Source organism: Staurois parvus, unplaced genomic scaffold (assembly GCF_062004578.1).
Source record: "Staurois parvus isolate SC_StPar_1 unplaced genomic scaffold, SC_StPar_1.0 ptg000654l, whole genome shotgun sequence".
Classification (NCBI taxonomy): domain Eukaryota; kingdom Metazoa; phylum Chordata; class Amphibia; order Anura; family Ranidae; genus Staurois; species Staurois parvus.
This window is the reverse complement of record NW_028318450.1, coordinates 148,265-292,443: the sequence shown is the minus strand read 5'-3', so window position 1 is coordinate 292,443 and position 144,179 is coordinate 148,265. Positions and strand designations below refer to the sequence as shown.

The following is a 144,179-nucleotide window of genomic DNA, read 5'->3' as shown; positions in this document are numbered from 1 at the left end:
GGGAACAGAAAGGGGCCGTCCCCAAACTCTTCCCACAAAGTTGGCAGCATTAAATTGTCCAAAATGTCTTGGTATGCTGATGCCTTTTCAGTTCCCTTCACTGGAACTAGGGGGCCAAACCCATCCTCTGAAAAACAACCCCACACCATAATCCCCCCTCCACCAAACTTTACGTTTGGCACAATACAATCAGGCAAGTACTGTTCTCCTGTCAACTGTCATATCCAGACACATCCATCGGATTGCTAGACAGAGAAGTGTGATTCCTAACTCCAGATAACAGGTCTCCACTGCTCTAGAGTCCAGTGGCGGCGCGCTTTACACCACGGTATCCAACGCTTTGCATTGCACTTGGTGATGTAAGGCTTGGATGCAGCTGCTCGGCCATGGAAACCCATTCCATGAAGCTCTCTACGCACTGTTGTTGGGCTCAGCTGAAGGCCACACCAAGTTTGGAGGTTTTTAGCTATTGACTCTGCAGACAGTTGGTGACTTCTGCGCACTGTGCGCTTCAGCATGAGCTGACCCCGCCCTGTCATGTGACGTGGCCTACCACTTGGTGGCTGAGTGGCTGTTGTTCCCAGTTGCTTCCACTTTGTTATAATCCCACTAACAGTTGAGCGTGGAATATTTAGTAACCCAGGAAAAGTCACGGATGGACTCATTACACAGGTGACCACCTATCACGGTATCTTTCCTGAGCTCATAAGAGCGACCCATTCTTTCACAAATTATGGTAGAAGCAGTCTGCATGCCTAGGGGCTTGATTGTATACACATGTGTCCATTGAGGGGATTGGAACACTTTAATCCAATGATTTGGAGGGTGGGGACAATACTTTTGGCAATATAGTATATATACAGTCAGGTCCATAAATATTGGGACATCGACACAATTCTAACATTTTTGGCTCTATACACCACCACAATGGATTTAAAATGAAACGAACAAGATGTGCTTTAACTGCAGACTGTCAGCTTTAATTTGAGGGTAATTACATCCAAATCAGGTGAACGGTGTAGGAATTACAACAGTTTGCATATGTGCCTCCCACTTGTTAAGGGACCAAAAGTAATGGGACAGAATAATAATCATAAATCAAACTTTCACTTTTTAATACTTGGTTGCAAATCCTTTGCAGTCAATTACAGCCTGAAGTGTGGAACGCATAGACATCACCAGACGCTGGGTTTCATCCCTGGTGATGCTCTGCCAGGCCTCTACTGCAACTGTCTTCAGTTCCTGCTTGTTCTTGGGGCATTTTCCCTTCAGTTTTGTCTTCAGCAAGTGAAATGCTCAATCGGATTCAGGTCAGGTGATTGACTTGGCCATTGCATAACATTCCACTTCTGTCCCTTAAAAAACTCTTTGGTTGCTTTTGCAGTCTGCTTTGGGTCATTGTCCATCTGCACTGTGAAGCGGCGTCCAATGAGTTGTGAAGCATTTGGCTGAATATGAGCAGATAATATTGCCCGAAACACTTCAGAATTCATCCGGCTGCTTCTGTCAGCAGTCACATCATCAATAAATACAAGAGAAGCAGTTCTATTGGCAGCCATACATGCCCACGCCATGACACTACCACCACCATGCTTCACTGATGGGGTGGTATGCTTAGGATCATGAGCAGTTCCTTTCCTTCTCCATACTCTTCTCTTCCCATCACTGTGGTACAAGTTGATGTCGGTCTCATCTGTCCATAGGATGTTGTTCCAGAACTGTGAAGGCTTTTTTACATGTCGTTTGGCAAACTCTAATCTGGCCTTCCTGTTTTTGAGGCTCACCAATGGTTTACATCTTGTGGTGAACTCTCTGTATTCACTCTGGTGAAGTCTTCCCTTGATTGTTGACTTTGACACACATACACCTACCTCCTGGAGAGTGTTCTTGATCTGGCCAACTGTTGTGAAGGGTGTTTTCTTCACCAGGGAAAGAATTCTTCGGTCATCCACCACAGTTGTTTTCCGTGGTCTTCCTGGTCTTTTGGTGTTGCTGAGCTCACTGGTGCGTTCCTTCTTTTTAAGAATGTTCCAAACAGTTGTTTTAGCCACGCCTAATGTTTTTGCTATCTCTCTGATGGGTTTGTTTTGTTTTTTCAGCCTAATGATGGCTTGCTTCACTGATAGTGACAGCTCTTTGGATCTCATCTTGAGAGTTGACAGCAACAGATTCCAAATGCAAATAGCACACTTGAAATGAACTCTGGACCTTTTATCTGCTCATTGTAATTGGGATAATGAGGAAATAACACACACCTGGCCATGGAACAGCTGATAAGCCAATTGTCCCATTACTTTTGGTCCCTTAACAAGTGGGAGGCACATATGCAAACTGTTGTAATTCCTACACCGTTCACCTGATTTGGATGTAAATATCCTCAAACTAAAGCTGACAGTCTGCAGTTAAAGCACATCTTGTTCGTTTCATTTCAAATCCATTGTGGTGGTGTATAGAGCCAAAAATGTTAGAATTGTATTGATGTCCCAATATTTATGGACCTGACTGTATATATATATATGCACCTCAATAATAATTTTATCTGGACATAGTGAAAACAATCTGGTCATGTATGTACAAACTCTGTAGAATTAGTACACTTTGCACTGGGTTTTGTCACTAAAATTGATTGCAGGGTTTACGAATCAGAAGAGCGTCAGCTTTTACTGCCTAGCTAGCAGTTCTATTTATTCTTAAATTGACTGAACCTTGTACTCTTGTCCTAGATATAAGCAGTATTTAATATGTAGTGAGTGAAAATCACACTGTGAAAAACAGTTTATAGTGAAGCCAGAACACCAAGTTCCAACTTAAAAAAAACCTTTACTGGTGTTCCATGTGTAGCACTACCCCCTCAGGGGCCACTGGATTTGTTTGGGTCCCCCTAAGCTCTTCACAGCCAACATGCATTTTCCACACTTGGAATCAGTAATACAGTCCTTGAGCTGGCTTTTAGTTGTTTTTATTGAGGGGTATAACAACTTGGATGGGGTCTAGGGGTATATTGGATGCCCAAGGAACTGCAAACCTGAGGACAAACTGCATAGCAACCTGTACACTGTACAAAAACAATGACCAGCAAAAATATAGCTGGGTCTTTTTAAGGAGCACTAAAGTCCCCTTGATGTACCTCCTCAGACCCCGGATGAATCCTTCCTCTTCACCCGGCTGTACTGAAGATATCCCTGGGCAAGTGATTCCAAGAGCTAGAACTTAAGCAGTCCCAGATGAGAACTAGTTGGGTCTTGCGCCTGACTTCCCTCTCCCTTTGTCTGGCCCAGGGGGTGCAGGAGTACTCACACTGTCCTGTCAGCGAGGTGGGATGATAGCTGCTTTCAGGCCTTTCATTGCACTGGTTCCCTCCCTGCTGCACAGGACGTCCTCACTACGAGACTTGGCCCAGTGGCTGTCCTTCTTTCCAGTATCCTGATTGTTGGTAGCCCCCCCCCTCTCCCTGGGGCTCCCTCTTAGGCTCCACATTCCAGCCTTCTCTCAATCCATCTTCCACCCGATTCACCTGCTGCTTAGGCTCTGACACATTTAAGGGTTGTCCTTGGTCACCATGCCTGGGGATTGGCCAATTTCCCTTAAACATGCAGATCTTGGCCTCCTCCGCCCCTATTCCAGAAAGTTCTCTAAATTTCTGGAAGAGTGGGAGGGCTCCAGAAGCCCTGACCTGTAGAGCCTCTAAGTCTGTCCTGAAGTGAAATCACTAGCTCACTCCCAGGCTGACTCATCCCAGGTTGTTACTCAGCCTCTGACTAAAAAAAAAACAACAAAGCCTATCTAGCTAAACCTAGAGGGTGCTACACATGCAAAGACAGACATAGTGTTTTGGCAACCCAGAGGACCCCCTATCAATGTGAAAAACAAAATGGTGGTTCTGTCCATTGTCTTAGTGCATTGGGGTGCCATTCAGAATGGTGTGCATGCTGCAGTACAATGCAATGCATTATAATTTTAGCTTTAATGTGAACCTGTAGCTAAAATACAGTAAATAATTTATTTGTACCCTTTTAACAAGCAGCTAAGGCTAAATGAAGTAGAGAATTAGAGAGACGGTATCATAAAAGGTTCAGTAGTAGTTTTAATAATATATGCCTAGACATCGCAAATCACACTAATTTCACTTCACCAAAATTTCTGCAAAATGCATTAGAGCCACAGGGAAATCCAAACTCAAGGTGGATATAAGACTGCTTTAAATGCTTTCTGAGTGTCATTTTGTGGGGGATTTAATACATGTGTGTGTTTTAGACAATAAGAAAAATAAGGTAAGAGTAGCTTTTTTAAAAAAAAAAAAACAGTTCACAAAACATTTCCATTATGTTTTTGGTGCATTTCAATGCTAGTTAGTGGGTTTTATCATATAACAATGGAATACACAAAAAAAATCAATAAACACAAAAACTCTTGTGTCGTTAGTTTCTCAAGTAGCCAGTTTTTTCCCAATGCTAAAAAGCATGAAACAACCACAAACTGCGTAATAAAAACAAAAGAAAAAAATTCAAGAACATTGACTTTTTTGGAGTCTTTAGGCCCATTGCATGACTCACTTGATTCTTCAATCTTTCCCCTGTGATAAGTGGTTCTTGATACTGCAGAGTGTTACTGACATGATGAACACATTACCTCTCTCTGTATCTTACAAGGTGACATCAGAACATAGTGGTAACACCCTCTCAAAGGGCAGGCCCATGATGGCCTACATTTGCAGGGGAGTGACACTGGACTTCATTCAACATAGAAGACTGAGGCATTTTGTGATAACGAAGACTTACTGCAAGGAACAGCTCTAGGTCAATAGAGCTCTATAGCTGAATCTGAATTTTACACACAGAACTAAATCACACTGACCCTTTCCCCTTCTGACCACCTTGCTTGTTATTTTGCAGGATAAATAGGCTTCCATCACTGGAAGGCTTCATTCTGGAAAGACGCATGGAGTTCGGACTTCACTCTGACCATAGATGTTTCAGAAGAGGTTTCCTCTAGCTATCTCAGATTCTCAGGTCCTGTAAAACTCTAAGATTGGTTGATCATGACAATTGTGAATCAACAGATTTTATTACCTGAGCTCAGTTTGTTAATAGTTTAATCTCTCCGGCTCATTTTCTAGAATCAGACATTGGTCAGCGGGCACGGAGGACAATATTACCAGATGTGAACTCAGGGTAAGAAAATAGTGGAGTATAGGCTCATTTACAGATGGAAAGAGAAGAGCACCCGAGCCACTTTCAGCCAGTTGATGGTCAGTTTGCTGAAATTGGCTCCTATGCTTTGTTTATGTTTGGTGTAAATATTAGCTGAATTCAATTTGCATTAAGGACTCATTCAGATCAGCATACATGATCATTCCATTTTAGACAGAGGATCTTGCTGACAAAAGCTGGCACCTATAGCATTTAGTGCTGTACGCATGTAACAGTTGTGTAATGTTTGCATGCATACGCCATTAATTAATGGTAAATCTTTAATGTGTGCCCAGGCCCCAAGGGATGGAGGGGGCCCACTGTGCTCTGACAAAACACTGCACACATGGAGGAGAATGATTAAGATAACAAAATATACAGCGTCAACATTGCAGAACCTGCTGCTACTTCATCTTGTCACTGTCTCAAAGTGTCTAGACCAGGGAGCTGGGGGCAGGTGCACTACTGACTAATATATTCCACATGTCCCACCATTAGGATTCCCCTGAGCTGCTGCTGGAGGAAGGGGCCAGTGTCACACTGGGGTAGGGGGGGCTTCCAACATCATGCTGCATGTGCGACAGAACCCTCCATGGTCGCCATATGTGGTAAGGAGTAGATATAGCTGCCAAGCCAGCCCTAAGAAGGCTCTGATCTGCTTGTAAATTATTACTTCGGGGCTCTCCAGCCTGTAGTGCATGTGTGCACTACCTATCCTAAAGTAACATCTGGATTCCCACCAGCAGCAAGGAAAAAGGTGAGACTTCCTCTTCCAAAAGTTTTCAAATTTGTAAATTCAGGACTGATTTTCACCATCCCGCATGGTAAAACACAACGATTTACAGTATATTGCTGTGTTTTGTTATGCAAGCTAAAAAAAGAAAACATTAAACCATGCATGCGCCACCACTGCACGCCATGTATACCTCTACCACCACTGCACTCCCAGTATACCTCTACCACCACTGCACTCCCAGTATGACTCTGCCACCACAGCACTCCCAGTATGACTCTGCCACCACTGCACTCCCAGTATACCTCTGCCACCACTGCACTCCCAGTATACCTCTCCCTCCACAGCACTAACAGTATGACTCTGCCACCACAGCACTCCCAGTATACCTCTGCCACCACAGCACTCCCATTATACCTCTGCCACTACTACACTCCCAGTATACTTCTGCCACCACTGCACTCCCAGTATATATATGCCACCACTGCACTCCCAGTTTACCTCTGCCACCACTGTACCATTTTGCACACCTCCGCCACCACTGCGTTTTCAACACACCTCTACCACAAATGTATCCTTCATACACTGTCAACACTGTACCCCTCAACACACTTCTGCCACCAGTGCAGTACCTGTGTACCTCTGCCACCATTGTATCATTTTGCACACCTCTGCCACCACTACACTCCCAGTATGACTCTGCCACCACAGCACTCCCAGTATACCTTTGCCACTACTGCACTCCCAGTATACTTCTGCCACCACTGCACTCCCAGTATATATATATGCCACCACTGCACTCCCAGTATACCTCTGCCACCACTGTACCATTTTGCACACCTCCGCCACCACTGCGCTTTCAACACACCTCTACCACAAATGTATCCTTCATACACTGTCAACACTGTACCCTTCAACACACTTCTGCCACCAGTGCAGTACCTGTGTACCTCTGCTGGCCCTGTACCCCTTTTGCACACTTCTTCCAACAATGTATTCTTCATACACCTCTGCCACCTCTGCAGCCCCTTCCCCTTAAATCAATTCTTTTATTTTGCTCTCAAGACTTTATTATTGGTTTAATAAATGCATCCAAAATGGAATTTTTCAATTAACGAATGCCTCTTAAACTGAAAGAAACGGTCACATTTGAGATATCTGGCTAGTTACACTGACCTTGCCCAGGGACTTAGGGTTGGTTCACACCACAAAAATGCAGGCAGGATTAGTGTCACAGCTCCGTGGCTAAGTGGTTAGCACTGCTGCCTCACAGCACTAGGGTCATTGGTTTGAATCCCAACCAGGGCAATGAAGTTACATGATCTCCCTGGGTGGCTGCCCTAACATAGATGTGCTGGGGGCAGCATCTTTGCTTTCTGTTTAAATGATCCCTAGAATGTGAATTAGAATGAGGCCTTGTCTGTTCAAACACCTTCAATGCTGCACCTTATGTGAATGTCAAATGATGGGATGAGATAAGGGCCTGGACTAATGATTGATTTGATAATGCTGGTTTGCACTCCACCCCCTTTCAGGAAAGATTTGTCAAGCCAAGAGCTGAGAGAGAGAAAGAAGAGCGAGTGAGAGAGTGAGAGAGAGAGAGAAAAGGATTTGGAGGGGAATCCACACGCCAAAATGTAATAAAATAATGGCATGGAGTCCCCTCCCCCCCAAATCCATAACAGACGCTGAAGGCACTCACTTTCACATTCGTTAGATCCGATATCAGGTACAATTTCAATTCCCAAATCGCACCTGAAATAATGCACCCTGGATGCACCTTGGCATGCAATTTGCATGCCCTGCGACTTGCCAAATCGCACCCGATGTAACCAGGGTCCACCCCGGTCACATCAAAGTGGATTTTGAAATTGTGCGACTTACACCCCGGTCACATCAAGCCCAACTTTTAAAGCATGTGACATACAGTGAAGTCGCATGATTTCAAAGTCGGGGGACATGCCGATTTCAAGTGCGATTTGCAAGATATCTGACATAGTAGTGTATTCACTACTTTATACAGTTGCAAGAAAAAGTATGTGAACCCCTTGGGATTACGTGGAGTTTTGCATGAATTGGGCATAAAATGTGATCTGAACCTCATCTAAGTCACAACAATAGAAGAACACAGTCTGCTGAATATAATACTACACAAACATTAGATGTTGCCATGGTTTAATTGCACATAACACGTAAACATTCACAGTGCAGGGAGGAAAAAGTATGTGAGGCCCTAGCTTAATGACTTCTCCCAGAGCTAATTGGAGCCAGGAGTGAGCCAACCTTGACTCCAATCAGTGTGATGATATTGGATGTGTTGCTGACAGCTGTCCTGCCCTTAAAAAACACACACCTGTTTTGGGTTTACTGGTTTCAAGAAGCACTGTCTGATGTGAACCATGCCTCGCAGAAAAGAGCTCTCAGAAGACCTACGATCAAGAATTGTTGACTTGCATGAAGCTGGAAAGGGTTACAAAAGTATCTCCAAAAGCCTTGATGTTCATGTGTCCACGGTAAGACAGACTGTCTGCAAATGGAGAAAGTTTAGCACTGTTGCTACTCTCCCTAGGCGTGGTCGTCCTGTAAAAATGACTGCAAGAGCACAGCGCAGAATGCTGCATGAGATAAAGAAGAATCCCAGAGTGTCAGCTAAAGACCCACAGAAATCTCTGGCACATGCTAACATTTTTGTTGACACATCTACAATAAGGAAAACATTAAACAAGAATGGAGTACATGGGAGGACACCACGGAGGAAGCCATTGCTGTCCAAAAAGAATATTGCAGCACGTTGGAAGTTTGCAAAAGAGCACCTGGATGTTCCACAGCACTACTGGCAAAATATACTGTGGACAGATGAAACCAAGATTGAGTTGTTTGGGAAGAACACACAACACTATGTGTGGAGAAAAAAAGGCACAGCCCACCAACATCAAAACCTCATCCCCACTGTAAAACATGGCGGAGAGAGCATCATGGTTTGGGGCTGCTTTGCTGCCTCAGGGCCTGGACGGATTGTTGTCATTAGAGATGAGCGAATTATTCAAAAATTCGATTCGGCTGATTCGCCGAATTTCAGGAAGAAATTTGATTCGATGCAAATTTATTCGCAACGAAGTTAACTTATAAAAAGGGTTTCTAGGCTTCAGAGAGCCTTTAAATTAGTGCAGAACACTGTACCTTTAATTTAAATGCCCTTGGAGATGAGGAAGGAGAAGGAGAAGGATGAGAAGAAGGAGAAGGATAAGAAGAAGGAGAAGGATGAGAAGAAGGAGAAGGAGAAGGATGAGAAGAAGGAGAAGGATGAGAAGAAGGAGAAGGAGAAGGAGAAGGAGAAGGAGAAGGAGAAGGAGAAGGATGAGAAGAAGGAGAAGGAGAAGGATGAGAAGAAGGAGAAGGATGAGAAGAAGGAGAAGGAGAAGGATGAGAAGAAGGAGAAGGATGAGAAGAAGGAGAAGGATGAGAAGAAGGAGAAGGAGAAGGATGAGAAGAAGGAGAAGGATGAGAAGAAGGAGAAGGAGAAGGATGAGAAGAAGGAGAAGGATGAGAAGAAGGAGAAGGAGAAGGATGAGAAGAAGGAGAAGGATGAGAAGAAGGAGAAGGATGAGAAGAAGGATGAGAAGAAGGATGAGAAGAAGGAGAAGGATGAGAAGAAGGATGAGAAGAAGGATGAGAAGAAGGAGAAGGATGAGAAGAAGAAGAAGGATGAGAAGAAGGAGAAGGATGAGAAGAAGGAGAAGGATGAGAAGAAGGATGAGAAGAAGGAGAAGGATGAGAAGAAGGATGAGAAGAAGGAGAAGGATGAGAAGAAGGAGAAGGAGAAGGAGAAGGATGAGAAGAAGGAGAAGGATGAGAAGATGGAGAAGGAGAAGGATGAGAAGAAGGAGAAGGAGAAGGATGAGAAGAAGGAGAAGGAGAAGGATGAGAAGAAGGAGAAGGATGAGAAGAAGGAGAAGGATGAGAAGAAGGAGAAGGATGAGAAGAAGGAGAAGGATGAGAAGAAGGATGAGAAGAAGGATGAGAAGAAGGAGAAGGATGAGAAGAAGGATGAGAAGAAGGAGAAGGATGAGAAGAAGAAGGATGAGAAGAAGGAGAAGGATGAGAAGAAGAAGAAGGATGAGAAGAAGGAGAAGGATGAGAAGAAGGAGAAGGATGAGAAGAAGAAGAAGGATGAGAAGAAGAAGAAGGATGAGAAGAAGGAGAATTCCAAGCCGGCAATTCCAATAGGCTATTTCTGACAGTTCTCTGACATTCACTCCATACAGCGGTTGAAACATAGCCTATGTTTCAACCGCTGTATCTATCTGCAGAGCTCCGCTAAGTGTATCTGCAGAGCTCCGCTATTTCTGACAGTTCTGTGACATTCCCTCCATACAGCGGTTGAAACATTGTATCTATTTGTTTCCATAAATGGATTCCATTTATGGAAACAAATAGATACAATGTTTCAACCGCTGTATGGAGGGAATGTCACAGAACTGTCAGAAATAGGCTATTTCTGACAGTTCTGTGACATTCCCTCCATACAGCGGTTGAAACCGCTGTATGGAGTGAATGTCACAGAACTGTCAGAAATAGGCTATTTCTGACAGTTGTGTGACATTCCCTCCATACAACGGTTGAAACATTGTATCTATTTGTTTCCATAAATGGAAACAAATAGATACAATGTTTCAACCGCTGTATGGAGGAAATGTCACACAACTGTCAGAAATAGCGGAGCTCTGCAGATACACTTAGCGGAGCTCTGCAGATAGATACAGCGGTTGAAACATAGGCTATGTTTCAACCGCTGTATGGAGTGAATGTCAGAGAACTGTCAGAAATAGGCTATTTCTGACAGTTCTGTGACATTCCCTCCATACAGCAGTTGAAACCGCTGTATGGAGTGAATGTCACAGAACTGTCAGAAATAGGCTATTTCTGACAGTTGTGTGACATTCCCTCCATACAGCGGTTGAAACATTGTATCTATTTGTTTCCATAAATGGAAACAAATAGATACAATGTTTCAACCGCTGTATGGAGGGAATGTCACACAACTGTCAGAAATAGCGGAGCTCTGCAGATACACTTAGCGGAGCTCTGCAGATAGATACAGCGGTTGAAACATAGGCTATGTTTCAACCGCTGTATGGAGTGAATGTCAGAGAACTGTCAGAAATAGGCTATTTCTGACAGTTCTGTGACATTCCCTCCATACAGCGGTTGAAACCGCTGTATGGAGTGAATGTCAGAGAACTGTCAGAAATAGGCTATTTCTGACAGTTCTGTGACATTCCCTCCATACAGCGGTTGAAACATTGTATCTATTTGTTTCCATTTATGGAAACAAATAGATACAATGTTTCAACCGCTGTATGGAGGGAATGTCACAGAACTGTCAGAAATAGCCTATTTCTGACAGTTCTGTGACATTCACTCCATACAGCGGTTGAAACATTGTATCTATTTGTTTCCATAAATGGAAACAAATAGATACAATGTTTCAACCGCTGTATGGAGGGAATGTCAGAGAAGTGTCAGAAATAGCGGAGCTCTGCAGATACACTTAGCGGAGCTCTGCAGATACACTTTTTGCCGGCTTGGAATTCTTCTTATTTTCATCCTACTTCTTCTTCTTCTTCTTCTTCATCTTCATCCTCATCCTCTTCTTCTTCTTCTGAGGATGAGGATGAGGATGAAGAAGAAGAAGAAGAAGAAGTAGGATGAAAATAAGAAGAATTCCAAGCCGGCAAAAAGTGTATCTGCAGAGCTCCTCTAAGTGTATCTGCAGAATAGAGGAGCTCTGCAGATACACTTTTTGCCGGCTTGGAATTCTTCTTATTTTCATCCTACTTCTTCTTCTTCTTCTTCTTCATCTTCATCCTCATCCTCTTCTTCTTCTTCTGAGGATGAGGATGAAGAAGAAGAAGAAGAAGAAGTAGGATGAAAATAAGAAGAATTCCAAGCCGGCAAAAAGTGTATCTGCAGAGCTCCTCTAAGTGTATCTGCAGAATAGAGGAGCTCTGCAGATACACTTTTTGCCGGCTTGGAATTCTTCTTATTTTCATCCTACTTCTTCTTCTTCTTCATCCTCATCCTCAGAAGAAGAAGAAGAGGATGAGGATGAGGATGAAGAGGAAGAAGAAGAAGTAGGATGAAAATAAGAAGAATTCCAAGCCGGCAAAAAGTGTATCTGCAGAGCTCCTCTATTCTGCAGATACACTTAGAGGAGCTCTGCAGATACACTTTTTGCCGGCTTGGAATTCTTCTTATTTTCATCCTACTTCTTCTTCTTCTTCTTCATCCTCATCCTCAGAAGAAGAAGAAGAGGATGAGGATGAAGAGGAAGAAGAAGAAGAAGAAGAAGTAGGATGAAAATAAGAAGAATTCCAAGCCGGCAAAAAGTGTATCTGCAGAGCTCCTCTATTCTGCAGATACACTTAGAGGAGCTCTGCAGATACACTTTTTGCCGGCTTGGAATTCTTCTTATTTTCATCCTAATTCTTCTTCTTTTTCTTCTTCTTCATCCTCATCCTCAGAAGAAGAAGAAGGGGATGAGGATGAAGAGGAAGAAGAAGAAGAAGAAGTAGGATGAAAATAAGAAGAATTCCAAGCCGGCAAAAAGTGTATCTGCAGAGCTCCTCTATTCTGCAGATACACTTAGAGGAGCTCTGCAGATACACTTTTTGCCGGCTTGGAATTCTTCTTATTGTCATCCTACTTCTTCTTCTTCTTCTTCATCCTCATCCTCATCCTCTTCTTCTTCTTCTGAGGATGAGGATGAAGAAGAAGAAGAAGAAGAAGAAGTAGGATGAAAATAAGAAGAATTCCAAACCGGCAAAAAGTGTATCTGCAGAGCTCCGCTAAGTGTATCTGCAGAGCTCCTCTATTTCTGACTGTTCTCTGACTTTCACATTTACAGCGGTTGAAACATTGTATCTGTTTCCGAATAAAAACATCTGTATCCTAAATGGAAACAAATAGATACAATGTTTCAACCACTGTACATGTGAAGGAACTGTCAGAGAACTGTCAGAAATAGCGGAGCTCTCTGCAGGGACACTTTTGCCGGCTGATCGGGAAAAATCCGATTCGCGCACCCGAAGTAGGCTAATATTCGGATTCGACGCGAATCGAATTTTTCCTGAAATTCGTATCGAATTCCATTTCGCCTGGTTCGATTCGCTCATCTCTAGTTGTCATTGATGGGAAAATGAATTCCAGAGTTTATCAAGACATTTTGCAGGAAAACGTACGACCATCTGTCCGCCAACTGAAGCTCCGCAGAGGATGGGTGATGCAACAGGACAATGACCCAAAGCATACAAGTAATTCAACAAAACAATGGCTGCAACAGCACAGAATACGCCTTCTGGAGTGGCCCAGTCAGACTCCTCTTCACCTCAACTGAAACAGTTTTGTGAAGAGGAGTGGTCCAAAATGACTCCAGATCGTTGTGCAGGTCTGATCTGCAACTACAGGAAACGTTTGCTTGAGGTTATTGCTGCCAAAAGGAGGGTCAACCAGTTATTAAGTCCAAAGGTTCACATACTTTTTCCTCCCTGCACTGTGAATGTTTACATGTTATGTGCAATTAAACCATGGCAACATCTAATGTTTGTGTAGTATTATGTTCAGCAGACTGTGTTCTATTGTTGTGACTTAGATGACGTTCAGAGCACATTTTATGCCCAATTCATGCAAAACTCCATGTAATCCCCAAGGGGTTCACATACTTTTTCTTGCAACTGTACATGGTCTGGTGTAAACACATGCCTGCCAGCTCCCAATTTTTGTGCAAACTAAAACCTGGCTCTGCTGTTTGCCAGCACACGGCTCAAACGTATCTGGAAAATATGGGGACTCCAAAATCCGGTGCAAGTTCATTCATGAACAAGAAGCAATTATGCATCCCCAAAAGCAGCATAGAGGAAAGTGATGGTCAAGTTGCTGTGCTGATTCCAAACCACCTCTGGCATACCAGGGTGTTTATATAGGTCCTTGATGCCAGTTCTTGCCTGGTGCCACTAAATCTCCACTGGCCACAAATGATGGCTAGTGGAGGACATGAAGGTGGCTTTCTCCAAGCCTGAACCACCAGCAGGACCACTCCTGTAAACTGAGAGCAAAGAATCATTGACATTTCATCCTGACAATCACTTCTCAGTGCAGGTTATCTAGAGTATCTTTTTAATTTTTTACCATTTCAGGAGTTGAACTAAATATTCTTGGAGCAATTACTATGTTTGGAAAGGCACAAGGTCCCCCCTCCTCCAGGCACACTAATGCTTACTTGAAGTGGAGCCCCATCCTGATTCCCTCATGGGCTTGAAAAGCTTGGCTCTCTGGGCTCTGTGTCTTATGAATGAGTGTTCTTGGGCTCACACCAGGACAAGGTGCTTGTTCTGGGGGCACTGGACAGAAGAGAGGGGCCAAGGAATGCTGGCGGGGGAGCAATGACATGAAGGATCTGGGCTGCTCTGTGGCAAACTACTGTGCAGGGCAGGTAAGTCTTACATGTTTATTTTTTTATTTTGGAATGATTGTTAAGATCACTTTTCCACACCCCCTGTAACACCAGACAGCCAATCCCAACAGGCTTCCCAGGGCCCCCCTCTGCCTTGTACTCCAGATGTTAATCAGCTGAAAGAAAAATACAAACATTTAGATCCATAGCAGAGGTTCTTCATAAATCTACAGGTGGCATAGACAATGGCCAACACTGGCCGGCTGTTCTCCTCCCTCTCCACTCCCTTGCCCCAAGTCACAGCATGTATTCATGTAATGTTTGAGTGGCCAGGACAACTTGTCATGTGACTACACACTGGCTAACATGGCAAGCACCGCTTTGTGCCCGCCCTAGAGTTTTGGTCTAACTGCACTTTTGGTCCCAAACGTATGGACTCTGAAGATCAACTTGCTGAATAATATCTCCCAGGATGCCCCCTCCAGATAACCACCTAAGGGTCAGCCGTAATTCCTCATAAATAAAAGCTCAGCATAGTGCTTTATCCTTTAAAAGCTTTTATTACACAATAAACTATAAGAAATGCACTCACATTCTGGAGGAGCATACCGCACCATGTATGATGGACATCCAGTAATGTACTTCTTTAGGCACTAGATGGCAGTATCGTCCCCAGCAGCATAGGCCAGTCCGGGCTCCAAAATGTCACCACACTAATGCAAGGCGAGGGCCCCTATCATTACTGCCATCTAGTGCCTACAGAAGTACATTACTGGATGTTCATCATACCTGGTGCGGTATACACCTCCGGAATGTGAGTGCATTTCGTATTTTATTTTTATTTATTTTATTTTACTTATATAGCGCCGTCAATTTACGCAGCACTTTACATATATATTGTACATTCACATCAGTCCCCACCCCCGAGGGGCGTACAATCTAAGGTCGCTAACTCACATTCATACACACACATACTAGGGACAATGCAGACAGGGGACAATTAACCTACCAGCTTGTCTCCTAGGGCAATTCAGCACAATATCTCTTCCTCCCCCCACCCCAAACCACCACAGGCACGGACTTGCTGAAAATAACCCGGCCTGTTACCAGGCCAAACCACCCACTACTGCAGGCCTTTATATAACATAGGTTGGATTTGGAGCATGCCAAACAAGGCCCCACCCCCAATGAAGGCTACACCCACCACTGTCATTCATTTGGTCAGAGAAAGTGATTACAACTGATTATCCAGCACCAATCCTCTTCTTACCTGCGTTAACCCTTGGTATACAGGCCCCACAAATCAGAGTCAGAAAGAAAGCCACAGTGAAGTGTACCTGTGCAGCATACAACAGAACATTGAACAGGGATGTGAAGGGGAACCCCATGGCAACATTTATTGGCACTATGGACACAATTCACTCCAGATTATCGCATGAGTTAAGGCAGTCACATGACCACATCTCGCATGCAATACTGAAAATGTCAATTCACTTTTGCTAGTATGCGGCGTTTCCCATAAATCGGAAAACACTCAGGAAATCAAACATAAAAAGGCCTTACACCCCGGTCACATCAAAGCCGATTTGGAAATTGTGCGACGTACAGTGAAGATGCTGATTTCCTTGTGATTTGCAAGACATCTATGCAAATTGCCACTAAAGTAGTACATGTACTACTATAGAAATCAGTGTCGGAAACACACCCATGTGACTGCTCTAATAGCAGACAATAGGGTGTGACTTGGCATACGATTTGCAAGTTGCATGTCATGCAAATTGCATGCCAAGTCGCACTCGATGTGACCGCTATTAGAATGTTCATATTGGTGTGGTTCAAACTTGGTCGGAGCCGCAACAATTTACGTATTTGCCTTTTTTTGTGTTTTGTCAAATAAAGACTATTTTTTGGTTCTTTAAAACAGTGTCATATCCTTTTGATTCTATTCCCGAGACTTACGATGGCGAGATAATATGCAATGTGATGAAAAGTAAGTGCAATTTCCTCCACATGTAGCTAAAGTCTGTAATAGAAGGAGCTACCAGAACAACGCATTCATTTAGATTCACTTTAAGCCAGTTTACTCTCCATTCAGAGTGAGCTTTCTAACAAAGATCTCAATTTACACATTGGCCATCTGTAAAGGAAATTTGTCAAAAGCTTTAGCAAAGTCCAAGTACACCATATCTCCAGCCCACGTGTTTTTTGCGGATTATAGATTTTTTTTCTTTTACAACAATGATCTTTATAAATCCATGCTGGCTATCTCCCTGTATATTATATTATCATTGCAAATTTTGGGCTTACCTTGTAGGCATAGTCCTGGACCGATGAGCAGAGCAAAGCAGGGATTTCAACACTGATGGGTTTTACAGTTTCTTACCCTTTATATAGAGTCTGAAATTTTGGCACCAAATGCAAAGAAAATCAGAGAAACTAAATTGTGAGTTTTGACATTTGACAGCAACCTAACCAGCTCTGCTGGTCACATTCATTCATATCAAGCAAATGGTGGTGACATTTAGGTATTTTCAGGTAGTTTGACGTTTCTTAACCATTTGTGCTCCTGCACCTGTACCCTTTGTATTGACCAGATCCATTTTTACATTTTTGCTACAGGCCTATTGCTTTGATACCAAAGTGTGCACACCATTATTTTGCAGCCACTTTTATTGTAACACTCTGACAACGTAATAGATGAGAATGAAAAGTGTATTCCAAGTCATCAGTGTTTTCAAGATTTAACAGTAAGGAATTATATTTTGGCCAAAAAAATATGAAGCCTGCCACCACGACTTTTCACCTCTCCTTCCTTTACATGCACATTTTGACATGTAAAGGAAAGGTGGGGGAAGTTAAATGAGCATGTAAAGTAAAGGGGGGGGTACAATTTTCACTCTATCTTCCTTTCAGGGCTGTGGATAAGGGGGTATCACCAGTCCTCCTGTGCAGGGTCCAGGCTAGCAGGGGGGCTCAAGCAGCTGGGTGAATTGGATGTGGGCAGGGAGAGTGATTGACATGGTGGGGGGGCAATTACTGGAATCTATTCCCTCTGCAGCAACCAAAAGCTGGCTTCTTCTCCTCTCCCTCCTGCTGGCTTTCAGCTGCCGCAGAGAGAGCCCTATAGGGGATCGGTTCCAGTAATTGCCCCCCTTCACACATATCACACTCCCTTTGCACAATATGTTTCCCCATGCCCAGGCCCCCCTGTGTGTCCCCACCTCCACAGTTTTACCAGCTTCCCTCTTCTCCTTTCCACCGGCAACTGCTAGCACACAATAGGATCCTTGAGGATGAAGAGTGGGTGGAAAAGCCCAGTAAATATGTTACCAGCCCCTGTGTTTCTGAATGAACACAATGAGTGATTGGTACTGATCACTCACTGTGTTCATTCATAACTAAAGCATAATAAACTGTGTTTTTTTTAAGGGGGAGGGCCCTCTCAGGTTGACTGTATGGGGCCCCGCGGTTTCTATCAGCAGCCCTGCTTCCTTTACTTGCCCATTTCATTCCAATCCAGCAAAGAGATGGCCCAATCCAGCAGAGACATCCCCATATATTCGGCAAAGAGACATCCCATTCCAGCAAAGAGACATCCCCATATAATCAACAAAGAGACTTTTGATCCAGCAAAGAGACATCCCCATATTGCAGAGACAGCCAAATCCAGCAAAGAGACATCCCCATCCAGCAAAGAGACATCCCCATCCAGCAAAGAGACATCCCCATCCAGCAAAGAGACATGCCCGTATATTCAAAGATACATCTCAATCCAGCAAGGAGACATCTCAATCCAGCAAGGAGACATCCCAATCCAGCAAAGAGACATCCCCATCCAGCAAAGAAGCATCCCCATCCAGCAAAGCTACATCCCCATCCAGAAAAGAGACATGCCCATGCACCAAAGAGACATCCCAATCCAGCAAGAGCAATCCTAATCCAGCACAGAGACATCACCATATATTCAACAAAGAGGCATGCCAATCCAGCAAAAAGACATCTCCAAATAGCAAAGAGACATCCCCATCCAGCAAAGAGATAGTCACCGCTCAGGCCCACATCCACATTTAGCCCCTCTGCTTCTGTATAATCCCAGTCTGCAGGAATGTTAGCTCATCTCACAGGTATAGGAATTGTGCAGCAGCAATGTAGCACCTACACATTCAATAGGCAGGCCGGCCCACAAAAGCTCCCCCCTTCCTCTTCACTGCCACCAACAAATAAGCTCCAATCCCAGCTGTCAGTGATGCCAGATGCGGTTCTTTCCTCTCAGACCTTCTCTTCCCTTCCCTCTGTTTGACTGCAATCCACCACCAGTCATGTGACAACTGATGCCCCGCCAACCCACCACTGCCGGCCAAACAAAGGAAGCTGTAGTTGAGCGGGCAGCTCATGACACCCAGGCAGCCAGGCCCCACGGGACATCCGGGCCTCCTACATGTGTATGGGCTGTCCCCCTCTGATGGCAGCCATGACTCTGAACAATCTTAAAGATTGTAAACTTACTTTGTGAAGATCCCACATATTTACTTCCTGGAACTTTGTAACACCCACTCACTCGTATGTCCTGTGAGTAGGCATTGATGTGTCACACATTTCTCAGAACCTGCCTCCTAAACTACAGAAGTGGTCGGAAGAGTTTCAGGAGGCAGTCAGTACAGGAACTGTTGCTTGCAGGCAGCAAGGTACCATGAGATATGTAGTCCTTAGAAATTGTGTAAAGCATGAAGTGAAGTTGATGAAAGAGATGGTCATCAGACAGGCATATAGGCAGATTGCCTACTGTAGTCAGCTAGAATGACTGCCCTAGCCAGGAAGGGAAGGGGTGAACACCTTCTGCCACTGTTCCCAGGATTACTATTTGGGCTTTTTGGGTCCAACCCACTGGTCCTATGGCATTTTAAAAGGGACGGGTATTTGGATCCCATGGCACGCTTGCTTGCTTGCTTCCTTAGCCTTGTTTGCCACAATCTGTTCGCAGCCACAACCACCATCACCATGTAAGGGGACTGCTGGGACCTGCAGTGTGCCCTGAAGACACCAGCACCCTGGAAAGCGTCAACATGGACTCTGCCAACTATGGACTTTTACCTGTTCAGGTATGTTGGGACAGCCACAGTAGTTAGGTTCAAAGACTGTTTGCTCTTTTGGAATTGTATTGCTGAATAAAGCTTTAAAATGTTTTAATGCCTGGTCTGAAGTTATTCAAAGGGGTGTATGAAAGTAACCGGCACAGTATACATAGACTTGCAGCTTGGGTGAGTAAAGCACATTGGGGTATGAATACAGCTCCACAGGAGTTAATATGCTAAAATGTACAAACAAGTAGTTGCCAAGGGTAAGGATGTCTAGAAACCAGTACCTGCAGCTTTTCGTGAAGTGTGGTACCTGTTATAGGCAAGGTGTCCTCTGATACCAATGGGGGTGGGTGCTTCTGGGGCTCCCACCCTTAGCGGTCAATAATGCATAGCCACAGGAGCAGATCAGCACTATGAAGGCCCTCGGCCTAGCCACTAGGAACGGGAAATGAAGAGGAACAAAGTGCACGTATGAGGTCCTCACTAAGTGCACTGTGGAACCCCATTCTGTTACTGGGAGTGAGGTAACACAGCTATGCTGGACAGCTGGAGTAGACATAGGCTCAGCGTGCCCCTCCTAATTGCAACAGTTACAGTCAAGATGTACATTGCCATGGGACCAGAGGTTCAACTGAGTCCAGTTTATTGCTCAGTGTACATAGTGTACGGCCCTAAGTTGGAGGACCTCCTGAAAGCAGCTCCCGCCTTGTCCTGGGGCATTAATGAGCATGATACAAGTAAAAGTACCCCATGTGCAGAGCGAGTGACCCTCTTCACAGTGCCTAGCATAGCCCAGAAGAGCCCACCCTGGGGTTAGACCTCTCGGTGTCAGCCCACAAAAAGGTACCCAACAAAAGGAGATGGAGATGCCCCCTACCTCTTGCTGATAGGTAGAACTCCCAACATGAAAGGAGATTTTTCAGGTAAGCTTACATTGGAATGTTAAATATAGCTATTGTCTGCATTGTTATTACAATGGTGATGAAAGTGTACGCTGTAACCACAGGTCTCCTTTAAATCATACCAGTAAGGTGTATCCACAGACACTTCCTTTCCTGGGGTGTCAACATTTACTTAATGTACAGTGCTCTGGCACATGCTGTAGTCACAACAGTAAAAATGTGATGTCCATTTACTTATGGACCATGAACAGATTCATAGGAAGCTCCTACAAACAGTCTACACCAGGGGTCTCCAAACCTTCTAAACAAAGGGCCAGTTTGCTGTCCTTCAGACTTTAGGGGGGCTGGACTGTGGCCATTGGGAGTGGAAAAGGTCCTGACATCAGTGGGAATAAACCATGCCCCTTCTTTGGTTTTAATGGGAGCAATGACACCCCATCATTGGTATCATTGGGAGGAATTGTGCTCCATAATTGGTGTCATAGGCCCTGATTGTTGGTGTCATTGTGAGGAATTGTGCCCCATAATTGATGTAATTGGGAGGATTGGTGCCCTTCCATTAGTGTCAGTGGAGGGAATTATGCCCCATTGGTGGTATCAGAGGATAAAATAGTGCCCCAAGGGCTGGACAAAAGCAAGAAAAGGGCTTCATCCAGCCATTGGGCCACAGTTTGGAGACCACTGGGCTACACTATAAGAGCAGTGCTGGGAGAGAAAACAAGAATAAAAAAATTGAAGCATATTTGACTTGCAAATGCTCTAAGTTCTCTGTTCTTTTGAGGGAGTTTAATTTCAAAATCGTTGACTGAAATCAGCTGCCAAACTCGTGCCGTGTCCAATCATAGCACAGGGCAGCAGGGGGCATGCGCATGTACTTCCTGAACCCGGAAGAAGGCTGATCATGTGCCCATACCTGCTGCCCGCTGGCAGTATATGTACTGTGAGTGGTCGACAGGTGGTTAACAAAGGGATGGGTTTTCTAACATTTGTTTACATTTGCATTTGTTTTTAGATAGTGCGGGAATATCTCCAATGAAGTGTTCTCAGGGCTTGATGAGCTTTCAGTCAGTGGGCTCGGTCTAGCTTTGCCAAGCATCCTGAGCAGACTTCTAGAATAGTCTTTTCTTTTGCCTACAAGCTGATGCCTGAGTCTAAGGTGCTGGAGCCCAGGCCTGATCTGGAGCCACCATGTGATACCTAACTCTAAGAGGACCTTACCCATGCTGATCTTGCTGCTAAAGTGATATCACTGGGGACACTGGAGCCAAACTTAGACCTCTAATGGTGTTGGAATTGATCCATGTTCATGCAGTAGCTGAAAAAAATATCACTGGGTACAATGGTGTAACACCTGAACCCCTACTGGTCTGATGCTGCAGTCCAGAAAACACAGGAACTTCTGTTGTAGTGGATGAAGACTGAGCTCCTCCCGAGGACTTTAAGCTTTGAAAAGATGTGCTATTGTTTGGATATTCCACCCACACATGTTCTGTCTTGTTGCCTTTTTGAAACTTTTAAAAAAGATCTATGGACTGGACTATCATTACTTCAAGTGGTACACGAGTGGTATGTATGGGTACTTGCACTACACTGGACTCAGCTGAGTGGAGGGGGCTTAAAGAGGGATGGGCTCCCCCCAGGCATACCTGCCCTTAATCTATCCATTCTTATATGTGCTCTTACTATGAAGGCTCTGGGAATTTAGAATTAGGACTGCAGTATATACAGAGGTCCCTTAGCGTAGGCACTACGGCTTACACATATATATGTGTGCAAACAAAACCCTCTGCTTTTAATGTAAATGGTTAGACAGGGCCAATTTGGTTGTTTTGCAGGCTGGCTGGTAAGTGTGCTGGGAAATCCTTTGTTTGTGATCTGCATTGCCCTTCCATGTTCTTTGCATACCTGCAGCTGTCCTTATCTTCAATACCACTTGTTACTGACCTTTGGTTTGTTCCTCAACTACTCTTCTGCTTGATCCCAACCGGCAACCACTTGCTACCAACCTTTGTTTACTGACTTCACTACTGCTTGATCCCTACCTGCTATATCCGCTATTGGACCCCTGTTTTTTTTGCTTCCTGGTGAGATGATCCTGAGGGCCTCAACCTTGTACTAACATGCAGCAAAACTTATCTCCACCATCAGCAGCTCTGGTGAATACCGGTTAGTGCTTTGACCCCCCACCTTGGGTGAGTCCGCATCATCCGCCAGGGTAACCTGCTGGTGTACTTATCCTCCGGGTCAATGGGAGTCTCTCTGCTGCTATAGCTACTGGTCTCTGAGCCTGACCGCTGACTGTGACAGGTGGGGGAGAAAATAACTAATTAAAAGAAGTCATGAAAAATTATAAAGTTCTATAAACATTCATGGGAAACACAAAGCACATCAGAAAAACAAAACTAAAAATGTATTGGCTTGAAGCAGTGAGTGCACTAATGGCATCCACCAAGACATCATCAAACCAGCTCAGCTGGTCGGATTGCTCATTCTTTGAATGCTACATTTGTACGGTGATATTTGTATTTTTAGCGGTAATACGATACTTTAGAATTGCTTTAGCTCCCACACCCATACAATCACAATGGACCCGAGAATAACTTTGTAAAAAACTATATACTGTATAGTATATATATATATGTATATATATATATATATATACAGTTATGGTCAAAATAATAGCAGCCAGACATCACTAACCGGATCAATCACTGTTTATGGTAGAAATGATATTTCTACATGGCAAATAATTTCCTAGCAGGTGTAGTAGAGTAATAGCAATCCAACAGACCCAACAGTCATGACATGCATGCTGCTGATTCTGTGTCATTGAATCACTCATTGAAATGGACGTGTTCAAAATAATAGCAGTGTGGAGTTCTATTAGTGAGGTCATTCATTCTTTGAAAAACAGGTGGCAATTATTGCCCTTATTTAAAGGAAGGAAGGCAACAAATGTTGTACATGCTGGTTACAGTGCATTTCTCTCTGAAATTCTGAAGAAAATGGGTCGTTCCAGACATTGTTCAGAAGAACAGCGTACCTTGATTAAAAAGTTGATTGGAGAGGGGAAAACATATAAAGAAGTGCAGAAAATGATCGGCTGCTCAGCTAAAATGATGGCAAATGCTTTAAAACAGCAACCAAAACCTGAAAGACGTGGAAGAAAGCGAAAAACTACCATTGGAATGGATAGAAGAATAGCCAAAATGGCGCGGACTCAGCCAACAATCAGCTCCAGGAAGATGAAAGAAGGTGTGACGTTCCCTGTGAGGACTGTTACAATTAGAAGGCACCTATGTGAAGCCAAGCTATCTGTAAGAAGCCCCCGCAAAGTCCCACTGTTGGGAAAAAGACGTGCTGAAGAGGTTACAATCTGCCAAAGAGCACATTGACCGGCCTAAAGAGAAATTTTGTGGACTGATGAAAGTAAGATTGTTCTTTTTGGGTCTAGTGGCCGGAGACAGTTTGTCAGACGACCCCCAAACACTGAATTCAAGCCACAGTACACTGTGAAGACAGTGAAGCATGGTGGTGCAAGCATCATGACATGGGGATGTTTCTCATACTACGGTGTTGGGCCTATTTATCGCATACCAGGGATCATGGGTCAGTTTGAATACATCAGAATACTTGAAGAGGTCATGCTGCCTTATGCTGAAGAGGAAATGCCCTTGAAATGGGTGTTGCAACAAGACAATGACCCCAAACACACCAGTAAACGTGCAACATCTTGATTCCAGACCAACAAGATTGACATTATGGAGTGGCCAGCCCAATCCCCGGATCTTCATCCAATAGAAAACTTGTGGAGTGACATCAAAAATGCCGTTTCTGAGGCAAAACCAAGAAATAGAGAAGAACTGTGGAATGTGGTCCAATCATCCTGGGCTGGAATACCTGATCACAGGGGCCAGAAGTTGGGTGACTCCATGCAACACAGATGTACAGCAGTTCCCAGAAACAGTGCGACTACAACCAAATTTTTAGAGATGAGCGAATTATTCAAAAATTCGATTCGGCTGATTCGCCGAATTCGCGGAATATATTCGCTGCGAATTTAACTTATAAAAAGGGTGTTTCTAGGCTTCAGAGAGCCTTTATATTAGTGCAGAACACTGTACCTTTAATTTAAATGCCCTTGGAGTCTGCTGGGGAAGAGAAATAATACTGTCAGTCAGTATGACATGCAGATGAGTGCCGTCGATCTTAGAAACACCGCACACTTCACTCATTTGGGCAGTCACGGGACCAAAACCAGAGTGTGGAGCCACAGTGTGGCGGTGGAGGCAGCAGCAATGGGAGGCCATACAGCACCCTATGACAAAATGGATACCACCAGCAGTGTGAGGAGACCTGAAAGTGGCACATGGCAGAGTGTGGCGATGGAGACAGCAGCAATGGGAGGCCGTACAGGGACCCATGACACACTCTGGACCTGGCAGCAGCATGAGGAGGCGGTACAGGGGCCCATGACAGATTACGGGCCTGGCAGCAGCATGAGGAGTCGGTACGGGGGCCCATGGCAGATTACGGGCCTGGCAGCAGCAATGGGAGGCCATACAGCACCCTATGACAAAATGGAACCCACCAGCAGTGTGAGGAGACCTGAAAGTGGCACATGGCAGAGTGTGGCGATGGAGACAGCAGCAATGGGAGGCCGTACAGGGACCCATGACACACTCTGGACCTAGCAGCAGCATGAGGAGGCGGTACAGGGGCCCATGACAGATTACGGGCCTGGCAGCAGCATGAGGAATCGGTACGGGGGCCCATGGCAGATTACGGGCCTGGCAGCAGCAATGGGAGGCCATACAGCACCCTATGACAAAATGGAACCCACCAGCAGTGTGAGGAGACCTGAAAGTGGCACATGGCAGAGTGTGGCGATGGAGACAGCAGCAATGGGAGGCCGTACAGGGACCCATGACACACTCTGGACCTGGCAGCAGCATGAGGAGGCGGTACAGGGGCCCATGACAGATTACGGGCCTGGCAGCAGCATGAGGAGTCAGTACGGGGGCGCATGGCAGATTACGGGCCTGGCAGCAGCAATGGGAGGCCATACAGCACCCTATGACAAAATGGAACCCACCAGCAGTGTGAGGAGACCTGAAAGTGGCACATGGCAGAGTGTGGCGATGGAGACAGCAGCAATGGGAGGCCGTACAGGGACCCATGACACACTCTGGACCTGGCAGCAGCATGAGGAGGCGGTACAGTTTGCGAGGAGACAGCCATCTGTCGATTTCTCTGTTCATTACACTCAGAAGTTGCTCCCCTGTGTGACTACGTTCGCCAAGGCATACCAGGTGCAGCACAGCGTGACACCGTTGCGCCCTGCACATGTGATATGCCGGTCGGGTAATGGGACTTGGCACGGGGGTGGCGGCTGAGGACACGGCGGAAGAAGAGGTGGTAGAGGCGGACATCTTTGCTGGACCAAGGACGTGCAAACGTGGAGGCAAAAGCGGCGTGACCTGTCCAAGTTGCTGGTGCGGCTGTGCCGGCACCACGTTCACCCAGTGGGCCGTAAATGACATGTACTGTCCCTGACCGTAGTTACAGCTCCACACGTCGGCGCTGCCGTGCACTTTGGCAGAGACCGACATGCTCAAAGACTGGCCCACCATCTCTTCTACATGTGAATGCAGGGCTGGCACTGCCTTTTTGGCGAAGAAATGCCGGCTTGGCACTCTCCACCTCGGCTCGGCACAAGCCATCATTTCTCGGAAAGGTGCTGAGTCCACCACTTGGAAAGGGAGGGACTGCAGCACCAGCAACTTGGACAGGAGGACGTTCAGCTTCTGCACCGTCGGGTGCGTGCTCGCAAACTGTTGTCTCTTGGAAACGGATTCCAAGAAAGACTGCTGACGGAATCCGTGAAGAGGAGTAGCAGAAGAAGGAGCATCTGAACGAGCGGAAGATGCCAACGAGCGACAACTCCCCTCAGCAGAGGTGTTGGAGCCTTGACTGGCTGATAGAGGGCGATTGACGTCGGGTGACGGAGCAAGTAACGGAGCGGGTGATGGAGCGGGGGCTGGGGCAGGCAGAACCGCCGTATCTTTATCACGGTTTTCCCAGGCCACCGAATGGCGACGCTGCATATGTTGACGCAACGCTGTAGTCCCAACATGGGCCCCCTGGCCACGCTTGACTTTCTGGCCACATAGTCGACATACGGCTACGTTTACTTCCTCGGGCGGCTTGACGAAAAATTGCCACACCGCCGAGTAGGAAACTTTGCCCCCGCTACTCCTCACTGGCTGACTGCTACTTCCTCCGTGCACACCGGCACCACTACTGGCCGTGGTGATAGGCTGCAGTGGAGCTGGTGCTCTACTCCGTGGCCGTTTGCCTCCACTGACACTGCTGCGACCCTGCTGCCTCCTGGGCAACCCACCGACTGTTTTGCTTGCTGCCAAGCTGGCACCCTCTTCTCCTGATGATGCGGAAGCAATAGCCTGATGACGACGAGGCTGCCAAGTGCGATCAGCCTCATCATCATCAATTAGGGTCTCCGCCTCACTACTAGCCCCCTCGGCTGCGTGTGGGTCAGGAGACAGACCTGTCTCTAGACCGGCTACCGAGCCACTCTCCTCGCCAGTACTTCTTCGCCTGGCTGCTGAAGAGGCGGATGTCTCCCCCCGTTCCTGACCGCCCTCTGTTAGCTCTTCCTCACTGTACAGTGGGGCTGAGCCCACAGCATGCGATACTTCGCTTGGTGAGGGAACAGCAAAGGACAGGGGCAGGTAGAGGACACGTGATTTCAGTGGGCTTGCTCCCGGGCCATGCCAACTAACGGTTGTGTCTGACGTACACACCGACCGTTGGCTGTAGGTGTCAGAGGTGACCTGGGAAGAGGAAGACGACCGAGCCAACCAATCGATGACGGCAGGGTTGTCGGTGGAGACACGACCGCTGGATGACACCGGGAGCACTGGCCTCTGGCTGCGACTAGTGCTGCCTCGACCCCTTCCTCTGCTGCCACGTCTGCTCGCTCCTGAAACATTGCCTCCTCTGCCACTCCTCTGCGTGTTGTCTGACATACTCTTTAATTCAATAAGCACCCCAAAATAACGTAACGATTCTGTGTCCCTGAGTAACAATTCTGTGTCCCTGAGTAACAATTCTGTGTCCCTGAGTAACGATTCTGTGTCCCTCAGTAACGATTCTGTGTCCCTCAGTAACAATTCTGTGTCCCTGAGTAACAATTCTGTGTCCCTGAGTAACGATTCTGTGTCCCTGAGTAACAATTCTGTGTCCCTGAGTAACAATTCTGTGTCCCTGAGTAACAATTCTGTGTATGTCCCTGAGTAACAATTCTGTGTCCCTGAGTAACGAATCTGTGTCCCTGAGTAACAATTCTGTGTCCCTGAGTAACGATTCTGTGTCCCTGAGTAACGATTCTGTGTCCCTGAGTAATGATTCTGTGTCCCTGAGTAACAATTCTGTGTCCCTCAGTAACAATTCTGTGTCCCTGAGGAACGATTCTGTGTCCCTGAGTAACGATTCTGTGTCCCTCAGTAACGATTCTGTGTCCCTGAGTAACGATTCTGTGTCCCTGAGTAACAATTATGTGTCCCTGAGTAACAATTCTGTGTCCCTGAGTAACGATTCTGTGTCCCTGAGTAACGATTCTGTGTCCCTCAGTAACGATTCTGTGTCCCTCAGTAACGATTCTGTGACCCTGAGTAACAATTCTGTGTCCCTCAGTAACGATTCTGTGTCCCTGAGTAACAATTCTGTGTCCCTGAGTAACGATTCTGTGCCCCTGAGTAACGATTCTGTGTCCCTCAGTAACGATTCTGTGTCCCTGAGTAACAATTATGTGTCCCTGAGTAACAATTCTGTGTCCCTGAGTAACAATTCTGTGTCCCTGAGTAACGATTCTGTGTCCCTGAGTAACAATTCTGTGTCCCTGAGTAACAATTCTGCTGTCTGTCCCTGAGTAACGATTCTGTGTCCCTGAGTAACGATTCTGTGTCCCTCAGTAACGATTCTGTGTCCCTCAGTAACGATTCTGTGACCCTGAGTAACAATTCTGTGTCCCTCAGTAACGATTCTGTGTCCCTGAGTAACAATTCTGTGTCCCTGAGTAACAATTCTGTGTCCCTGAGTAACGATTCTGTGTCCCTCAGTAACGATTCTGTGTCCCTGAGTAACAATTCTGTGTCCCTGAGTAACAATTCTGTGTCCCTGAGTAACAATTCTGTGTCTGTCCCTGAGTAACGATTCTGTGTCCCTGAGTAACAATTCTGTGTCCCTGAGTAACAATTCTGCGTCCCTGAGTAACGATTCTGTGTCCCTCAGTAATGATTCTGTGTCCCTGAGTAACGATTCTGTGTCCCTGAGTAACAATTCTGTGTCCCTGAGTAACGATTCTGTGTCCCTCAGTAATGATTCTGTGTCCCTCAGTAACAATTCTGTGTCCCTGAGTAACAATTCTGTGTCCCTGAGTAACGATTCTGTGTCCCTGAGTAACGATTCTGTGTCCCTGAGTAACGATTCTGTGTCCCTGAGTAATGATTCTGTGTCCCTGAGTAACAATTCTGTGTCCCTGAGTAACAATTCTGTGTCTGTCCCTGAGTAACGATTCTGTGTCCCTGAGTAACAATTCTGTGTCCCTTAGTAACAATTCTGTGTCCCTGAGTAACAATTCTGTGTCCCTGAGTAACAATTCTGTGTCTGTCCCTGAGTAACGATTCTGTGTCCCTGAGTAACAATTCTGTGTCCCTGAGTAACAATTCTGTGTCCCTGAGTAACGATTCTGTGTCCCTAAGTAACGATTCTGTGTCCCTGAGTAACGATTCTGTGGCCCTAAAGTCTCTGTGGCCCTAACTCTGTCCCTAATACACACAGGTCTGTCTCTCTTGAATGACCGGAGGCTAATGGAGAATTCTAAGATGGCCGCGATTTATAGCTCCACCATTACACAGTGCTGGCTGGCTGGCTGCTGATTGGCTAATGCGATCACATGTCATGAATGAATGCATTATGGGTCAGCGCGCCTTGTCTGCGCGCCTTCCCAGAGATCCCCGCTCCGTCGCCACACATGTCGCCGCCATTTTTGGGAAAATTCGATTCGTGCATCCGAAGTTTGCTAATCTTCGGATTCGTCGCAAATCGAATATTTCCCAATCTTCGAAACGAATTCCACTTCGTCATGTTCGATCCGCTCATCTCTACAAATATTCATGAAGTCATTCAAAGGAAAGCAAAATCTTCAAACATTTCTCAGTTTATATAGTGAATGTTTGAGTTTGTAAAGAAGAATACAAACACTGCGATTTTTTTGAACAGTCTAATATTCACTTTTGTTCACTTTTTTTAGAGGAACAACACAAATTTGATGTATTTTTCTTTATGTTGTGATTTGGAATAGAATGTGTCGTGTTCCCAATGCATTTGTGTGGATGGAAATAAAAGCTATTAGAAGGATTTTCAGCTTTATTCACTTTTTTCAACACACTGCTATTATTTTGAACACAACTGTATATATATGGTATATTTGGGACAAATCAGGCTCTCTTTTGGCTCCACCATAATCCAAAAGTTAAAGATTCTAAATTCAAAGTGTTATAAAAAAACTCACCAGGCATTTGTCATGTGGAAAGGCCTTGGATTCTTCCTAATAGCTTATGGCTAGAAATGAATGTTGTATTGGATGCTCTATACCAGTGATCTCCAAACTGCGGCCCTATGCATACCCTCATCAGGCCCTTGGGGCACTATTCCTCCCGTTTATATGAGGTACCATTCCTCCCACTGACACCAACAATGGGACAATAAATCCTCCACTGACATCAACAATGGGGTACTATCCCTTCCACAGACATCAATGATGGGGCACTATTCTGACCACTGACACCAACAATGGGGGCACTAATACTGTATATTCTCTAATGCAAAAGTTGGGAAATGGTTTAGTCCCACTGATGCCAGTACATTTTCTGCTCCCACTGGCCATGGCCCGGACCTCTAAAGTCTGAAGCACAGCAAACTGGCCCTTTGTTTAAAAAGTTTGGAGACGCCTGCTCTATACAGACGATGTCTGAGCTCCATCCAGGACCTGAGAAGATGTATAACTGTTTGTATTTTCCACCCACCCCTGTTCTCCCTTGTTGTGCAATAAACCTTTAAAAGACATCCATGGATTGGACTGTTGTTACTGTAAGAGGTACAAATGAGTGAGTATTATTTATTTATTTCAGGTACTTATATTGCGCCAACAATTTACGCAGCGATTTACATATATATTGTACATTCACATCAGTCCCTAACCCTCAAGGGGTGTACAATCTAAGGTCCCTAACCCTCAAGGGGCGTACAATCTAAGGGCCCTAACCCTCAAGGGGCGTACAATCTAAGGGCCCTAACTCACATTCATACATACACATATTAGGGACAATTTTGACTGGGATTTGAATTAACAACCCTAGTGGTCCCAGGCAGAAGTGCCTAGCCACTGTGCTCCCCATTATGGCTGGTAAACCTCAACTGAGGGTCCCACTTGCACTGCAAAGGGCACAACTGGGGAAAGGTACTACTAACAACTGTACTATGTTTCCAGCTTGTGGAGGCTCAGCCTTCAGTTTACCATGAAAGTGCATTGTGTTTTAGTAGCCTGAAGAGAGAAACACCCAGAAGAGTTTAACATAACAGGGTTATGCATTCTCTGCATTAAGGTAAAAAACACCCCACTATCTGTCTTAACCCCCCCTATCCCTAAACACTTACCTGGCTCAATGTCCCTCCTCTAGCACTGTCCTGGCTGCAAAATTGCTGTCCTCTCTTCTTAGTCTCACAGGAGACATGGAGGCATTTTAGACTGAGCAGCTCCAAGCCCGGGGACCATTTCCTTGGAGTGCCGGGGGCAGAACACCAGGGCCCGGTTTCAAGAGCGACCTTTGTGACCCCAGTAGTTCCACCGCTAAAAGAAAAGAAAGAGTGTGGGTGGGGCAGACACAGGAGGAGAGGGCGGGAGGAGAAGCAGAGCAACCTTTGTGACCCCGGTAGTTCCACCACTAAAAGAAAAGAAAGAGTGTTGGTGGGGTAGATACAGGAGGAGAGGGCTAGAGGAGGAGGGGCACAACAAGCTTTGTCTTTCCATCTGTGGTGGTGGGGGAACTGTCAGCACTGGCTCTAATAACCCGGCAGAGCTTCGGGGTTGAGGGGGGGGGGCGGCTGCCGGAGGAGTATACAGGAACCCAGGAGAGCAACAAAAAGGAGGTACAGCCAGGCGACATATAGAAGAACCAATCCATGCATTGCTTTCCTGCCACCACTGAATGCTTGCATGAGGAAGAGGAGAAGTGGGCATTCAGTGGCAACAGGAGAGAAATGCATGGATCGGTTCCACTATGTGTCGCCTGGCTGTACCTCCTATCCAGGCGGCCCTGGCCTACTGGGCAAATGCCTTGTGTGCCTTATGGCCAGTCGAGCCTGCATGGAGGACAGTGGGAGCCAAAGTCAAGCTCCTGTGAGAAGGAAGCTCGTGTGTGGCTTTCTACCACTATGTGTATCTATGGATATTCGGAAGTGCACATGTATGGGTGCCTCCTTAGCACATGGTTTGCTAAGGAGACACCCAGAGGTTGGAGAAGGAGACAGCGCTGGCGGGGGACTACCAAATAGGAGATTGCATAGAGCAGGTAAGCATAATGTCTTTTTTAATTTAAAACAACAAACGTTAGCATTTAGTATCACCTGAAAGTGATACTAAAGTCTTGTTTGCCTGGATCCTCCGCTGCTTGGGTCCCCTACCAGCATTCATGGCCCTCCTTCCTATCTGTGACCCCCATAGCAAGCAGCTTGTTATGGGGGCACCCAAGCTGACGCACTCCCAAGCTGTCTATTCACCCACAGAGCCACGGTTCGGCCCCACCCCCTTCCTCTCCTGATTGGCTCTTTGGCTGTGATTGACAGCCAATGGCTCCCGCTGCTGCCAATCAGGAGTGAGAGTCCGCAGAGAACCGAGGCTCTCGTGGACATCACTAGATTGGGATGAGGCTCAGGTAAGTGTTGAGGGGGCTGGGGGGGCATATAGAAAGAGTTTTGCCTTCATGCATACAATGCGTGAAAGTAAAAATTGTTGAGCCTTTAGGACCATTTTGAATCACTGACAGTCACATTATGTATTTGCCTGTCTAGCAAAGCTCACTGAATGCATAGAGCAATAAGTAACCCTGCTTTCTTCATGGTCATCTGAATTGTACGCTATTTCTCTCCAATCCTCCTCCATAGTGGCTGGCAGTACTAAGCTGGACTGAGCGGGCAGATCAATATACAGAAAATAGCCCCCACTTTTCCCAAACCAGTAAGAGGAAGGATGTTTTACAGCAATGGTGGGGGAGAAAACAACTATTAAAAGTTATAAAGTTTGTGAAAACTTGGCATGAAACACAAAGCAATTCAGAGAAAAGGAACTAAAAATGCAAGTATTGGCCCAGAGCAGTGCGTGTTTGAATGGCATTCACCTAGACATCAGTCAAACCAGATCTACTGGTCGTACTTCTCATTCTTTGAATGCTATCACTGGTGACATTTGTATGTTTGCAGCTACGATCATACTTTAGAATTGCTTTAGCTCCTATACACAACTTATGGACCAGAGCAGTTTTTACATTTTAGCTATGGGCCTATTGATTTGGCTTTAAATGTACTACTTAAAGAGTAACTCCACTTTTGTTGAAAGAAAAACCCTCCCCTCTGTGTCATCTATGTACATTGCAGGGATTTTAAAAACTTTGTTGCAGATTCCTACCTTTTCTTATTCTGAAGAAATAGCTGTTTGTTTGTCTGTGTCCATGCACAGAGCAACTCTGTGTGGGAGTGATTTTATAATTATCAGTTAGCTGCTACACCGGCAGGGCTCTAATAAGGAAAGTGGCAGGGTCTGTGTCAGGGCAGGGACCGAGGAACGGACAGGCAGGCCTAACAATGTAACGCACTGGCTGACGACAACCACCACCCACAGACCGAAGTCCCTCAGGGCGCAGAGTCTAAGTCCCAGGCTGCCCTTCACCAGGGCCCCTGATGGTGGGGATGGACTTGACGCAGCCAGGAACCAGGTCGCGGCCCCCGAGACACCTCAGCTGCGGAAATGGCCGCCGCCAATGGCGTGTAGCTGGTGGAAGAGACAAAAGAGTAGTCAGACAGGCCAGGTCAACAACAACAGGACAAACCAGTACAGGACAGCAGACGAGAATCACAGGTCATGAGCCGGGTTCAGCAACAGAGGGTCAGATCAAAGGAGAATACAAAGAATAGCCAAGTCACAAGCCGAATCAGATACCAGGATAGTCACGAGAGTCAGAACAGAGTAGTAGAGACACAAAGACACAAGACACAAGTGCAAAGAGCATGTGCGGACCACAGGCTTATATGTCATCAGCCACACCCCTCTGGGGGATGGACCTCAGAGACCCGAAGGCATAAAAGGATTCCCATCATGCACAGCAAAAATCCAAGATGGACGCCAGCACATGGAGTAACATAACCTCAGGAAAAAGGTAGGACCTTGACAGTCTGCATCCCTTTAGATGCAATTTTCTTTGGGAATATCTCACCAAAAATGAAATTTTTTTGTTGCAGGGTGTAACGTACATGTAAGATTTCAGTAGCTGAGATGTGACCTGTAGAAATATGACATTGTAGATTTAGCTCATTTCATGTTATAATAATATAAGATGTGTTCAGAATTAAGTCAGAGACATATGGTCACCAATTAGCATCTGACAGGGACAGAGCATCCTCTGGAAGGAGGTGACACCTGGATGCCAATAAGATTTGTCACCTCCTGGAAATCTGAAAGGAAAAGGCTCAGACAGTTCATGACACAGCAGGAGACCAGAGGTGGTTCTGATGTGTCTGGGGAGCTCTGACATATATACACAGATCAAAGGAATATATTTCATCTCTCATAAAAACTAAAATATTAGTTGCAATGCAGAGAGATGAAAATACTTCCTTCTGATTGGACACACTGTAGGCTACATCTGCATGTAAAATTGTATTTGTAACTTATGTAGAATGCCAGAGAAATGCAGAAAATGGTTATATGGTGCCTGATTGTGACAGCTGAACAGTGATTGGTACTGTCACAATCGGACTGATGTCGGAAATTCAATCCCTGACTTGGTGATTCAACCCGTTCCTGGTCCAATCGACTTTGGGCATTTCAGTATCCAGAACGTCCTGTGGGCTGGTACAGGAACACCCCCCAGAGTCGATTGGCCAAGGGCTAATGTCCAGCCTACGTCCATATTCCCATAAATTGAGCACCTGGGATATGGACGTTGGGATTCGTATGGAGCCAGTTCGATTGACTGAAGGATTGCAGACTTTCTCTGACTTGCTCCAGTCGCAGGATAAATCTTGGTAAAAGTTTTATTTCTGTTTTTATTTCCCTTTTATTTTACAGTCAATAGCCAATTGTGTGTCTTCTTGTACTTCTTGTATTTTTTGTAACTTTTTATACTTTGTACATATTTTATGCACCGCCCACTTTCGGGATATTAAAACATAAAATTATTAAGTGACTTCTGGGTACTTAAGCTCGGGCTCATATCTCCAGAGAGGTTGTATTGTATTGCAGTGTCTTTATATGCTCGGTCAAGTTCATTGCCAATCTGTATGCAATTGCACTGCGTGCAGGGGCGGACTGACAACTCATGGGGCCCCTGGGCAATAGGGGATCATGGGGCCCCTGTGTCTTTTCCCAAACTCAAAAAAGACTATGAAAAAGGTACCAGGGGCATCTCATGGGGCCTCCATATGACCCCGGGCCCTCGGGCAGTGCCCGAGTTTCCAAATGATCAGTCCACCCCTGACTGCGTGTTGGCAGTTTGCATGCAGATTGTAAAGGTAACAGGTCTACCAGACAGAGATCTGTGTGTGTGTGGTGGCCCAGCAGGCCAGTAAAACTGTTCGGTGGTGGCAAGCTACCATTTGTGGTGTGTCTGGTGAGAGGGTGTGTGGACAGTAGAAGAGTGATTAACACCGGGGTTCTGGCTTGTAGGATAGCTGGAGGAATCCCAGAAGGGTGTGCGATTGCTAGGCTGCTCCCCAACCCTTAGTGTGCACCAGATTGTATATAAGATTCGTGTCTGCCTGTGTGTGTGGTCAGCCTGCTGGATTGGAGCGGAGTCTCCCTCTAGTGGTGGCCAGAGTTAGTGCGGGCTGTGAAAGTATATCACGGCTGGTCTTATATACTTATACATATTCAGATTAAGTCCCCCTTATTCCCTTTTACCCCAAGTCACGGCCGCACGTGCGCACCTCGGTTAGCTAGTCGCTGTGGGCATGGCATGGGGGGTGGATCCGTGACACAGGGGATGCAAAAATCTGACTTGTGCAGACTTCTGGGAAAATCAGTAAGCCAATCACACAAGCAGGAAATTACATTTTTTTACAGAAACCTAGGAAAGGTCATTTTTAATACTCAATTACAATATGACTTGAGTCGCAATTGTATACGCTATATTATTTGTGTTTTGTTTGCTCATTTTTTTCCACAAATGTGGAGTTACACTTTAAAGCAGAACTAAAGTGGAAGTTCTGCTTTATGCCTCCTCCTCTTCTATTTCTTTTTTTTGGGGGGGGGGAATGCTGGTACCTGCTTTTGACAGGTATCTGATCCCACTTTCAGTCGGATCATCATGGCGGATACACCGGAAGTTCTACTCTCCCCTCCTCCTTAACTGCTACCTTCTGGAATACGTCACAGGTCCCAGAAGGCTGCAAGACCATTCATAAAGTGCAGTGTGGCTCGCGCATGCGCAGTGAGAAGCCGGCTGTGAAGCTGCAAGGAATCACAGCTGTCTGCCCACAGTAAACCTGCCGGCACCGGGGACCCAAAGAACTGGTTCTGGTGAAGATGGTGCTAGATTCTTGGACAGGTAAGTGACAGGTTTTTTCACCATGAGACATTCTACTAGTTTGGTGGCAAAAAAAATCCCAGATCCCTGCTCTGGTCTAATAAATGTGGGGAAATTTTTGCCCACACTGCATGAAGATAGGAATATTCTATCATATTCTATCAATGAGCAGTCTGCTGGCCTTCCTGGCACAGTCCTCTTTAGACTCTTCCAAAAGAAGAGTCAGATGAGCATGACTGTATGAGCCCTGCTGGTTCAAGCAGCCAAGGATAAAGAAGTTGACAAACTAACAAGTTATCACATTCATTGACCATGTGGTCAATATATTCTAAAGGAGTTGCTTCCCCTCATCTTGTGAAGGGGTCATCTATTCTGCCAATCAGCAGTCTCAGAACCTTCTCAGGCAAATCAATCCTTGCCAGATTCATGAAAAGAACATGCGGATGAACTTGACTGTATGATTATATCATATAATAGTGCCACGCATATAACCTTATATACAGTACTTATATACAATCTCCTATGTACATCATAAACATCAAAAAAGTGTGATTTTTTAACAATTGTGAATGCAATGACCACAAATTATAGTCCTTCATATGTGATTTTATCCGTGCATATATGACTGTGCCAAACAGGTGCTCTTTATTCCTTGTGTCCACATATATTCCTATAGGTGCTTCTCCACCAGAGACATACATATATACTCTCACCTGCTTATATGACCCAAATTGCATCGGTCAAATAGCGCCTTTCTCTTTTAACCTGGGTAGGTGTAATGTATTGTTAGCTGCACTCTCCTCCTCACTCTGCTGCAGATGGTCTCGTCTCCTCTTTATCCCACAAATCCTCCGCATATGAAAACAGAAACGCTTGCCATAGTGTAGTACTTAAATATTGTATAATTTATTTAAAAAAACAAAGTGCACTCACATTTAAAAGTGTCCTGCTGGGACCCCACAGTAAAAATGCCTGTCACAATATAATTCCAATGCAGTTGGAGTGGAACTCCTGAGGAAGTAACGTGACGTAACGCGTAGGGTGGGCCGATGACATCAAGCCTCTAAACCAGAGGTTTATGAGCCGCCATCTTGGAAATTCCTGAATGCATTGGAATTATATTGTGACAGGCGTTTTTACTGGAAAATTGAAGATTGGAACTGGTACTTTTCTCCAGTCATCTTCCAGGACGGCACACCTGAGACGATAAGCAAGGAACTCAGGCCTACCTTAGGGCAGGACTACTGCCTGTAATATCTTCCTGCCCAATACCAGGTCCTGAGGTGACAACTGCTCTAATCTGTAGTGTCTCAAGAAGGTGTCCGGGCTTGTCCATGTGGCTGCTCGGCAGACCTGTGCGATCGATGCTACGGCCCTCTCTGCCCAAGAGGTCGCCAATGATCTAGTGGAGTGAGCTCTCAGGTATAAAGGAACTGAGATCCCTGATTGTTCATAAGCTAAGGAATCGCTTGTCTAATCCATCTGGCTATTGGCAGTTTAGAAGCTTGCAGACCCTTCCTTGGATTGCTAAACAAAATCAAAAGGTGACTCGACTTCCTGAAGTCACTTATTCTATCTAAATATGTCAACAAACACATTCTGACATTTAAAAAATGAAAACTATTTTCCTTTCATTCTTAGGGTTTTATCAAAAGGACGGTAGGACAATCTCTTGTGTCCTGCGAATACGCGATACCACCTTGGGCAAATAAAGGGGATCCTGCCTAATCACTACCCTGTCCTCTAATACTACCAAGAAGGGTTCCTTGATCGACAAGCTCTGAAGGTCACCTATCTTCCTTGTCGTAGTGATGGCTAACAGGAAGGCTAACTTAAACGATAACAACCTAACTGAAATCTGTGCCACTGGCTCAAATGGTGGCTTGGTTAACGCTTCTAACACCAAGGTTAGATCCCAAGCCGGAAATATGAATCTTTATAGGAGTTATTCTTTCCCTGGCCCCCAGAAACCTCTTAACTAGGGGCTCCAACGCAAGTCTCTAGTCTAAATAATCCAATAAAATAAACCAATAAGGCTGCGACTTGCACCTTTAGGGTGTTTACCGCTACATCTTTATCCACCCCTGCCTGGAGGAAGTCTAAAATCACAGGGACCATGGGAAGAGAGACCCCCTTTTTTGATACCAACTAGAAAATACCTCCATACCTTGGCATATATCTTCCTAGTCACTTGTCTCATACTGAGAAGAAGAGTGTCGGATCACCTTCTCAGAACACCCCCATCTCCTGATGATCTCTCTTTCAAGAGCCAAGCCATTAAGCGAAAAAGCTCCGGATTGGGGTGCAGTGTTGGCCCCTGCAAGAGGAGATCCTTCCTGACTTGAAGACGCTGTGGGGTGTCATGGACCACCTCTTCAAGGTGGCGAACCAGGCTCTTCTTGGCCACCACAAGGCTAGTAGGATCAGTCTGCAACTGGACTGGCTCAACTTCTGTAGCACTCGGAAATCAATGCCAAAGGGGGGGAATGCATATGCCAGTCCGAAGCCCCATTCCTGTGCTAATGCGTACAGACCCTTAGACCCTTGTTCCCATGCCATGGAAAAATAATGCCTCACTTTCCTGTTTTTCCTGCAGGCAAAAAGGTTTATTTCCGGGTTACCAAAAACCCGACTTAACTGAAAAAAGATCTTGAGATTGAGTTCCTACTCTCCCTGGTGGATTAACTGTCAGCTGAGAAAGTTTGCTTTCATGTTGTCCGTGCCTTTTTATGTGGACCACAGATACTGAAAGGACTCTGCTTTCTGCCCAAGCTAGAATCTCCTGAGCGAGGTCCAGGAGTTTCAGGATCTGGTGCCCCCCTGATGATTCAGGTATGCTACTGTCGACGTATTGTCCAACAGAATTTGGACTTCCCGCGATTCTGTCCTTGAATGATTTCAAGGCCTAACCTACTGCCAACAACTTATTGTAATTGGAGGAGGTTCCCCTTAGGTGTGGCTCCCACGGGCCCTGAGCTTGTCAGTCCTCTAGATGAGCTCCCCAGCTGGCTTGCATCCTTGATTCTGGGGCTTGATCCACCAAATTTGGTATTCTGCAGGACTGACACCCTCTCATCCAGCAAACCCATCTTCCTCTCCCACGAGGATAGAAGGAAGGCCTTAACCCACACTGCCCTCCAGGCTGAGTTAACCAAAGCTGCCGTCTTAGCTGATGTCTTGACCATCTCTACTGCAACATCCGCTAAATAGGTGAGTGCCTTACTGGCCACTTCGAGGGACTCTAACACCTCTTCCATCTGGGCTTCCCCCTTTTCCTTGGAATCCCGGGAGACATGTTTAAGTACTTTATGCATCCTAGCATCCGTATTCCTAGCAATGCAGGTGGATGCCAAGGCAGGGGCCATAGTAGCTGCTTTAGCTTCCAGGCTCTATGCAACAGAGACTCAGACCTACTGTCCATCTGATCCTTGATGTTACCCAAATCCTCAAAGGACAGGTCCGATTTTTTGGACACTTGCAATAGCACCGCATCCAATCTGGGAGTCTTGAAGAATTTCTCTTTCTCCTCCTCCCCAAAGGAGTAGCATCTTTTCCAGGTTTTTAGTTTTAAGACTCTCCTCTGAGGATCCTTCTATTCTCTCAAAATAATATCTTTGAGAGTCTGGTGATGGGCAGTACCCTGGTTTGTGGCTTCACCAATCCTCTATACATCCTGTCCTGAGCTTAGGCCTGCGTAGGTGAGTCAGGGATGTCCTCTGAGGCATAAATAGGGAGCCTTTCCATCTCATCTGTCGCAAAAAGGTGTCTACCTGGCTAAGATTCCTCACTGGCCTGGCTATCACCCTCCAATTCATCCCCCACGTCCAAGGAGCTCTAGTCTGAAACCTCAGCCTCCTCCAAGTCTTCCTCCTCTGTGGCCTGCGAGGATGAGGGGCCAACACCCCCCCCCCCGGTTCCCCTGCCCAAATTCCCTCCCCAGGGAACTGCCTACCCAGCTCTCTCTCTGATTTGAAGGATTGTAACCAAAACCAAATTGTGACCAAAACCTCTGTTTGTACCGACAGAAAATCTTTCATAACTGCCAAGGTTTCTTTCCCTGACAACTTGTGGATACACTTGTAACAGAAGGGTCTGGCATGGACTTGTGGAACCTTATCGTTGCAATAACCACACCGTTTGGAGCGCGGGAGGGTGGCTTTCTCCTTAGGTGTCTTGTGGGTGCTCTCTTGGGCGGTTCCACATGGCTCTAAGGAGAGAAAAATAAGAGGCCCATTTAAATGGCATTCCCCCAGGCACACCTGTAGAGAAGTGGGTAAGGCTCCTCCCCCCCTTCCTCTCCCCCACCAGCTGAGTCAGACTCACCACCCATGACCTTCTCACTGGCTGCAGCCACTGCCTTTTCCTCCATCACAGCAGGGCTTCTTTTGGGACTGCGTTGCCTTCGCCAGGCCCTGGATCCATTTCCAGGGGTAAATTCCTGAGGCTCCTCACCAGCCTCAGCAAGAAGGAGAGAGAGATAGAGAAGCCAATGGGCGCTGCCATCTTTAGGGCCGAAGTCCTGCTCCCGCCGAAAGTAACCAAGAGCGAGTATGGAATGCATCCCCACTCCTACTTCTGGTCCTGCGCTCTTCAGAGACTCAGTGAGCTCAACCAGTGATGGATCCCCTCCGCCCATGCTGGGATTCATGGCCACCCCGTCCTCTGGACTCAGCTAATGGGCGCCGCTCCAGCAATGCCGGTCACACCCTGTACCCGCCAGAGGGACAGAGAGCTCACGGCCTGGTCAGACCTCACCATTGTCCTAAAGAGAGGGAGGAAGGATGCTCATCCCGGGAATGACAAGCACTCCTCCCCAGCGCCTAGGAAGTTCCCTGCATGGGAAACACCTGGAGTGGTTAAGTGACCCCGGGTACAGCCTGCCCTCTCAGGCAGCTGTTCACCCTCCGGCCCCAGGCCTTTAGTCAGAAAAAATAACAAATGTTTCACTGTAGGGAAACATAATCAAAAACTAAGGAGGGGAGGAAAGGGCGGGGAATTTAAACCCTGTCAATTTTTTATTGTGCTTCCTGTCAGGTGAAACTAGTCATCTCTCAGGTGTGCCATTCCGGAAGATGACTGGAGAAAGTTGTCCTTCCTATGTCCCTCTTGTGGAGTTAGCCCATCAGATGTGGCCCAGTTTTAAAATGTTACATCAAGGTGATATCTGGCATCAGGAAGCCGGAGCACTTGTTTGTCATTCCAGGTGGAGCGTGTAATTATTTCACGGCTTCCAACAAGATTATTGCCTCTTGGTTGGTGAAGCTCATCTCTTTGGCCTACTAAAGTAAATGGCAAGGAAGGCGCCTCTAAGTGCAGTATGCAGCAGTTTATTGAGCAGTAAAGATTAAAAGCACTTACAAGATAGCAGTCAGGTCTGAGCAAGGAGTGTCTGCACATGCTCCGAAACGCGTTACTGCCCCCATGATGTCATGTCCGGTGCGTGTGTTCCACGGTGGCCATCTTGCCTGTGCGTTCCACCACACTCACTACCGCTGGTCGGCTCAGAGTGTCTCCCTGGCATTATACCTGATGAGCTTTTATGTGACTGCTATCTTGTAAGTGCTTTTAACCTTTACTACTCAATAAACTGCTGCATACTGCACTTAGAGGCGCCTTCCTTGCTATTTACTTTACTAGAGTCTGCTTCCACTCTTGAAGAGCTGCTCCAGTGCACAGCGTGCTCCCATGTCATCTGGTCTCCCTTCCCTCCACTGGATGCCCAAGATCCTTTTCTCCTAGAGGTCATACCTTTGCAGAGCGCCCTATGAAGACCTTTATCGCCTTGGCCTACAAGTTGCAAGGGTTGGCTGTGCCAGGGGGATCACATCACTGTCCACCCAAAAGGTCTCAACCTTATGAGCGGCAGCAGGCTGAGTGTTCCCAGACACTGTCTGCAAGGCAGCTACGTGGGGGTCAATATATATATATACACATTCATGGCTCATTACTGTATAGAAGCATCTTAATGACAGTTACATTTTGCAGAGGCATGCTGGCTTCTGTCTTTAGTCAGAATGGGGACCTTAGATTGTACGCCCCTTGAGGGTTAGGGACTGATGTGAATGTACAATATATATGTAAAGTGCTGCGTAAATTGACAGCGCTATATAAGTACCTGAAATAGATAAATAAGTGTGTTGCATTATCCCTTCCCTGTGTGGCTAGTTAGTTCCCAGATGTGCTGACATGGAGCTGTCAGGAAAATGGAAAATAACAGATATTTACCGTAATTTTCCTTTCCTGGTGAGCTCCATGTCAGCACGATTCCCACCCAGCTTGGTAGGACTAGTTACAGAACACTGAGGATGCAGGTGGGCTCAAATTTATGAGTTAGGCCCTGAAAACATGGGGGGGCCCTTACCCAGCTCTGCTGACTTGGATATCGTCAGGAAAGGAAATTTGCAGTATCTGTTTTTCTTAAATAACAATTTGGTTATCCTTTCATTATAATTTCTTCTTATTAATTCATATTTCTTTATTTCTCAAGTTTGAGCCCTTCCCTTATATATACATATATATGGTGCATGGTAACTATTATCTTTTATTATACATCATGCATAAGCACCCTGCTCATGATCTTTCTACCCAAAATGTATAGTTATATTTTGTATTTTGTTCTATTTTTACTTTTTTCATATATTGTCATTTTTTCATGTCTTTTGTTGTTTTCCTCCCACCTGCAAGTAACATCCGGGACACCTGATGAACAATGGACTAATTAATTTCATTGATGGGGCCATGTGCAGTGGGAGGAGTTTTTACAGAGATTGTCTTTGTATTTAAATACGTTTGTTCAGAGTTTTTTTATGGTTATGAATAATGTTTTTTACCAAAAAGTGAAAGATGCTGTTACTCGCACACTGTACTCTTTATTAATAAAGTACTTTTATCGGGAGAACAATTTGCCTGCTCTTCACTTTATACACTCATGCTGGTTAAAGTGCCAGGAAGACTCTGTGAGCTTTGGAGCACCATTGGTCTGCCTCCAGTGGAAATCAACCTAGTCATACATTTTAATTAGTAAAATTGTGTTGCATTCAACTTCTGTGTCTTATTGAAGAGTTAAGCTACCTGTGGATGGTGCCAGGTCAGCAGATGACCATACTGTCTGGACAGACTGGCCCTGATTTACTAAGACTTGAGTCTACCAGCAGACTCTGACCATTCAGGCAGACTCAATTAAATCAATCAAGACCTGTCAGTCTTCTGAGCGGGGTCTAGCAATCTCATTGACGAACGTCTACTTTGCTATTAGTAAATGTGGAATCGCGTCTGGCACATTTTTAGGTGCAATACCGGATATGTTCACTAGTTGGCGCACAAGCACGGGCATTGTAGCATTGGCGGTTTTCTCTTCGCATAAGAGAATACTTAGAATGTAACATAATTAGTACACCTATATTTTTTTTTTTTTTTTGCTGTTTCTCCAAAATGATCAGACAACTAATGCATTTACTAATGAATTTCATACATTCGATTTTCAAATGTTAAACATTTTCGCACTTATATCTCAAATAATTTGCATAGTTCTAATTTCCCAATATAATTATATAGCTTCCTTCTCTTTAATCACGTAACTATTCTATGTTAAAGTCAAGTGCAGCGCTATAAATGCATGTGATCAATAATGAACGCATGTAAAAACCAAGTGGTGCAAATAATTGCAATAATGATGTAAAATGGTAAATGGTGCTAAAATAAGTTCATATAATCATTCCTGAATAATGGAATGTCCTTTGTGTCAGAGTACCAACTCAGAGAGTGCCTATGAATGGCACGTGTGGTCTCTCCGTGACGGACAGTAGTGCATGAACTCGTGAAAGATAAACCACCCTTGGGACTGGTCTACACTCACCAGAACAAAAGTATTAATGTGTATGGGTTATACACATCACACATCAGGGGGTGCAGCGATATGCTGGCAACTATGGGTTAGTCATCCAGCTCCATCCATACATCCATCAGGGTGGGTGTCCAAATGGTCCTGGGGAGGAATTAGCTCAGCCACAGGAGCCAGAAAGGTGCTTAATAGTGTAGTACACTGTCACAAGGGTGGATGACCTTCACGAGTTCATGCACTACTGTTCGTGGTTATATTTATCTTGTGTAATACCATTTTAGTAGTCTATATCATTTGACCAGCTCGCTTTATCATTTTTAAACAATGTAACTATTCTACATTGTAGCTCAAACTGTGTCTCCCACAGTGGTTTAGTGGTTAGAGCTCAGAACTTACAGCACTTGGGTCATGGGTTCGAATCCCAGTTTGCATGCTTTCCCTGTATGGATGTGTTTCTGCCAACACTCAAAAGACATGCTGTTAGGTTCATTGGATCTTGTTACATGGCTGAGTTTCTGTCCTTAGATTACAATTGAGTACTGTCTGTGATACTTTTTTTATTTGCACTAACATATAATTTTGAGGACAAGCTTTCGGGGTATGTCCCCTTCTTCAAGGTCTAAGCAGTACTATTACAAATCACAAAGTTTAAGCAGAATGTTAAAAGGGATTGAGGAAAAAAAAAAAAAAAAAGGCTACAGATAAGATACATTAAAAGCGAGGGGGGAGGGGGGGAATACTACATTCACACAGAGGGGGTCAAGCTTCAGCTAATAGATAGTCATAAAGCTGTCGGATAATGGTTGAGGAATCCCATGTCCAAATTCATATCTTTTGTGTCAAATAGAATTATCATTCTTAGTTCAAATGCTTTTCTTTCCTGGATGGATTTGAATTTTCCTCTCAGAACTAAAATATTGAGGTCTTCCATATTGTGGCCTGGTTGTGTGAAATGGTGTCCTACAGGTGTGCAGAGGTCATCTTCTTTATGTTCCTTGATGGTATGTCTGTGCAGATTCATCCTTGTTTGTAATGTCTGTCCTGTTTCGCCAACATAAGATTCTTTGCTGCATTTTCTGCACTGGATAAGGTACACAACATGACTGGAGGTGCAGCTGTATGATCCGGAGATATTGAAGATCCCTTTTGAGTGTCTGACACCTTTTGATGGATTGATTTGGTTGCACAGCTTGCAGCGTTTCTTATTGCAGGGTTTGCTTCCATTATTTGTGACATCATCATCAGAAGGAAGTTTCCTACTGATTAGTTTATTTCTGAGGTTGGGGGGTCGTCTCAAAGCCAGTATTGGGGGGTTGTCTGAAAGCCAGTATTGGGGGGTTGTCTGAAGGCCAGTATTGGGGGTTGTCTGAAAGCCAGTATTGGGGGTTGATGGAATATTTCTTTCAGAGTTCCATCCTCTGTTATGATGGGTTGGAAATCTTTGATTATTTTTCGTATTCCTTCTAGTGCTGGGTTGTATGTGGTTACGAGAGGTAGACGGTTGTTTGTTTTTTTCTCTTTGTACTGAAGTAGATTTTCCCTTCGGGTTCTCAAGGCTGTGTTTATGCCGGTGTTGATAGTTTTGTCCTTGTAACCCTTCTTATGGAAGGCGTCTGCTAGTGTCCCGAGATGTTTATCTCTGTCTCTTGGGTCAGAACATATTCGGTGGTATCTAATGGCCTGACTGTGTATGATGGCACGTTTCGTGTGTTAGGGGTGGAAGCTGGAACTGTGGAGGTAGTGGCATCTGTCGGTAGGTTTCCTGTATATTGAGGTGTGAAGCGTATCTGCCCTGATGTATACTGTGGTGTCTAGGAAGTTGACGTGTGTGTTTGAGTATTCCATTTTTAGTTTGATTGATGGATGAAAAGTGTTGATCAATGAGTAAAATTGTTTTAGATTTTCTTCACCTTCTGTCCATATGATGAAAATATCATCAATATAGCGAAAGTATCTGTATGGTTTTTGTTCCATGCTGTTCAGGAATTGTTCCTCCAGGTCAGCCATAAATAAATTGGCATATTGGGGTGCCATTTTACTTCCCATCGCAGTGCCCATACATTGAAGATAGATGTCTTTATTGAAAGCGAAGTAGTTGTGTGTAAGTATGAATTCAATGAGCTGTGTAACATCCTCAGCAGTGTATTTGTGGTTTGGTGAGGATGATAAAGATCTGTGACATGCAGCTAATCCAGTGTTTCTCAACTCCAGTCCTCATGGACCCCCAACAGGTCATGTTTTCAGGATTTCCATTATTTTGCACAGGTGATTTGATCAGTTTCACTGCCTTAGTAATTACCACAGCTGTTTCATCTGAGGGAAATCCTGAAAACATGACCTGTTGGGGGTCCATGAGGACTGGAGTTGAGAAACACTGAGCTAATCCATCCTTGTGAGGGATATTACTATACAAGGATACTACATCCATAGATTACTATACAGGGATACTATATCCATAGTCACTAGAAGTGTATTAGATGGTAATTGCTGTATGTTGCTGATCTTGTTCAGAAAGTCAGTTGTGTCTTGCAGGAAACTAGCAGTATTCATGACTAACGGTTTAAAATTTTTTCTACAAAGCCTGAGATTTGTTCGGTGAGTGTATTCATTCCTGTTATGATGGGTCTGCCTGGATTTCCTGGTTTGTGGACTGGGCAGCATGTAGAAGTCCCCGATTTCTGGATGATCCGGAATCACATTATTAAGTTCTGAATGTAGGTGGGCTGGAAGTGTTTTAATGAGACCTTTTAATTGCTTTGTAAAGTCCTGGGTCGGATCATAATCCAGTTTTTTATAGTTAATGGCATTTTCCAACTGCCTCTGGCCTTCTTGTATGTATTTGTTTGTATCCATCACAACAACTGCTCCCCCTTTGTCCGCTGGCTGTCCTTAGATTATAAACTCCTTGACATTTATGAACGTTAAAAAAATGGTGATCAATTTTCTGGGTTGTGTCAGTGCCAGGGATATTGATCAATCAATTATGATTTTGCCTAATGACTAGAAAGTGGATTGTTGTGGACCTTTTGAATTATGTCTCAAAAATATGACTTTATCAAGACATAATATTATATGGCAAACAGCTCAGTATAGCCGGATGCTAAGAGTTAATTTTGTCTTGGTTGAACCATCAAGGATTCTAGTTAAGAAATGGAGAATGGGGGAAGTGAGTCTTTTCCAAGACAATAAGACTGTTTGAACTGTCAACAAGGACTATTTGTATATTGAGGTTGAGAAGAATGCAGATACAGAAAGTCAAACAAATAGCCAGATAGGACTTCGACTTTCAAACATTTTAACAATAATGAGACGGGAACTCAACTGGTTGAAAGCTTAACCAAAACGTGCAGAGTGTGATGAACCAACAGACCTCTGAAATATACTATTGTTCACCAAGGGTGAAAGCATTAACAGTTGTTTACCATGAGTCCAACACAAGGGCCAGGCAAACAGAAAGTTTTTTTTCTACACAGAGAAAATGTTGATTCTAAAACAAAGGGGTGAAATTTAGGACATTTAAGTCTAAAAGTTGACTGTATATAAAGTCTAAAAGTTGACTGTATATAATTACAAAAATATATTACAAAAACATATTATAAATGAGATGTTATGGATTTTACACACCACTAAATATTCAGAAATGGGAACTATATATCACTAACTTGAGTATTGAGATGATGGGAAGTAAGATGTATTATAAACTAGCATTAGTTACATGTCTTATCAGGAAACAAACAGGATGGTATTTCAAGAAGGAATAACTGAATATACACCTATATTCCATGGTCCCTATTTAGAATATCATAGGTATGATCACTTATATCTGGAAAAAGACGTATATTTGATTCCTGAAATTACCTTAAGATTCCACCCAAGGTATGAGTCATCTCAAATACTCAAATTGTTCTATGATACATGACCGCCACCGCAGGTGAGAAATAGCTTATGTACACACATTTCTCAACTAGCCAATCAGGAAGCCTGGTGGGAAGGTATCTTAGAACAATGGATTAGTGGATATAAAAGCCTTTGTACCTTTAACAAGAAAAGCTCATCAAGAAAAAGCTCAAGAAGAGACCTCATCACAAGAAGACCCTGACATCTGAAAAAGATCTCTGCTGAATAACTACTTTTTCATACTTTCAAACTTCCTAAAACTTTAACTAAATTTCTAAACCTCTAACCTTATAACTTCCTACATTCTCCCTTACTGAGAATCTATCACTTACCCTATATATCAGTCTAAAGGCGTTCCACTGCCAGCTAAATCCACGGGAGAGTTGCCTAGTCTGAATTCCGGGTGTGGTGAGATGTTTATTTGATTTTGTATCACCTATTTTCTCTGTTGTGTGGAATCATAAAATTACCTTAGTGTATCACAACAATATTGGGTAGTTAGATATATGTAGAGAGATCCTGTTTTACTGTTAAAAAATTGTTTATTGCCATATTATAATTTTTTTATATTTCATAATTTATTGAATATTAATAACCAGAGTATCATATATCAAGGGCTTCCTTCTTGCAATCCTATGGCCACGGCTTGTGAGAATATAACCTTTGAGATATTCGAAATTATTAATTATTAATAAATTTAATAAATAATCATATCATTTAAAAATTGTGATATTGATGTAATTAGTTAGTAACCTTATATTGTGTCTTACATTGGTAGGATATATTTTTGATTGTGTGTACCAATGTTCATTTATCACCAGTCTTTTGCGTTTTGTGTTAATATATATATAATTTTTGTACATAAATAAATTTTTATATTTATCTATTATAAGGCTTCCTTAAACTGAACCTCTCCAAAACCGAGTTTCTTGTCTTCCCTCCAGCCCGGACACCACCCCCCATTGACTTCTCCATCATGTCCAACAACGCCACCATCAAACCCGCCCCGCAGGCCAGAGTACTTGGTGTCATTTTGGACTCCAACCTATCCTTCCAGCCCCAAGTCCACTCTTTAACAAACTCATGCAGACTCCACCTCCGCAACATCGCCAAAATCCGCACGTTCCTAACTCCAGAAACCACTAAACAGCTCATCCACTCCCTCATCATATCGCGACTCGACTACTGCAACTCCCTCCTCACTGGCCTGCCTCGCCGCTGGCTATCCCCGCTTCAGTCCATCCTGAATACGGCTGCCAGACTCATTCACCTTTCCAACCGCTCCGTTTCCGCCACCCCCCTCTGCCAATCCCTCCACTGGCTTCCGATTGCGCAACGGATCAAATTCAAAATCCTAACACTGACGTACAAAGCTGTCCACCATACTGCCCCGAACTACATCACTGACCTAATATCCAAGTACCGCCCAGCACGCACACTCCGCTCCTCACAAGACCTCCTTCTCTCTAGTTCCCTGGTCTCCTCCTCCCATGCCCGCCTCCAGGACTTCTCCAGGGTGTCACCCATCCTCTGGAACTCCCTGCCCCAACCCATCAGATTATCACCTACTCTCCTCTCCTTTAGGCGCACCCTGAAAACCCATCTCTTCAGGGAAGCCTACCCCGCCCCCTGCTAACTTGCCGACCTCCTCCACTCTTCCTACCACTCCATCCCCCACAGCTATCTCCTCCTGTGCCACCATCCCCTCCCTCCTAGATTGTAAGCTTGAAAGAGCAGGGCCCTCGATCCCCTCATGTTTTGCATTGTATTGGTATTGTTCTGTCACATGTTCTGTCCCCCTTTGTAATGTACAGCGCTGAGCGAACTATTGGCGCTTTATAAATACTGAATAATAATAATAATAATAATAATAAGGCAAATTTTGTGTGTATGGTACGAAATCATATTGGCTAAAAGAATTCAAGGTATAATAATAAGTGGTGATCAAATTATCAAGGTGTCCAAATTATTGGTTTACTAAATATTTGCCGTATTTTAACGGCTGGAGGCACTGTAATATTTCATCTAAGGGAAAGGGACACGCCCTTTATAAATAATATATATCCTTACATAAACCACCACAGGATAAATTTGGAGGCGCTGCTGAGAGCCATAGAAATCGTACCATAACACAAAACGCACTGGTGATTGTATATTTGTACACTTGGTCAAACATATATTTTATATCAAAATGGCATCCAGTAATCACGGATCCACCTCTTCCAAGCATAACGAGGAAAATATGGCGGCTCAAGGCATTGAGCAGGAAGTTATGAAGCCAGCCCGGAAAGCTGCCGGTGCTTGGCAGAAGTATGTTGAATGTGAAGTAATAGATTATCTCCGCAAGAGATTAGGTCTGGGGGATAGCAATAATGAATTTGTGGATGAAGAGAAAAAGCAGGCTATGAGCACCTTTGAGGACCTGTTCAACCAAAAGGGCCAGGTTGTTGGGTTTTTAATAGCATTTGCTGGAGCAGAAAGTGATAGAAGCCGTGACAGACTTCTCCTAGAAGCTTGGCCCATGTTATGGTTCATGACCGCTGGAGCTGCCCAGCGGACCATGACTCTAAGGGAAGAGTTGTCAGAGGCCCGCCTCTTGTTAGAAAGCAAAAATCAGGACATTGAGTCTTTGAAAGGGAAGCTTGGTCATGCCGGTGTTCGTTTAGACGAATCCGAGAAACATTATGATAGATTGGTCGGAGACTTTCGAAGTGCTCAGGACCTATATGAAAGAAACTTTCAGGAATTAAAACAACTTCAAAAGAAGTATCAGGACTTAAAAGATGAGGTGGAGTACTTCAGATCAGAGAGGTTATCTCCTGTCAAAATTAAAGTTCACCCAGGGGATAAGCATGACCAGTCAGAACTTACCTTGATAAAATCTGAGCAGAAAACTCTGGAGGAGCAGATTATAAGGTTGACGGCCCAAATAAATTCTGGGGTCCAAAGACGGACCCACCCAGTCAAGCCAGAGGCTGATGAGCAGAGATACCCGCATCACAGCGAAGTATCTGATAGTGAGTCAGGGTCAGAATATAGGTCACCTCCTAAGCTTTCAAGATACACTCCAGAGCGCTCTGAAGAAAAATATGAGGTTTCATATAGGCAGGAAGGGAAATCCCAGGGGTCATTCAGGAGATATGACACCCCAAAGGTCATTAAGTTCCTGAAGGACACTGTTCCTATGTTTTCTAAGAAAGGGTCCCTTGAGATCACCGAACACATGAAAACATATGAACAGACGTTAGAGATTCTGGGCATTAGAGATGACCACACCAAAATAGAATTGCTGCCATGGGTGTTTGAAGAGAAATACCGGCAATTCTTTGAGACCTTGAGGGCCTATTCCAATCAGTCCTGGAGAGAGGTTAAACATAAGTGCCACATGGAATTTGGGCCTTATAAAACTGTAACCTCTGCCAAGGCTGCGGCCTACAATTTAAAGTGTGGTCCTCACCAAAGCCCTGCAGAATTTCTGGCTGTCCTCAGAAATGCCTATTTCCTGGCTGAAAAGGATCCCAATCCTAACCAGCCAGAATTCAAGACACTATTCTATGAAGCATTACCTGCTTACATAAAATTGGGACTTGCAAAGGATTACAGAAAAGGACGCTCTCTTGATTGGTTGGTGAGAGAGAGCGACTATTTATTCTCGATCCAACAGTCCAGTGAGGGCGGGATAAAAAGAGAACCTAAAAATAGCCCCAAGATAGTAGCAGCCACTACCGTTTCCCCTCCAAATCCAAATGTGCAGGCAGAGAAGAAATCATATGCGGAAGTAGTCCGTGGGGGTAAAACCAATGGTTCCCCTAGATTTGTACCTCAAACCCAGCAAGTGAAGGAGGTCCATAACTTTGCACCCCAAAACCAGTGGGTAAGAAAGGATAGACAAAAGCCAGGGAACTACGGTAGTGGAAGTGAGAAGAATAAAAAGTATGGTAAGGGTCAGTACAGTGATGAGAATCAAAGGAGTCAATGGTATCCTCGGAGGTTCTATTATCCTCGCCAAAACCAACATGGGAATTTTTATGGGAACCCCAATTTCAACAGGAACCATAATTACAATAAGAATCCCAATTTTAATAAAAACCCCGACTTCCAAAGATTTCCTCCATGCCAAGAACACCCTCAGGCTCAAAGGGGGGATACAGTACCCCAGGCTCCCTTTAATAACAGGGAGACCCCAAAACCTCAGAGAGAACAATGGCGTCGGGACCAGAGCAGTAGTTCTGACTCTGAGTCTCATTACCAGTCTCGTCCAAAATACAAGCGCAAGTATAGGAAAAGGGAGAATCAACAGAATGACTCCTCTGAGCGTATTGGACAAATAGAGGCACAGGTCAGCAAAATGGCTGAACAAATGGACAGGCTTGTCACTCAATTTCCATCCAATCCTTTTTTAGGAGCAGCTCCTGTGACCAACCAAGGGTCACAGAATTAATAGGCAACCAAGCCTTAAACCAACAGGGGAGAACACTGAGTCGAATGACAGGAGATGTGTGTACCGTCCCTGACACGCCTACTAATAGAGAATCTAGTTCTCAGGCAAAGGGGGACCAGTTGTTGGGTATTAATGATTCTCCTGTTTTTCAGTGTCCATCTATTGCCCCTAATATAGTCGCGGCATCGGAAGTCATCGGGATTGACAAGCCAGACGGAGCACCAACTTCTAGTTGTGCTTCTGTCTTGAGACAGTCCAAGAATCCCACCAGGGAGGATAAGGGTAATGTGTCCACCACATGCGGTGAGATAAGAGCTAGTCATATGTCATTGAAGGGCCCACAGATCTTCAACCACACCAATTTCATGTGTGAGCTGACTGAATCTGATGGGAGATATTATGCCACAGTACAGGTGCAGGATGCCAGTGATCTTTCGATTGTCGGTTTAATAGACACTGGATCCCAAGCAACCATCATGTCACAGGAACATTTTGATAAAGTGGCGAATGTCATGCCCACCAAGCCGAGACTTAAAAGCTTTGACAGCTCATTGATTGGTGTAGGTGGAGACCCTTTACAGGTCATGGGTACCGCCTGGCTTAAACTGAAACTGGGTAATAAGGAACTGAGACACCCCATCATCATTGCCAGCATCTCCCGGCACCACATGATAATTGGGATGGACTTCCTAAAAAGGCTGAACACCATAGTTGACTGTGTGAACCAAGTACTGTGGTCACAGGTAAATACCCCGATTAAATATGGGAAACTTAAAACTCCCCATTCCCGACAACACTGCCACCTGGTGGAAGAAAGGCCTGGATCATTAGAAATCCATTTCAGGAACAGCCAACTTCCTGATGTAACGGTTATCAAACCTGATGACCATAACCCTATCAGAAGAGATGAGGAACACATTTTTAGAATTCCCCAAGAGAAAATAAAAGATATTTCCCTCCAAGATGACATCCTTACGATATCTTTTCATCAGGAGGATAAACCAAGAAAAGGGGGAGATCATACCCAATTCTTGACAGGTATTGAAAGGGTTAACAGCGACTTGTTTATCCCCATCCGGATAAATGGTCTTAATAGGTCAAAATATGCCAAACTAGATTTGAGACAGGAACACAGCTTTGTAAGCCATGGGCTGATAAAATACCTGACCGAAATGGAAATGATCCGTTTCTCCACACCTCAGCGTCATTGGATTTCAGACTCCCTTGATGACTCTGATGATCACAATTCAATGGCTAGGTGTCTCTTAAACGTCACTGTAGGAAACAAAACAGCCACCCATGTGTTCCTAGTCTTGGATAATCCCCAAACTAAAATTTATTTTGGCAACGATGTATTACATCGCTTTGCAATGCAAGTCGACCTAATTAATGACTGTTTATGGAGTCGACTAAAGGGGGACCCCGAAAAATACCAAAATCTGGACTTAGCTTTAAAATCCCAGCAACAGATACCTTATGCTGTTGAAGTCCAGGTAGCCCAAAAGATTACAATTCCTAAGGGCATAAATAATTTCATACTCCCCATCCAAGTTAAAAAGGGACATAGACTGAAGGGGTCAGATGCATTAGTATGCCTCTCCCATAAAATGCAGGGGGAGGGACTGAACATTACACACACGCCCCTAGTCAACACACATCAATCCCCGATGTACATTTACGTACATAATCTGTCCAATCAGGACATCGTCTTACCCAAAGAGACCCTTATTGGTCTAGCGGTAGAGACTGAATATTACACCTTTGGGGTCACTAACCAGGTGATTGGACTCATCCCCGATGAATATTTGTCGGAGGAACAATTAATTGAACAAACATTCCATTCATTACCAGAGGGTATTTTCACCATAGAGTCCATTTATCCATTCGATTCTAAAGATGGCACCTGTCGAATCGAAGAGACATCAATTGTCTTTGATCACCCAATCAAAGAACAAGAGTACCCCAAAGAACCTGGATGGCAGGAGAACACACACACACATCACATACCCAATGACCTCACCACAAAACTTGAAGAGGCATATGAGATAGGTCAGCCGGAAAGCTTTCCTGGATTCAAGGAGTTAGTGGAAGAGATGGTGGCCCTCGCCGATGCATGTGCCAGTGATCTCGACCGACAATTGCTCCGAGAGCTTCTCCTTGAATTCCAAGAGATCTTTGCCAAGGATTCTTACGATTGTGGGACTACTGACCTACACATCGCTAGGATCCAAACAGATCCAGATGCCCCACCAGTATTTGTAAGACAGTATAGGTTACCATTAGCTTCCTATGAATCTCTAGCTGAGATTATCAGGAAGTTACATGAAAGGGGTATAATTAGGCCCATCCACAGCTCCTACAACCACCCGATCCTGGGTATTTTAAAACCCAATGGACAATGGCGTTTGTGCGCTGACCTCCGTCAGCTGAACAAACGTGTGTACATGTCAGGATGGCCTGTCCCATACATAGACCAATGTCTAGCCCAGCTCCAAGGATCCCAGGTTTTCACAGCCTTGGATTGTGCACAGGGGTATTGGACCATAAAGGTGAGTGAGGAAGACCAATACAAACTGGCTTTCAGTTTTGGGAATCGACAATATTGTTGGGTGAGAATGCCTTTCGGATTCATAAATTCCGGACATGAATTTGCTGTGTTCATGCACAAGGCCATGCCAGACGCCTTCGAAAGGGGGACGTTGGCATATGTGGACGATATCCTGATCAAAAGTACTGATATGGCCAAACACATTACAGAACTTCGGCATGTCCTGGGCCAATTAAAAGCAGCAGGAGTTAAACTGTCCTTACAAAAAGCCCAGTGGTGTCGCACGAAGGTAAACTTCCTAGGCCATGAAGTTACTGCTGAAGGTTTGAACCCACAAAAGAAGAAAGTTGAGGCGGTTCTGAACTGTAAAGTCCCTACTAACCTTAAAGAATTGAGATCATTCCTAGGTATGGTAAACTACTCGCGTAAATTTATTGATAACTACGCCGAGATAAGCAAGCCACTGCTTCACCTACTGAAGAAGGATGTCGAATGGTCGTGGGGTAAGAAACAGGAGGACGCCATGAAGGAATTAAAGGAACGTCTCACACAAGCCCCGTGTCTCGGATATCCCGAAGGGGGTAAAAATTTCTATCTAGAGACAGGGTTTACGCAGGTAAGTATGAGTTCTGTTCTTTACCAGAAACGTGATGATGTCAGTAAGGTGATTGCCTATGCCAGTAAAACTTTGTCCCCGGTTGAAGTAAAGTTCAGTGACTGTGAAAAAGCTCTATTGTCCACCGTGTGGGCATTACAGAATTTCCGCAGTTACATTCAGGGAGAGAGAATCATTGTTGAAACGGCACACCAGCCTTTACAGTATTTAAAGAGTGAACGTATCAAGGGAGGAAATGTGTCTAATAGCCGCATCACTGCTTGGACTTTGTCTTTGCAAGGGTGGCCTCTTGAAATTCGGTACAAACAGAACAAGGAAAGTACAGTAGCCCAGGGCCTAGCCGAGCTCCATGATTGCTCCGCAACTACGCCTGCTATGGAGGGCCCGGACACTGACTTTCTGGAAGAACAACTGTTCTCTCCCTACAAGGTTTACGATGAAGAATACTGTAAACAGCTGCCGTGTGTATATGTGGATGGTTGTGCTTTTCATCACAAGGATGGGGAACAGCTCCAACTAGTGGCAGGTATTGGAATCGTTTGGACCCAAGGTGTCACCCCAATTTCTGTGGGATACAAACTTGGACCAAAAAGCAGTCAGGTTGCTGAACTTACTGCAATTCTTAGAGCAGTTGAGATGGCTATAGAGTTCAACATCAGAGAGTGTGCCATCATAACCGATTCCAATTATGTCAGGAATAGTTTTGTGGAGTATTTCCCTAGGTGGAAGCGAAACAACATGAACAAGAGTAATCACAAACCCGTGAAACATGGTAAGCTCTTTTGTCACATCGATGAACTGGTAAGGTCCAATGATATCACCCTGCACTTCAAGAAGACCAAAGGCCACTCCAAGGTTCTAGGTGCCGAGAAAGAAGGGAACGATCTGGCCGATTCTCTAGCCAAGGAAGGGGCAATCACCGGTGAACTGTTAGACATTGATCAATTTTTAGGTACCGTACAGGTTGAAGCTGTCACCAGGCAACAGGCCAGAACAGCTGGTGATCCGAATGCATTACAGTGGAGTCACGATTCTCCTAGTGAGGATTTAATTACTGCCCAAAAAGAAGACCCAATAATTGGCTTGTTTTATAGTCATATAGAAGATCCCAACCAAAATCCCATAAATAAGGAAGTATGTAGTGGGAAGGAGGATTTACGTATCTTAATGAAATCCAAATCCCAATTCTCTTTATACCAGGGATTGTTGATACGAACCTCAAAGGGTGGCGTACAACAATGGGTCGTCCCACTTAAATTTAGAGGTTTGATGCTACAGCATGCCCATGATGCTCCCACTTCCGGTCATCGTGGAGAGAAGATCACGTATGAGATCCTGCGGGATTATGCCTACTGGCCTCATATGTTACGTGATGTGAAGGAGTACTGCCAAGGTTGCCTAATATGTCCCCAATTTCAACCTACCAAGCCAACTCACAGAGCACCTCTCCAGAAGAGGGGGATATGTATGCCTTGGTCAGACCTTCAAATGGATTTTATTGGGCCCGTAACAAAATCTTCACGAGGAAATCGGTATATGTTAACAGTTACATGTTTATTCACCAAGTATGTCGAATGTATACCAGCACCAAATAATAGCTCCGAGACATGTGCTGCATTGCTAATAAATCATGTATTTTCTCGTTTTGGTCTCCCACAGAGGATAGAGTCTGATAGAGGATCGCACTTCACTAGCGAAGTGATGGCCAAATTGTGGAAAATTTTGGGGGTTAAAAGGAAATTGCATATCGCCTATCGGCCAGCCTCTAGTGGTGGTGTAGAACGATACAATCAGACCATCGTTAATGTCCTTAAGAAATTTGTTAAGGAAACAGGCAAAGATTGGGATGTCAAACTCCCGCTGGTCCTGATGGCGTTGAGGGCTACTCCGAATACAGTTACAAAAATGTCATCTTTTGAACTGATGACAGGTAGACGGATGGTACTGCCCCAGCACTTATTGTATCGCACTACAGATCAAAATTTGATCAATGCTACCACCACACACCAGTACATAGAGGATTTACGTAAACATCTGCAATATGCTTTTGCCTTTGCCCAGCGAAATTTGGAAAGAGCTGCAACTAGTGCTAAGACATACTATGATCTCAAAACCTCCAAGAAGGAATATGAGATTGGTGACAAGGTGTATCTATACAACTTTGCAAGAGACCAGATCAAGGAACGGAAATTCCTTCCATCTTGGAAAGGTCCGTTCTCTATCATTGATAAAATCTCTCCGGTCGCATATAAATTGCAGGTTACCCGGTATGGTGAAATCAGTGATAGATGGGTGCACATCAATCAATTACGTGCTTGCCATCCGAAGTCTCAATTGCAGTTGTTGGAAGACTAACCCACCAGTTCCTATCTGGAGATATTGAGATCATTATTAAATTTCCTTTGAACATATCATTAATCTTTTGCCTTACAGGATCCAGTAATATAATTTTATGTATATCCAATACTTAAACTGTTCATTTTAATAATTTAGAAAGGAAGGCCCAGACTATGACCAGACCGGCGATCGGAGGTGTCAATGACCGGACCCTAGAAGGAAGCTATAATGTCCTGTGGGAAAGACCAGATGCCAGAGATCGATCCGGAGACGATAACCTGATGTCCCAGGCCACCAAGGGCCAGTCCAGAGGAAAAGACCCGCCTAGGAGACCGTCTAAGAGACCTGTCGTGCGGAGGACCCATGGACCCCAAGGTGGATGTGCCAGGCCAGGCCGGCCTCATCACAAGACCAGGATCGTCATCGGAAGTGTCCATCTAAAGACGCCGAGTCAAGTTGAGGACCAACCAGCATCACCGCTGCCATTTTATTATAAAAAAAAAAAAAAAAAAATTTTTTTTTTATTATTTCATTCACTTCACCGGAGAAGACGAACGATCACTCTAGCCAAAAGTCCCACTCTTGTTTTTCGATACAGACACCCCTCTACACGTGCCTGTACCCCAAAAAAAGGGGGATTTGTTGTGGACCTTTTGAATTATGTCTCAAAAATATGACTTTATCAAGACATAATATTATATGGCAAACAGCTCAGTATAGCCGGATGCTAAGAGTTAATTTTGTCTTGGTTGAACCATCAAGGATTCTAGTTAAGAAATGGAGAATGGGGGAAGTGAGTCTTTTCCAAGACAATAAAACTGTTTGAACTGTCAACAAGGACTATTTGTATATTGAGGTTGAGAAGAATGCAGATACAGAAAGTCAAACAAATAGCCAGATAGGACTACGACTTTCAAACATTTTAACAATAATGAGACGGGAACCCAACTGGTTGAAAGCTTAACCAAAACGTGCAGAGTGTGATGAACCAACAGACCTCTGAAATATACTATTGTTCACCAAGGGTGAAAGCATTAACAGTTGTTTACCATGAGTCCAACACAAGGGCCAGGCAAACAGAAAGTTTTTTTTCTACACAGAGAAAATGTTGATTCTAAAACAAAGGGGTGAAATTTAGGACATTTAAGTCTAAAAGTTGACTGTATATAAAGTCTAAAAGTTGACTGTATATAATTACAAAAATATATTACAAAAACATATTATAAATGAGATGTTATGGATTTTACACACCACTAAATATTCAGAAATGGGAACTATATATCACTAACTTGAGTATTGAGATGATGGGAAGTAAGATGTATTATAAACTAGCATTAGTTACATGTCTTATCAGGAAACAAACAGGATGGTATTTCAAGAAGGAATAACTGAATATACACCTATATTCCATGGTCCCTATTTAGAATATCATAGGTATGATCACTTATATCTGGAAAAAGACGTATATTTGATTCCTGAAATTACCTTAAGATTTCACCCAAGGTATGAGTCATCTCAAATACTCAAATTGTTCTATGATACATGACCGCCACCTGGCGGGCAGGTGAGAAATAGCTTATGTACACACATTTCTCAACTAGCCAATCAGGAAGCCTGGTGGGAAGGTATCTTAGAACAATGGATTAGTGGATATAAAAGCCTTTGTACCTTTAACAAGAAAAGCTCATCAAGAAAAAGCTCAAGAAGAGACCTCATCACAAGAAGACCCTGACATCTGAAAAAGATCTCTGCTGAATAACTACTTTTTCATACTTTCAAACTTCCTAAAACTTTAACTAAATTTCTAAACCTCTAACCTTATAACTTCCTACATTCTCCCTTACTGAGAATCTATCACTTACCCTATATATCAGTCTAAAGGCGTTCCACTGCCAGCTAAATCCACGGGAGAGTTGCCTAGTCTGAATTCCGGGTGTGGTGAGATGTTTATTTGATTTTGTATCACCTATTTTCTCTGTTGTGTGGAATCATAAAATTACCTTAGTGTATCACAACAATATTGGGTAGTTAGATATATGTAGAGAGATCCTGTTTTACTGTTAAAAAATTGTTTATTGCCATATTATAATTTTTTTATATTTCATAATTTATTGAATATTAATAACCAGAGTATCATATATCAAGGGCTTCCTTCTTGCAATCCTATGGCCACGGCTTGTGAGAATATAACCTTTGAGATATTCGAAATTATTAATTATTAATAAATTTAATAAATAATCATATCATTTAAAAATTGTGATATTGATGTAATTAGTTAGTAACCTTATATTGTGTCTTACATTGGTAGGATATATTTTTGATTGTGTGTACCAATGTTCATTTATCACCAGTCTTTTGCGTTTTGTGTTAATATATATATAATTTTTGTACATAAATAAATTTTTATATTTATCTATTATAAGGCAAATTTTGTGTGTATGGTACGAAATCATATTGGCTAAAAGAATTCAAGGTATAATAATAAGTGGTGATCAAATTATCAAGGTGTCCAAATTATTGGTTTACTAAATATTTGCCGTATTTTAACGGCTGGAGGCACTGTAATATTTCATCTAAGGGAAAGGGACACGCCCTTTATAAATAATATATATCCTTACATAAACCACCACAGGATGAATGTTACCTGCATCCTGTTCTTCTGCCAATTAGGAAATGTGCAAGTTTCATGCTGTGTATATTTCATTGTAACTTTTTTTTCTTCTTTTAAATCTGTCTCCTTATACAACTTGTCCCCCTCCCCCACCCCATCATCACCTGTCCCATATGCAAATCTATGGATCACCGCCCCACTCTTTTTAACTATTTACTGATCAAGTGAACGTGTATCATTTTCTATCAGCTACAGCTCAGATCTCACATTATTATACGATTGCTGATTGTATATCACCACTAGTCTGATTGAATTCACAACTCCTGGTCAGTCCCGTTCCCTTACCTCTAATAATCTTTAGGGCCAGTTCACACTACATGTGTTTCAGTTGCTTTTTCGGCATCACAAACGCACAGAAAGAAGGTTATATGGTCGTCAATGTCATAGTTCACATCAGCGCTTGCATTTTCAGTGCATTGCAGGTGCTGTAAACAAAGTTGACCACGCTGCATTGTTTCTGCACAGAACTGTACTGGAACACTTTGAAATGTCCTTGAATGTACTAAAACGCACACGTCCCTAATTAAATTGAATAAAAAGAAAGTAGAAAAAAAATAACTGGAAGGGATACAAAAATGCAATGCAACGTGTCCAAAACGCATCCAAAATGTACTGGAACACACTAAACATGCATGCCAAAAGGGCATGCAAAAACGCATCAGGAACACATCTAGACTGTTTCTATAGTGTGAACTGGCCCTTAGGACTTGTTCACACCATTGGTGGTGCAGAAACGCATGCAAGAACACACATTTTCCAGCACAGCAAAGAAATGCAATGCCCTTTGCAGATGTGCGCGGTTAGGTGCAACACACTTTTAAAATAATATGCCTGGAAGAACCTTGAACCTCTGCTATGTACCTCAATGGATCTAGGAATTGGACATGTTTTCAACTGAAAATACAACAATTATTAGTGATTCCCCAGCAAACGAGGATCAGCTCCTCGGTGGAGAACAGCGATCTCGCCATGTCCAGATGTGGTCTGGAATTCCACAAAAGAACAATTCACAAAACTAAAAAATAGACTTGCAAATTACCACTAAACTCTCCTATCTACACTCCCATCCACTCACACTCCCCACTTCCGGGTGTGTGCAAACATCCTTCCGTAAACGTCATGCGTATTTCCAGTATGACAGCTGCTCTAGCGCCTCCTCCAACAGCTGTCTTGGCATTTATTTGTGCGCCATAGCAATTTTACATGCAGCTCCATTGTGTATATGACATTCACAAATATATGTTTGCAGTTCTATTGTAGATTTGGCATTGGTGAATGTATGCTTGCAGCTATACTGTGTATATGACATTGGTGAATGTATGCTTGCAGCTATACTGTATGACATTGGCGAATATATATGTGCCAGTAAAGGCCCAAAGTCAACATAAATTGGGGGGCCCAATTTATTACTGTTTAGAGGATTGTAGAAAAATAGCTAGCTGCACATTGAACACGACCTATTCATTGGTACAGAATATGGTTTTGTGGTGCAATAGGGAGCTTTTGGTTTGTTATTTTGGACATACTTGCATATGTGCGCTCTAACAAGGAAGATTTGGGCATATTATATAGCTAGAAAAAATAAGTGTTAGGGGTGCGAGTACATTTCAGATACTTATATAGCGCTGTCAATTTACACAATGCTTTACATATAGATGTGGTAAATTCACATCAGTACCTAACCCTCAAGGGGCATACTAAGAGCCCTAACTTACATTCATACATACACATACTAGGGCCAATTTTGACAGGATCCAATTAACCTACCAGCATGCCTTTAGAGTGTGGGAGGAAACCAGAGTAAACAGGCACAGGGAGAACATGCAAACTCCAGGCAGGAGGTGCCGTGGCTGGGATTCAAACCAATGACCCTAGTACTACCAGGTGGAAGTGCTAACCATTTAGCCACTGTGGAACATTCAACTAGAACATGAAATAATCCCCCCAAAAATACATAGTACAAATGTTTGATCAAATACACATTCCACATTTATTTGGACAGCAACAAAAAGCTACATTCAATATCTTGGTGTGAAGAGAAAAAAAAAAAAGCAGGATTGATGTTGCTAAAATAGAACGGTCCTGCTCATAAGAGCTTACAATCTAAAAGATTATACTTATAATGAACTGTGCTTTCACAGGTTACAGTAGGAAACAAACAGTTAATATCACTTGGACTTATTCACAAAACAAGCTGCAGATCGAAATATCAATATAAAAATACATACGTGCCAAAATAATAACACCTCCCACCTCCCAAATCCCTCACACATACATTTCTCATCAGGTTTGTCTGAAAACTGCATTTCATTCTAAATAAAGCAAACTTGGAAGAGCAGAGCAATGGACATGTGTTAGGATTACAATGCAAAGATAATAAACACAATCATTGTACAATAACACACAAACACAGCTTAGAAGGAAGAACATGCAAAACATTTACAGCCCACATCAAAACACAGCGTGAGTGTGGCCTGGGGCAATTCACCACAATATCTCTTCCTCCCCCAAACCACCACAGCCAAGGACTTGCAGAAATAATGTGCCTGTACCAGGAAAAAAATCACCACTACTGAGTCTCCTTATATAAGGTAGGCCACACCCACCACTGTCATTCATTTGGTCAGAGAAAGTGTTTGCACCTGATGAATCCTCTTCCCACCTGCATTAACCCTTGGTATACAGGCCCCACAATCAGAGTCAGAAAGAAAGCCACAGTGAAGTGTACCTGTGCAGCATACAACAGAACATTGAACAGGGATGTGAAAGGGAACCCTATTGGCAATATTTCTTGGCCCTATGGGCACAATTCACTCCAGATTATCGCATGAGTTAAGGCAGTCACATGACCACATCTCGCATGCAATACTGAAAATGTCAATTCACTTTTGCTAGTATGCGGCATTTTCCATAAATCGGAAAAACACTCAGGAAATCAAACATAAAAAGGCCTTACACCGCGGTCACATCAAAGCCGATTTAGAAATTGTGCGACGTACAGTGAAGATGCTGATTTCCTTGCGATTTGCAAGACATCTGACACAGATATCTATGCAAATCGTCACAAAAGTAGTACATGTACTACTATAGAAATCAGTGTCGGAAACGCACCCATGTGACGGCTCTAATAGCAGACAATAGGGTGCGACTTGGCATACAACTTGACATACGATTTGCAAGTCTCTTGCCATGCAAATCGCATGCTAAGTTGCATCCAGGGTGTACGATTTCAGGTGCGATTTGGGAATTGAAATTGTACCTGATATCGGATCTAATAAATGTGGATGTGAGTGTCTTAACGTAAGCGATTTGCTGCAGCACAATTTCAAAAGTAGTTCTCGTCTAACTTTTTCAGCATTTTGTAGCGATTTCACATATAGACTACAATAGAAATCGCAATGCAAAACACAATTGATAACGCAATAACTCATTGGTAAATCTACAGAAAACACAGTGAAATTGCCAACAAAAAGCACAATTTTAAATCACATCTAGTGTGAACCAAGCAGGCAATTCAACAAAGGAAATAAATCTTTGAAGGCATGCGGTATCTGCCTGCTCAGATAAGGGTCTGTTATGGATTTGGGGGGGGGGACTCCATGCCATTATTTTTTTTTTTCTTTTAATCCATTTCTTTCGCTCACTCTTCTCATGGTTTGACAAACTTTCCCAAAAGGGGGTGGAGTGCAAACTTTTTTTTTTAATTTTCGCCGTGGAGTTACCCCTTAACATCCATACTAGACCCTAGGGCTTGGTATGGATGGGAGGGGGGACCCCACGCAGTTTTTTTATTATTTATTTAATTCACGGAAATAATTTAAAATATAGCTGTTAAGTGGGAAACCCCGATGACAGCTGAAACATTCCTCCCCCCCCAAAGCACCTTGTCCCCATGTTGATGGGGACAAGGGCCTCTTCCCCACAACCCTGGCCGGTGGTTGTGGGGGTCTGCGGGTGGGGGGCTTATCAGAATCTGGAAGCCCCCTTTAACAAGGGGGCCCCCAGATCCTGCCCCCCCCCTCCCTACATGAATGAGTCTGCGGTACATGGTCCCGCGACTCATTCACACAAAAACAAAGTGTGGTGTAAAAAAAACACAGTACAGGGTCTTTGACAAGTCCTTTATTAAAACAATGTCCCCCGAAATAGATCCAACATCAATCACGGCGGCGGCGACCCGAAAAAAGAAAAAAAAAAGTTACGCTCCCGTCGGAGGCTTCCAGCCTTGTGAAAAAAAGGCTAGCTGACAGTTCTTAAATAGGTTGGGGGCGGGGCCAGGCAGGGACATCATTCGAGAAACCCGCCCCATGTGACATCAATGATGTCACATGGGGCGGGTTTCTCGGATGATGTCCCCGGCTGGCCCCGCCCCTTACCTATTTAAGAACTGTCACCCTGTCTCTCCACTGAGGCTAACTAGCTGAATGCAGGAGACAGTCTGACAGTTCTTATATAGGTATGGGGCGGGGCCAGCCGGGAACAGCAAGCATGTGACATGGGGCGGGGTCACTCGGATGATGTCCCCTGCTGGCCCCGCCCCATACCTATATAAGAACTGTCAGACTGTCTCCTGCATTCAGCTAGTTAGCCTCAGTGGAGAGACAGGGTGACAGTTCTTAAATAGGTAAGGGGCAGGGATAATGTCCCCAGCTGGCCCCGCCCCTAATCTATTTAAGAACTGTCAGCTAGCCTTTTTTTCACAAGGCTGGAAGCCTCCGACGGGAGCGGAACTTTTTTTTTTTTCTTTTTTCGGGTCGCCACCGCTGCCGCCGTGATTGACGTTGGATCTACTTCGGGGGACATTGTTTTAATAAAGGACTTGTCAAAGACCCTGTACTGTGTTTTTTTTACACCACACTTTGTTTTTTTGTGAATGAGTCGCGGGGCCATGTACCACAGACTCATTCACGTGGGGGGGGCGGGATCTGGGGGCCCCCTTGTTAAAGGGGGCTTCCAGATTCTGATAAGCCCCCCGCCTGCAGACCCCCACAACCACCGGTCAGGGTTGTGGGGAAGAGGCCCTTGTCCTCATCGACATGGGGACAAGGTGCTTTGGGGGGGGAGCCCCCCTGCCCCAAAGCACCCCCTCCATGTTGAGGGCATGTGGCCTGGTATGGTTCAGGAGGGGGGGGCGCCCCCCTTTCCTGACCCCCCGGGCTGCATGCTCGGATAAGGGTCTGGTATGGATATTGAGGGGGTCCCCACGCCGTTTTTTTTTTTAATTTCGGTGTGGAGTTCCCCCTTAATATCCATACCAGACCTGAAGGGCTTGGTATGGATGAGAGGGGGGACCCACGCTGTTTTTTGGTTTTTTTTTTATTGCGGACCTTTATTTTTATATTTAGCTGTCAAAATAAATATTATCTAGATATAAGATATCTAGAAATAAGTAAAATCATTACAGAAATAATTATAAAGGATAAGAAACAAAAATAGAATCACTAGAAGTAAGGAAATCAAATTAGAATACATAAAGATATGCCGAGTGCTGTTTATTAAACACAATAGTCACGACCGAGTGCCGGCTGTCAGAGGACTCCACACACAGGAGACGCGACCGAGTGCTGGCTGTCAGAGGACTCCACACACAGGAGACACGACCGAGTGCCGGCTGTCAGAGGACTCCACACACAGGAGATGCGACCGAGTGCCGGCTGTCAGAAGAATCCACACACAGGAGATGCCACCGAGTGCCGGCTGTCAGAAGAATCCACACACAGGAGACACGACCGAGTGCCGGCTGTCAGAGGAATCCACACACAGGAGATGCGACCGAGTGCCGGCTGTCAGAGGACTCCACACACAGGAGACACGACCGAGTGCCGGCTGTCAGAGGACTCCACACACAGGAGACATGACCGAGTGCCGGCTGTCAGAGGAATCCACACACAGGAGACATGACCGAGTGCCGGCTGTCAGAGGAATCCACACACAGGAGACGCCACCGAGTGTCGGCTGTCAGAGGACTCCACACACAGGAGACGCGACCGAGTGCCGGCTGTCAGAGGACTCCACACACAGGAGACATGACCGAGTGTCGGCTGTCAGAGGACTCCACACACAGGAGACGCCACCGAGTGCCGGCTGTCAGAGGACTCCACACACAGTAGACGCGACCGAGTGCCGGCTGTCAGAGGACTCCACACACAGGAGACGCGACCGAGTGCCGGCTGTCAGAGGACTCCACACACAGGAGACGAGACCGTGTGCCGGCTGTCAGAGGACTCCACACACAGGAGACGAGACCGAGCGCCGGCTGTCAGAGGACTCCACACACAGGAGACGCGACCGAGTGCCGGCTGTCAGAGGACTCCACACACAGGAGACGCGACCGAGTGCCGGCTGTCAGAGGACTCCACACACAGGAGACGCGACCGAGTGCCGGCTGTCAGAGGACTCCACACACAGGACACGCGACCGAGTGCCGGCTGTCAGAGGATTCCACACACAGGAGACACCACCGAGTGCCGGCTGTCAGAGGATTCCACACACAGGAGACGCCACCGAGTGCCGGCTGTCAGAGGACTCCACACACAGGAGACGCGACCGAATGCCGGCTGTCAGAGGACCACACACAGGAGATGTGACCGAGTGCCGGCTGTCAGAGGACTCCACACTGAGATTTACTATTGACCAGTGGCTAAAAAGCAAGCGCCCACAGAGGACGTCTAAAATGTGTTCTGCACATGCTCAGTTATATCGGCCAAAGACACTGCACGGTCGTCTAGTTTTTTACTGTGTTGATTTGCTTTAAAAAAACAATTTTTAACACATTCTTAATTTTTTTTGAAATGGCAGATATTGTTTAAAATGAAGTCCTGATATTTGGCAAAGCAAATTTCAATGTGAACATGTCTGTGCAGGGATTTTTCATGGTGTCAGACGTGCCTCTTAGCAAGTCTGCTTTGTGAGTCTGATTCCGGGTGTGTGTCTCGTTAGTAAATTCGATTGGGCGTCTACTTATGGACGCTGCTCAATAGTAAATCTCGTTGCGGGGTATAAGTAGACGGACGCTCATAAAAAGTAGACGTTCGCCCACGGAAATGCGCCCAGGCACAATAGTAAATCAGGGCCTAAGGGTCTGTTGTATATTTTTAGGGAGAAATTCACACCATTTGTTAGTGTGGAGGTCATCCATCAACATCTATACCAGACCCCCATCTAGGATAAGGGATTCAGGAGCTGTAACTTACCAGCAAATAAAACTCCTTTTTTTTTTCTTTGTAAACATCGGTTTTGCTGCCATAGGGTGTATACATCGTACAGATGCACCACTCCACAGGCAGGTTAAGTGCACCGCCAGGCATGTTATTTAATGAAATTGTGTATTTTAATGTTTTACCTAAAGTACAACTAAAGGCAAAACTTTTTTTGTAATTTTTGAATGGAGTGGAGAGGGATTAGACCCCCTGTCAGTTTTTATTGCTGTCTGTGCCCCCCGTTAAGGAGATTTCCCCTCACTATTTAGTGTTTACCATTATTATTGAAAGTGAAAGTAAAAGGAAATCCCAAACTTTGGGTTGTCCCCAGAAAAATATTAGCCGGGAAATTTTCCAACGGGGATACTAGTTCTGGAGACCTGGGGGTCCCCAAGGAATTCCCTTCGTTTGCAGGGGTTTCCCCTCACTTCCTGTTTGGCTCTGTTCCCTGACAATGGGGTTAATTTACTAAAGGCAAATAAACTCTTCACCTTGCAAGAGAATAGATGAAGAGCTGATGATATCCATGGTCTAATCACAAATCTCTTGTCCAATCAAGAAACATACTGTTTTTTTTAATTTTCCTTTTACATGATTGGGTATTCTTTTCGACTCAAAATTTCACCACATTCACTAAGTCCTGGAGAAAATTCCCTTTGCACCTTTTCTTCCAAAGCAAACAGCCTACTTACCTTCAGTAAATCAACCTTGCTGTGTACAAAGCCAATACGAGCAGCTCTGTACCTTCAGATCTCTGTGATTGGTCATAGAGAGACCAATCGCTATGATTACATGAGTGGATGGGTACATCCATGAGCCCTCTTCTTCCTCTCAAAATGGAGGAAGGCGAGGAAACAGGATTAGGAGTAATTAATTAGTTCCAGAACACAGTTCTTCCCCCTCCCCCCCCCCCCCCCCCATACATCTGTTTTTCTTATTGTCTCTCTATGTGGCCTTTATATTAACCCTTCGCCTCCCATTTCCTGAACATGTAAACACTAACCCCTTCATCTCAACCTTCCCATTATATGTGACATGTACATTAACCCCTTCACCACCTCCTTCTTCTATGTTTGGTCCATATGTACTGTATTTAGTGCACTATTACCAAGAGCCATGTTGTAACCTCAATACCAGTCATTTACAAAATATTGTGTCAAAAATTAGATCACCTTGGGATGTCTACTTTTCAAAAAGCAGTTATTTGGGGGGGGGGGTGCACTGCCCTGGCACTTCCATTTTAACAGAAATCAGGAGATTTTATTTTCATATAGTAGTAGTTTTTGAATATAGTAGTCATTAAATACCGCCAAAAAAAAGCTCAGTCTCAAAAATGATACAAAACTTATTTGAGTCCATTGCTGCATGACTGAATAATTGTCAGTGAAACTATTACAGCCCTGAAAACTGAAAAATGACCTGGTAATAAAGGAGTAAAACAGGCCGGTACTCAAGTGGTTAATAACATTTCATACTTTTCATTGAATTTCATTGTTCCCTAAATAATAAAAACTTAACAGCAGTCTTATCCAATCCATACTCTATTGAAAATAATAAAAATGTTGTCTTTACACTTTCAGTGCTTTTACTGTGACTTTGAGGATGAATTACTCCAGGTATCTGCAGCTACAGAGGTTACTAGGCAGTTGTGTTAAAGCTCATTTACTGCTTGCTAAAAATGTGTAAATTCTTGAATGTCCATATTTTGGCCATAGGTCTCCTTTAAATAGTATAGTTCTTAGTAAACGTGGTTGTTTGGTCAGACATGGATGTTTTTGTAAACTTTTCAATGTCTCTATGGACTTGTGAAGGTTTACAGATTGTGTTACCTGTGAAATCACAATGTCACCATGGAAATGCAATAAAAAACAAGACACATTAACTGCATAGCATCTATTTCTGTTTATTACACTGCGATCAGCAAGTCCATTTATGATTCCGGCTTACATATAGAGAAGGCAAAATATTGTCAAAATGAAAGCTTTCGGTGGATAACTAAAAATAAAAGCTTTGAGAGCTTTAACGCTCATTGTTCAGGCATTATAACAGATATACAGATGAAAATGGCTATTTGATTTATCATATAATTGCAAATAGACAGTTTCAAGACAACACCAGTCTACTGGTTTCCAGAACAGTAAGCACATTCATCCATTGTGTTCAAGCTGATTCATCATCATCATCATCATCATTAAAAACATACCAGCCATTGGTGCCATGATGAACAGAATACTACTACAATTTTATGTTAATAATGAATGAAACTAATAAAATATTGCTTTATTAATAAGAGAAAATAAAAAAAAAATTTAGAAATATACATACATATAATCTATTCATCATGATTTATAGTATATCTCTAAACAAATTTGTATGGTTTTGCATGGTTAGACCCTATTTTTTTTATTTTTGTCCTTTTTGGGAGATTTTACTTCATGTTCTGTGTACTCAACATGAAGCGTAAGGACATCTCTTCAAAGTGAGAGAAAATCTAATTTTAGGCCCCTTTCACACGGGCGTTCCATATGTCCGTTTTTCATCAGTCCGTTTACAGAGGAAAAACGTATTTCTATGGACTAGCGGATGTAAGTGGATGATCATCTGTTTACATCCGTTAATGTCCACATCCGTTAACATCTGTTTTTTTGACCGGAAGAAAACCCTATTTTTATTCTGTTAAAAAAAACAGAATGGCCGAAAAACGGATGTAGACGGACAAAAACTGATGTAAACAGATGAAAAATGGATGTAAACAGACAAAAATGGATGAAAATGGACAAAAAATGGATGAAAACGGATGCAAACTGACAAAAACGGATATAAATGGATGAAAACGGATGTAAACTAATGAATGTAAGATGATGAAAAACGGATGAAAAATTAATGTAAACTGATGAAAAACTGATGTAAATTTTTCTGTTTTTTCTTGGAAAAAATGTGACTAAACTGATGAAAAAAACAGAACGCCCATGTGAAAGGGGTTTTAGTTGTCCTTGGAGCAGGTGTCCTCAGTAGAAGATTTCCCCTTTATTCATCTTCCAGTAACAACTTTTGATTTTTCATCCCTTTAATAGTATAATTTATGGAGAGGATGAATCGTCCAAGAAAGGACACAGAGAGTAATAAATACCAGAGAAAGAGAAAAGGATTGGAACTCTGAAGTCTGAAAAACAAGTTTATTTCAATTGAAGTTTAATAGAAGCTTACAAATGTCCAACGTGTTTCGAGGATTCAGAGATGCCTCTCATTAGAGCTGAAGAATGGATGGAAGGTCTTAGTTATTGGATTTGGGTTAGGAAAATTAACAGGATTTCCATAGGCAAAACTCAGCAGCAGCTGATTATTTCATTGGCTAATTATGTAGATTAGTTTTTATTGGCATAAACTTGTTTTCAGATTTCAGTTCTTTGGGGTGGTGCTACAGTCCTCATCTCTTTCTCCAGTCACAGTCCAAGAGAACCTTTAATGTAGGATGGCAAACAGCTGAAATCTACCACACTGCCACATCAGCACCATTTCCACCACCATCAGGTGGAAGCAGGTACAGCTTGGAGGGGTTCCAGTGCCAGTTATGTACCCTCCCAACCAGGCCGGGACTGGGACAAAAGAAATAGGCCTGGGCATTTTAGACTGATTAGCCCACATTTTTAAAAAAAACAAATTACAAATAATGACAACTACTTTTTTTTTCATGGACCGAAGGGGAGGGGGTCTGTGGGGGCGGTTGGTGACGGGACAGGATATTTGCGGAGTCGGTTCTCCACACTGTAATGTAAAGGGGCACTGTGATATATAGGGGACTGCAGTGTAATGAATACAGTGCCCATCTACAGTGCAGTCCCCTATATATCACAGTGCCCCTTTACATTACAATGCCCCTAGCAATCACAGCCCCCCATCACAGCACCCCCTGTAGTCATGCCCCCTCCTTTTCTCTCTAATCACAGTGCCCCCCTTTTACGCTCTGCCTCCCCTGCACAGTCCTACCTTCGGCAGGGCAGGGGCAGGATTCAGCCTTTGTGTCCTCTCCAGGATCTCCTGCCCCGCCAATGATGTCATCCTATCAGCAGAGCAGAGGGCAGGAGGAGCTGCATATTTGGATCACATTAACAGGTGAGTGATTACCCGCTTGTTATTATGAAAAGTCTCTCTGTGCAGATCTCCAGCGCCTCCCACCTCTGCTCTGCTAATAGGATGACATCATTGGTGGGGCGGAAGAGCCAGGAAAGGAGACACAGGCATGGCCGCATAGCAGGAGGTGAGAGGCAACCGTGGTCTGTTTTAGCCTAGTCCAGACCACGATCACCACTTACCTCCTGCTGGGCAGCCCGGTCATCAACAGGCCATGGACTGGTATAAGTCCAAGGCCCAGGGGTTGGAGACCCCTGCATTAGCCAGCTCTTGTTAGGACATGCGGCCCATCCGCCCCAGCCTACCAGGCAAATACCCAGTGTGCCCTATGGCCAGTGCGGGCCTGCTTCTAGCAAAAAAAATCCAAACAGGTGTTCTAACTCTTCCCTATTCTATCCACCATTAAAATTACAACATTTTGGCTATAGATACACTATAAAAGAATAAAGGGAAAATACAGAAATAAGCGGTGTAGAAAGTATACAAAGAATATGTTGCCATGGAATAAATTACATTTATTTTTGGACTTAAAGTTGAACTCCAGGTAAACAGCTAGTTACTCAGATAAAACGCATATATGGGAGTTTTTTGACCTGCCAAAGGTTTCGTGATGATACTGAAATATATACAGCAGCTCAAAAAGCATTGAGGACACTGAATCATGTTTACAGCTAGGCAATTCATGTTTTTACCACTTTAGACACAGCATGATGGGCATTGTTGTTTTTCAGTCTGTAGAGAAACATGTTCTCTCAGCTGCCCCTACTGGACCACAACCCATGGTGGTTTGTAGGCACAAGTGGATGGATTCTGGTCTGTTGTCATCAATATCCTTGCTAAGCATGGCTGCTTTTATTTTTTCTCATTTATTTATCATCCTGGTTGTCCTGAAGAATTGAGAGACTGGGAATAAAACAGTCAGTGGCAGGCGAGTTATTCATGGAAGAGTCCTTTGCTGTTGTTACCATCATTTTAAGCATTTTGACTTGTACTTAGCTGTAAAAGTTCCAATTCCATTAGTAAGTATTCTAGATATTCATCAAATGCTTAAAAATACACCATTTTTAAGCTATGAAGAGCTGTTTCTTTGGTTATTAGCCCCCACTGTTTGGGCAGTACAGCTGGCTCAGATTCGTATTCTTTTGCAAACTCCTCATTAAATTTCACAAAAATGAACTTCCAGTAGTCTGTCGCCTCTGTGCAAGTGTCAGGTTTTATCTCCCAATTTGGGTAAAATTTTTTGTAGTTTTTATATTTGTAAAATTTCCACTGTGTATCTGGATTCTTGAATTTGTCCCCACAAGCCACAGACGTGGTACAGATCCCAGTGGACAGTGCGTTTGTTTTGTTCATTTTTAATTTTCCTAACCCATCTGGTCTATGGATCAATGCAAAGTGTTTTTGATGATTTATGCCTCCATCCTCACAGGGGACTTTACAGAATGGGCACTTCTGCCCACAGCCAATCACCTTCCTGAGCAGTTCTTCCTGAGGTTTCAGGGTGATCAGTTCAAGTATACATTCGATTCTTATGGACTGCAAATTTGACAAAGTATTTGTTCTCTTTTCCTGTACAAATGACTTGATGTATGATGAGAACTCTCCTACATTTGCTTTGCTGTGGAATGTGATGAGCTTCAATCCTTTCTTGTTAACTACTAATTCTCTCTTTAGCATTTCACAAACATTTTCTAAATATTTGCCTATGTCTTCACTCTGTAGACACTTTTCATCATTAAGAACGTCTGTGATCTTTTTCTCGATGGAATTTAAAATTTCCTCTTCAAATCTTCTTAGAGTTAATGGATTTTGGTATTTGCATAAGATGTACTGAAGTATCCAGTCAGCTAAAAATTGTTCATATGATTGAATGTAACCAAGATATTTCTCAAATGACATCTCTTCAAGCAGACTATGCAGGACGGTAAACTGAAAACATGTTCTACTGGTGAAGACCTGCTTGTCAGAACTGCTTAGGATATCATCAACAATTTTTCCACCAAGCTGTTCGAAAATGTGGTCATGAATAGCCGGCTCAAGATAGCTCTTACAGAAGAGCTTGGCTCTGCTCTGACATTCATCTTTTTCTTGGAAAATGTTCTGAAACGTCAAAAAATACTGAGGCCTCAGTCTATTCAGGTAGGTTTTGGGGTCATTCTCTTCTATGAACTTTTCATGCATCCTTTCAAAACTTTGTGCAGCTTTTGCTAAAATGAAAAGTTTGATATCCAGTTCAAATATGGTGGTGAAGTGCAGCTTTTTACTGTGTGTGTTAAAGTTTTCATTGATCATGTGCAGTAAATCCTTACAGTACATATCTGTATAGTCTTCAGAGCTTTTAACTTTTTCTGTCACATATTTATTGCACCCTTCAATTAGTGACTGTGCAAAATCATCTAAAGATTGATGGTGTTCTTGGCTAGAAAACAACACACCATGTATTTTTGTAATCTGGGACAGATCAATGTACTTTTTGTTTTGTATCCGAAGCATGTCTGCATACTTTTCAAAATTGTTAATCTGATACAATTTTTCTTGTACAGCAGATCCTTTATTTTTCATGTCCTCTCTGAGTTCCCAAAACATTTCTCTGCTTATGTTGCGTCTCTTAATTTTCTCAAAGTGTGAATCTGAGAGTATATTTTCCCACATTGTGTTAAATCTCTTCTGTAATTCTTCATCATTGAGTTCCCCCTTCTGACTTCTGAGTTGTAGAAGCTCCGTGATTTTATCTTCAATCACTTTCTGGTATCTATTTTGAATGTCCTGAATCTTTGACTTTCCTTTTTGAATATTAAAAGCCTCTCTACACTTATTAAGTGCATTTCTTCGGTGACTTTGTATTAGAACAGATATATTTATTAGAAATGTTTCCCTGTATTCTTCTATTAATTTATTTTCAGTTTTATTCTCATAATAATCTTCCAGCAATTCAATAATTTTTCTGAGTTCATCAGCCAGAATGTTTCTAATTTCGTGGTCGTACTGGTCATGTGTCTTGGCATCAAGAGTGTCTGCAGAGTGATTTTTTATATCATTTTTTATGCTGGTCACCACATTGTTGACCTTTCTGCTCAGTTGCCATTCCCATTGAGAAAATTCACTGCAAAGTTTGTTGTAAGCATCCGCCACTAAGCTGTTTTTGAAACTAAAAATAAATTTCTCATGCTTAACGGCCCTCCATAAATTTTCCATCCAGACAATAAATTCTCGAATGCTGAGTGCCTTGACAGTAGATTTTTGGGTTTTCATTATTTGAAATAAAAATGTTTTTAATTCATGAACATGTTCACTATAGCCAATGTTTACTGAAGCCATAGGTGGCACTCCTTGAAATAATGCTGGAATGTACCAGTTGTGGTTTTCAAAATCATAATCCATAACATCACCAAAAGTCATTATACCAGTCTTCTTTTCCATTTTTGCTGCCAATTCTGTCATTTTGTCCAGCAGATCCAGAAGTTTCTTCCTGTCTCTCATATTCTTATCATGAGCAGACACATCACTGACATTCTGATGTACAAACTGGCAGTTGGGTTTTTTGCCTACTTCTCTCATTCGAAGAAAAGCATGGACCACAATCTGTAAAATATCCCTCATATCTGTTGTGGTTTCCATGGCCATGTTGATGATGGTGATATCACTCAAACCAACCACTAATGTGGCCAGTTCATTGTCATGTTCATAACTGCCCTCCAAAGAGGCCAACTCTGGAGCTTTCAACCCCTCAGTGTCAATAACCAGAATGAAGTGACAACCCAGTTCCTCCTGGAAGTTCTCTTTTACTTTTAAAAGACTAATGAAGGCTCCTTTTGTACATCTTCCACTGGCCACCGGGAACTGCAAACCAAACATGGTGTTGAGAAGGGTGGATTTCCCCGTACTCTGCACTCCTAGTACAGATATGACTCTCATTTTACATTGTCCTCCTGTCTTGTTGTCCAGCTCGGTCAGAATATCAGTTATCCATTGCATGGGAATGTTAGAGGCGTCACCATCAATCAGCTCTAATGGAAAACCATCCAACAGAAGATTGGCTGCTTCTCCTGGAAGCCCCTTAAATTGTCTCTTCTCTTCTCTAGCACTGTTGTACCTACTCACATAACACTCAGCCTCATAAATTTGCCCTATCTCCCTAATGAAGTGTTCAATTCCTAAACAGTTGTAGGAGGTACATTGATCTAACTGCTTAAGTTCTTCTCTATTTCCCTCATAATATTTTTTGTATTTTTCTTGCAACAACAAAAGATTTTTTCTAGTAATTGAATCTAGCATACCTTTTGTCCGTTTTAAAAACATTTGTCTTTCTTTTTGAGTCAAATTAGTTATTGCATTTATAAATAAAACTAGGCTGTCTGGCAGGTTTTGCTTATTTTGTGCGGTGCGTATTGAAAGGCGTTGCAATTCCAGTTCAGAGTGATATTCTTGTGTATCTTTTCCCCCTTGTCTTTTCATTCTGCACTGCTCTTTTTCAATTTCCGACAGCTTTTTCCACAGATCTCCTTGTAGTATCAGTGATTTCTTAAATTCTTCCACATTTTCTATTGCAGCAGTAATATTACGTGCATACTCTTCTGCTTTCTGATATTCAAGAGAGTTTTCATCTACAACAATAGCAAAGTCATGAATTTCTTTCCCCACATAGTCCAGTAGTACCCGTTTATTGTTAATTAAGATACTAATGCATTTTTGTATCCGCTTCACAAATTCTACATTATTCCCTGTTTGTGCATTTGCTAATATTCTTGTTTTATCTAAGTTTAATACTGGCATTAGTTGTTTTAGGTATTGCAGTGTCTCGCGTTTAATTTCTATACCAGGACCGGGAGTTACAATTAAGTAATATTGGGTGCTAGCAGTGCTGCAAGATGATAACAGTCTGAATTCCCTCTCAGAAATATTCTCAATGAATATAAATACAGCTGATGAGACTCGCGCCAGAAACATGAACTGGTCCCAGTTGGTCTCCAGGTCTCCTCGAAGGTTGGTGACAGCGATGGGTTCTGGGAAAACATCAGACTTACCGCAGGGAAAATACCAGGACATTTCCACAAGGCCATCAGATATTTTCCTCTCAATATTTCCTCCCTCCATATCATGGTGAATGAAGAAGTTGTTATGTTGCTGAACTGGATTAAGAACTTGGTTCAGGATTTTAGATTTGGATAATTTGCTTTTTCCCAGCCGGACAAAAGAAAACATTGGCATGTGTATGTTGACCACATTTTCTTCTCTAAACCCTTTTTTGTCAGCTAGTGAATTAGGTTTCCATCGTTTTACTATATCTCTCATTGCCCCCAGCATGAGGGTGCAGTGTGACCCGTCATCAGCAGGAAGTAGCAGGGGGACAGCAAACTGACACATGGACAATTTGGTTACAATCTCTCCCTGAACAAAACTGTCTGAGCAATGGAGGAGAGCACATAGGACATCCAGAGGGTGAACAGAAAGTGAATAATGTTTAACTTTAATGTTAAAAAATTCAGAAAGGTCATCATCTTCCTTTGACCCTGCACATATTGAATCATTTTCAATTAAAGTGTTTCTTGCAGTTACGTTCACAGCCATTAACTTCCTTAGAAAATACCAGGGAAGGTCTTCTATCTTCTTGGGCTTGTTATCCTCTAGACTTTCTGGTCCTATAGCAAGGACATCACCCAATGTTAATTTCTTATCGCTTTTCAAATTCAACTGCATTAATAGATCTAAAAAGGTCTTTCTTCTGTCTGTAAAAACATATGAGGACAGTTAGTGTTTAATGAAAATTAACATTTGCTTAAGAAATGTTTTGCTCATAAATGCACATATCTTATGTATAACACGAACAAAAATAGGCAACGCTGAGAAAAATCCAATCAATAGGCAGTGTGATATGAAGCGGTCACATATGTTATAATCTGATTATACAATCTGTCAGGAATGGATTCACCACTGGTGGTGGAACTCACCTGCCATGTGGGCTGCAGTACTAGGGCTGGCCAGCGGGTGCTCTCAGCAGCCAGAAGCTCACTCCTGCAATCAAGCCATCACCTGAGGCTGATTGCAGGAGGTGCATTTAAGGAATGGCCAGGCCTGCAGTCAGGGCCTTGGTGTTGTTTTCCATGAGCCCCTGTACCTGGTATCCTGTGTTCCTGTTCCTCCTCTGTTGCCGACCTCTGCATTGTTCCTGACCCTGCTGACTGTCTCCTGTTTAACCCCTGGCTTGCCTGGCCATCCTTCTGCCTGATCCTCTGTACTGTGCTGCCCGTGAGTTACTGAACCCGGCTTGTGACCCTGACCATTCTCTGTCTGATCCTCTGTACCGCGCTGCCTGTGAGTTACTGAACCCGGCTTGTGACCCTGACCATTCTCTGCCTGCTCCTTCGGTACCTCGCTGCCCGCACGTTGCTGACCTGGCCTGCCTGACTACGCCTTACGCTACCCAGACGATCCATCCATCCATCCTGCACGGATCCAGCCATCCCTGCTCACATGTTCTGCCTCTTCGCATCAGCATATACCTCTGGCGGATCCCTCTACCACGAGCAGGTGTACTCAGGGGCCGCAACCTGGTTCCTGTCTGCTCCAAGTCCATCCCCACCATCAGGGGCCCTGGTGAATAAGCAGACTGGGACTTAGACTCCGCGCCCTGGGGAATCCTGTCCTGAGGACTGCTAGAGGTACCACCAGATGGTCGTTAACAGAACCATATGACCGGCCTGACCATTCCACCTCTCCAGCCCTGACTACGCCTGTGTTCCTGCACATACTAAGATTAGTGGAAGGTTGGTTTGTTCACTGTGCGTTGTATACTTGGGTGGCTAATAATAAATTATATTGTTATTATTAGAGATGAGCGAATTATTCAAAAATTCGATTCGGCTGATTCGGCGAATTTGCGGAATAAATTTGATTCGAGTCGAATATATTCGCTGCGAATTTAACTTATAAAAAGGGTGTTTCTAGGCTTCAGAGAGCCTTTATATTAGTGCAGAACACTGTACCTTTAATTTAAATGCCCTTGGAGTCTGCTGGGGAAGAGAAATAATACTGACAGTCAGTATGACATGCAGATGAGTGCCGTCGATCTTAGAATCACCGCACACTTCACTCATTTGGGCAGTCACGGGGCCAAAACCAGAGTGTGGAGCCACAGTGTGGCGGTGGAGGCAGCAGCAATGGGAGGCCATACAGCACCCTATGACAAAATGGAACCCACCAGCAGTGTGAGGAGACCTGAAAGTGGCACATGGCAGAGTGTGGCGATGGAGACAGCAGCAATGGGAGGCCGTACAGGGACCCATGACACACTCTGGACCTGGCAGCAGCATGAGGAGGCGGTACAGGGGCCCATGACAGATTACGGGCCTGGCAGCAGCATGAGGAGTCGGTACGGGGACCCATGGCAGATTACGGGCCTGGCAGCAGCAATGGGAGGCCATACAGCACCCTATGACAAAATGGAACCCACCAGCAGTGTGAGGAGACCTGAAAGTGGCACATGGCAGAGTGTGGCGATGGAGACAGCAGCAATGGGAGGCCGTACAGGGACCCATGACACACTCTGGACCTGGCAGCAGCATGAGGAGGTGGTACAGGGGCCCATGACAGATTACGGGCCTGGCAGCAGCATGAGGAGTCGGTACGGGGGCCCATGGCAGATTACGGGCCTGGCAGCAGCAATGGGAGGCCATACAGCACCCTATGACAAAATGAAACCCACCAGCAGTGTGAGGAGACCTGAAAGTGGCACATGGCAGAGTGTGGCGATGGAGACAGCAGCAATGGGAGGCCGTACAGGGACCCATGACACACTCTGGACCTGGCAGCAGCATGAGGAGGCGGTACAGGGGCCCATGACAGATTACGGGCCTGGCAGCAGCATGAGGAGTCGGTACGGGGGCCCATGGCAGATTACGGGCCTGGCAGCAGCAATGGGAGGCCATACAGCACCCTATGACAAAATGGAAACCCACCAGCAGTGTGAGGAGACCTGAAAGTGGCACATGGCAGAGTGTGGCGATGGAGACAGCAGCAATGGGAGGCCGTACAGGGACCCATGACACACTCTGGACCTGGCAGCAGCATGAGGAGACGGTACAGGGGCCCATGACAGATTACGGGCCTGGCAGCAGCATGAGGAGTCGGTACGGGGGCCCATGGCAGATTACGGGCCTGGCAGCAGCAATGGGAGACCATACAGCACCCTATGAAAAAATGGAAACCCACCAGCAGTGTGAGGAGACCTGAAAGTGGCACATGGCAGAGTGTGGCGATGGAGACAGCAGCAATGGGAGGCCGTACAGGGACCCATGACACACTCTGGACCTGGCAGCAGCATGAGGAGGCGGTACAGGGGCCCATGACAGATTACGGGCCTGGCAGCAGCATGAGGAGTCGGTACGGGGGCCCATGGCAGATTACGGGCCTGGCAGCAGCAATGGGAGGCCATACAGCACCCTATGACAAAATGGAAACCACCAGCAGTGTGAGGAGACCTGAAAGTGGCACATGGCAGAGTGTGGCGATGGAGACAGCAGCAATGGGAGGCCGTACAGGGACCCATGACACACTCTGGACCTGGCAGCAGCATGAGGAGGCGGTACAGGGGCCCATGACAGATTACGGGCCTGGCAGCAGCATGAGGAGTCGGTACGGGGGCCCATGGCAGATTACGGGCCTGGCAGCAGCAATGGGAGGCCATACAGCACCCTATGACAAAATGGAACCCACCAGCAGTGTGAGGAGACCTGAAAGTGGCACATGGCAGAGTGTGGCGATGGAGACAGCAGCAATGGGAGGCCGTACAGGGACCCATGACACACTCTGGACCTGGCAGCAGCATGAGGAGGCGGTACAGGGGCCCATGACAGATTACGGGCCTGGCAGCAGCATGAGGAGTCGGTACGGGGGCCCATGGCAGATTACGGGCCTGGCAGCAGCAATGGGAGGCCATACAGCACCCTATGACAAAATGGAAACCCACCAGCAGTGTGAGGAGACCTGAAAGTGGCACATGGCAGAGTGTGGCGATGGAGACAGCAGCAATGGGAGGCCGTACAGGGACCCATGACACACTCTGGACCTGGCAGCAGCATGAGGAGGCGGTACAGGGGCCCATGACAGATTACGGGCCTGGCAGCAGCATGAGGAGTTGGTACGGGGGCCCATGGCAGATTACGGGCCTGGCAGCAGCAATGGGAGGCCATACAGCACCCTATGACAAAATGGAACCCACCAGCAGTGTGAGGAGACCTGAAAGTGGCACATGGCAGAGTGTGGCGATGGAGACAGCAGCAATGGGAGGCCGTACAGGGACCCATGACACACTCTGGACCTGGCAGCAGCATGAGGAGGCGGTACAGGGGCCCATGACAGATTACGGGCCTGGCAGCAGCATGAGGAGTCGGTACGGGGGCCCATGGCAGATTACGGGCCTGGCAGCAGCAATGGGAGGCCATACAGCACCCTATGACAAAATGGAACCCACCAGCAGTGTGAGGAGACCTGAAAGTGGCACATGGCAGAGTGTGGCGATGGAGACAGCAGCAATGGGAGGCCGTACAGGGACCCATGACACACTCTGGACCTGGCAGCAGCATGAGGAGGCGGTACAGGGGCCCATGACAGATTACGGGCCTGGCAGCAGCATGAGGAGTCGGTACGGGGGCCCATGGCAGATTACGGGCCTGGCAGCAGCATGAGGAGGCGGTACAGGGGCCCATGGCAGAGTGGCGGAGCGTAAGCAGCTAAAATTGAAGGCCATACAGAGGCCTATGTTAAAAAGTCCCCCCAGCAGCAGCGTGGGGAGACGACTAATAGTCGACTCCCCACGCTGCTGCTGGGGGGACTTTTTAACATAGGCCTCTGTATGGCCTTCAATTTAAGCTGCTTACGCTTCGCCACTCTGCCATGGGCCCCTGTACCGCCTCCTCTTGCTGCTGCCAGGTCCAGAGTGTGTCATGGGTCCCTGTACGGCCTCCCATTGCTGCTGACTTCATCGCCAGACTCTGCCATGTGCCACTTTCAGGTCTCCTTACACTGTTGGTGGGTTCCATTTTGTGATAGGGTGCTGTACGGCCTTCCATTGCTGCTGCCTCCACCGCCACCCTGCGCCATGTGCCTCTGTCGTCTGCTCACGCTGCTGACGGCTTCCGCTTTTTAACCGAGGCCTGTGTTTGGCTTCCGAATACTGCTGCATCCACCGACACCCTGCGCCATGTGTCTCTGTCGTCTGCTCACGCTGCTGACGGCTTCCGCTTTTTAACCTAGGCCTGTGTATGGCTTCCGAATACTGCTGCCTACACCACCACCCTGCGCCATGTGCCTCTGTCGTCTGCTCACGCTGCTGCCAGGTCCATACTGATTCATGGCCCCCTGTACCGGCTCCTCATGAACGTGGTTCAGCGGGTTTGCATCACTTAACGGCAAATCGTTGACAAACGCTGGGACGTTCAGTGTTGTGCGCATTAGGCCAGACACCAAAGGGCAGCACAGACCTGTTATTACTCGCTCAAGCATGGCTGAACAAAACCAGTCTCTACCACAAATTGGACCCAGACCTGCCCAGGGTCTCGTAAGTAGATTGCACGGAGGAGTAGAGTTCGTTATTGGAATTAACTGTGAGGGACTTTTAAACCTAGGCCTGTGTATGGCCTTCAATTGAAGCTGCTTCTGCTCCGCCACTCTGCCATTGGACTCTTGATAGTCGACGATAGATAGATAGATAGATAGATAGATAGACGACTATCAAGAGTCCAATGGCAGAGTGGCGGAGCAGAAGCAGCTTCAATTGAAGGCCATACACAGGCCTAGGTTTAAAAGTCCCTCACAGTTAATTCCAATAACGAACTCTACTCCTCCGTGCAATCTAGTTACGAGACCCTGGGCAGATCTGGGTCCAATTTGTGGTAGAGACTGGTTTTGTTCAGCCATGCTTGAGCGAGTAATAACAGGTCTGTGCTGCCCTTTGGTGTCTGGCTTAATGCGCACAACACTGAACGTCCAAGCGTTTGTCAACGATTTGCCGTTAAGTGATGCAAACCCGCTGAACCACGTTCATGAGGAGCCGGTACAGGGGGCCATGAATCAGTATGGACCTGGCAGCAGCGTGAGCAGACGACAGAGGCACATGGCGCAGGGTGGCGGTGTAGGCAGCAGTATTCGGAAGCCATACACAGGCCTAGGTTAAAAAGCGGAAGCCGTCAGCAGCATGAGCAGACGACAGAGACACATGGCGCAGGGTGTCGGTGGATACAGCAGTATTCGGAAGCCAAACACAGGCCTCGGTTAAAAAGCGGAAGCCGTCAGCAGCGTGAGCAGACGACAGAGGCACATGGCGCAGGGTGGCGGTGGAGGCAGCAGCAATGGAAGGCCGTACAGCACCCTATCACAAAATGGAACACACCAACAGTGTAAGGAGACCTGAAAGTGGCACATGGCAGAGTCTGGCGATGAAGTCAGCAGCAATGGGAGGCCGTACAGGGACCCATGACACACTCTGGACCTGGCAGCAGCAAGAGGAGGCGGTACAGGGGCCCATGGCAGAGTGGCGAAGCGTAAGCAGCTTAAATTGAAGGCCATACAGAGGCCTATGTTAAAAATAATAACATGTTTGGGGCATGATTCATGGCAGATTTAGTCAGTTGTGTCAGGAACTGGTGGTTTGAAATCCAGACTAATCCACGCCTGATTCATTTTCACAAACGTGAGTCTCTCCACACTTTGGGTGGACAGTCGTGTCCTCCGTGGAGTTACAATACCTCCTGCCGCACTAAACACACGCTCCGATGAAACGCTACTGGCCGGGCATGACAGCCTTTCAAGGGCAAATTCAGCTAGTTGGGGCCAAAGGTCAAGTTTCGTTGCCCAGTAGTCAAGGGGATTGTCTACCTCGGTTCGCAGGGTGCTGTCCAAGTAGGCCCAAGCCTGTTGTTTGAGGTCCTGCTCCAGGTCCACCTGATGCTGCTGCTGCGGCTGGTTAGTAGTTTCCTCACTGCGCTGGTGAAGAAAGCTACTCATCGACTGCAGACTGAGGCAGCCGCTGCTGGTGGAGCTGCCACTGCTCCTACCACCCCACCCCTCCCCTGCTGCCATGGCAGCGGAACGCGAGCGCACAGGGCCCACAGTGTCTGAGGATGGACGTTGGCGCAGAAAGGCAGAGACCAACTGACTACATAGGTGGTTTTTATAGTACTTTATTTTGGCCTCCCTCTCAGCAGGTGTGAAAAAGGCCACCATTTTTGAACGGTAGCGAGGGTCCAACAAGGTGGACAGCCAAAAGTCATCCCTCTGTCTGATGGTTATTATTCGGCTGTCGCTACGCAAGCAACCGAGCATGCTATGGGCCATTTGTGCCAAGGAATGCGAGGGACTCCCTGCCTCCATCTCCACAGCATACTGCCACGGTGCGTCTGGGTCCTCTGTCTCCTCCTCCTCCTCTACCAGATGCTCCTGCTCCTCCACTTCTGTCCGCTGAGTGGAAAAACCACCCATTTCACTCAATAATTCCTGAGCACCAATGTCCTCCTCTACCTCCTCCTCTTCTTCCTGTCCTGCCCCCACAGGGGTCATGTGGCGTTGAGATCTGTGCGCCACGTCTACCGCACCCTGACCAGCCATTGTTAACAGCATTTGTTCCAGGACGTGCAACAGAGGAATGACGTCGTTCATCCCATAGTCCTGCCGACTCACGAATAGCGTGGCCTCCTCAAAGGGCCTGAGGAAGCGGCAGGTGTCACGCATGAGCTGCCAATGGCTGACATCTAAGTTACACAGGGGAGTACCTTTATCCGCTTGTAACATCAGGAAATTGGTGATGGCCTTTTGCTGTTCGTAAAGGCGGTCTAACATGTGTAGGGTTGAATTCCACCTTGTTGCAACGTCGCAGATCAGGCGATGATGTGGAATTCCGTTCTGCCGCTGCAGCTCAAGGAGGGTGTGCTTTGCGGTGTAGGAATGGCTGAAATGCATGCAAAGTTTACGTGACATTTTAAGGATGTCTTGCAGTGGGATGGTGGATTTTAGGAACCGCTTGACAACCAGATTGAACACGTGAGCCATGCATGGCGCATGGCACAACCTTCCTTGACGCAGAGCAGACACCATGTTCTTTCCGTTGTCGGTCAACATGGTTCCGATTTTCAGTTTGCGCGGAGACAGCCATCTGTCGATTTCTCTGTTCATTACACTCAGAAGTTCCTCCCCTGTGTGACTACGTTCGCCAAGGCATACCAGGTGCAGCACAGCGTGACACCGTTGCGCCCTGCACATGTGATATGCCGGTCGGGTAATGGGACTTGGCACGGGGGTGGCGGCTGAGGACACGGCGGAAGAAGAGGTGGTAGAGGCGGACATCTTTGCTGGACCAAGGACGTGCAAACGTGGAGGCAAAAGCGTCGTGACCTGTCCAAGTTGCTGGTGCGGCTGTGCCGGCACCACGTTCACCCAGTGGGCCGTAAATGACATGTACTGTCCCTGACCGTAGTTACAGCTCCACACGTCGGCGCTGCCGTGCACTTTGGCAGAGACCGACATGCTCAAAGACTGGCCCACCATCTCTTCTACATGTGAATGCAGGGCTGGCACTGCCTTTTTGGCGAAGAAATGCCGGCTTGGCACTCTCCACCGCGGCTCGGCACAAGCCATCATTTCTCGGAAAGGTGCTAAGTCCACCACTTGGAAAGGGAGGGACTGCAGCACCAGCAACTTGGACAGGAGGACGTTCAGCTTCTGCACCGTCGGGTGCGTGCTCGCAAACTGTTGTCTCTTGGAAACGGATTCCAAGAAAGACTGCTGACGGAATCCGTGAAGAGGAGTAGCAGGAGAAGGAGCATCTGAACGAGCGGAAGATGCCAACGAGCGACAACTCCCCTCAGCAGAGGTGTTGGAGCCTTGACTGGCTGATAGAGGGCGATTGACGTCGGGTGACGGAGCAAGTAACGGAGCGGGTGATGGAGCGGGGGCTGGGGCAGGCAGAACCGCCGTATCTTTATCATGGTTTTCCCAGGCCACCGAATGGCGACGCTGCATATGCTGACGCAACGCTGTAGTCCCAACATGGGCCCCCTGGCCACGCTTGACTTTCTGGCCACATAGTCGACATACGGCTACGTTTACTTCCTCGGGCGGCTTGACGAAAAATTGCCACACCGCCAGGTAGGAAACTTTGCCCCCGCTACTCCTCACTGGCTGACTGCTACTTCCTCCGTGCACACCGGCACCACTACTGGCCGTGGTGGTAGGCTGCAGTGGAGCTGGTGCTCTACTCCATGGCCGTTTGCCTCCACTGACACTGCTGCGACCCTGCTGCCTCCTGGGCAACCCACCTACTGTTTTGCTCGCTGCCAAGCTGGCACCCTCTTCTCCTGATGATGCGGAAGCAATAGCCTGATGACGACGAGGCTGCCAAGTGCGATCAGCCTCATCATCATCAATTAGGGTCTCCGCCTCACTACTAGCCCCTTCGGCTGCATGTGGGTCAGGAGACAGACCTGTCTCTAGACCGGCTACCGAGCCACTCTCCTCGCCAGTACTTCTTTGCCTGGCTGCTGAAGAGGCGGATGTCTCCCCCCGTTCCTGACCACCCTCTGTTAGCTCTTCCTCACTGTACAGTGGGGCTGAGCCCACAGCATGCGATACTTCGCTTGGTGAGGGAACACCAAAGGACAGGGGCAGGTAGAGGACACGTGATTTCAGTGGTCTTGCTCCCGGGCCATGCCAACTAACGGTTGTGTCTGACGTAGCCACCGACCGTTGGCTGTAGGTGTCAGAGGTGACCTGGGAAGAGGAAGACGACCGAGCCAACCAATCGATGACGGCAGGGTTGTCGGTGGAGACACGACCGCTGGATGACACCGGGAGCACTGGCCTCTGGCTGCGACTAGTGCTGCCTCGACCCCTTCCTCTGCTGCCACGTCTGCTCGCTCCTGAAACATTGCCTCCTCTGCCACTCCTCTGCGTGTTGTCTGACATACTCTTTAATTCAATGATTCTGTGTCCCTGAGTAACGATTCTGTGTTCCTGAGTAACGATTCTGTGTCCCTGAGTAACGATTCTGTGTCCCTCAGTAACGATTCTGTGTCCTTCAGTAACGATTCTGTGTCCCTGAGTAACGATTCTGTGTCCCTGAGTAACGATTCTGTGTCCCTCAGTAACGATTCTGTGTCCCTGAGTAACGATTCTGTGTCCCTGAGTAACAATTCTGTGTCCCTGAGTAACGATTCTGTGTCCCTGAGTAACGATTCTGTGTCCCTGAGTAACGATTCTGTGTCCCTGAGTAACGATTCTGTGTCCCTCAGTAACAATTCTGTGTCCCTCAGTAACAATTCTGTGTCCCTGAGTAACGATTCTGTGTCCCTCAGTAACGATTCTGTGTCCCTGAGTAACGATTCTGTGTCCCTGAGTAACAATTCTGTGTCCCTCAGTAACGAGTCTGTGTCCCTCAGTAACAATTCTGTGTCCCTGAGTAACAATTCTGTGTCCCTGAGTAACAATTCTGTGTCCCTCAGTAACAATTCTGTGTCCCTGAGTAACGATTCTGTGTCCCTGAGTAACGATTCTGTGTCCCTCAGTAACGATTCTGTGTCCCTGAGTAACGATTCTGTGTCCCTGAGTAACGATTCTGTGTCCCTGAGTAACGATTCTGTTTCCCTGAGTAACAATTCTGTGTCTCTGAGTAACGATTCTGTGTCCCTCAGTAACGATTCTGTGTCCCTGAGTAACGATTCTGTGTCCCTCAGTAACGATTTTGTGTCCCTCAGTAACGATTCTGTGTCCCTGAGTAACGATTCTGTGTCCCTGAGTAACAATTCCGTGTCCCTGAGTAACGATTCTGTGTCCCTGAGTAACGATTCTGTGTCCCTGAGTAACGATTCTGTGTCCCTCAGTAATGATTCTGTGTCCCTCAGTAACGATTCTGTGTCCCTCAGTAACGATTCTGTGTCCCTGAGTAACGATTCCGTGTCCCTGAGTAACGATTCCGTGTCCCTGAGTAACGATTCCGTGTCCCTGAGTAACGATTCCGTGTCCCTGAGTAACGATTCCGTGTCCCTGAGTAACGATTCTGTGTCCCTGAGTAACGATTCTGTGTCCCTGAGTAATGATTCTGTGGCCCTAAAGTCTCTGTGGCCCTAACTCTGTCCCTTCATACACACAGGTCTGTCCCTGAGTAACAATTCTGTGTCCCTGAGTAACGATTCTGTGTCCCTGAGTAACAATTCTGTGGCCCTAAAGTCTCTGTGGCCCTAACTCTGTCCCTTCATACACACAGGTCTGTCCCTGAGTAACAATTCTGTGTCCCTGAGTAACGATTCTGTGTCCCTGAGTAACTATTCTGTGTCCCTGAGTAACAATTCTGTGTCCCTGAGTAACGATTCTGTGTCCCTGAGTAACGATTCTGTGTGCCTAAGTAACGATTCTGTGGCCCTAAAGTCTCTGTGGCCCTAACTCTGTCCCTGCATACACACAGGTCTGTCTCTCTTGAATGACCAGAGGCTAATGGAGAATTCTAAGATGGCCGCGATTTATAGCTCCACCATTACACAGTGCTGGCTGGCTGGCTGCTGATTGGCTAATGCGATCACATGTCATGAATGAATGCATTATGGGTCAGCGCGCCTTGTCTGCGCGCCTTCCCAGAGATCCCCGCTCCGTCGCCACACATGTCGCCGCCATTTTTGGGAAAATTCGATTAGCGCATCCGAAGTTTGCTAATTTTCGGATTCGTTGCGAATCGAATATTTCCAAATCTTCGAAACGAATTCCACTTCGCCATGTTCGATTCGCTCATCTCTAGTTATTATATCATTGCTGAAGCCTGTTACTTCCGTGTCAGTCCACACATTTCTGGTCATACCCGGATCCCTTCAGTGGCTTCGGTGGTATTTCTGCAGGAGACACACCTAGCGATTAAGTCAAATATAAAGTTGTACTCTAGAAATTACCCAACATGGTTTTATGCGGATTCCCTAATCAAGAGAGCTAAGGGAGTAGCAATAGGGTTTGCAAAAAATGTAAGGTTGGAGATAGATGAGAGAGAGGTAGATCCGGAGGGGAGATTTTTGTTCTTAAAGGGTAGATTACAAGAGCAAGAATGTACAATTGTAAATATCTACTGCCCAAATAAAAGACCAGAAGTTTATCTGAAGGGAGTCCTGAGAAAACTGATGGCCTTTAAGAAGGGACGCTTGATAGTGGCAGGGGATTTGAATTTTTGTATGGACCCACAAATGGATACGACCTCTTCTGTGCAAAGAGAGGGAGGTAAAACTCTGAGAATCCTGAAGAGGGTGATCCATGAGTGTCAACTGGTGGATATTTGGAGAGTGATTCATGGAAAAGAGAGAGATTATACCTTCTTCTCCAAAGCACATGAGATGTACTCCAGATTGGATTATATATTAGTAGATCATCAACTTATAGATTTGGTGGATAAAGTAGAGATAGAGGCGATGTCTTTTTCAGATCATGCCCCTGTTTCACTGAAAATGAGGTGGAGAAGAAGATTGATAGGTGGGATAGGTTGGAAGTTGAACGAGGCTATCCTCCTGGATCAGGAGGTGGATCGAAAAATTAGAGAAGAGATTGAAAGATATTTTCAAGAGAATGAGACAGGGGAGGTGTCGATGGCTACAGTGTGGGAGTCCCATAAGGCCTATATAAGAGGTATCCTGATTGCGTCCGGGGCAAAAAAGAAAAGGGAAAGAAGAGAAAAATTTACTGGGCTGTTAAAAGAAATAGCTGAGTTAGAGCAGATACATAAAAGTAAAAGATCAGAAAAGATAAGACAGAAGGCGATAAAAAAGAAAGAAGAACTAGAGCTACTGCTGGAGGAGGAGAAGAGACGAGTCTTTAATAAAGTTGCAAGTGAGAGATATAAATGGGGGGATAAACCAGGAAAATATTTAATGAGAGCTTTGAGGAAAAAAAAAATAGGAATTATATAGATAAAATAAAAAACTCCAAGGGGGAAATGGTTTACTCTACTAAAGAGATCATTGAGGTGTTTAAAGAATATTACAGCAAGCTATATAATATCGCCTCTCAAGACCCAGTAAACATAAACGGAAATGAGAGAAGAGAGAAAAGAAGGGAATATCTAAAAAATGCAGGACTACCGAAGTTAAGTTATGAACAACTGAATTCCCTTGATTTGGAAATTACACAGGAAGAAATAATAAGAGCATTAAAGAGTACTACGACGGGGAAAAGCCCCGACCCAGATGGCTACACAGTGAGATACTATAAAAAATACAGTGACCTGTTAATACCCAAAATGAAGAAATATATGAATGCCCTGGGAGGAGAGATGGAGGTGAGACGGGAATCTTTACAGGCCCATGTGGTGCTGATACAAAAGGAAGAGAAGAATGCCTCTCAGTGCTCTAGCTATAGACCAATATCACTCTTGAACATAGACACCAAGCTATATGCAAAGGTCCTAGCAAATAGACTAAAAGATCTTATGCCAGAATGGATCCAGGGGGACCAGGTAGGTTTTGTCCCAGGGAGGGAGGGCAGAGATAATGGTCTAAGAACTCTGTTACTTATCCAAAAAGCTAGGCAGGGGAAAACCCCGGTAATAGTACTTTCGATCGATGCTGAAAAGGCATTCGATAGAGTAGATTGGAGTTTTATGATGGATACCCTGGAAACTCTAGGAATAGGAGTAAGGATGAGAGAGTGGATAGGAAAGTTGTACAGAGAGCCCTCAGCGATAGTCATGGTTAATGGTGAGAGGTCGGAACCTATTAGAATGTCAAATGGAACTAGACAGGGATGTCCATTATCTCCATTGTTGTATATATTGGCATTGGAACCATTATTGGCAACTATTAGGAAGAATTTAGATATAAAAGGAGTGCAGATTGGGGAAGTCGAACATAAAGTAGCTGCCTATGCGGATGACCTATTGTTTTATGTGGGAAATCCTAGGATAACTCTCCCAAATCTAATGAAGAGCTTAAAGGATTATGGGGTGCTATGAAACTTGAAAATCAATCCAACCAAAACTGAGATCTTAAATGTAAACCTTTCAAACAGTGAAAAAGAAAAAATACAAAAAGAATTCCCCTTTATATGGAAAAATAGAGAGATAAAGTATTTGGGGGTGAAACTTTCTGCTTCATGTACAAACCTGTATAAATTAAATTATATCCCACTCTTAAATGAGATTAAGGAGGAACTAAGGAGATTCGAAAGAGGTAACCCATCCTGGATAGGCCGTATAAACCTGATAAAAATGATAATTGTACCAAAAATCCTCTATAAATTTCAGATGATTCCAGTTAAAATTCCGGAGGTCTTTTTTAAAGTAATAAAAAAGATGTTAACAAAATATATATGGAAAAATAAAAAACCTAGAATATCATATGACTTGTTAAATAGAAAAAAAGAGAGGGGAGGTTTGGGAGTGCCAGATATTAAGAGGTACTATAAAGCAGTAGTCTTAGCGAGAATTTATGATTGGACACACAATTTAGAGGGGAAAAGGTGGGTTCAGATTGAGAATGAACTAAGTGGAGTTACCTTGAAGAGAATTATATGGGCACCAGCACAATATAGAGGGCTAAAAGATACCACGAGTGTTTTTACATTAAATGTTTTTAAAGTTTGGGATAAATTGCATAAATTTATGAAATGGGATTTTAACTCACAATTAATATCACTGAGGAATACGGATTATTTTCCTCCAGGTAAGGAGGAAAGTACAGGGAAATGGATTAGAAAAGAAGATATACAACTGAGAGACATAATGGAAGGACAGGAATTGAGAACACTTAAGGATTTGAAAAAAGATAAAAGGGAACTTTTTATTAAAATAGATGAATGGAAATATCACCAATTAAAACACTTTGTCAGAAACCTTCCAAAACCGTTGAGATCGAGAGAGGATTGGAATTTGTTTGAGAGGTTGTTAGAAACACGAGGTGACGGGAGGCGAGGCACTGCAAAAATTTATAAAACCCTCACTGAGTTAGACAATTACACAAAGCCAATGTATATAGGTAAATGGGAAAGAGATTTGGGAATAGAGATAGATGAGGATAAACAAAGGAAAATATATAGATTAATACACGAGAATATAAGTATGAGAGAGGTGGAGGTAAATTATAAGTGTTTAACGAGATGGCACATTACACCGAACGTTGAGTATAAGATATGTGGGGAAAATTCACCGGAGTGCTGGAGGGGATGTGGAAAGGTGGGCACATTATATCATATATGGTGGGAGTGCCCAAAGATTCAAGGTTTCTGGAAGATAATTGTCCAATTAATTGAGAATATCACCGGGATAAAGATAGGACTGGACCCAGCAGTATGTCTACTACATAGTACAGAGTTATCAGTAAATAAATACAAGGATTCGGGTATATGGTGCTACCTAAATGCGGCGAAGGGGTTGATACCTAAGTTTTGGCATAGACCAGAGGTGCCGAAGATAGAGGATTGGGTGGAAAGAACTAATCAAATTTGTAAGATGGAGAGACTGTGTTATATGCAGGAAGACAGGATGGGGTTGTTCTATAAGAGGTGGAGAACATGGGAAGAATTTATGGTGAAATATATGAAGTAACTATGTGAGAAATATAGAAGGATTTACATACCCTATATTCTCGTATGGAAGCGGGGTATTAGAACTATGCAGAGTGGGTGGGTTTATATGGGGGGAGGGAGGTTTTTAATCAGGGAGGGGGGGAAATTAGATAGAGGGGGATGGTAAATGGGAATAAAGATAGTTAGAAATGTTATTAAAGATATGTAAATTTGTATGAGAATAATGATGAAATGTGCATATATATGGAAAATAAATAAAAATTTAAATTAAAAAAAAAATACCCAGATCCCTGACACAATCTTTATACAACTCCCTTTCGATTTACCACCAGCTATGCAGTGTGGGAGTTTGCCCGTGTAATCTGTTTTATTTCTGTATTTTATTGCGTAGTAATTGGTAAATATAAAATAGATGTGGGGTCACTTAATCTGCTTCAGCAATCTGGTTTGCTTATTCAGGTCTACTAATGTAGTTTTTTTTTTTTTTTTTTATTAACAACTTTAGTTCATACACATGTACATACTGTGTGACCCAGATTTTTTTAATTTCTGCAATAAGAACTTTGAATGGTGACTCCATTAAAGTGCATGAAGGGTCCTTTACTGTTAGAGTGGTAAGGATGTGGAATTTCCATCCATAGTTTGTGGTGTCAGATAAATTCAAAAAACATTTTGATGTGTTTCTTAGGAAGTGCAATGTGCTGGGGTATGGAAAATCGTAGTGACATTAACACATACACATACTCTGAACTGGATGAACTAGTGTCTTTATTCAGCCAACTATGTAACTACAGACCAATTGAATTGGCTACATTACTTTAAGCCCATCTATGCCCAGACTATGGACATTAAAGTATTTACACACTCTTCACAAGCAGATAAAGAGTTTTAAAGTGTAAGAAAATGTTTAAAAATGAATTTATCTTTTGCTACAAAGACTTTCTATTGACAATATTGTATTTCAGAAATACTTTTTTGATTTAATTTATTGTGGGGAGTCAGAATGGGGCTAGTTTAAGATGGGGTTATTTTCAGAAGGCAGGGTCTTCCCCTTATTAACCAGCTGAACAGAGAGGGTGGTAACAACCTGAAAGACTCAAGTGTGTGAGATTTACCTGTTTGGTAAGCCTGCCTTTAGTGGGACTTTAAATACTGTGTGTGCTGTAATTGAACACTCTGGGACACTGGGACTGGACTGTGTATTGTACAGACGGGAAGATTTACTGGGTTGGCTCTGAGGAAGAGGTTGTGTCCTCAAAATGCGTTAGCCAGTTGGTCATCCAGGGTTCCATCGTATGGACTCGCATGCTGTTTGGATCATACATCTTGTTCAGTTTGACATGCCTGTGTTTTATGTCTATTGTGCGTATGATCCTTACTTTATTCCTTCAATAAATATATTTTAAACGATAATGCACTAGGTCGGTGAGCCCTTTTTTTGTTTCTCCATTTGCATCTAGTGTATTTGGACCACCCCGGTCTGTAGAGGGCAGCAAGCAGTGCATATTCCAGAACATTCCTATTGGGTCTACCGAGTCCATTCCTAGTGCAGGAGAAAAGTGTTTGTTGTGTTGGGAAGATTTACTTGTCTTGCTTGAGCTGAACCTGAAGATAAAGCCTGTTATTTTCTGTTTGCTGTCCAATAAAGGGGACTTTAAAGTATAATGAAGGAAAAACTTTTTTTTAGTTTTGGACAGAGTGCAGATGGATTAGAACACCTACTAATTTTTTATTGCTGCCTGTGAACCCATGAAGGAGATTCACTCTCTCTATTTGTCCTGTTTACCATTTAGCAGCGAAAGTGAATGTAAAAGAAAACCCCAAATTTTAGGATGTCCCCAGAAAAGTAATATAGGGGAACTTTTCCCATGGAGACACTAGTTGTGGTGATCTGGGGGTCCCCAAAGAATTCTCTTAATTTGCAGGGATTTCCCTCACTTCCTGTGTTGGTTATGGGACAGGAAGTGGAGGTAAATCTCCCCAACAGAACACAGATGGCAAAAAATAAACTAACAGGGGTTATAACCCTTCCTTATTCTATCCAAAATTTAAAAAAAAAGTTTTGCCTATAGTGCTACTTTAAGTGTCTGACAAGAGCCTGTTTACTCCTCTGATCCTGACAACTGGTGGAGGATGCAGTGGGCATTTTGATGGGTACAAGCCAGTCTCATGTCCTGGGTATAAAAGCAACTGAAAAAACAATGGTGGAACTAATTAAGCAATTAACAATGCCTAATACGCAGGAACAGGCCTGCCTTTACGCTGCTCTATATATGCTTCTGCAGTATGTGCTTCGAACTGCCTGAATCCACATGAGTGTCTGGTGTGGGTCAATGGACAAGAGGTTGTAGCACTTCTTGTCACAGGGAGTGTGATCACCCTGCTTCGTTCAGACAGGTTACAGGGAAAGTTGATACCAGGAGAACATTAGCGTGCATGGTGACATCAAACACCATCCAGTGGCCTGGATAACCTTGTCCATGCCACCAGGAACTGCTACATTAAAAGTTGGGGTGATCCTGGGATTGCCTCATGAACTGCTGATCGGGTGAGTTTGAACTTGTATGAACTGAGCTAGGTCCCCTGGAGGTGTTTGTGGGATTGGAAATGGAGACTCCTTCCTCTGAGCCAGACTTCTCAGATCTCAAGGTCTCCCAGAAAGATTTTCTCAGATGGAGGACCCCACTTTGATCCCTGCCAGGGAACAGGTTATAATGCTAAAGAATGGGCCACAGCAACCTGGGACGAATATGTGGTTTCCCCATTTTTCTGTGAATCATGATTTGCTGTATAAAGTAACCAAAGAAAATTATAAAGTGATTGAACATTTATGGGTTGCACAAAAGGCTCAGGGTCAAGTGTACAACTGGTCTGCCAAGGTCAAAAAATTTAAACCTGACGATTGGGTTCTTCTGTTAGTGCCTGCAGTGAAAAGCAAGTTTCTTGCAAAATGGTGGGGAGGGGACTTTTGAGATAGTTGAAAAGGTACCAAAGGTTAACTATAAGGTCTACCAGCCTACAAAGATAAAACCCTACCAGATCTATCATGGTAATCTGATCAAACCCTGTAAAGAAAGAGAGGTTTTGACAGTCAGTCAGAAAGTCCAGGAAGACCCAGATGGTCAGGTTAGGAAAGTAGTGCATAGACATGCAAGTGTGCATCAGAATATGGATGCCAGTTTGTGCGTGGTGCCCAGACCCCTGGCCTTCAAGAGGGAGATATGTGGAGAGTCAGGTTTAAGAGGGGGTAACTTGTAGAGGGCAGGTACTTTACCTTCAGCCCTGCTTATTAACCAGCTGTCAGGAAGGGCATGCCAGTAGACAAGATGGGTCCCTTGGGCATATTGCTGTACACAACTCTTCACATGCACGTAGCAGATGTCCACGTGTTCATGCCCATGTATGCACATTGACATGCATAGGAATGTGCACAGATATGCACAAGCACACATTGGCATGTGTACGCTTATCCTGTAACAGTTGTTGGCACCAAATGGACTATTTAACCTGGGCCAGTACTCAGGATTAGTGCTGTCTTGTCTACAGCATTCCTGTGTAAACCTGCAACCTGTTATTCAACATCTGTCTCCAGTTATAGACCCAGCTTGCCTTGACTACTCATGAACTCCACCTGCACCACCCCTAGTTTGTTCCTGACCTTTGCTTCTGCCTGCACCCATTACTGCTATTCCATTGATTTGCTACTAACCTGGTCTGTACCGTGACTTCGCTCCTGCATTTGTATCTGGTCTGTCCACTCATGTATAATCCAGTTTGGCTGACCCTGTCTATGTTCCAGTCATTACTGGATTGCCAAACTGCAAGGATCTGCCTGTTATCCACCAGTGCCTGTTCTCCATCTGCCCGCCTGTGGTTCACCTGTCTGCTATCACCAGTGCCAGCCTTCACCTGCCTACTGCTCATTGGCTGCTACCCAGCATCTCTGCTTGCTGTGATTCGCTGACAACCATCTGCAACTTGACCAGGAGTTCCTGTCTAGCCCTGTGACTAGCAAGACCATCAGGGCACTCATGTCACTCTGCACTCCTGCGCTACCTGTCTTCTCTACCAGGGACCCGGAATCAGAGGTGTAAGAGTGGCCTTCCTCATCGTATTAGGCTCTTCTCCTAAATACGTGACACCCACTGAACAAAGAGTGTGGTTGCTGTCAGTATTTCTATTTACAGCAGGGGTGTCAAACTCAATTTCATCAGAGGCTGCATCAGCATTATGGTTTCTCTCAAAGAGTTCTTCTATCTGTAAGAGCATAAAAATTCATCCAGTGCTTTAATTCTCAGAGAATAGGTGCGGGAACTCAACCATGCCCCCCCACCCGATCACATCGAACGGTGGGTGTAGCCGGATTGCACAGTGGGGGATCTTAAAGAAACATTAAATACAAGGAGTGCATTATGTGTGGAGTACAGGGATGCGCTATGTACAGAGTTCAGGGTTGATGCGTGTGCTGCATACAGACTGCAGAGTTCAGGGGCGCACTGTGTACAGAGTTCAGGGTTGAGGAGTGCGCTACATACAGAATGCAGGGTTCAGGGGTGTGCTCTGTACAGAGTGCAGGGTTGATGAGTGTGCTACATACAAACTGCAGAGTTCAGGGGTGCACTGTGCACAGAGTGCAGGATTGAGGACTGCACTACAGACAGACTGAAGAGTTCAGGGGTGCACTGTGCACAGAGTGCAGGGTTGAGGAGTGCTCTACATACAGACTGCAGAGTTCAGGGGTGCACTGTGCAGAGTGCAGGGTTGAGGTATGCGCTACATACAGACTGCAGAGTTCAGGGGTGCATTGTGCACAGAGTGAAGGGTTGAGGACTGCGCTATATACAGACTGCAGAGTTCAGGGGTGCACTGTGCAGAGTGCAGGGTTGAGGACTGCGCTACATACAGACTGCAGAGTTCAGAGGTGCACTGTGCACAGAGTGCAGGGTTGAGGAGTGCGCCACATACAGAATGCAGGGTTTACAGGTGTGGTATGCACAGTGTCACAGGCTGTCCACTATCTCACCTCCACCCCTCCTCAGCTCTGACCTCTGCACCACTCCCCCCATCCCCCACCTTTGCACACACCTCCCACCACGCCCTCATCTCTCCCCCCAAAAAAGCTTCCTCGCATCTCACCTACCCAGTCCTGCTCTAGTACCTTCTGTCAGTGTAAGTAGGAGAGAGAGAGACCTTTCATAATGTCAATAGCCACAAATTACTCACAGTCCTTTACATATTGTGACAAGCCAGACAGTTCAGGGAAACTTGGTGTCATTTTCTTTAAGTTACTGAGAAATTCACCGCAGGCCATGTCTCCTTTGCTATGTAAAATGTGTAGTAACGTTTCAGTCCTGTCTTTTGGGGTCCCTGCTGCATCCAGAATGTTTCGGTCCTCCTGAGTGATGGAGTGCAAATCCTCATATAACCAGCTAGCATCTTTCTCCAATATTTCTGGTAATTTTTCTCTCAATTCGGCAATGATCAATAATGCAGATCTGTCTGTAGCCATGGCTTCTTATCATAGAATTCTGAAAGAAATAAGCATAATAATCTTAAAATAATTGATGTAAAAAATCACTAGTTCCTTTTTGTGTCAATTTTATTTATTAATGTAGCACCCTCCTAGTTACACTAGGTGGCGCTGGACCCTGATGGCTAGAGAGGAGCTGATTAACCACTTGCCTACCGGGCACTTATACCCCCTTCCTTACCAGGCCAATTTTCAGCTTTCAGCGCTGCCGCACTTTGATTGACAATTGCGCGGTCATGCAACATTGTACCCATATGAAATTTTGATCATTTTTTTCTCACAAATAGAGCTTTCTTTTGGTGGTATTTAATCGCCACTGGGCGCTTTACTTTTTGCGCTATAAATTTAAAAAAGTGCAAAAAATTTGAAAAAAAAAAAAAGTTTATTTGTTTCTTTTATAAAATTTTTCAAACAGGTATTTTTTCTCCTTCACTGATTTGCGTTGATGAGGCGGCACTGATGGGCACTGATAGGCGGCACTGATGGGCACTGATAGGCAGCACTAAAGGGCACTGATAGGCAGTACTAATGAGGTGGCACGGATAGGCGGCACTGATAGACAGCACTAATTAGGGGTCACGGATAGGCGGCACTGATATGCAGCACTGATAGGCGGCACTGATAGGTGACACTGATGATGGGTACTGATAGACGGCACTGACTGGCATCACTTCTGGGCACTGACTGGCGGCACTGACTGGCACAACCCCTGGGCACTGACTGGTGGCACTGACTGGCAGCACTGGTGGGTGGCACTGGTGGGTGGCACTGGTGGACAGCACTGGTGGGTGGGCACAGGTGGGTGGCACTGGTGGGCACAGGTGGGTGGCACTGGTGGGCACAGGTGGGTGGGCACAGGTGGGTGGCACTGCTGGGCACATGTAGGTGGCACTTCTGGGCACAGGTAGGTGGCACTGCAGAGTGGCACAGGTGGGGGCACTGCTGGGCACAGGTGGGGGCACTGCTGATCACAGGTGGGGGCACTGCTGGGAATGGGTGGGCGGGGCTAGTGGGCGCACTGCTGATCGGAACTTGCGGGGGTCACTGCTGGGCACCGATCATCAGGGCACTGATCATCAGTGCCCTGATGATCGGTGCCGATCCCCGCTCTGACAACTGCCGGTTCTCGGCAGTACTTTCCTCACGATCTGACAGCGTGAGGAAAGTGCAGCCGAGAACCGGCACTTGCATTTTCCTGTGATCAGCGTGTCATTGGACACCGCTGATTACGTGGTAAAAGGCCGGTGGGATCGGCCTTTCACCACATCTCGTGATCAGCTGTGTCCGTAGGACACAGCGATCACGGAGATCGCCGGGTGCGCGCCCCCTGGGGCGCGCAGGAGAGCGCGTTCTGGGAGGACGTCATATGACGTCCACTCAGAACTGGCCGGCCGCGGTGAAGCCGTCTTTCGGCTATGCGCGGTCGGCAAGTGGTTAACAGCTCAGGTGAGATAGTCAAAGGGGTCAAAATTTAGTCAGGGCTGAGAGACTCTGCAAGCCAGCCCCTTAGGAATATACCCCTGCTCTGAGGCTTTCAAAGGGGGGCCTGGGAGGCAGTGGGAGGATCTGAGGAGTGGTTGGCTGCACTTTTTAGGGACCTCAGCCAATCCCCAACAGGAGGCTTGGCAAGGGGCTGGACTCCTTAAAAGGTGTTAGAGTCTACTCAGTAGTAGGAGTGGGAGTTGGAGAGTGGTGCTGGAGGAGAGGAGTGTGAGTCAGGAAGATGTGAGACTGGAGGAGGAAGGCTGCCAGGAGGTCTTCTGGGATGGGGCCTGCCTGCAAGCCTGGAGACAGAGAGGAGGAAAGCTCAGGATTCACTGGTCCCCTGGGAGAGGATCACCAGCCTGTCAAGGAAGGAGCCACCCAGCTGATAGGCCTGGTGGCAGCGGCCATTTCACAAGCTGTACAGGAGAAAATTTGAGTGAGTGCACCTACGCCCCCTGTGCAGATAGGGGAAGGAGCACTCTGACTCTGGTGGAAAACCAGATTAGCACCCTTCTAGTGACTGTGCACCTTAGCTGAAGGAACAGGAGTCAGATCCTTTGCTCAGGAAAGGAAAGTTACCAGACTGCTGGAGGAAAAGGAGTTCATCTGGGGGTCTGGGGTACTACACCTGGAGTTGTTGGCTATCACTCCAACAGAGACTGTGTGTCTTAAAGGAGAAGCTGTGAATAGTTCAGGAAGATTGTCCTCAAGATTTCAGTTACCTTGGGCACCCTATACACCCCTATACCCCATCCAAGTTGAATCCCCTGAATAAAACAAAAACAACATTCAAAGCCTGATTTCTGACCATGGATGCATGCTGCATGCAAAATGCTAACTGACTGGCTGTGCAGGACTATAGGAGGACAGCAACCCCCAAGGGGATAGTGCTACATTATGTTCACATTTGTCAGGTCAGGCACTGATGTCGGGGGAGGAGGCCTGGCTCACAGTCTCTGCTTTAATTCATCCCAAAGGTGTTCTATCAGGTGGATGTCAGGACTCTGTGCAGGCCAGTCAAGTTCCTCCACCCCAAACTGGCCCCTCTATGTCTTATGGACCTTGCTTTGTGCACTGGTGCACAGTAATGTTGGAACAGGAAAGGCCATCCTCAAACTCTACCAAAAAAGTTGGGGGCATGAAATTGCCCAAAATGTCTTGGTATGCTGATGCCTTTTCAGTTCCCTTCACTGGAACTAAGGGGCCAAACCCATCCTCTGAAAAACAACCCCCCCACCATAATCCCCCCTCCACCAAACTTTATGTTTGGCATAATACAATCAGGCAAGTACTGTTTTCCTGTCAACTGCCATATCCAGACACATCCATCGGATTGCTAGACAGAGAAGTGTGATTCCTAACTCCAGATAACAGGTCTCCACTGCTCTAGAGTCCAGTGGCGGCGTGCTTTACGCCACAGTATCCAACGCTTTGCATTGCACTTGGTGATGGAAGGCTTGGATGCAGCTGCTCGGCCATGGAAACCCATTCCATGAAGCTCTCTACGCACTGTTGTTGGGCTCATCTGAAGGCCACACCAAGTTTGGAGGTCTTTAGCTATTGACTCTGCAGACAGGTGGTGACTTCTGCACACTGTGCGCTTCAGCATGCGCTGACCCCGCCCTGTCATGTGACGTGGCCTACCACTTGGTGGCTGAGTTGTTGTTGTTCCCAGTTGCTTCCACTTTGTTATAATCCCACTAACAGTTGAGCGTGGAATATTTAGTAGCCAGGAAATGTCACGGATGGACTTATTGCACAGGTGACCACCTATCACGGGACCACGCTTGGAGTCACTGAGCTCCTGAGAGCAACCCATTCTTTCACCAATGTTTGTAGAAGCAGTCTGCATGTCTAGGGGCTTGGTTGTATACACCTGTGTCCATGGAGGGGATTGGAACACCTGAATCACATGATTTGGAGGGCAGGGACAATACTTTTGGCAATATTGTGTGTATATATATATATATATATATATATATATATATAGGCACCTCAATAATAATTTCACAAAACATTTCCATTATGTTTTTGGTGCATTTCAATGCTAGTTAGTGGGTTTTTATCATATAACAATGGAATACACAAAAAAAATTACTAAACATAAAAACTCTTTGTGTCGTTAGTTTCTCAAGTAGCCAGTTTTTTCCCAATGCTAAAAAGCATGAAACAACAACAAACTGCGTAATAAAAATAAAAGAAAAAAATTCAAGGACATTGACTTTTTTGGAGTCTTTAGGCCCATTGCATGACTCACTTGATTCTTCAATCTTTCCCCTGTGATGGGTGGTTCTTGATACTGCAGAGAGTGTTACTGACATGATGAACACATTACCTCTCTCTGTATCTTACAAGGTGACATCAGAACATAGTGGTAACACCCTCTCAAAGGGCAGGCCCATGATGGCCTACATTTGCAGGGGAGTGACATTGGACTTCATTCAACATAGAAGACTGAGGCATTTTGTGATAACGAAGACTTCCTGCAAGGAACAGCTCTAGGTCAATAGAGCTCTATAGCTGAATCTGAATTTTACACACAGAACTAAATCACACTGACCCTTTCCCCTTCTGACCACCTTGCTTGTTATTTTGCAGGATAAATAGGCTTCCATCACTGGAAGGCTTCATTCTGGAAAGACGCATGGAGTTCGGACTTCACTCTGACCATAGATGTTTCAGAAGAGGTTTCCTCTAGCTGTCTCAGATTCTCAGGTCCTGTAAAACTCTAAGATTGGTTGATCATGACAATTGTGAATCAACAGATTTTATTACCTGAGCTCAGTTTGTTAATAGTTTAATCTCTCCGGCTCACTTTCTAGAATCAGACATTGGTCAGCGGGCACGGAGGACAATATTACCAGATGTGAACTCAGGGTAAGAAAATAGTGGAGTATAGGCTCATTTACAGATGGAAAGACAAGAGCACCTGAGCCACTTTCAGCCAGTTGATGGTCAATTTGCTGAAAGTGGCTCCTATGCTTTGTTTATGTTTGGTGTAAATATTAGCTGAATTCAATTAATTGCATTAAGGACTCATTCAGATCAGCATACATGATCATTCCATTTTAGACAGAGGATCTTGCTGACAAAAGCTGGCACCTATAGCATTTAGTGCTGTACGCATGTAACAGTTGTGTAATGTTTGCATGCATACGCCATTAATTAATGGAAAATCTTTAATGTGTGCCCAGGCCCCAAGGGATGGAGGGGGCCCACTGTGCTCTGACAAAACACTGCACACATGGAGGAGAATGATTAAGATAACAAAATATACAGCGTCAACATTGCAGAACCTGCTGCTACTTCATCTTGTCACTGTCTCAAAGTGTCTAGACCAGGGAGCTGGGGGCAGGTGCACTACTGACTAATATATTCCACATGTCCCACCATTAGGATTCCCCTGAGCTGCTGCTGGAGGAAGGGGCCAGTGTCACACTGGGGTAGGGGGGGCTTCCAACATCATGCTGCATGTGCGACAGAACCCTCCATGGTCGCCATATGTGGTAAGGAGTAGATATAGCTGCCAAGCCAGCCCTAAGAAGGCTCTGATCTGCTTGTAAATTATTACTTCGGGGCTCTCCAGCCTGTAGTGCATGTGTGCACTACCTATCCTAAAGTAACATCTGGATTCCCAACAGCAGCAAGGAAAAAGGTGAGACTTCCTCTTCCAAATGTTTTCAAATTCGTAAATTCAGGACTGATTTTCACCATCCCGCATGGTAAAACACAACGATTTACAGTATATTGCTGTGTTTTGTTATGCAAGCTAAAAAAAGAAAACATTAAACCATGCATGCGCCACCACTGCACGCCATGTATACCTGTGCCACCACTGCACGCCATGTATACCTGTGCCACCACTGCACGCCATGTATACCTGTGCCACCACTGCACTCCCAGTATACCTCTGCCACCACTGCACTTCCAGTATACCTCTGCCACCACTGCACTCCCAGTATAACTCTGCCACCACTGCACTTCCGGTATACCTCTACCACCACTGCACTCCTGGTATACCTCTACCACCACTGCACTCCCGGTATACCTCTACCACCACTGCACTCCCAGTATACCTCTACCACCACTGCACTCCCAGTATACCTCTACCACCACTGCACTCCCAGTATACCTCTACCACCACTGCACTCCTAGTATACCTCTGCCACCACTGCACTACCTATATACCTCTGCCACCACTGCACTCCCAGTATGACTCTGCCACCACAGCACTCCCAGTATGACTCTGCCACCACTGCACTCCCAGTATACCTCTGCCACCACTGCACTCCCAGTATACCTCTGCCACCACTGCACTTCCAGTATACCTCTCCCTCCACAGCACTAACAGTATGACTCTGCCACCACAGCACTCCCAGTATACCTCTGCCACCACAGCACTCCCATTATACCTCTGCCACTACTACACTCCCAGTATACCTCTGCCACCACTGCACTCCCAGTATACCTCTGCCACCATTGTATCATTTTGCACACCTCTGTCACCACTACACTCCCAGTATGACTCTGCCACTGCAGTACTCCCAGTATACCTCTGCCACCACAGCACTCCCAGTATACCTTTGCCACTACTGCACTCCCAGTATACTTCTGCCACCACTGCACCCCCAGTATATATATGCCACCACTGCACTCCCAGTATACCTCTGCCACCACTGTACCATTTTGCACACCTCCGCCACCACTGCGCTTTCAACACACCTCTACCACAAATGTATCCTTCATACACTGTCAACACTGTACCCTTCAACACACTTCTGCCACCAGTGCAGTACCTGTGTACCTCTGCTGGCCCTGTACCCCTTTTGCACACTTCTTCCAACAATGTATTCTTCATACACCTCTGCCACCTCTGCAGCCCCTTCCCCTTAAATCAATTCTTTTATTTTGCTCTCAAGACTTTATTATTGGTTTAATAAATGCATCCAAAATGGAATTTTTCAATTAACGAATGCCTCTTAAAATGAAAGAAACGGTCACATTTGAGATATCTGGCTAGTTACACTGACCTTGTCCAGGGACTTAGGGTTGGTTCACACCACAGAAATGCAGGCAGGATTAGTGTCACAGCTCCGTGGCTAAGTGGTTAGCACTGCTGCCTCACAGCACTAGGGTCATTGGTTTGAATCCCAACCAGGGCAATGAAGTTACATGATCTCCCTGGGTGGCTGCCCTAACATAGATGTGCTGGGGGCAGCATCTTTGCTTTCTGTTTAAATGATCCCTAGAATGTGAATTAGAATGAGGCCTTGTCTGTTCAAACACCTTCAATGCTGCACCTTATGTGAATGTCAAATGATGGGATGAGATAAGGGCCTGGACTAATGATTGATTTGATAATGCTGGTTTGCACTCCACCCCCTTTCAGGAAAGATTTGTCAAGCCAAGAGCTGAGAGAGAGAAAGAAGAGCGAGTGAGAGAGAGAGAGAGAGAGAGAGAAAAGGATTTGGAGGGGAATCCACACGTCAATGTAATAAAATAATGGCATGGAGTCCCCTCCCCCCCAAATCCATAACAGACGCTGAAGACACTCACATTCACATTCGTTAGATCCGATATCAGGTACAATTTCAATTCCCAAATCGCACCTGAAATAATGCACCCTGGATGCACCTTGGCATGCAATTTGCATGCCCTGCGACTTGCCAAATCGCACCCGATGTAACCAGGGTCCACCCTGGTCACATCAAAGTGGATTTTGAAATTGTGCGACTTACACCCCGGTCACATCAAGCCCAACTTTTAAAGCATGTGACATACAGTGAAGTCGCATGATTTCAAAGTCGGGGGACATGCCGATTTCAAGTGCGATTTGCAAGATATCTGACATAGTAGTGTATTCACTACTTTATACAGTTGCAAGAAAATGTATGTGAACCCCTTGGGATTACGTGGAGTTTTGCATGAATTGGGCATAAAATGTGATCTGAACCTCATCTAAGTCACAACAATAGAAGAACACAGTCTGCTGAACATAATACTACACAAACATTAGATGTTGCCATGGTTTAATTGCACATAACACGTAAACATTCACAGTGCAGGGAGGAAAAAGTATGTGAGGCCCTAGCTTAATGACTTCTCCCAGAGCTAATTGGAGCCAGGAGTGAGCCAACCTTGACTCCAATCAGTGTGATGATATTGGATGTGTTGCTGACAGCTGTCCTGCCCTTAAAAAACACACACCTGTTTTGGGTTTACTGGTTTCAAGAAGCACTGTCTGATGTGAACCATGCCTCGCAGAAAAGAGCTCTCAGAAGACCTACGATCAAGAATTGTTGACTTGCATGAAGCTGGAAAGGGTTACAAAAGTATCTCCAAAAGCCTTGATGTTCATGTGTCCACGGTAAGACAGACTGTCTACAAATGGAGAAGGTTTAGCACTGTTGCTACTCTCCCTAGGCGTGGTCATCCTGTAAAAATGACTGCAAGAGCACAGCGCAGAATTCTGCATGAGGTAAAGAAGAATCCCAGAGTGTCAGCTAAAGACCTACAGAAATCTCTGGCACATGCTAACATTTTTGTTGACACATCTACAATAAGGAAAACATTAAACAAGAATGGAGTACATGGGAGGACACCACGGAGGAAGCCATTGCTGTCCAAAAAGAATATTGCAGCACGTTTGAAGTTTGCAAAAGAGCACCTGGATGTTCCACAGCACTACTGGCAAAATATACTGTGGACAGATGAAACCAAGATTGAGTTGTTTGGGAAGAACACACAACACTATGTGTGGAGAAAAAAAGGCGCAGCACACCAACATCAAAACCTCATCCCCACTTTAAAACATGGCGGAGGGAGCATCATGGTTTGGGGCTGCTTTGCTGCCTCAGGACCTGGACGGATTGTTGTCATTAGAGATGAGCGAATTATTCAAAAATTCGATTCGGCTGATTCGCCGAATTTCAGGAAGAAATTCGATTCGATGCGAATTTATTCTCAATGAAGTTAACTTATAAAAAGGGTTTCTAGGCTTCAGAGAGCCTTTAAATTAGTGCAGAACACTGTACCTTTAATTTAAATGCCCTTGGAGATGAGGAAGGAGAAGGAGAAGGATGAGAAGAAGGAGAAGGAGAAGAAGAAGGAGAAGGATGAGAAGAAGGAGAAGGAGAAGAAGGAGAAGGATGAGAAGGATGAGAAGAAGGAGAAGGAGAAGGAGAAGGATGAGAAGGAGAAGGATGAGAAGAAGGAGAAGGATGAGAAGAAGGAGAAGGATGAGAAGAAGGAGAAGGATGAGAAGAAGGAGAAGGAGAAGGATGAGAAGAAGGAGAAGGATGAGAAGAAGGAGAAGGAGAAGGATGAGAAGAAGGAGAAGGATGAGAAGAAGGAGAAGGAGAAGGATGAGAAGAAGGAGAAGGATGAGAAGAAGGAGAAGGATGAGAAGAAGGATGAGAAGAAGGAGAAGGATGAGAAGAAGGATGAGAAGAAGGAGAAGGATGAGAAAAAGAAGGATGAGAAGAAGAAGAAGGATGAGAAGAAGGAGAAGGATGAGAAGAAGGAGAAGGATGAGAAGAAGGATGAGAAGAAGGAGAAGGATGAGAAGAAGGATGAGAAGAAGGAGAAGGATGAGAAGAAGGAGAAGGATGAGAAGAAGGAGAAGGATGAGAAGATGGAGAAGGAGAAGGATGAGAAGAAGGAGAAGGATGAGAAGAAGGATGAGAAGAAGGAGAAGGATGAGAAGAAGGATGAGAAGAAGGAGAAGGATGAGAAGAAGAAGGATGAGAAGAAGGAGAAGGATGAGAAGAAGAAGGATGAGAAGAAGGAGAAGGATGAGAAGAAGGAGAAGGATGAGAAGAAGAAGAAGGATGAGAAGAAGAAGAAGGATGAGAAGAAGAAGAAGGATGAGAAGAAGGAGAATTCCAAGCCGGCAATTCCAATAGGCTATTTCTGACAGTTCTCTGACATTCACTCCATACAGCGGTTGAAACATAGCCTATGTTTCAACCACTGTATCTATCTGCAGAGCTCCGCTAAGTGTATCTGCAGAGCTCCGCTATTTCTGACACTTCTCTGACATTCCCTCCATACAGCGGTTGAAACATTGTATCTATTTGTTTCCATTTATGGAAACAAATAGATACAATGTTTCAACCGCTGTATGGAGGGAATGTCACAGAACTGTCAGAAATAGCCTATTTCTGACAGTTCTGTGACATTCACTCCATACAGCGGTTGAAACATTGTATCTATTTGTTTCCATAAATGGAAACAAATAGATACAATGTTTCAACCGCTGTATGGAGGGAATGTCAGAGAAGTGTCAGAAATAGCGGAGCTCTGCAGATACACTTAGCGGAGCTCTGCAGATACACTTTTTGCCGGCTTGGAATTCTTCTTATTTTCATCCTACTTCTTCTTCTTCTTCTTCATCTTCATCCTCATCCTCTTCTTCTTCTTCTGAGGATGAGGATGAGGATGAAGAAGAAGAAGAAGAAGAAGAAGAAGAAGTAGGATGAAAATAAGAAGAATTCCAAGCCGGCAAAAAGTGTATCTGCAGAGCTCCTCTAAGTGTATCTGCAGAATAGAGGAGCTCTGCAGATACACTTTTTGCCGGCTTGGAATTCTTCTTATTTTCATCCTACTTCTTCTTCTTCTTCATCCTCATCCTCAGAAGAAGAAGAAGAGGATGAGGATGAGGATGAGGATGAAGAGGAAGAAGAAGAAGAAGTAGGATGAAAATAAGAAGAATTCCAAGCCGGCAAAAAGTGTATCTGCAGAGCTCCTCTATTCTGCAGATACACTTAGAGGAGCTCTGCAGATACACTTTTTGCCGGCTTGGAATTCTTCTTATTTTCATCCTACTTCTTCTTCTTCTTCTTCATCCTCATCCTCAGAAGAAGAAGAAGAGGATGAGGATGAAGAGGAAGAAGAAGAAGAAGAAGTAGGATGAAAATAAGAAGAATTCCAAGCCGGCAAAAAGTGTATCTGCAGAGCTCCGCTAAGTGTATCTGCAGAGCTCCTCTATTTCTGACTGTTCTCTGACTTTCACATTTACAGCGGTTGAAACATTGTATCTGTTTCCGAATAAAAACATCTGTATCCTAAATGGAAACAAATAGATACAATGTTTCAACCACTGTACATGTGAAGGAACTGTCAGAGTACTGTCAGAAATAGCGGAGCTCTCTGCAGGGACACTTTTGCCGGCTGATCGGGAAAAATCCGATTCGCGCACCCGAAGTAGGCTAATATTCGGATTCAACGCGAATCGAATTTTTCCTGAAATTCGTATCGAATTCCATTTCGCCTGGTTCGATTCGCTCATCTCTAGTTGTCATTGATGGGAAAATGAATTCCAGAGTTTATCAAGACATTTTGCAGGAAAACGTACGACCATCTGTCCGCCAACTGAAGCTCCGCAGAGGATGGGTGATGCAACAGGACAATGACCCAAAGCATACAAGTAATTCAACAAAACAATGGCTGCAACAGCACAGAATACGCCTTCTGGAGTGGCCCAGTCAGACTCCTCTTCACCTCAACTGAAACAGTTTTGTGAAGAGGAGTGGTCCAAAATGACTCCAGATCGTTGTGCAGGTCTGATCTGCAACTACAGGAAACGTTTGCTTGAGGTTATTGCTGCCAAAAGGAGGGTCAACCAGTTATTAAGTCCAAAGGTTCACATACTTTTTCCTCCCTGCACTGTGAATGTTTACATGTTATGTGCAATTAAACCATGGCAACATCTAATGTTTGTGTAGTATTATGTTCAGCAGACTGTGTTCTATTGTTGTGACTTAGATGACGTTCAGAGCACATTTTATGCCCAATTCATGCAAAACTCCATGTAATCCCCAAGGGGTTCACATACTTTTTCTTGCAACTGTACATGGTCTGGTGTAAACACATGCCTGCCAGCTCCCAATTTTTGTGCAAACTAAAACCTGGCTCTGCTGTTTGCCAGCAAACGGCTCAAACGTATCTGGAAAATATGGGGACTCCAAAATCCGGTTCAAGTTCATTCATGAACAAGAAGCAATTATGCATCCCCAAAAGCAGCATAGAGGAAAATGATGGTCAAGTTGCTATGCTGATTCCAAACCACCTCTGGCATACCAGGGTGTTTATATAGGTCCTTGATGCCAGTTCTTGCCTGGTGCCACTAAATCTCCACTGGCCACAAATGATGGCTAGTGGAGGACATGAAGGTGGCTTTCTCCAAGCCTGAACCACCAGCAGGACCACTCCTGTAAACTGAGAGCAAAGAATCATTGACATTTCATCCTGACAATCACTTCTCAGTGCAGGTTATCTAGAGTATCTTTTTAATTTTTTACCATTTCAGGAGTTGAACTAAATATTCTTGGAGCAATTACTGTTTGGAAAGGCACAAGGTCCCCCCTCCTCCAGGCACACTAATGCTTACTTGAAGTGGAGCCCCATCCTGATTCCCTCATGGGCTTGAAAAGCTTGGCTCTCTGGGCTCTGTGTCTTATGAATGAGTGTTCTTGGGCTCACACCAGGACAAGGTGCTTGTTCTGGGGGCACTGGACAGAAGAGAGGGGCCAAGGAATGCTGGCGGGGGAGCAATGACATGAAGGATCTGGGCTGCTCTGTGGCAAACTACTGTGCAGGGCAGGTAAGTCTTACATGTTTATTTTTTTATTTTGGAATGATTGTTAAGATCACTTTTCCACACCCCCTGTGACACCAGACAGCCAATCCCAACAGGCTTCCCAGGGCCCCCCTCTGCCTTGTACTCCAGATGTTAATCAGCTGAAAGAAAAATACAAACATTTAGATCCATAGCAGAGGTTCTTTATTCTTCATAAATAAACAGGTGGCATAGACAATGGCCAACACTGGCCAGCTGTTCTCCTCCCTCTCCACTCTCTTGCCCCAAGTCCCAAGTCACAGCATTTATTCATGTAATGTTTGAGTGGCCAGGACAACTTGTCATGTGACTACACACTGGCTAACTTGGCAAGCACCGCTTTGTGCCCGCCCTAGAGTTTTGGTCTAACTGCACTTTTGGTCCCAAACGTATGGACTCTGAAGATCAACTTGCTGAATAATATCTCCCAGGATGCCCCCTCCAGATAACCACCTAAGGGTCAGCCGTAATTCCTCATAAATAAAAGCTCAGCATAGTGCTTTATCCTTTAAAAGCTTTTATTACACAATAAACTATAAGAAATGCACTCACATTCTGGAGGAGCATACCGACCATGTATGATGGACATCCAGTAATGTACTTCTTTAGGCACTAGATGGCAGTATCGTCCCCAGCAGCATAGGCCAGTCCGGGCTCCAAAATGTCACCACACTAATGCAAGGCGAGGATAAAAATAAACCATATAAATGCTGCGCTACATTCAAAATTAAAGTGAATGTGGAATCCGATAATATAAATCAATATAGTGACAATATTATGTAAATAAATATATAAGTGCTTAATGATAACAAAAATTATCACATCAAACACCCCAAAAAAATTATAAAAATACAAACTTAAATCTATACGCATGTGCATAAATTACACATACATATAGTTATATCACACGTGCAAATGTGAAGTGAAATAATGGCTTATAAACGCACAGAAAAACAAATCTATAAATGTTGAAGGTGAAAATAAAAAAAAAAGGTGTTTTGGATGGACACCTGTGAGCTGAATCTCCCACTGATGCCGTAGATCTCCCAGAGGATAAGGGGGATTGATGTTTCACCTATACCTGGAGAAGAGCTTGAGTGGGATTATCGAAATTTGAAAAGCGTTTCTGGAAGGCTGTGGTGCCTGGAGGATCTGTGAGAGGGATCCATTATTGCTCTTTGATCCGCAAGGGTCGAAGGGATGAGGTGAGAGGCTAATCCAGAAGGTGTTTGGATTCACAAGCTCTATCTACACTCAGATACCTGCACGATTTGGTTCACCTGTGGTCACTTTGCAGCATTATTGGAATCACCGTTATCATTTTTGTTCACCTTCAACATTTAATTGGACTTTCTGTGCGTTTAATAAGCAATTATTTCACTTCACATTTTTTTATTTTCACCTTCAACATTTATAGATTTGTTTTTCTGTGCGTTTATAAGCCATTATTTCACTTCACATTTGCACGTGTGATATAACTATATGTATGTGTAATTTATGCACATGCGTATAGATTTAAGTTTGTATTTTTATAATTTTTTTGGGGTGTTTGATGTGATAATTTTTGTTATCATTAAGCACTTATATATTTATTTACATAATATTGTCACTATATTGATTTATATTATCGGATTCCACATTCACTTTAATTTTGAATGTAGCGCAGCATTTATATGGTTTATATTCACTTGATCACTGGTATATGATTTAATGCTAGCAGCTGTTTGGGGTTCATATATTTAATTTGTATTATTTAAAACACTATATTTGGAGCGCAGGAGGGTCACACCACTAATGCAAGGCGAGGGCCCGTATCATTACTGCCATCTAGTGCCTACAGAAGTACATTACTGGATGTTCATCATACCTGGTGCGGTATACACCTCCGGAATGTGAGTGCATTTCGTATTTTATTTTTATTTATTTTATTTTACTTATATAGCGCCGTCAATTTACGCAGCACTTTACATATATATTGTACATTCACATCAGTCCCCACCCCCGAGGGGCGTACAATCTAAGGTCGCTAACTCACATTCATACACACACATACTAGGGACAATGCAGACAGGGGACAATTAACCTACCAGCTTGTCTCCTGGGGCAATTCAGCACAATATCTCTTCCTCCCCCCACCCCAAACCACCACAGGCACGGACTTGCTGAAAATAACCCGGCCTGTTACCAGGCCAAACCACCCACTACTGCAGGCCTTTATATAACATAGGTTGGATTTGGAGTATGCCAAACAAGGCCCCACCCCCAATGAAGGCTACACCCACCACTGTCATTCATTTGGTCAGAGAAAGTGATTACAACTGATTATCCAGCACCAATCCTCTTCTTACCTGCGTTAACCCTTGGTATACAGGCCCCACAAATCAGAGTCAGAAAGAAAGCCACAGTGAAGTGTACCTGTGCAGCATACAACAGAACATTGAACAGGGATGTGAAGGGGAACCCCATGGCAACATTTATTGGCACTATGGACACAATTCACTCCAGATTATTGCATAAGTTAAGGCAGTCACATGACCACATCTCGCATGCAATACTGAAAATGTCAATTCACTTTTGCTAGTATGCGGCATTTCCCATAAATCGGAAAACACTCAGGAAATCAAACATAAAAAGGCCTTACACCCCGGTCACATCAAAGCCGATTTGTAAATTGTGCGACGTACAGTGAAGATGCCGATTTCCTTGTGATTTGCAAGACATCTATGCAAATTGCCACTAAAGTAGTACATGTACTACTATAGAAATCAGTGTCGGAAACGCACCCATGTGACCGCTCTAATAGCAGACAATAGGGTGTGACTTGGCATACGATTTGCAAGTTGCATGTCATGCAAATTGCATGCCAAGTCGCACTCGATGTGACCGCTATTAGAATGTTCATATTGGTGTGGTTCAAACTTGGTCGGAGCCGCAACAATTTACGTATTTGCCTTTTTTTGTGTTTTGTCAAATAAAGACTATTTTTTGGTTCTTTAAAACAGTGTCATATCCTTTTGATTCTATTCCCGAGACTTACGATGGCGAGATAATATGCAATGTGATGAAAAGGCAGTGCAATTTCCTCCACATGTAGCTAAAGTCTGTAATAGAAGGAGCTACCAGAACAACGCATTCATTTAGATTCACTTTAAGCCAGTTTACTCTCCATTCAGAGTGAGCTTTCTAACAAAGATCTCAATTTACACATTGGCCATCTGTAAAGGAAATTTGTCAAAAGCTTTAGCAAAGTCCAAGTACACCATATCTCCAGCCCACGTGTTTTTTGCGGATTATAGATTTTTTTTCTTTTACAACAATGATCTTTATAAATCCATGCTGGCTATCTCCCTGTATATTATATTATCATTGCAAATTTTGGGCTTACCTTGTAGGCATAGTCCTGGACCGATGAGCAGAGCAAAGCAGGGATTTCAACACTGATGGGTTTTACAGTTTCTTACCCTTTATATAGAGTCTGAAATTTTGGCACCAAATGCAAAGAAAATCAGAGAAACTAAATTGTGAATTTTGACATTTGACAGCAACCTAACCAGCTCTGCTGGTCACATTCATTCATATCAAGCAAATGGTGGTGACATTTAGGTATTTTCAGGTAGTTTGACGTTTCTTAACCATTTGTGCTCCTGCACCTGTACCCTTTGTATTGACCAGATCCATTTTTACATTTTTGCTACGGGCCTATTGATTTGATACCAAAGTGTTCACACCATTATTTTGCAGCCACTTTTATTGTAACACTCTGACAACGTAATAGATGAGAATGAAAAGTGTATTCCAAGTCATCAGTGTTTTCAAGATTTAACAGTAAGGAATTATCTTTTGGCCAAAAAAATATGAAGCCTGCCACCACGACTTTTCACCTCTCCTTCCTTTACATGCACATTTTGACATGTAAAGGAAAGGTGGGGGAAGTTAAATGAGCATGTAAAGTAAAGGGGGGGGTACAATTTTCACTCTATCTTCCTTTCAGGGCTGTGGATAAGGGGGTATCACCAGTCCTCCTGTGCAGGGTCCAGGCTAGCAGGGGGGCTCAAGCAGCTGGGTGAATTGGATGTGGGCAGGGAGAGTGATTGACATGGTGGGGGGGCAATTACTGGAATCTATTCCCTCTGCAGCAACCAAAAGCTGGCTTCTTCTCCTCTCCCTCCTGCTGGCTTTCAGCTGCCGCAGAGAGAGCCCTATAGGGGATCGGTTCCAGTAATTGCCCCCCTTCACACATATCACACTCCCTTTGCACAATATGTTTCCCCATGCCCAGGCCCCCCTGTGTGTCCCCACCTCCACAGTTTTACCAGCTTCCCTCTTCTCCTTTCCACCGGCAACTGCTAGCACACAATAGGATCCTTGAGGATGAAGAGTGGGTGGAAAAGCCCAGTAAATATGTTACCAGCCCCTGTGTTTCTGAATGAACACAATGAGTGATTGGTACTGATCACTCACTGTGTTCATTCATAACTAAAGCATAATAAACTGTGTTTTTTTTTAAGGGGGAGGGCCCTCTCAGGTTGACTGTATGGGGCCCCGCGGTTTCTATCAGCAGCCCTGCTTCCTTTACTTGCCCATTTCATTCCAATCCAGCAAAGAGATGGCCCAATCCAGCAGAGACATCCCCATATATTCGGCAAAGAGACATCCCATTCCAGCAAAGAGACATCCCCATATAATCAACAAAGAGACTTTTGATCCAGCAAAGAGACATCCCCATATTGCAGAGACAGCCAAATCCAGCAAAGAGACATCCCCATCCAGCAAAGAGACATCCCCATCCAGCAAAGAGACATGCCCGTATATTCAAAGATACATCTCAATCCAGCAAGGAGACATCTCAATCCAGCAAGGAGACATCCCAATCCAGCAAAGAGACATCCCCATCCAGCAAAGAAGCATCCCCATCCAGCAAAGCTACATCCCCATCCAGAAAAGAGACATGCCCATGCACCAAAGAGACATCCCAATCCAGCAAGAGCCATCCTAATCCAGCACAGAGACATCACCATATATTCAACAAAGAGGCATGCCAATCCAGCAAAAAGACATCTCCAAATAGCAAAGAGACATCCCCATCCAGCAAAGAGATAGTCACCGCTCAGGCCCACATCCACATTTAGCCCCTCTGCTTCTGTATAATCCCAGTCTGCAGGGATGTTAGCTCATCTCACAGGTATAGGAATTGTGCAGCAGCAATGTAGCACCTACACATTCAATAGGCAGGCCGGCCCACAAAAGCTCCCCCCTTCCTCTTCACTGCCACCAACAAATAAGCTCCAATCCCAGCTGTCAGTGATGCCAGATGCGGTTCTTTCCTCTCAGACCTTCTCTTCCCTTCCCTCTGTTTGACTGCAATCCACCACCAGTCATGTGACAACTGATGCCCCGCCAACCCACCACTGCCGGCCAAACAAAGGAAGCTGTAGTTGAGCGGGCAGCTCAGGACACCCAGGCAGCCAGGCCCCACGGGACATCCGGGCCTCCTACATGTGTATGGTCTGTCCCCCTCTGATGGCAGCCATGACTCTGAACAATCTTAAAGATTGTAAACTTACTTTGTGAAGATCCCACATATTTACTTCCTGGAACTTTGTAACACCCACTCACTCGTATGTCCTGTGAGTAGGCATTGATGTGTCACACATTTCTCAGAACCTGCCTCCTAAACTACAGAAGTGGTCGGAAGAGTTTCAGGAGGCAGAGTCAGTACAGGAACTGTTGCTTGCAGGCAGCAAGGTACCATGAGATATGTAGTCCTTAGAAATTGTGTAAAGCATGAAGTGAAGTTGATGAAAGAGATGGTCATCAGACAGGCATATAGGCAGATTGCCTACTGTAGTCAGCTAGAATGACTGCCCTAGCCAGGAAGGGAAGGGGTGAACACCTTCTGCCACTGTTCCCAGGATTACTATTTGGGCTTTTTGGGTCCAACCCACTGGTCCTATGGCATTTTAAAAGGGACGGGTATTTGGATCCCATGGCACGCTTGCTTGCTTGCTTCCTTAGCCTTGTTTGCCACAATCTGTTCGCAGCCACAACCACCATCACCATGTAAGGGGACTGCTGGGACCTGCAGTGTGCCCTGAAGACACCAGCACCCTGGAAAGCGTCAACATGGACTCTGCCAACTATGGACTTTTACCTGTTCAGGTATGTTGGGACAGCCACAGTAGTTAGGTTCAAGACTGTTTGCTCTTTTGGAATTGTATTGCTGAATAAAGCTTTAAAATGTTGTAATGCCTGGTCTGAAGTTATTCAAAGGGGTGTATGAAAGTAACCGGCACAGTACACATAGACTTGCAGCTTGGGTCAGTAAAGCACATTGGGGTATGAATACAGCTCCACAAGAGTTAATATGCTAAAATGTACAAACAAGTAGTTGCCAAGGGTAAGGAAGTCTAGAAACCAGTACCTGCAGCTTTTCGTGAAGCGTGGTACCTGGTATAGGCAAGTTGTCCTCCGATACCAATGGGGGTGGGTGCTTCTGGGGCTCCCACTCTTAGCGGTTAATAATGCATAGCCATGGGAGCAGATCAGCACTATGAAGGCCCTTGGCTTAGCCACTAGGTAAGGGAAACGAAGAGGAACGAAGTGCACGTATGAGGTCCTCGCTAAGTGCACAGCGGAACCCCATTCTGTTACTGGGAGTGAGGTAACACAGCTATGTTGGACAGGTGGAGTAGATATAGGTTCAGCATGCCCCTCCTAATTGTAACAGTTACAGTCAAGATATACATTGCCATGGGACCAGAGGTTCAACTGAGTCCGGTTTATTGCTCAGTATACATAGTGTACGGCCCTAAGTTGGAGGACCGCCTGAAAGCAGCTCCCGCCTTGTCCTGGGGCATTAATGAGCATGATACAAGTAAAAGTACCCCATGTGCAGAGCGAGTGACCCTCTTCACAGTGCCTAGCATAGCCCAGAAGAGCCCACCCTGGGGTTAGACCTCTCAGTGTCAGCCCACAAAAAGGTACCCAACAAAAGGAGATGGAGATGCCCCCTACCTCTTGCTGATAGGTAGAACTCCCAACATGAAAGGAGATTTTTCAGGTAAGCTTACATTGGAATGTTAAATATAGCTATTGTCTGCATTGTTATTACAATGGTGATGAAAGTGTACGCTGTAACCACAGGTCTCCTTTAAATCATACCAGTAAGGTGTATCCACAGACACTTCCTTTCCTGGGGTGTCAACATTTACTTAATGTACAGTGCTCTGGCACATGCTGTAGTCACAACAGTAAAAATGTGATGTCCATTTACTTATGGACCATGAACAGATTCATAGGAAGCTCCTACAAACAGTCTACACCAGGGGTCTCCAAACCTTCTAAACAAAGGGCCAGTTTGCTGTCCTTCAGACTTTAGGGGGGCTGGACTGTGGCCATTGGGAGTGGAAAAGGTCCTGACATCAGTGGGAATAAACCATGCCCCTTCTTTGGTTTTAATGGGAGCAATGACACCCCATCATTGGTATCATTGGGAGGAATTGTGCTCCATAATTGGTGTCATAGGCCCTGATTGTTGGTGTCATTGTGAGGAATTGTGCCCCATAATTGATGTAATTGGGAGGATTGGTGCCCTTCCATTAGTGTCAGTGGAGGGAATTATGCCCCATTGGTGGTATCAGAGGATAAAATAGTGCCCCAAGGGCTGGATAAAAGCAAGAAAAGGGCTTCATCCAGCCATTGGGCCACAGTTTGGAGACCACTGGGCTACACTATAAGAGCAGTGCTGGGAGAGAAAACAAGAATAAAAAAATTGAAGCATATTTGACTTGCAAATGCTCTAAGTTCTCTGTTCTTTTGAGGGAGTTTAATTTCAAAATCGTTGACTGAAATCAGCTGCCAAACTCGTGCCGTGTCCAATCATAGCACAGGGCAGCAGGGGGCATGCGCATGTACTTCCTGAACCCGGAAGAAGGCTGATCATGTGCCCATACCTGCTGCCCACTGGCAGTATATGTACTGTGAGTGGTCGACAGGTGGTTAACAAAGGGATGGGTTTTCTAACATTTGTTTACATTTGCATTTGTTTTTAGATAGTGCGGGAATATCTCCAATGAAGTGTTCTCAGGGCTTGATGAGCTTTCAGTCAGTGGGCTCGGTCTAGCTTTGCCAAGCATCCTGAGCAGACTTCTAGAATAGTCTTTTCTTTTGCCTACAAGCTGATGCCTGAGTCTAAGGTGCTGGAGCCCAGGCCTGATCTGGAGCCACCATGTGATACCTAACTCTAAGAGGACCTTACCCATGCTGATCTTGCTGCTAAAGTGATATCACTGGGGACACTGGAGCCAAACTTAGACCTCTAATGGTGTTGGAATTGATCCATGTTCATGCAGTAGCTGAAAAAAATATCACTGGGTACAATGGTGTAACACCTGAACCCCTACTGGTCTGATGCTGCAGTCCAGAAAACACAGGAACTTCTGTTGTAGCGGATGAAGACTGAGCTCCTCCCGAGGACTTTAAGCTTTGAAAAGATGTGCTATTGTTTGGATATTCCACCCACACATGTTCTGTCTTGTTGCCTTTTTGAAACTTTTAAAAAAGATCTATGGACTGGACTATCATTACTTCAAGTGGTACACGAGTGGTATGTATGGGTACTTGCACTACACTGGACTCAGCTGAGTGGAGGGTGCTTAAAGAGGGATGGGCTCCCCCCAGGCATACCTGCCCTTAATCTATCCATTCTTATATGTGCTCTTACTATGAAGGCTCTGGGAATTTAGAATTAGGACTGCAGTATATACAGAGGTCCCTTAGCGTAGGCACTACGGCTTACACATATATATGTGTGCAAACAAAACCCTCTGCTTTTAATGTAAATGGTTAGACAGGGCCAATTTGGTTGTTTTGCAGGCTGGCTGGTAAGTGTGCTGGGAAATCCTTTGTTTGTGATCTGCATTGCCCTTCCATGTTCTTTGCATACCTGCAGCTGTCCTTATCTTCAATACCACTTGTTACTGACCTTTGGTTTGTTCCTCAACTACGCTTCTACTTGATCCCAACCGGCAACCACTTGCTACCAACCTTTGTTTACTGACTTCACTACTGCTTGATCCCTACCTGCTATATCCGCTATTGGACCCCTGGTTTTTTTGCTTCCTGGTGAGATGATCCTGAGGGCCTCAACCTGGTACTAACATGCAGCAAAACTTATCTCCACCATCAGGAGCTCTGGTGAATACCGGTTAGTGCTTTGACCCCGCACCTTGGGTGAGACAGCATCATCCGCCAGGGTAACCTGCTGGTGTACTTATCCTCCGGGTCAATGGGAGTCTCTCTGCTGCTATAGCTACTGGTCTCTGAGCCTGACCGCTGGCTGTGACAGGTGGGGGAGAAAATAACTAATTAAAAGAAGTCATGAAAAATTATAAAGTTCTATAAACATTCATGGGAAACACAAAGCACATCAGAAAAACAAAACTAAAAATGTATTGGCTTGAAGCAGTGAGTGTACTAATGGCATCCACCAAGACATCATTAAACCAGCTCAGCTGGTCGGATTGCTCATTCTTTGAATGCTACATTTGTACGGTGATATTCGTATGTTTAGCGGTAATATGATACTTTAGAATTGCTTTACCTCCCACACCCATACAATCACAATGGACCCGAGAATAACTTTGTAAAAAACTATATACTGTATAGTATATATATACACACACACACACACACAGTTATGGTCAAAATAATAGCAGCCAGACATCACTAACCGGATCAATCACTGGTTTTGGTGGAAATGATATTTCTACATGGCAAATAATTTCCTAGCAGGTGTAGTAGAGTAATAGAAATCCAACAGACCCAACAGTCATGACATGCATGCTGCTGATTCTGTGTCATTGAATCACTCATTGAAAGGGGCGTGTTCAAAATAATAGCAGTGTGGAGTTCTATTAGTGAGGTCATTCATTCTTTGAAAAACAGGTGGCAATTATTGCCCTTATTTAAGGAAGGAAGGCAGCAAATGTTATCCATGCTGGTTACAGTGCATTTCTCTCTGAAATTCTGAGGAAAATGGGTCGTTCCAGACATTGTTCAGAAGAACAGCGTACCTTGATTAAAAAGTTGATTGGAGAGGGGAAAACATATAAAGAAGTGCAGAAAATGATCGGCTGCTCAGCTAAAATGATTGCAAATACTTTAAAACGGCAACCAAAACCTGAAAGACGTGGAAGAAAGCGAAAAACTACCATTGGAATGGATAGAAGAATAGCCAAAATGGCACGGACTCAGCCAACAATCAGCTCCAGGAAGATGAAAGAAGGTGTGACGTTCCCTGTGAGGACTGTTACAATTAGAAGACGCCTATGTGAAGCCAAGCTATCTGCAAGAAGTCCCCGCAAAGTCCCACTGTTGGGAAAAAGACTTGTTTTGAAGAGGTTACAATCTGCCAAAGAGCACATTGACTGGCCTAAAGAGACATTTTGTGGACTGATGAAAGTAAGATTGTTCTTTTTGGGTCTAGTGGGCGGAGACAGTTTGTCAGACGACCCCCAAACACTGAATTCAAGCCACAGGACACTGTGAAGACCGTGAAGCATGGTGGTGCAAGCATCATGATATGGGGATGTTTCTCATACTACGGTGTTGGGCCTATTTATCGCATACCAGGGATCATGGATCAGTTTGAATACATCAGAATACTTGAAGAGGTCATGCTGCCTTATGCTGAAGAGGAAATGCCCTTGAAATGGGTGTTCCAACAAGACAACGACCCCAAACACACCAGTAAACGTGCAACATCTTGGTTCCAGACCAACAAGATGGACGTTATGGAGTGGCCAGCCTAATCCCCGGATCTTCATCCAATAGAAAACTTGTGGGGTGACATCAAAAATGCCGTTTCTGAGGCAAAACCAAGAAATAGAGAAGAACTGTGGAATGTCGTCCAATCATCCTGGGCTGGAATACCTGATCACAGGGGCCAGAAGTTGGGTGACTCCATGCAACACAGATGTACAGCAGTTCTCAGAAACAGTGCGACTACAACCAAATATTCATGTAGTCATTCAAAGGAAAGCAAAATCTTCAAACATTTCTCAGTTTATATAGTGAATGTTTGAGTTTGTAAAGAAGAATACAAACACTGCGATTTTTTTGAACCGTCTAATATTCACTTTTCTTCACTTTTTTTAGAGGAACAACACAAATTTGATGTATTTTTCTTCATGTTGTGATTTGGAATAGAATGTGTCGTGTTCCCAATGCATTTGTGTGGATGGAAATAAAAGCTATCAGAAGGATTTTCAGCTTTATTCACTTTTTTCAACACACTGCTATTATTTTGAACACAACTGTATATATATGGTATATTTGGGACAAATCAGGCTCTTTTGGCTCCATCATAATCCAAAAGTTAAAGATTCTAAATTCAAAGTGTTATAAAAAAACTCACCAGGCATTTGTCATGTGGAAAGGCCTTGGATTCTTCCTAATAGCTTATGGCCAGAAATGAATGTTGTATTGGATGCTCTATACCAGTGATCTCCAAACTGCGGCCCTATGCATACCCTCATCAGGCCCTTGGGGCACTATTCCTCCCACTTATATGAGGTACCATTCCTTCCACTGACACCGACAATGGGACAATAAATCCTCCACTGACACCAACAATGGGGTACTATCCCTTCCACAGACATCAATGATGGGGCACTATTCTGACCACTGACACCAACGATGGGGGCACTAATACTGTATATCCTGTAATGCAAAAGTTGGGAAATGGTTTAGTCCCACTGATGCCAGGACATTTTCTGCTCCCACTTGCCATGGCCCGGACCCCTAAAGTCTGAAGCACAGTAAACTGGCCCTTTGTTTAAAAAGTTTGGAGACGCCTGCTCTATACAGACGATGTCTGAGCTCCATCCAGGACCTGAAAAGATGTACTACTGTTTGTATTTTCCACCCACCCCTGTTCTCCCTTGTTGTGCAATAAACCTTTAAAAGACATCCATGGGTTGGACTGTTGTTACTGTAAGAGGTACAAATGAGTATTATTTATTTATTTCAGGTACTTATATTGCGCCAACAATTTACGCAGCGCTTTACATATATATTGTACATTCACATCAGTCCCTAACCCTCAAGGGGCGTACAATCTAAGGTCCCTAACTCACATTCATACATACACATATTAGGGACAATTTTGACTGGGATTTGAATTAACAACCCTAGTGGTCCCAGGCAGAAGTGCCTAGCCACTGTGCTCCCCATTATGCCTGGGAAACCTCAACTGAGGGTCCCACTTGCCATGCAAAGGGCACAACTGGGGAAAGGTACTACTAACAACTGTAGTATGTTTCCAGCTTGTGGAGGCTCAGCCTTCAGTTTACCATGAAAGTGCATTGTGTTTTAGTAGCCTGAAGAGAGAAACACCCAGAAGAGTTTAACATAACAGGGTTATGCATTCTCTGCATTAAGGTAAAAAACACCCCACTATCTGTCTTAACCCCCTATCCCTAAACACTTACCTGGCTCAATGTCCCTGTTCTAGCACTGTCCTGGCTGCAAAATTGCTGTCCTCTCTTCTTGGACTCACAGGAGACATGGAGGCATTTTAGACTGAGCAGCTCCAAGCCCGGTGACCCTTTCCTTGGAGCGCCCGTGGCGGGACACCAGGGCCCAGTTGCAAGAGCGACCTTTGTGACCCCAGTAGTTCCACCACTAAAAGAAAAGAAAGAGTGTGGGTGGGGCAGACACAAGAGGAGAGGGCGGGAGGAGAAGCAGAGCAACCTTTGTGACCCCAGTAGTTCCACCACTAAAAGAAAAGAAAGAGTGTGGGTGGGGTAGATACAGGAGGAGAGGCTGGGAGGAGGAGGGGCACAACAAGCTTTGTCTTTCCATCTGTGGTGGTGGGGGAACTGTCAGCACTAGCTCTAATAACCCGGCAGAGCTTCGGTTTTGAGGGGGGGGGGGGGGCGGCTGCCGGAGAACTTATACAGGAACCCAGGAGAGCAGCAGATAGGAGGTACAGCCAGGAGACACATAGAAGAACCGATCCATGCATTGCTTTCCTGCCACCACTGAATGCTTGTATGAGGAAGAGGAGAAGTGGGCATTCAGTGGCAACAGGAGAGAAATGCATAGATCGGTTCCTCTATGTGTCTCCCGCCTGTACCTCCTATCCAGGCGGCCCTGGCCTACTGGGCAAATGCCTTGTGTGCCTTATGGCCAGTCGAGCCTGCATGGAGGACAGTGGGAGCCAAAGTCAAGCTCTTGTGAGAATGAAGCTCGTGTGTGGCTTTCTGCCACTATGTGTATCTATGGATGCTCGGAAGTGCACATGCATGGGTGCCTCCTTAGCACATGGTTTGCTAAGGAGACACCTAGAGGTTGGAGAAGGAGACAGCGCTGGCGGGGGACTACCAAAGAGGAGATTGCACAGAGCAGGTAAGCATAATGTCTTTAATTTAAAACAACAAAAGTTAGCATTTAGTATCACCTGAAAGTGATACTAAAGTCTTGTTTGCCTGGATCCTCCGCTGCTTGGGTCCCCTACCAGCATTCATGGCCCTCCTTCCTATCTGTGACCCCCATAGCAATCAGCTTGTTATGGGGGCACCCAAGCTGACGCACTCCCAAACTGTCTATTCACCCACAGAGCCACGGTTCGGCCCCACCTCCTTCCTCTCCTGATTGGCTCTTTGGCTGTGATTGACAGCCAATAGCTCCCGCTGCTGCCAATCAGGAGTGAGAGTCCCCAGAGAACCGAGGCTCTCGTGGACATCACTAGATTGGGATGAGGCTCAGGTAAGTGTTGAGGGGGCTGGGGGGGCATATAGAAAGAGTTTTGCCTTCATGCATACAATGCGTGAAAGTAAAAAACCTTGAGCCTTTAGGACCACTTTGAATCATTGACAGTCACATTATGTATTTGCCTGTCTAGCAAAGCTCACTGAATGCATAGAGCAATAAGTAACCCTGCTTTCTTCATGGTCATCTGAATTGTACGCTATTTCTCTCCAATCCTCCTCCATAGTGGCTGGCAGTACTAAGCTGGACTGAGCAGGCAGATCAATATACAGAGAATAGCCCACACTTTTCCCAAACCAGTAAGAGGAAGGATGTTTTACAGCAATGGTGGGGGGAGAAAATAACTATTAAAAGTTATAAAGTTTGTGAAAACTTGGCATGAAACACAAAGCAATTCAGAGAAAAGGAACTAAAAATGCAAGTATTGGCCCAGAGCAGTGCGTGATTGAATGGCATTCACCTAGACATCAATCAAACCAGCTCTACTGGTCGTACTTCTCATTCTTTGAATGCTATCGCTGGTGACATTTGTATGTTTGGAGCTACGATCATACTTTAGAATTGCTTTAGCTCCTATACACAACTTATGGACCAGAGCAGTTTTTACATTTTAGCTATGGGCCTATTGATTTGGCTTTAAATGTACTACTTAAAGAGTAACTCCACTTTTGTTGAAAGAAAAACCCTCCCCTCTGTGTCATCTATGTACATTGCAGGGATTTTAAAAACTTTGTTGCAGATTCCTACCTTTTCTTATTCTGAAGAAATAGCTGTTTGTTTGTCTGTGTCCATGCACAGAGCAACTCTGTGTGGGAGTGATTTTATAATTATCAGTTAGCTGCTACACCGGCAGGTCTCTAATAAGGAAAGTATCAGGGTCTGCATCCTTTTAGATGCAATTTTCCTTTGGGAATATCTCACCAAAAATGACATTTTTTTGTTGCAGGGTGTAATGTACATGTAAGATATCAGTAGCTGAGATGTCACCTGTAGAAATATGACATTGTAGATTTAGCTCATTTCATGTTATAATAATATAAGATGTGTTCAGAATTAAGTCAGAGACATATGGTCACCAATTAGCATCTGACAGGGACAGAGCATCCTCTGGAAGGAGGTGACACCTGGATGCCAATAAGATTTGTCATCTCCTGGAAATCTGAAAGGAAAAGGCTCAGACAGTTCGGCTTCATGACACAGCAGGAGACCAGAGGTGTGGAGCTCTGACATATATACACAGATCAAAGGAATATATTTCATCTCTCATAAAAGCTAAAATATTAGTTGCAATGCAGAGAGATAAAAATACTTCCTTCTGATTGGACACACTGTAGGCTACATCTGCATGTAAAATTGTATTTGTAACCTATGTAGAATGCCAGAGAAATGCAGAAAATGGTTATATGGTGCCTGATTGTGACAGCTGAACAGTGATTGGTACTGTCACAATCGGACTGGTGTTGGAAATTCAATCCTTGACTTGGTGATTCAACCCATTCCTGGTCCAATCGACTTTGGGCATTTCAGTACCCAGAACGTCCTGTGGCCTGGTACAGAAACACCCCCCAGAGTTGATTGGCCAAGGGCTAATGTCCAGCCTACGTCCATATTCCCATAAATTGAGCACCTGGGATATGGACGTTGCGATTCGTATGGAGCCAGTTCGATTGACTGACGGATTGCAGACTTTGTCTGACTTGCTCCAGTCGCAGGATAAATCTTGGTAAAAGTTTTATTTCTGTTTTTATTTCCCTTTTATTTTATAGTCAATAGCCAATTGTGTGTCTTCTTGTACTTCTTGTATTTTCTGTAACTTTTTATACTTTGTACATATTTTATGCACCGCCCACTTTCGGGATATTAAAACATAAAATTAATAAGTGACTTCTGGGTACTTAAGGTCGGGCTCATATCTCCAGAGAGGTTGTATTGTATTGCAGTGTCTTCATATGCTCGGTCAAGTTCATTGCCAATCTGTATGCAGGGGCGGACTGACAACTCATGGGGCCCCAGGGCAATAGGGGATCATGGGGCCCCTGTGTCTTTTCCCAAACTCAAAAAAGCCTATGAAAAAGGTACCAGGGGCATCTCATGGGGCCTCCTACTGACCCTGGGCCCTCGGGCAGTGCCCGAGTTTCCAAATGATCAGTCCACCCCTGACTGCGTGTTGGCAGTTTGCATGCAGATTGTAAAGGTAACAGGTCTACCAGACAGAGATCTGTGTGTGTGTGGTGGCCCAGCAGGCCAGAAAAACTGTTCGGTGGTGGCAAGCTACCATTTGTGGTGTGTCTGGTGAGAGGGTGTGTGGACAGTAGAAGAGTGATTAACACCGGGGTTCTGGCTTGTAGGATAGCTGGAGGAATCCCAGAAGGGTGTGCGATTGCTAGGCTGCTCCCCAACCCTTAGTGTGCACCAGATTGTATATAAGATTCGTGTCTGCCTGTGTGTGTGGTCAGCCTGCTGGATTGGAGCGGAGTCTCCCTCTAGTGGTGGCCAGAGTTAGTGCGGGCTGTGAAAGTATATCACGGCTGGTCTTATATACTTATACATATTCAGATTAAGTCCCCCTTATTCCCTTTTACCCCAAGTCACGGCCGCACGTGCGCACCTCGGTTAGCTAGTCGCTGTGGGCATGGCATGGGGGGTGGATCCGTGACACAGGGGATGCAAAAATCTGACTTGTGCAGACTTCTGGGAAAATCAGTAAGCCAATCACACAAGCAGGAAATTACATTTTTTTACAGAAACCTAGGAAAGGTCATTTTTAATACTCAATTACAATATGACTTGAGTCGCAATTGTATACACTATATTATTTGTGTTTTGTTTGCTCATTTTTTTCCACAAATGTGGAGTTACACTTTAAAGCAGAACTAAAGTGGAAGTTCTGCTTTATGCCTCCTCCTCTTCTATTTCTTTTTTTGGGGGGGGGGAAATGCTGGTACCTGCTTTTGACAGGTATCTGATCCCACTTTCAGTCGGATCATCATGGCGGATACACCGGAAGTTCTACTCTCCCCTCCTCCTTAACTGCTACCTTCTGGAATACGTCACAGGTCCCAGAAGGCTGCAAGACCATTCATAAAGTGCAGTGTGGCTCGCGCATGCGCAGTGAGAAGCCGGCTGTGAAGCTGCAAGGAATCACAGCTGGCTGCCCACAGTAAACCTGCCGGCACCGGGGACCCAAAGAACTGGTTCTGGTGAGGATGGTGCCAGATTCCTGGACAGGTAAGTGACAGGTTTTTTCACCATGAGACATTCTACTAGTTTGGTGGTAAAAAAAAATCCCAGATCCCTGCTCTGGTCTAATAAATGTGGGGAAATTTTTGCCCACACTGCATGAAGATAGGAATATTCTATCATATTCTATCAATGAGCAGTCTGCTGGCCTTCCTGGCACAATCCTCTTTAGACTCTTCCAAAAGAAGAGTCAGATGAGCATGACTGTATGAGCCCTGCTGGTTCAAGCAGCCAGGGATAAAGAAGTTGACAAACTAACAAGTTATCACATTCATTGACCATGTGGTCAATATATTCTAAAGGAGTTGCTTCCCCTCATCTTGTGAAGGGGTCATCTATTCTGCCAATCAGCAGTCTCAGAACCTTCTCAGGCAAATCAATCCTTGCCAGATTCATGAAAAGAACATGCGGATGAACTTGACTGTATGATTATATCATATAATAGTGCCACGCATATAACCTTATATACAGTACTTATATACAATCTCCTACGTACATCATAAACATCAAAAAAGTGTAATTTTTTAACAATTGTGAATGCAATGACCACAACTTATAGACCTTCATATGTGATTTTATCCATGCATATATGACTGTGCCAAACAGGTGCTCTTTATTCCTTGTGTCCACATATATTCCTATAGGTGCTCCTCCACCAGAGACATACGTATATACTCTCACCTCCTTGTATGACCCAAATTGCATAGGTCAAATAGCGCCTTTCTCTTTTAACCTGGGTAGGTGTAATGTATTGTTAGCTGCACTCTCCTCCTCACTCTGCTGCAGATGGTCTCGTCTCCTCTTTATCTCACAAATCCTCCGCATATGAAAACAGAAACGCTTGCCATAGTGAAGTACTTAAATATTGTATAATTTATTTAAAAAAACAAAGTGCACTCACATTTAAAAGTGTCCTGCTGGGACCCCACAGTAAAAATGCCTGTCACAATATAATTCCAATGCAGTTGGAGTGGAGCTCCTGAGGAAGTAACGTGACGTGACGTAACGTGTAGGGTGGGCCGATGACATCAAGCTTCTAAACCAGAGGTTTATGAGCCGCCATCTTGGAAATTCCTGAATGCATTGGAATTATATTGTGACAGGCGTTTTTACTGGAACATGGAAGATTGGAACTGGTACTTTTCTCCAGTCATCTTCCAGGACGGCACACCTGAGACGATAAGCAAGGAACTCAGGCCTACCTTAGGGCAGTACTACTGCCTGTAATATCTTCCTGCCCAATACCAGGTCCTGAGGTGACAACTGCTCTAATCTGTAGTGTCTCAAGAAGGTGTCCGGGCTTGTCCATGTGGCTGCTCGGCAGACCTGTTCGATCGATGCTACGGCCCTCTCTGCCCAAGAGGTCGCCATTGATCTAGTGAAGTGAGCTCTCAGGTATAAAGGAACTGAGATCCCTGATTGTTCATAAACTAAGGAAATCGCTTGTCTAATCCATCTGGCTATTGGCAGTTTAGAAGCTTGCAGACCCTTCCTTGGATTGCTAAACAAAATCAAAAGGTGACTTGACTTCCTGAAGTCACTTATTCTATCTAAATATGTCAACAAACACATTCTGACATCTAAAAAATGAAAACTATTTTCCTTTCATTCTTAGGGTTTTGGCAAAAGGACGGTAGGACAATCTCTTGTGTCCTGCGAATACGCGATGCCACCTTGGGCAAATAAAGGGGATCCTGCCTAAGCACTACCCTGTCCTCTAATACTACCAAGAAGGGTTCCTTGATCGACAAGCTCTGAAGGTCACCTATCTTCCTTGTCGTAGTGATGGCTAACAGGAAGGCTAACTTAAACGATAACAACCTAACTGAAATCTGTGCCACTGGCTCAAATGGTGGCTTGGTTAACGCCTCTAACACCAAGGTTAGATCCCAAGCCGGAAATATGAATCTTTATAGGAGTTATTCTTTCCCTGGCCCCCAGAAACCTCTTAACACCTTTAGGGTGTTTACCGCTACATCTTTATAGACCCCTGCCTGGAGGAATTCTAAAATCACAGGGACCATGGGAAGAGAGACCCCCTTTTTTGATACCAACTAGAAAATACCTCCATACCTTGGCATATATCTTCCTAGTCACTTGTCTCATACTGAGAAGAAGAGTGTCGGATCACCTTCTCAGAACACCCCCATCTCCTGATGATCTCTCTTTCAAGAGCCAAGCCATTAAGCGAAAAAGCTCCGGATTGGGGTGCAGTGTTGGCCCCTGCCAGAGGAGATCCTTCCTGACTTGAAGATGCTGTGGGGTGTCATGGACCACCTCTTCAAGGTGGCGAATCAGGCTCTTCTTGGCCACCAAAAGGCTAGTAGGATCAGTCTGCAACTGGACTGGCTCAACTTCTGTAGCACTCGGAAATCAATGCCAAAGGGGGGGAATACATATGCCAGTCCGAAGCCCCATTCCTGTGCTAATGCGTACAGACCCTTAGACCCTTGTTCCCAGGCCATGGAAAAATAATGCCTCACTTTCCTGTTTTTCCTGCAGGCAAAAAGGTTTATTTTTGGGTTACCAAAAACCTGACTTAACTAAAAAAAGATCTTGGGATTGAGTTCCCACTCTCCCTGGTGGATTAACTGTCAGCTGAGAAAGTTTGCTTTCATGTTGTCCGTGCCTTTTAAATGGACCACAGATACTGAAAGGACTCTGCTTTCTGCCCAAGCTAGAATCTCCTGAGCAAGGTCCTGGAGTTTCAGGATCTGGTACACCCTGATGATTCAGGTATGCTACTGTCGACGTATTGTCCAACAGAATTTGGACTTCCCGCGTTGCTGTCCTTGAATGATTTCAAGGCCTAACCTACTGCCAACAACCTTTTGTAACTGGAGGAGGTTCCCCTTAGGTGTGGCTCCCACGGGCCCTGAGCTTGTCAGTACTCTAGATGAGCTCCCCAGCTGGCTTGCATCCTTGATTCTGGGGCTTGATCCACCAAATTTGGTATTCTGCGGGACGGACACCCTCTCATCCAGCAAACCCATCTTCCTCTCCCACGAGGATAGAAGGAAGGCCTTAACCCACACTGCCCTCCAGGCTGAGTTTACCAAAGCTGCCGTCTTAGCTGGTGTCTAGACCATCTCTACTGCAGCATCCGCTAAATAGGTGAGTGCCTTACTGGCCATTTTGAGGGACTCTAACACCTCTTCCATCTGGGCTTCCCCCTTTTCCTTGGAACCCCGGGAGACATGTTTAAGTACTCTATGCATTCTAGTGTCCGTATTCCTAGCAATGCAGGTGGATGCCAAGGCAGGGGCCATAGTAGCTGCTTTAGCTTCCCAGGCTCTATGCAACAGAGACTCAGACCTACTGTCCATCTGATCCTTGATGTTACCCAAATCCTCAAAGGACAGGTCTGACTTTTTGGACACTTGCAATAGCACCGCGTCCAATCTGGGAGTCTTGAAGAATTTCTCTTTCTCCTCCTCCCCAAAGGAGTAGCATCTTTTCCAGGTTTTTAGTTTTAAGACTCTCCTCTCAGGATCCTTCTATTCTCTCAAAATAATATCTTTGAGAGTCTGGTGATAGGTAGTACCCTGGTTTGTGGCTTCACAAATCCTCTATACATCCTGTCCTGAGCTGAGGCCTGCGTAGGTGGGTCAGGGATGTCCTCTGAGGCGTAAATAGGGAGCCCTTCCATCTCATCTGTCGCAAAAAGGTGTCTACCTGGCTAAGATTCCTCACTGACCTGGCTATCACCCTCCAATTTATCCCCCACGTCCAAAGAGCTCTGGTCTGAAACCTCAGCCTCCTCCAAGTCTTCCTCCTCTGTTGCCTGCAAGGATGAGGGGCCAACACCCCCCCCCCCCCCGGTTCCCCTACCCAAATTCCCTCCCCAGGGGACTGCTTACCCATCTCTCTCTCTGATTTGAAGGATTGTAAGGTGGCCAAAATCTCTGTTTGTACCGACAGAAAATCTTTCATAACTGCCAAGGTTTCTTTCCCTGACAACTTGTGGATACAATTGTAACAGAAGGGTCTGGCATGGTCTTGTGGAACCTTATCGTTGCAATAACCACACCGTCTCATACTATACTCATATAGAGAGAGATAGAGAAGCCAATGGGCGCTGCCATCTTTAGGGCCGAAGTCCTGCTCCCGCCAAAAGTAACCAAGAGCGAGTATGGAATGCATCCCCACTCCTACTTCCGGTCCTGCGCTCTTCAGAGACTCAGTGAGCTCAACCAGCGACGGATCCCCTCTGCCCACGCTGGGATCCATGGCCACCCTGTCCTCTGGGCTCAGCTACTGGACGCTGCTCCAGCAATGCCAGTCACACCCTGTACCCGCCAGAGGGAGAGAGAGCTTGCGGCCCGGACCTCTCCTCTACAGACCTCACCTAAAGAGAGAGAAGAAGGATGCTCGTCCCGGGAATGACAGGCACTCCTCCCCAGCGCCTAGAAAGTTTCCTGCATTGGGAAACCCCTGGAGTGGGTAAGCCCTCTCAGGCTCAGCTGTTCACCCTGCCAAGGGAGACCCTCTGGCCCCAGGCCTTTGGTCAGAAAAAATAACAAACGTTTCACTGTAGGGAAACACAATCAAAAACTAAGGAGAGGAGAGGAGGAAAGGGCGGGGAATTTAAACTCTGTCAATGTTTGATTGGGTTTCCTATCAGGTGAAACTAGTCATCTCTCAGGTGTGCCATCCCGAAAGATGACTAGAGAAAGTTGTCCTTCCTATGTCCCTCTTGTTGAGTTAGCCCATCAGATGTGGCCCAGTTTTAAAATGTTACATCAAGGTGATATTTGGCATCAGGAAGTCGGAGCACTTGTTTGTCATTCCAGGTGGAGCGTGTAATTATTTCACGGCTTCCAACAAGATTATTGCCTCTTGGTTGGTGAAGCTCATCTCCTTGGCCTACTAAAGTAAATGGCAAGGAAGGCGCCTCTAAGTGCAGTATGCAGAAGTTTATTGAGTAGTAAAGATTAAAAGCACTTATAAGATAGCAGTCAGATCTGAACAAGGAGTGTCTGCACATGCTCCAAAACGCAATACTGCCCCCATGATGTCATGTCCGGTGCGTGTGTTCCACGGTGGCCATCTTGCCTGTGCGTTCCACCACACTCACTACCGCTGGTCGGCTCAGAGTGTCTCCCTGGCATTATACCTGATGAGCTTTTATGTGACTGCTATCTTGTAAGTGCTTTTAACCTTTACTACTCAATAAACTGCTGCATACTGCACTTAGAGGCGCCTTCCTTGCTATTTACTTTACTAGAGTCTGCTTCCACTCTCGAAGAGCTGCTCCTGTGCACAGTGTGCTCCCATGTCATCTGGTCTCCCTTCCCTCCACTGGATGCCCAAGATCCTTTTCTCCTAGAGGTCATACCTTTGCAGAGCGCCCTACGAAGACCGTTATCGCCTTGGCCTACAAGTTGCAAGGGTTGGCTGTGCCAGGGGGATCACATCACTGTCCACCCAAAAGGTCTCAACCTTATGAGCGGCAGCAGGCTGAGTGTTCCCAGACACTGTCTGCAAGGCAGCTACGTGGGGGTCAATATATATATATACACATTCATGGCTCATTACTGTATAGAAGCATCTTAATGACAGTTACATTTTGCAGAGGCATGCTGGCTTCTGTCTTTAGTCAGAATGGGGACCTTAGATTGTACGCCCCTTGAGGGTTAGGGACTGATGTGAATGTACAATATATATGTAAAGTGCTGCGTAAATTGACAGCATTATATAAGTACCTGAAATAAATAAATAAGTATGTTGCATTATCCCTTCCCTGTGTGGCTAGTTAGTTCCCAGATGTGCTGACATGGAGCTGTCAGGAAAATGGAAAATAACAGATATTTACCGTAATTTTCCTTTCCTGGTGAGCTCCATGTCAGCACGATTCCCACCCAGCTTGGTAGGACTAGTTACAGAACATTGAGGATGCAGGTGGGCTCAAATTTATGAGTTAAGTCCTGAAAACATGGGGGGGCCCTTACCCAGCTGTGCTGCCTTGGATATCGTCAGGAAAGGAAAATTGCAGTATCTGTTTTTCTTAAATAACAATTTGGTTATCCTTTCATTATAATTTCTTCTTATTAATTCATATTTATTCATTTCTCAAGTTTGAGCCCTTCCCTTATATATACATATTTATGGTGCATGGTAACTATTATCTTTTATTATACATCATGCATAAGCACCCTGCTCATGATCTTTCTACCCAAAATGTATAGTTATATTTTGTATTTTGTTCTATTTTTACTTTTTTCATATATTGTCATTTTTTCATGTCTTTTGCTGTTTTCCTCTCACCTGCAAGTAACATCCGGGACACCTGATGAACAATGGACTAATTAATTTCATTGATGGAGCCATGTGCAGTGGGAGGAGTTTTTACAGAGATTGTCTTTGTATTTAAATATGTTTGTTCAGAGTTTTTTTATGGTTGTGAATAAGGTTTTTTACCAAAAAGCGAAAGATGCTGTTACTCGCACACTGTACCCTTTATTAATAAAGTACTTTTATCGGGAGAACAATTTGCCTGCTCTTCACTTTATACACTCATGCTGGCTAAAGTGCCAGGAAAACTCTGTGAGCTTTGGAGCACCATTGGTCTGCCTCCAGTGGAAATCAACCTAGTCATACATCTTAATTTGTAAAATTGTGTTGCATTCAACTTCTGTGTCTTATTGAAGAGTTAAGCTACCTGTGGATGGTGCCAGGTCAGCAGATGACCATACTGTCTGGACAGACTGGCCTTGATTCACTAAGATGTGATTGTACTAGCAGAGACTGACCATTCAGGCAGACTCAGTTCAATCAATCAGTCGTCTGAGCAGCGTCTAGCAAGCTCATTAACGAGCGTCTACTGTCTACTTTGCTATTAGTAAATGTGGTATCCCGTCTGGCACATTTTTAGGTGCAATACCGGATATGTTCACTAGATGGCGCACAAGCGCGGGCTTTATTAATATTGGCGTTTTTCTGATAGCAAAAGAGAATCTTTAGAATGTAATAAATAGTACACCTGTATTAGAATTTTCTATTTTTTTTTATTTATTTTTTTTGCTGTTTCTCCAAAATGATCAGGAAACGAATGCATTTACTAATGAATGTCATACATTCTGTATTCAAATGTTAAACATTTTCACACTTATATCTCAAATAATTTATATACTTCTAATTTACACGTAACTATTCTATGTTAAAGACAAGTGCAGCGCTATAAATGCATGTGATCAATAATGAACGCATGTAAAAACCAAAAAGTGCAAAGAATTGCAACAATGATGTAAAATTGTAAATGGTGCTAAAATAAGTTCATAGAATCATTCCTGAATAATGGAATGTCCTTCGTGTCAGAGTACCAACTCAGAGAGTGCCTATGAATGGCACGTGTGGTCTCTCCGTGATGGACAGTAGTGCATGAACTCGTGAAAGGTAAACCACCCTTGGGACTGGTCTACACTCACCAGAACAAAAGTATTAATGTGCATGGGTTATACACATCACACATCTGGGGGTGCAGCGGTATGCTGGCAGTTATGGGTTAGTCATCCAGCTCCATCCATCCATCCATCCATCCATCAGGGTGGGTGCCCAAATGGTCCTGGGGAGGAATTAGCTCAGCCACAGGAGCCAGAAAGGTGCTTAATTATTATTATTATTATACAGTATTTATAAAGCGCCAATAGTTCGCTCAGCGCTGTACATTACAAAGGGGGACAGAACATGTGACAGAACAATACCAATACAATGCAAAACATGAGGGGATCGAGGGCCCTGCTCTTTCCAGCTTACAATCTAGAAGGGATGGGATAGTGGTACAGGAGGAGTTGCGGAGGTGGAGTCTGCATGAGTTTGTTAAAGATTGGACTTGGGGCTGGAAGGATAGGTTGGAGTCCAGAATGACACCAAGTACTCTGGCCTGCAGAGCGGGTTTGATATTGGCGTTGTTGGATGTGATGTAGAAGTCAATGGGGGGTGGGGTTCGGGCTGGGGGGAAGACAAGGAGCTCGGTTTTGGAGAGATTCAGTTTAAGGAAGTGGCCACTCTCCTCGCCAGTACTTCTTCGCCTGGCTGCTGAAGAGGCGGATGTCTCCCCCCGTTCCTGACCGCCCTCTGTTAGCTTTTCCTCACTGTACAGTGGGGCTGAGCCCACAGCATGCGATACTTCGCTTGGTGAGGGAACAGCAAAGGACAGGGGCAGGTAGAGGACACGTGATTTCAGTGGGCTTGCTCCCGGGCCATGCCAACTAACGGTTGTGTCTGACGTACACACCGACCGTTGGCTGTAGGTGTCAGAGGTTACCTGGGAAGAGGAAGACGACCGAGCCAACCAATCGATGACAGCAGGGTTGTCGGTGGAGACACGACCGCTGGATGACACCGGGAGCACTGGCCTCTGGCTGCGACTAGTGCTGCCTCAACCCCTTCCTCTGCTGCCACGTCTGCTCACTCCTAAAACATTGCCTCCTCTGCCACTCCTCTGCGTGTTGTCTGACATACTCTTTAATTCAACGATTCTGTGTCCCTGAGTAACAATTCTGTGTCCCTCTGTAACAATTCTGTGTCCCTCAGTAACAATTCTGTGTCTGTCCCTGAGTAACAATTCTGTGTCCCTGAGTAACAATTCTGTGTCCCTCAGTAACAATTCTGTGTCCCTCAGTAACAATGCTGTGTCCCTGAGTAACAATTCTGTGTCCCTCAGTAACAATTCTGTGTCTGTCCCTGAGTAACAATTCTGTGTCCCTGAGTAACAATTCTGTGTCCCTCAGTAACAATTCTGTGTCCCTCAGTAACAATTCTGTGTCTGTCCCTGAGTAACAATTCTGTGTCCCTGAGTAACAATTCTGTGTCCCTCAGTAACAATTCTGTGTCCCTCAGTAACAATTCTGTGTCCCTCAGTAACAATTATGTGTCTGTCCCTGAGTAACAATTCTGTGTCCCTCAGTAACAATTCTGTGTCCCTGAGTAACAATTCTGTGTCCCTCAGTAACAATTCTGTGTCCCTCAGTAACAATTCTGTGTCCCTCAGTAAGAATTCTGTGTCTGTCCCTGAGTAACAATTCTGTGTCTGTCCCTGAGTAACAATTCTGTGTCCCTCAGTAACAATTCTGTGTCCCTCAGTAACAATTCTGTGTCCCTCAGTAACAATTATGTGTCCCTCATTAACAATTATGTGTCTGTCCCTGAGTAACAATTCTGTGTCCCTCAGTAACAATTCTGTGTCCCTCAGTAACAATTCTGTGTCCCTCAGTAACAATTCCGTGTCTGTCCCTGAGTAACAATTCTGTGTCTGTCCCTGAGTAACAATTCTGTGTCCCTGAGTAACAATTCTGTGTCCCTCAGTAACAATTCTGTGTCCCTCAGTAACAATTCTGTGTCTGTCCCTGAGTAACAATTCTGTGTCCCTGAGTAACAATTCTGTGTCCCTCAGTAACAATTCTTTGTCCCTCAGTAACAATTATGTGTCTGTCCCTGAGTAACAATTCTGTGTCCCTCAGTAACAATTCTGTGTCCCTCAGTAACAATTCTGTGTCCCTGAGTAACAATTCTGTGTCCCTCAGTAACAATTCTGTGTCCCTCAGTAACAATTCTGTGTCCCTCAGTAACAATTCTGTGTCTGTCCCTGAGTAACAATTCTGTGTCTGTCCCTGAATAACAATTCTGTGTCCCTGAGTAACAATTCTGTGTCCCTCAGTAACAATTCTGTGTCTGTCCCTGAGTAACAATTCTGTGTCCCTCAGTAACAATTCTGTGTCTGTCCCTGAGTAACAATTCTGTGTCCCTGAGTAACAATTCTGTGTCCCTCAGTAACAATTCTGTGTCCCTCAGTAACAATTCTGTGTCCCTCAGTAACAATTATGTGTCTGCCCCTGAGTAACAATTCTGTGTCCCTGAGTAACAATTGTGTCCCTGAGTAACAATTCTGTGTCCCTCAGTAACAATTCTGTGTCTGTCCCTGAGTAACAATTCTGTGTCTGTTCCTGAGTAACAATTCTGTGTCTGTCCCTGAGTAACAATTCTGTGTCCCTCAGTAACAATTCTGTGTCCCTCAGTAACAATTCTGTGTCTGTCCCTGAGTAACAATTCTGTGTCTGTCCCTGAGTAACAATTCTGTGTCTGTCCCTGAGTAACAAATCTGTGTCCCTAAGTAACGGTTCTGTGTCCCTAAGTAACGGTTCTGTGTCCCTAAGTAACGATTGTGTGTCCCTAAGTAACGGTTCTGTGTCCCTAAGTAACGGTTCTGTGGCCCTAAGTAACGGTTCTGTGTCCCTAAGTAACGGTTCTGTGGCCCTAAGTAACGGTTCTGTGTCCCTAAGTAACGGTTCTGTGTCCCTAAGTAACGGTTCTGTGTCCCTAAGTAACGGTTCTGTGGCCCTAAGTAACGGTTCTGTGTCCCTAAGTAACGGTTCTGTGTCCCTAAGTAACGATTCTGTTGCCCTAAGTAACGGTTCTGTGTCCCTAAGTAACGATTCTGTGGCCCTAAGTAACGGTTCTGTGTCCCTAAGTAACGATTCTGTGGCCCTAAGTAACGGTTCTGTGTCCCTAAGTAACGGTTCTGTGTCCCTAAGTAACGGATCTGTGTCCCTAAGTAACGGTTCTGTGTCCCTAAGTAACGATTCTGTGGCCCTAAGTAACGGTTCTGTGGCCCTAAGTAACGATTCTGTGGCCCTAAGTAACGGTTCTGTGTCCCTAAGTAACGGTTCTGTGTCCCTAAGTAACGGATCTGTGTCCCTAAGTAACGGTTCTGTGTCCCTAAGTAACGATTCTGTTACACAGACAGGTCTGCCTCTCTTGAATGACTGGAGGCTAATGGAGAATTCTAAAATGGCCGCAATTTATAGCTCAACCATTACACAGTGCTGGCTGGCTGGCTGCTGATTGGCTAATGCGATCACATGTCATGAATGAATGCATTATGGGTCAGCGCGCCTTGTCTGTGCGCCTTCCCAGAGATCCCCGCTCCGTCGCCACACATGTCGCCGCCATTTTAGGAAAAATTTCCTAATATTCGAAACGAATTCCACTTCGCCAAGTTCGATTCACTCATCTCTAATAGTAGTCATTAAATACCGCCAAAAAAAAGCTCAGGCTCAAAAATGATACGAAACTTATTTGGGTCCATTGCTGCATGACTGAATAATTGTCAGTGAAACTATTACAGTCCTGAAAACTGAAAAATGACCCGGTAATAAAGGGGTAAAACAGGCCGGTACTCAAGTGGTTAATAACATTTCATACTTTTCATTGAATTTCATTGTTCCTTCTCTAAATAATAAAAACTTAACAGCAGTCTTATCCAATCTATACTCCATTGAAAATAATGAAATGTTGTCTTTACACTTTCAGTGCTTTTACTGTGACTTTGAGGATGAATTACTCCAGGTATCTGCAGCTACAGAGGTTACTAGGCAGTTGTGTTAAAGCTCATTTACTGCTTGCTAAAAATGTGTAAATTCTTGAATGTCCATATTTTGGCCATAGGTCTCCTTTAAATAGTATAGTTCTTAGTAAACGTGGTTGTTTGGTCAGACATGGATGTTTTTGTAAACTTTTCAATGTCTCTATGGACTTGTGAAGGTTTACAGATTGTGTTACCTGTGAAATCACAATGTCACCATGGAAATGCAATAAAAAACAAGACACATTAACTGCATAGCATCTATTTCTGTTTATTACACTGCGATCAGCAAGTCCATTTATGATTCCGGCTTACATATAGAGAAGGCAAAATATTGTCAAAATGAAAGCTTTCGGTGGATAACTAAAAATAAAAGCTTTGAGAGCTTTAACGCTCATTGTTCAGGCATTATAACAGATATACAGATGAAAATGGCTATTTGATTTATCATATAATTGCAAATAGACAGTTTCAAGACAACACCAGTCTACTGGTTCCCAGAACAGTAAGCACATTCATCCATTGTGTTCAAGCTGATTCATCATCATCATCATCATCATTTAAAACATACCAGCCAATGGTGCCATGATGAACAGAATAAAACGACTACAATTATGTTAATAATGAATGAAACTAATACAATATTGCTTTATTAATAAGAGAAAATTTAAAAAAAAATTAGAAATATACATACATATAATCTATTCATCATGATTTATAGTATATCTCTAAGCAAATTTGTATGGTTTTGCATGGTTAGAACCTATTTTTTTTATTTTTGTCCTTTTTGGGAGATTTTACTTCATGTTCTGTGTACTCAACATGAAGCGTAAGGACATCTCTTCAAAGTGAGAGAAAATCTAATGTTAGGCCCCTTTCACACGAGCGTTCCATATGTCCGTTTTTCATCAGTCCGTTTACAGAGGAAAAACGGACACCTGTGTATTTCTATGGACTGGCGGATGTAAGTGGATGATCATCTGTTTACATCCGTTAATGTCCACATCCGTTAACATCTTTTTTTTTGAACGGAAGAAAACCCTATTTTTATTCTGTTAAAAAAAACAGAACGGCCAAAAAACGGATGTAGATGGACAAAAACTGATGTAAACGGATGAAAAACGGATGTAAATAGACAAAAATGGATGAAAATGGACAAAAAATGGATGAAAACGGATGCAAACTAACCCTAATAAATCAACAGCACTCAATATCTCTCTCCCCCCTTTAGAGTTGACGCACCTAAAGCAGATTCTACCATTCCCTTGGTCGCGCTGTCATATCCCATTCTTGGGTATTATACTGACCCCTAAGTTATCAGACCTTTACGCAGCTAACTATCTTCCGATGCTAAACCATCTTTCTGCCCTTTTGACCAAATGGTCTTCCTTACCCCTCGCTTGGCTAGGCAGAATAGCAGTTATCAAGATGTCAATCCTCCCAAAAATTCTATATCTATTTAGAGTCCTTCCAGTCCCAGTCCCCCCTCACTACCTCCGTACACTACAGCGTCGCATTTTTTCCTATGTATTGGGTAATACTCGTCCTCGTATACCTCACTCCACCCTATACCGTCCTAAGCTCAAAGGTGGTCTAGGCCTACCTGACATCAGCAAATACTATCAAGCAGCGCATTTACCTAAGTACCATGCAACCTTTGAAATCCCTCAATGGGTTGCACTTGAATCGATAGAATGTGACCCCTTATCTACAGCTAACTTACTCTGGTTGAGGCCTATAGACCGCCGCTCTATAACCAACCCCATCACCTCTCACTTTTTATCCCTATGGGATAAACTGAAAACCCGATATCCCCTCCAATCGCTACATAATCCTCTGCTCTCGTTTTTACGAAACCCAGCTTTTCCCCCGGCCTGGCAGACGCCCCTTTTATTAAAAGCCTGGTCCTCTCCTAATTGCTCCGCACGCATCATTTCTTGCAGAGGAATAAGTTTAAAACCTTTGCCTCGCTACGGGAAACACATAGCCTCCCAGCCTCCGAGATATTCCGATACTTACAGCTACAACACTTTTATGCTCCCTACGCTACCACAACAAATCGGCTAGATGCCATGTCTCTCTTTGAACGAGCGTGCTACAAAGACCCCCATAGACGTGGGCTTATTTCTTGCTTATATTCACTCTTCACTACTTCGATTACCACGTCCCCCCCTCTGTATACCCATAAGTGGGAAGTGGATTTGGGCAGGAAACTCGACCCATCTGACTGGGATCACATTTGGGCTAACACAAAATCATCTTCACAGAACATTGTAGCATTGGAAACGAATTCTAAAGTTTTAACCCGCTGGTACTTGGTCCCAGCGAGAATCTCAAAATTTACCCCTAATTACTCACCCAACTGTTTTAGAGGCTGTACAGACTTAGGGATGCACTACCATATGTGGTGGGTTTGCCCAGTGGCCTGGGTCTTTTGGGATGAAATTTTCACCATACTATCTACACTTAGCGCTATCACTTTAAGACCTGATCCAACAACAGCCCTACTCAATCAGTGCCCCCCTGGCGTCTCCAACTCACAATTCAAGCTCCTTATGCAAGTTACAACAGCGGCTAAGCAGGTTATAGCGAAATCCTGGAAATCCCCCACCCTTAGTGTTGCTGCCGTCAAATCCAGAATAACACAAGCCATGATACATGCAAAGGTGGAAGCCACAATTCTTGACACGATCCCTAAATTTTTGCACATATGGAACCCCTGGGTAGAGCGCTTCCTCCCGCCTAACTTTGATGAATCACTCCTTCTCCCTTGATTTCTATATTGTGCGCCCAGAATACTGTCAATAGTCCTTCGTGGGCAACTCATGGAGTCTGCTGTAAACTAGCCGATTGCTTATGGAAGTCATCGTTATTGTTTTTTTTTCCCATACCCTCCCTTCCTCCCCCGTCTGATCCCCCTCCAAACTTCCCCCTACTTCTTAAATGCACTTAAGAGACGTTACTTGGATTGGCTGGGACGATAATGTCATCTATTGCCGACTCTTATGTTCTTGCTTTTGCTTGCATTGTATAGACATCTGTAATGTGCTCCTCATTCATTTTTCTTCAATGTCCTATAGCCTCTTCAATGTCCACTGTATATATACAATGTCTCCTTGATTGTGTTGTTAAAGTTTTCTCTTTTGTTAATAAAAATGTTTGAACAAGAAAACGGATGCAAACTGACAAAAACGGGTATAAATGGATGAAAACGGATGTAAACTAATGAATGTAAAATGATGAAAAACGGATGAAAAATGAATGTAAACTGATGAAAACTGATGTAAATTTTTCTGTTTTTTCTTGGAAAAAATGTGACTGAACTGATGAAAAAAACGGAACGCCCATATGAAAGGGGTTTTAGTTGTCCTTGGAGCAGGTGTCCTCAGTAGAAGATTTCCCCTTTATTTATCTTCCAGTAACAACTTTTGATTTTTCATCCCTTTAATAGTACAATTTATGGAGAGGATGAATCTTCCAAGAAAGGACACAGAGAGTAATAAATACCAGAGAAAGAGAAAAGGATTGGAACTCTGAAGTCTGAAAAACAAGTTTATTTCAATTGAAGTTTAATAGAAGCTTACAAATGTCCAACGTGTTTCGAGGATTCAGAGATGCCTCTCATTAGAGCTGAAGAATGGATGGAAGGTCTTAGTTATTGGATTTGGGTTAAGAAAATTAACAGGATTTCCACAGGCAAAACTCAGCAGCAGCTGATTATTTCATTGGCTAATTATGTAGATTAGTTTTTATTGGCATAAACTTGTTTTCAGATTTCAGTTCTTTGGGTGGTGCTACAGTCCTCATCTCTTTCTCCAGTCACAGTCCAAGAGAACCTTTAATGTAGGATGGCAAACAGCTGAAAGTCACCACACTGCTACATCAGCACCATTTCCACCACCATCAGGTGGAAGCAGATACAGCTTGGAGGGGTTCCAGTGCCAGTTATGTACCCTCCCAGCCAGGCCGGGACTGGGACAAAAGAAATAGGCCTGGGCATTTTAGACTGAGTAGCCCACATTTTTTAAAAAAACAAATTACAAATAATGACAACTACTTTTTTTTTCATGGACCGAAGGGGAGGGGGTCTGTGGGGGCGGTTGGTGACGGGACAGGATATTTGCGGAGTCGGTTCTCCACACTGTAATGTAAAGGGGCACTGTGATATATAGGGGACTGCAGTGTAATGAATACAGTGCCCATCTACAGTGCAGTCCCCTATATATCACAGTGCCCCTTTACATTACAATGCCCCTAGCAATCACAGCCCCCCATCACAGCACCCCCTGTAGTCATGCCCCCTCCTTTTCTCTCTAATCACAGTGCCCCCCTTTTACTCTCTGCCTCCCCTGCACAGTCCTACCTTCGGCAGGGCAGGGGCAGGATTCAGCCTTTGCGTCCTCTCCAGGATCTCCTGCCCCGCCAATGATGTCATCCTATCAGCAAAGCAGAGGGCAGGAGGAGCTGCATATTTGGATCACATTAACAAGTGAGTGATTACCCGCTTGTTATTATGAAAAGTCTCTCTGTGCAGATCTCCAGCGCCTCCCACCCCTGTTCTGCTAATAGGATGACATCATTGGTGGGGCGGAAGAGCCAGGAAAGGAGACACAGGCATGGCCGCATAGCAGGAGGTGAGAGGCAACCGTGGTCTCTTTTAGCCTAGTCCAGACCGCAATCACCACTTACCTCCTGCTGGGCAGCCCGGTCATCAACAGGCCATGGACTGGTATAAGTCCATGGCCCAGGGGTTGGAGACCCCTGCATTAGCCAGCTCTTGTTAGGACATGCGGCCCATCCGCCCCAGCCTACCAGGCAAATACCCAGTGTGCCCTATGGCCAGCATCTAGCAAAAAAAATCCAAACAGGTGTTCTAACTCTTCCCTATTCTATCCACCATTAAAATTACAACATTTTGGCAATAGATACACTATAAAAGAATAAAGGGAAAATACAGAAATAAGCGGTGTAGAAAGCATACAAAGAATATGTTGCCATGGAATAAATTACATTTATTTTTGGACTTAAAGTTGAACTCCAGGCAAACAGCTAATTACTCAGATAAAACGCATATATGGGAGTTTTTTGACCTGCCAAAGGTTTCATGATGATACTGAAATATATACAGCACCTCAAAAAGCATTGAGGACACTGAATCATGTTTACAGCTAGGCAATTCATGTTTTTACCACTTTAGACACAGCATGATGGGCATTGTTGTTTTTCAGTCTGTAGAGAAACATGTTCTCTCAGCTGCCCCTACTGGACCACAACCCATGGTGGTTTGTAGGCACAAGTGGATGGATTCTGGTCTGTTGTCATCAATATCCTTGCTAAGCATGGCTGCTTTTATTTTTTCTCATTTATTTATCATCCTGGTTGTCCTGAAGAATTGAGAGACTGGGAATAAAACAGTCAGTGGCAGGCGAGTTATTCATGGAAGAGTCCTTTGCTGTTGTTACCATCATTTTAAGCATTTTGACTTGTACTTAGCTGTAAAAGTTCCAATTTCATTAGTAAGCATTCTAGATATTCATCAAATGCATAAGAATACTCCCTTTTTAAGCTATGAAGAGCTGTTTCTTTGGTTATTAGCCCCCACTGTTTGGGCAGTACAGCTGGCTCAGATTCGTATTCTTTTGCAAACTCCTCATTAAATTTCACAAAAATGAATTTCCAGTAGTCTGTCGCCTCTGTGCAAGTGTCAGGTTTTATCTCCCA

The 144,179-nt window shown here is 44.8% G+C and overlaps 1 protein-coding gene across 1 annotated transcript; it reads right to left on the bottom strand.

The window, feature by feature from the left end:
- Positions 1–69,667: 69,667 nt before the first annotated feature.
- On the bottom strand, positions 69,668–113,515 carry LOC149448853 (interferon-induced very large GTPase 1-like). Its single transcript, XM_089694166.1, has 3 exons — positions 113,469–113,515; positions 97,674–97,978; positions 69,668–77,641 (listed from the first exon to the last, which is right to left on the bottom strand). The coding sequence occupies exons 2-3, from the start codon at positions 97,957–97,959 to the stop codon at positions 72,963–72,965; spliced, it is 4,965 nt and encodes a 1,654-aa protein (XP_089550292.1). The 5' UTR covers positions 97,960–97,978; positions 113,469–113,515; the 3' UTR covers positions 69,668–72,962.
- Positions 113,516–144,179: the final 30,664 nt, after the last annotated feature.

Bases quoted from the DNA above. Each gene is read 5' to 3' on its own strand.
- LOC149448853 (XM_089694166.1), bottom strand. From the start codon at position 97,959: ATGGCTACAGACAGATCTGCATTATTGATCATTGCCGAATTGAGAGAA. The intron at 77,642-97,673 runs GTGAGTAATTTG...ATGTTTTTACAG, and splicing joins GTCACAATATGTAAAGGACT to ACAGAAGAAAGACCTTTTTA.